Source organism: Sorex fumeus, unplaced genomic scaffold, assembly GCF_029834395.1.
Source record: "Sorex fumeus unplaced genomic scaffold, SorFum_2.1 ptg000034l, whole genome shotgun sequence".
NCBI classification, from domain to species: Eukaryota; Metazoa; Chordata; class Mammalia; order Eulipotyphla; family Soricidae; genus Sorex; species Sorex fumeus.
Genome location: NW_026606091.1, coordinates 2,407,502 through 2,551,680, shown reverse-complemented (window position 1 = coordinate 2,551,680; position 144,179 = coordinate 2,407,502). Strand labels below are relative to the sequence as shown.

General features: G+C 37.5%; 1 protein-coding gene and 1 pseudogene across 1 annotated transcript; one reads left to right on the top strand and one right to left on the bottom strand.

The window, feature by feature from the left end:
• Positions 1–9,604: 9,604 nt before the first annotated feature.
• TYRP1 (tyrosinase related protein 1) lies at positions 9,605–20,472 on the bottom strand. Its single transcript, XM_056117298.1, has 7 exons — positions 20,088–20,472; positions 18,445–18,767; positions 15,393–15,597; positions 14,188–14,355; positions 12,269–12,448; positions 10,552–10,698; positions 9,605–9,861 (listed from the first exon to the last, which is right to left on the bottom strand). The coding sequence occupies exons 1-7, from the start codon at positions 20,470–20,472 to the stop codon at positions 9,656–9,658; spliced, it is 1,614 nt and encodes a 537-aa protein (XP_055973273.1). The 3' UTR covers positions 9,605–9,655.
• Positions 20,473–42,950: 22,478 nt separating this feature from the next.
• Positions 42,951–107,373, top strand: LOC130026552 (casein kinase II subunit alpha-like; annotated as a pseudogene).
• The last annotated feature ends 36,806 nt before the right edge of the window (positions 107,374–144,179 follow it).

Genomic DNA, 144,179 nt, shown 5'->3' with positions numbered 1-144,179 from the left:
TTAGGGAGGTTAATTCCTCCCATTTTCTTTTTCCCAAGAATTTCTTTAGCTATTCGTGGGGGCTTATTATTCCATATAAATTTCAGGAGTGCTTGCTCCATTTCTTTGAAGAATGTCAATGTGTATCCTAATAGGAATTGCATTGAATTTGTACAGTGCTTTGGGAATTACTGCCATTTTGACAATGTTAATTCTCCTGATCCATGAACAGGGGATATTTTTTCATTTCCTCACATCCTCTTTTATTTCTTGAAGCAGCGTTTTGTAGTTTTCTTTGTACAGGACCTTTACTTCCTTAGTTAAGCTAATTCCTAGGTAGTTGATTTTCTGGGGTACAATTGTGAACGGGATTGTTTTATTCATGTAATTTTCTTCTCTATCACTATTTGCATATAGGAATTCCATGGACTTTTGGGTATTGATTTTATAGTCTGCAGCTTTACTATACAAGTCTATCGTTTCCAGTAGTTTCTTTTTAGAGGTTTTAGGGTTCTCTAAGTATAGTATTATATCATCTGCGAATAATGAGAGCTTGATTTCTTCCTTTCCTATTTGAATGTCCTTAATATCTTTTTCTTGCTCTATGAGCTTCTTGATAGAGGTTTTCAGATTCACTAAATATTGTATCATGTCATCTGTAAATAGTGCTATTTTGACTTCTTCCTTTCCTGTTTGGATGCCCTTAATGACTTGTTCTTGCTTAACTGCTATGGCAAATACTTCAGTACTATATTGAATAGAAGTGGTGAAAGTGGGCATCCTTGTCTTGTCCCTAAACTTAGAAGGAAGGCTTTTAGTTTTTCTCCTTTGAGGATAATGCTAGTCATAGGCTTGTGGCAGATGGCTCTGACTATATTGAGGAAAGTTCCTTCAATTACCATTTTACTGAGAGTCTTCATTATAAACACAAGCTGAATCTTGTCAAATGATTTCTCTGCAGCTTAACTAAGGAGGTAAAGGAACTGTAAAAAGAAAACTATAAAACACTACTTCAAGAAATAAAAGAGGTCATAAGGAAATGGAAACATATCCTCTGCTCATAAAACACTCCTAAAATTCATATGGAACAACAAGTCCCACAAATAGCTAAAGCAATTCTTGAGGAAAAAAATGATGGGCGTCATCACCTTCCCCAACTTCAAACTGTCTTACAAAGTGGTAGTAATTAAAACAGCAAGGTATTGTAACAAAAGCAGACCCACACACCAGTGGAACATCCTTACACACACCCTTAAATATATGATCATTTAATCTTTGATAAGGGAACAGGAAATATGAAGTGTTGAAAGGAAAGTCTCTTTAACAAATGGTGCTGGCATAACCGACAGCTACATGCAAAAAAATGGGCTCAGACCTCTACCTGACATCACACACAAAAGTCAGATCAAAGCGGATTAAAGACTTCAACATCAGACCAGAATCCATAAGGTACATTGAAGAAAAGTTCCGAAAAACCCTCTATGCATTGAAGCTAAAGGTATCTTCAAGGACGAAATGCCATTGACCAAGCAAGTGGAAACAGATAAACGAACGGAACTATCTTAAACTTAGAAACTTCTGCACCTCAAAAGAAAGATTGACCAGAATACGAAGACAATCTACAGAATGGGAAAGGATATTTGCCCAATCCCCATTTGATAAGGAATTAATATCAAGGATATACAAGGCACTGGTGGGACTCTAGAAAAAGAAAACATCCAATATCATCAGTAAATGGGGCAATGACATGAACAGAAACTTTCCGAAAGAAGAAAACCGAATGTCTAAAAGAGAAATGAAAATATGCTCTTCATCACTAATCATCAGGGAGATTCAGATTAAAAAAATCAATGAGATATCATTTCACACCACAGAGACTGGCACATATCCAAAAGAACAAAAGCAACTGGTATTAGCGGGGATGTGTGTACAAAGGTACTCTCCTTCACTGCTGGTGGAACGCCGACTGGTCTAGCCTTTTTGGAATACAATATGAATGTTTCTCAAAAAACTAGAAATTGAACTCCCATTTGAGCCAGTAATACCACTTCTGATTATATATCCTGGAGATGCAAAAAAGTACAGTAGAAATGATATCTGCACCTGTATGTTTATTGCAGGTCTATTTACAATAACCAGAATCTGGGAAAAAACAAACAAACGAGTGCTTGAGAATAGATGACTGGCTAAAGAAACTCTTGTACATCTATGCAATGGAATACTATGCAGCTGTTAGAAAAGATGAAACCATAAAATTTGCATATAAGTAGATGGTCATGGAGAGTATAAGGCTAAATAAATTGAGTCAGAAAGAAAGGGACAGACATAGAATAACTGCACTCATTTATGAAATTTAAAGTAATATAGTAAGAGACTAACGCATAAGGATAGTAGAGATAGAGACTAGGAGGATCTCTCCACAGCTTGGAAGCCAATCTCATGTCCTGGGGGAAAGGGCAGCTAAGAAGGAGAAGGGATCACTAGGTAAGCAATATTTGGAGGAATCACTTAGGATGTAGATTTGTGCTGAAAGTAGACTATGGACTATGATGGCCGCTTAGTATCTATATTGCAAACCATAACACCCAAAAAGAGGGAGAGAGAATAAGAAGGAATGTGTCTGATATAGAAGCAGGGGTGAAGGAATAGGTGGCCAGAGCACACTGGGATCATTGGTGTTGGAAAATGGGCACTGGTTGAGGGATGGGTACTCAAATATTGTTTGACAGAAACATAATCACAAAACTTTGTAAGTCTGTAATTGTATCTCACTGTGATTCAGCACAAAAAAAAATTAAAGAAAAGCTAGCATTAATTTATACACTGGGGGTTTGTTTTTCAGTATAATGCTAAATAAGCTATTTTTTTTCCTCTTGGAAAGGCTATGTTCTAAGTATTAGGTTTGTATTAGGTTTTGTCATTTAAAATTCAATGTTAATATATATTTATTTATCATTATTTTTCCTTTATGTTGTCTTGGGTTTCAAACACATGTTTCATGCATGCAAGGCATATGTTTCATAATAAGATATATTTCCAATCCTTGATTTTTCCTCAGAAGGAGGAAAAAGTCAAATTTTAGTAATGACATCTGGAACATAGGAATTAATGAGCTTTTTTTTCCAAAAAAAAGAAAGAATACATTTACTGAACAATAGAAGCTTTTCCATATATCACCTTTTTTTCCCCCATATTTATTTATTGGATCACTGTGGGAAAAGTTACAAAGCTTTCAGGTTTAAGTCTCAGTCATACAATGATCAAACACCTTTCCCATTCCCAGTTCTTATTTTTCACCACCAAGAACCCCAATATACCCCCCTCCCACCCTTCCCAATGCCTGTGAGGCAGATGATTTCTACTTAACTCTCTCTCTACTTTGATTACATTCATTACTTCAACAAAAGATGCACCATTATTATTTACAATTTCCCCCCAACAATCAGAATTGCTGAAAAGGCATTGATTTCTATAGCTGGTTATGAGAACCATAGGATGTCATGCAGCCACTTTGTGGCCGCGCAATTTTGGATTTCTGATATTTTACTAAGTAAGTCTGGAGGGATTTCTGCAAAGATCCAGAATTATTACGAGATTGGTATCTGTGCGTGTGGTGTTATGGCCGTGCCAGAGAGCCATTCGTGGGGGGCAACTAGTGACCTCAGTAGGGCATGAAGGATGAGTCGGTACCACCCCCTTCCCATGAGATGAAATTCCGAAGTTTTAACACTTAAATATGAAGGGATTTCTGCCAAAACTTGCTGGGTTCTGAGATTTGTTCCTGAGTCTCTGGGCTCATGGTTGTTAAGCAGCTTGATCAGAAGCCAGAGAGGCCGTTCGTGGGCGACAACTTGGGGTCCTATTGGGACAGGGAGGAAAGTGCCACCTCCAATCCCATCCTATGAGGCTCACGTGTCTCGTCACTGCAGGTCCAAACCTGACTGTCAAGTGGCCTCTGGAGGATGGCAGACACCGGGCCACCAGGGGGAACAGGTAAAGGCACAAAACCTATTCTCACCTGGGGTGACCCAGCACTGGTAACCTACCACAGGGACTGGACGCATTTCTGCCAAAAGCCGTTAGGTTTCGAGATTTGTTTCTGAGTCCCTGGGATCGTGGCTGTTAAGAAGTTTGATCAGGAACTAGAGAGGCCATGCCTCCAATTATATAGCTGAGCCCGAGGTGGTTTGTGGGTTTGTCTCCCATATTCCTAACTTTTGGCTGTTTACTTTCTTGGTAAATTTTGCCCCAAGTTTTTGAGGTCTGGCCAAAGGCACAGAGCAATTTTGGGGTTTCTGGAAGTCTGATGCACCATCAGGCTGCTGATGCACTCTCCTCACAGGTACAGATTGACCTGCTGGTGGCAACATACCCCCTCATATATCACCTTTTGGATAGTAAGTTTTATCAATTCCAATTGTTTCACTTTCATCCCCATTTTGAGATCACTTTCCTTTCATTTGCAATAGTTACTGCCTCACTCTTGAAACCATTGTTGTTTTTAATAATGCTTTATAAATAATTGATTACATGCCGTGCCAGACATTCTACTAGAAATGAGTAGAGAAGAAGATATGGAGATTTAGCTCTGTGTTTCCAAAAGTTTAGAAATGTATTAAGAAGATATGCAAATGTTATGCTTTTTTGGGGTAAGATCCATGAAGCTAGATTTTCACTTCTAACCTTAGTGATTCAAAATGATGAAAATAGAAGAACTATATAGAAAGAAAAGTTGTAATAAGGAATAAAAAATCACCTGGCATTGAAATATCACACTATTATTAATAAAATGAGTGATTTAAAAAATTCCTATTTTTTCTTCTCTTGTAGATCCAGCAGCAGGCTTTCAGATTTACAAGACGATGCTGTGATTTTACTTCCCTGGGTTTTACCTTATCTCTTTCAGGAGATAAACTGCCTCTAGTTCAAATGTTACAGTTTCATCATAAAATATACTAGCCATTCCACTATAAGGGATGAATAAGCACATGATTTATAGACAGGATACATTTATGACATAGTAAGAAAGAATCCTAGGAAGTTAGGAGCATGATGAAAGTCTTGGATGCTCTTCTAAGTAGAGGTTTTACATTTTTCTTGAATTTTCCTGCCCCTACTCCTGCGATAGGAAGGAGGGAGGTTAAATATGAGAAAAAAACTGCTAAAATGAATTTTGCTTCTTTTTCTTTTCTATATTTCATCTTTCTCATTATAATGTGTAAATAAGACTTTGTGAGTTCTCTCCTTCTCTTTTCATAGTTGCACTTGAAACACATCATTCTGATTTAAAAGGCTCTAACTATGTAAACTGGCCATAATTCCAGCATGTCTCTTGTACATGCTGACTGTGGTATAATCACATCGACTAATTTATTGAATAAAGTTATTCTGTAGGTTTTTATCTCTGTGTCTAGAACTCTGTCCTTTAATGTTTCATGAAATTTTGTAATCCTTTAAGTTCTATCTTTTAACTTTTTCAGCAAATATTCTTTAAACACATTATCTTCCCATTCATCAGATATCTTTTTTAGAGCCATACTTGTGCTTTCAGGGGATGTTTCCAGCTGTTTGTTCAGGAGTTGTGTGGGGTAACAGGCATTTATGGAGATTGAACCTAAGACTACCATATTAAAGCATATGCTTAGTCCTTTGAATTATCTTCCTTGACTCTATGAGATTTTTTTAGAAGGGTAGTACATTGTAATTTCTTTCATACTGTCAAAATTATAAAAATTGTTGATTGATTATTTTTTATTTATTGTAGCAATACTCCAAGTTTGCATTATCCCAAATTCACTCTCTCATGTACATAATCATTATGAATATATTTACTATAGTAACAAACCATCCAACCAACTAACAATAAGACCTTCTTTTTTCTATGTTGCCCTGTAATGTGATAAACTTCTAATAAAATATAAGCAGGATACTTGAAATGATATTATTTATAAATGGAAAAATAAACATGGTTAAGTTTAAAATATGAACAAGTAGCAGACATTTTTCAACTTTGAGTATAAATAAAATGAAGAGCAGGGATTGTGGATAGTACAGCAGGTAGTATACTTACCTTCTATTTGGCAGACCTGCTAGGAATGATTCCTGAGTGCAGCGCCTGGAGTACCACCTGAACAGCACCAGGTGTGGCCCAAAACATAAATAAATAAATAAATGGGGGGAAGACTTCACAATAAAAGTCATGGCTAAAACTTAGAAAGAGTCTGCATTCTTGAAAATATTGCCATGTGGCCTTGATTAGTGACTTTAGGTTATTTACCTTTCACGTTTTATATTGTGTGAGAAAACAATGTCTTAACACAGAGTGCACAGGTTTTGTCATGTTGCCCTATTGCATATCACATTTTATGAGGTTAACACATTATAAAACTTGTATGTTCTTAAATCTCAGAACCCAGCAGGTTTTGGCAGTAATCCTTCCAGATTTAATTGTTGAAATTTCGGAATTCCAAAATTGCGCGGCCACTACTGTGGCCGCCCAACATCATATGTTATTCTTAACCAGCAATAGAAAAAAAATTGTCTACTGTTGCCTTTTTGGCAGATCTGAGTGTTGGGGTAAAATCCCAAATAATAATGGTGGGTCTGTTCTCAAAATATTGAATGTAATCAAAGTAGAGAGAGAGTAATGTGGAAACCTTCTGCCCCACAGGTAGAGGGAGGGTGTGGGGTGGGGGACATACTGAGATTTTTGATGGTGGAAAATGGGCACTGGTAAAGGGATGGGTGTTTCATTGTATGACCAAGACTTAAACCCAAAAGCTTTGTAACTGCTCTCATGGTGATTCAATAAATAAAATTATAAAAAAGGTAAAAAAAAGACTTGTATGTTCTTATGGTTCTTGGGTAAGTTTTCCTCAGTCCAATCTAAGCATTATTAACATTTGTGCTGTTTGATTGTTTTACAGAACTTACTCCTGATTCTATACTCAGGGATCACTCCTGGCAGTACTTAGGTATCATAAATCAAGCTAGGGATCAGACCAGGATCGGCATTGTGCATGGCAAGTGCCTAAACTCCTGTACTATCTCGCCAGCCCTGTTCTTAATTTCTTAGTATATTCTTAATGTTGTTTTTCTATCCTATTATCTCTGCAATACTTGATCATATATTGACAGATTGTGTGATAAAATATGTCACTAGGAACTGGCAAAGGAGTGTCTACCTAACATTATCAAATATTTATGACTGACCTAAAAAAAAAGTCTGATAACTAAACCTTAGAACCATTATTTTAAGATTTAAAATCTCCACCCTCACACCCATATCCAAGTAACTTACTAACTGTACAATCTCTCTGGACCCAGTTTTTAAATTTCTTATTTTGAAGGCAAGTTAAGTCACTTTTTAACCCATTCCAGTTTGAGTATAGAGCTTGAGTATAGAGCTCAGTTTGTGGCACTGGCATGTTATAGGTGCTTATGCTACAGAAGAATGTGTTTCAAGTTGTTTGCATGTGAGTTAAATACATTTCAGTGAGTGCGTAATAACTTTATTTACTACTTTATTTACTACTGTTTTATAACAGAACTGAAAGAGTACAGTAAAAATCTCCAAGATTAAAAATAAAGATCTTTTGCAATGGATAGTACAGCATATTATAAGGAAACCAAGGTTATCTGATCACACAGACAAGACCTCACAGACCTATTCAATATATGGACAACCTCTAATGTAAGAAACTAGAGGAAACATTTAGAAAACAGTTGCTGTTATTTTAAACAATACATTGCGTAGATCTTTCCTTATAATAAAGATTTCTTCTAGTGAATGTTTGTTTTGTGACAAACTCTCTTCTCATTTAACTAACATTATCAAATATTTGAATCATTCAAAATAATTCTGAATCAACATTATTTGCAAATTTCACCATCACCATAATTTTTATTAAACAGTGTATCGAAGGGGTTGGAATGATAATACAGTAGGATGGGCACTTTCTATGCATGTGGCAAATCTGGATTTGCTCCCTGACATCCGAATAGACTCCTAAGCCCTACCAGGATTGATTCCTGACAGCAGAGCCAAGACTAAACCCTGATATTTGCTGGGTATGACCCCCAAGCTGAAAACAAATAGCTTATTGAAGACTCTTTCCTACTTATTAACTATTGAATGAATCCCAAATCTCTTGGGATTTCATAAAGAACACCATGATTTTATTTCCGGTTTATCTCTTGACTCCTCTTTAAAAAATCTATGAACACACTGGCCTACTTTACATTTTTGAATATTTCACATGCTTCCAAACTCCTGTGATTTTGCTCATGTTGACACTTCTGCATGGAATGTCCTCCATTCTCTACTGATATTAGTAGATTAATTTGCATGCTTTTAGGCCCAAGTAAAATGTGATTTTCTCAATTTTACATCTTTGATTTTCCCTCCTACTAATTCATACTTACAGTATCTTGAACTAGGTGCAAAAGGTAGTATGTCCTTAAAAACATTTACAAAATGAATAATTAGGATGCTTTAATTTTTGACTTCGTGAATCCTAATTAATCAGTTACACAAAATCACAAAAATCAAAAAGAAGAAATATATTGGATGCTAAAAGATAAAAGATAGAAAATAACAGTAAAATTCTTATAGAGTTGTATAAAAAGGTGACTACTGAAATGGTATTTTAGCATTTTATTTTTAAATACATGAACTCCTGATAAATAATAATAAAATGATGTTTGAACTAAACACAATGAATTAAATGCATATTTAACACTGATCTTCATTTTCCACAATTATACCTGTTTGTATGTGTATATAGACCTATGAGATATTAGAAGATGATAGTGAAGGTTAGATCACAAATGGGTACTTTTCAACGGGTTAGGAGGCAAGGAAGCATAATGATAAACATAAAAGAATATAAATGCTCTCTTAAATATAGCAGTTTTGTTTATGTTGTGGTCTTGAACTATAGACTAAACAAGATATGCCAATACTCAATGTAAAAGTTATCTTGAAAAAGTTCATGGGGATTTTATTTACAACTCTAATTAAAAAAATACAAAAAAACCTCCTTATATCTGCTACTGTCAGAGACTGAAATTATGTAAAAATGTATAATCATAGCAATTTACTCAGTCACAATTTTTCTTTATGCACAAACCCCCCAGAACTTTACTTACACTATTAACCACTGCACTCTTACATTGACAAAACTTTAAAATATGCAAAGTGCTAGGTGTGGCTCAAAACTCAAAAGAAAAAAATGCCAAAGATATTCACCTAAGTATTATGAAGTTGATGTAATCTAAAATAGAACAAAAGGGGTTGTAAAGAGTACAGTGGTTAGGATGCTTGCCTTGCTCACAGCTGACCTGGGTTCAATCACAAGTGCCCTATATAGTCACCTGAACACCATCAGGAGTGATTCCTGAGTGCAGACAGAGCGAGGAACAACCCCTAAATATTGCAGGTCTGGCCCAAAGACAAAACAATAAGATAATAAAACAGAAGTAAAAAATATGACCCATTGAAAAGACAGTGTATGACTCTTACAAACTTTAGAAGATAATGATTAGGTATTTTAATCTAATATATGTGTATATATGAAATAAAGTCGGTGAAATAACATGGAAATAATTCAATCTATTATTTTTCAAACACATGTTTTTGTGATACTAAAGCATAAGAGAATTAATTATCTTATTATCAGACCATAGATTGATTAGGATTCTGTATTTTGTCATATTCTTCCGAGTACTGTTGATACTGATCAGTGAGTAGTGGTTGATTTGCTTCATCCATGTTGTTTCTGGCACGAATCAGATATGAAGCACCCAAAAAGATGATGGCAACTAGCAATAAAGCAGCAACTACCGCTATGGTGATAATCTCGGAAATACTAAACTCCCGACCTATATGAAAAATAAAATAAAATAAAAAGTAAAAAGGTAAGGAAATAATTTTCAATGCACTGGTTGCGCTACACTTAGACACTTTAAAGTATTTTACAAAACTGCTTCATTTAATTTTTATTGATCAATTTTGTAATATAATACCTGTTACCTCAAATGCATCTTCTGGTTTCTTAAAATGGAATTTTATTGGGATAACATTATTTTCACTCTTAAAGGTGTGGAAGTAGTGGCTCTAAAAGTTTGACTCAGGGTATCTCATTTTACAGTTTTTTAAAGAATAAATAAGTGGAGATATTGTTACACATTACAAAGGAGGGGCATGTTACCTGGGTCCAATCTCAATATATCTATGTACTAGAAATGTGATTTCTTTGCAACCGATAGAAAACTATTTATTTGAAAAATGCAATTTATAATGCTTCAGAGCCTATGGATTAGGTGGAATAACATGCTATACAATCAGCTTGTCAATACCAGATCAAGTGGGCACTCACCAAATGTTAAATATATTATTTTTATTCCGAAATAAAAACTGAAATAAAGTTTTATAAGTACAAGAAAACAGTGTAGTTGCTTTTGATTCCTTACAAGATTACCTTGCAATCTTGTATCAATCTTGTAATCAAAGTAACAAGATTACTTTGGGAAATTTTCACAGTAGAAATACATTATTGATTTAATACTTACTTGGCCATTGAACTTCATAAGTATATCCTAGGTTGTCTGGAGCAGTAACAAACATTTCTGTGTTTGTAACTGGAGGCCAGAATGGCACCATATTGTATTGTCTGTTATGACCAATAGGGGCATTTTCCAGTGGAAATGTGGATATATCTAAAATATGCCAAACATATTTTGTTAATAGACATAATAAAGTTAACATTAATGCATAATTACCTTCTGATTGTGTCCAAAAAATTCAAGGATGACATAAAATATTCCTTACTATTTGAAAGTGGATAAAGATTTTTTTTTAAAAATTCACTACAGCAGAAAATTTAATTGTATCAAACAGTTCAAATGCTTTGATTACCTCACTACCATAAGGGTGAACATGAAAAGAAAGTATAAAAGTGGGCAAGTTTTAGTACTGAAATTTAGGCTTATGAAAAGGTGCTGAATATTACTAATCATTAGAAAATAAAGATGGAAACAACAATATCATTATCTCTCACCTGTTAGGAATGCTATTAACACAAAGATAGGAAATACATATTAGGGAAACTGTAAAGAAAATGGAATCATCGTGAACTGTTCTTAGGAACGGGGATAGCTACAAGGGAAAGCAGGATGGAGGATTAGAAATAAAACTGCATGATCCAGCATTCAGTAGTTCAAAGAGATATTTGTGCTTTTTATTATTGCATTGTTAACAGTAGAAAGATATGGGGTAAAGTGGGTTGTTTTTTTCTTAAAAAGTTTAAAATAGCATGTTATTTACGATATTTCTCTCATTTTCTTGTTACATGAGAAAAGAATGATCAGTAACGTAATGATCAGTCTTGGAAATTAAGGACTATGAGATTAGAAAAATTGGATAGATAAAATAATATGCAGATATTTATGAAGTAATATAGTTAATCACCAATATTATGTAATGTAGTAAAGTAAGGACACTAAAAATTTAAAAAACTGACATACAAAAATTTATGGTGTTGCTTTAATCAGTAAAAATGTGTGTGTGTTATGTGTGTGTGTGTGTGTGTGTGTGTGTGTGTGTGTGTGTGTGTGTTGGGCCACACCCAGTGGTGCATAGTATACTGTTGGTTCTGCAATCAGGGATCATTCTTGGATGGCATCGAGGACCAACTGTATGAGGTGTTGGGGATAGAACCCAGGTGGGCTGCATACAAAGCAAGAACAGTACTCTGTGATATTGCTCGACTACCTGACACTGGTTTTCTGAAAAGAAATGGTACCTTCTTCAAAGGGTCAAATTTAAAAAAGATGTTTCCAGTGGTTTGATATATCAAACAACTTTAACTTTTTCAGTTTAACAAATTTTCCATTTGTAAGAGGAATAAAATTATATAGAAAGGTGGATGATGAGTATCACTTTTTTGTCTTTGAAGGTATCAGAAATATTTATAACATTTTACCATTCCCTTTACAAATAAAGAAGAACATTATTTGGAAAATATGAACAAACATTTGGAAAAAGTGGTAATTATATTTTCTGAATAAAATTGAGAGGGATTGAATGCTACGAAAATATTACATATAATAACTCTCTTTAAGACTTCTTATCTGCCATCCAAAATAATTGGAATATTTTCCAATTAACGATACTGTTAATTGTTTCACCCATAGTTTTAAGTTTAATCTATATATATCAAGTACTAACTATGCTAATTTAGCAATTTCCTTTGCTGAATCTGCAAACAGAATAATGAAAGTATCTCACCAGCATTATATCTCCTTAGCCATTCATCAAAGACTGCATCAGTGAAAGTGTGTAGGAGGACAAAAATAGGATCATTTGGAGATAAATGAGTTTGTCCCCCTGTTCCATTGAGGAACAGATGAGCCAAATTGTGAAGGCTTCGGACAGCAGGGTCATACCTTCCTGTGGGATCACTGTAACCTAGATACAAAAATAAGAATAGGAATAGTAAAAATCATTGCAAATATCTTACTTTGTAAGTTAAGAGAAGTGACTATATTGGGAAACATTTATTATTTTCCTAAGATTGTCAGGCTAAATTTTACCTTTATATAATAGCATGGTTTCTCTATACCTATCCTATTGTAGGTGACATTTGTTAACTATACCCAGAGCTAGGCTTGTTTTAAACTAGTGCCATGACATTTTAAGTGTAGCCTCTAGGTTAAAAATAATGATTCTGCAAAAATACCAGTCAAAATATGTAGAGCAGTCTATTTTGACGTGACATATATTGATCTCCACAGAAATAAGGAGAATAAAATCTTTCATTTCTTCTAAAAACTGCTGACGTGTGATGGAACATCACTGTGATTGTCCAGAAACTTAAATTGCAGATGCTCCTTAATTCTCTACCTTATTCCTTTGAATGACTATCAGCATGTTTATTTTAGAAAAGTTTTTTTTGGAGGGAAGTTACAATTTCTCCTGCTTTCTTACCATCTCTGTGCTAGTTTTAAACACTGGAAAGACTGCTGTCAATGTACTTTTGATAATGATATCTACTCTACATAGATCGACATACTACATATTTTATTTCACATATAAATTATAGGAATGTTAATATTCATATATATGTATTTAGAGTTATATTTACAATACTATTTATTTTACGTGTATTATACTTCTAAATTGTGCTAAATTCTATATTGTAGAGTTCCCCTCATCATATATTACATATATTTTTCATTTATATTTCCATACTACAGGGAAAATGTTATAATATATTATAATGAAGATGTAGATACATCACAAATAAAAATGGAAGAATTATGACACGAGATGAAGGTTTAAGTGTATCTGGTTGGCTTAGGATGAGAGGTGGAGAAATGGAAAAGGTTGTATCATAATTATTCTTTAAAATATGATTGTACTTTATTTCATTTATTTGGGTGGGAATCGAACCATACTGTTTTGCTCAGGGGCTAATGCTAGCTTAGTGTTCAGAAGATTGCCTATGGCTCTGGGGATTAAACTAGTGTTAAGGAGGGTTGCAGATCTTAACTCCTCTACTGTCTCTCTGGTCCTCAAATAAGTTTTTACTTTAAATAATAATTTTGAATATGTTAATTTATTAATCATAATAACTTATACTTTTAGATACTATATTTTTAATGGAATAAAAATAAAATATGTTTTCTGAAAACATAAGGATTAGCCTCTAGGTTTTGATTCATTCTGTCAGAAAATTAATATACCTTCAAAAAATTAATCATTAGTAAGACTATATGCACATTCTAAAAAGAAAGCACTACTTATATGCTTATAATATGTTATAGTGTGGTCAAAATACAACTATTTGTACATCATCTATAAATCAGTAAATTTATATTCAGTCATCAAATATAACATAAAGAAAAAAGTCATATAATTTTCATTCAAAAGGGTAAAAATTAAAATATGCATTAAATATCTTAAATCATGGGGATAGAGAAATCCATTATTCACATTTAGGGGTGTGGGATAATGGATTTCTCTGATCTCATGATTTAGTTTTATGTGTTTTTTTTTGCAGAGTATTGTGATATCATAAGTAAGGAATATTGTTTACATAAATTTATAAGATCAGTATAATATTCAAAAATTTTCCATAGATCTGAATTTATTTTGATTTATCATGATGACTAGTTTGACTTAAACCACCAACATCCTTTACTTGCCTTCCACTGTGTTTCGAAAACTATTTGTAGAATTGGAATAAAAAGGAGGTGTGTCAAATAAACCAACTTCCAAGCACCGAGCTACATCCTGTGGTTCGGGAAGCCGTTGCACCATTGGCCTAGCCACATTTCCACCTGGATTTCTCCTAATTGGTCCACTCTCAGTACCTGATAAAAAGAGGGAATATCAAACATTTAAAGGCTGTTTGGGAATTTAGGGTTCTGTTTAATTTTTTCTCTCATAAATTTATAATTACAATACCATGGAGTTTCAGGAGTTTATCTTCACACTTCTACTGTGTATGTTTATCCCCATATCCACTTCTGAAGTTCCATCACCATCCCCCTACCAAAATGACCTCACTCCTATTGGCTAGGAAAATTTTATGGTAGCTTAATCCTCTGGTCTCCAAAGAGAAATATAAGCATTCTCTAGAAGACAGATTGGAGCAGCATTGTGAGGGTAGAGTTGTCATAAGATGACTCAAAGATATTTAAGTGACTAGAAAAATATTTTGCAAATTAAAAGAAATAGACATTAAAAATATTTCACTATTACAGATTTTGATAATTAAGTGAAATTTTTAGCAAAAAACTGTTCAACCATCATATGGAACCATAATCATAGAAAGTCTTAGAAAGATTTATGTATATATGAATATATGAGAATATGTATTATATGAATATATATATAAATATATGAGAATATGTATTTTGTTAAAGATGATTAAAACTATAAGGTTAGATGATTTCATGTAAGAAGAAACATAAGGGATATTCATAAGAGGATTAAAAGAAAGCATGTTAAAGCATATGGTACCATTTCTTAAATACAGTTTGTGTTAAATAAAATGTTTTCTTTTATGACTGCTGAGCAACGATGAGTGCACTGAGGATTAATTTATACAAATAGATATTTCTAATTTAAGAAACTGAGCAATGCACTGGCTAAATCACTCAAGAAAACAATGTTAATAGATGAACAGATAGATAGATAGATAGATAGATAGATAGATAGATTATCTATATATCTTCTGCTACTCCTGGAGCAAAATTTTACTGATTGCCTTGATATCCTAATTTCTCAATGAGTATCTTATATTGATTCTTTATAAAAAAGATTATAGACTGGAATTTTTGGCAAACTGTTTTCCTCTCTTTATTTATTAGACAATTCTGAATACTGCATGTCATTTGGAACTTACTGTTACAAAGGGTTCCCAGGGTGTCATAATCTTCTAAGGATTCACAGATCACTTGCCATTGAGAAAAAACTGAATTGGGGCTTATAAGAGTGGAATCAAAGTTGTTTCTTGATCCCATCAAGTCATCGGTGCAAATGTCACAGACGTTCTTCCCAGTTGCAAAATTCCAGTAAGGAAGGGAGAAAGAAGAGTCCTGCAACATTTCCTAGATCACAAACACTTTGTTAGCATTCTCTGCTTTTGCTTAAAAATAGTTTTATTTGGTTTATTCCCTGCGATCTGTTTTTATTGGTAATCTTTAGTCCTTCAGTTAGTTATCAAGGATATCTGAGAGGTCTAAGGGTGAAGCATCTTGTTTTTACAAGTTTTAATTTAGTAAAAGGAATCATTTAGGTTTCAGAAAGAAATCATTATATGAAAGAGTTTGCAGATGAATTGGGAAGCAACACTGGTATTCCTATTCTTTTTTAGACAAATAATTACCCCTTTACTTGTTAAAACAAAATTATCGATGATAACCTTTACCTCCTTTCATTTTCCCATCTCTCATACAACTGTTCTGGAGCTAGATCTGTTCTTGAACTATACTTTGTGGACTTGCTTTTATTTGTGTTTTTATATCTTAATTTAGTTTGAGTCACTTTAGTCATTTGGATTTTGATTTGACCCCAGCCTACAATGGCTTTTTCATATCTACCTCATTCGTGGGCACTAAAGGTGTTTTTAGTGCCTTTAGATTCTGAAGAAAAAAATAGATACTCTCTTCAGAATCTAAATTTTTAAAATTTTAAAATTTTGATTTAATTTAGTTTTTAGTTTTTATTCATGTCTAAATTCATTTATATTTTATATTTTTATTATCAGATAATGAAATTAATAAAATTTTATCTCATTCCTACTTTGGACAAACTTGCAGGCTATCGAATGTAGCCTGCCCACAGGGCAGAGTCTGGCAAACTCCCTGTGGCGTACCAAATATGCCAAACACCAGTAACAATGATGGGTCTTATTCTCCTAAAGAGCCTTGAATATAATCTCAGGGCTAGGATGAAAGAGATGTCACTGGGGCCTGCTCGAGGCAATCACTGAATAACAGGTTGATGAAAAAAAAATAAATAAAATTTTAGAAACAGAATAAATATAAATTTAGATTTTTATTCTGTATCTAAAATATTTTTGGTTTACTTAGGCACTAAAGTTGATTTTCTAAAGACTCCTTCAGACTCTAAAATTTTTGTTTTTTTTTTGTTTGTTTGTTTTATCTAGTTTTGTTTTGTTTTTGTTTTGGGGCCACACCCCAGTTTGCTCCAAGCAAGTTCCTGACTCTGTATTCTGAGATCCCACTTAGTAGGCCTAGAGGACCCTTATATAGTGCTAAGTATCTCACCCAGGTTGGGTGAACACAAGGCAAAAGTCTTATATGTCACATTATTTCTCTGGTTCAGAATCTAAAGTTTTAAGATTAGGGTTTCTGTTAAAATGCAGATAAGGAGGAAATGCTAAAAGGAAGCAGACATTCTTTTGAGATATACCTCTTTAGTCCAGGGACTGAATTTTGATTTAGAGCTGATTTCAACATTAAAAAAATACTGGACTCAAGATCATATGCTTATTTTATTGTGCTCTTTAAAGCATATATTATTGTACTTGTTATCTCTTGGTCCTTTGAGGAATTTTTTTAGTAGAGTATGATTTAAATGTAGTTATTGCCTTTGTTTCATTTCACCCTGAAAGCATTTCTACTTTTTTTCTTTAAACCTTTTCTAGGAAGAATTTCCTTGTCCTTGGGGGGCTTATAGAGGACCAAAAAGCTTTCCAAGGCATCCCCAGGTATTGCTCTCCAGGGACTTAGAGCCTCTGTGAGAAGCCTTTGTTCTGGTTTGCAAAAATTAGTGACAGGTTCCAAGAGATCATTAAGAGTCTGTTTGTGGTTCAGCAACTGACATTTGGGAACTGGAACATTCATGTGGCATTTCAGCTGTGTAAAACATCTTACTTGCAATTCGTTCGATCTCTTGTGCTGTGGGTTTTAAAAATGTAAGTTATAGATGCTGAAGTTTATACAGTCAGAACTGAATCTTTCAGATACATCCCCCCTGCCCTTTCATTTTGGTGTACCCATGGGAAAATGACTTTAAGACTTAAAGATCTGGAGTCTATTACAAACGACAGATTTATCTACTCTTAATCCACTAAATGTCTTACCTGTAATCAGAGCTATAAACCATGAAGTTCAGAGTATCAAATAAATTCATCTATCACTCACAAACTGCATATGAATGGATGATTTTTATATGAATATATTAAACTGCTGATCAATACATTAATCGAAACACCTTTTGTGACCTCAGATATTTTTAGATTTTTAACTAGTAGGTGAGGGAGGTAGGATTCACTGCTATTATTTCACTCAGTATGCAAATTAAAATTGTGGAGCTTTTGGTGAGATTTAATAATAAAACTTTCACTTTTTAAATTTTAATATTTTTCTCAAATAACAGTAGTTATCAAATTAAATAATAATAAGGTAACCTAGTTTACAGATATTTTAATATGTTTTGAGCATACTTGCTTAAATATAAGCAGGAAATATTTGGGTTGAGATTCATTTTATGCCCAAACAGTCACTACTTTCTAAATAAAAAGGATATCTAACTTATATGATATTATTTAAATATTTCTATAAATTATAAAGTAGGTATCCTGAAAAAAATAGAGGTCAATAATAATATAATATATGAGATTCTTTTGTGGTAATCTATTGGAAGTATTTCCCTGTCGAATTATATGGCTGTAGAATATGGGTAAGGCTCTAATTCACTCCAAAATTTATTTTATCTGGTATTCTCATCACTTATCTCAATTTTCTTTTCATGTCACAAAACATAAAAATTAAAAAAAAATTAGGATGGGGAGATATTTGATAATCAACGACAGGTTAATAACATAAAGCTTTGCCACAATGTTTGATCGCATTGTTGGTATACAGGATTTAAAAGTAACTTAAAAACCTGGCCCTTTGTTGCCTGACCTTGAGATTTGTAAGACTTACCTGCATATCTCTCTCCAACTGCAGCAGGTGGTATCGGTGCCAGGTGAGAAAAGCTGGTCCCTCATGAGAGAAATCCACACCACCAAAGCTTTCCTGGCCTGGCCCGAGAAAGGTCTTTTTGACTGAATAATAGTGAGTCCAAACAAAGTAGTTATAAATGGAAATATTCTCAAATTGTGGTGTGCTGCCATCTGGCCCCAGTATTTCTTCTGATCTCCTGGTGGCAATGACGAACTGAGGGTGAGTGGTGCGTTTCGCCATATCCAGGGCCTGGACAAAGCGGCTCTTTTCCTCTGTACTTAACTCCAGAAGATTCCTCCTGACTTTACAGGCACAAAATTTAAACATGTAAACATCTGCCTTAAGGGAATGGGTAGCATATGAGTTAATTAATTTGTAACACATCAGATTACTTTGGCCCAATCAACAATAATTTGTAGATATGTACAAACCATTTCATACTTATAAAAAGTACTGCTTACTAAAATTTCCTTCTCCAGGTTGGCTTTCTTTCTCTCTTTCCCTTTCTCATCACTTCAGTCTCAAATTCTCATTATGTTTCTATATTCTTTGTAGTGATTATGAGACTGATAAATTTATTTCTACTAACTATTGATATTTTTTTCTTGGCATTTTCTATCTTTACAATACCATGGATTTTGGAAAACTAAAACAAGGTATATGGTATATGGCATAGCATAATGGTAGAAGCCAGAGACAGTCTATGACTGTGAGCACTTTTCTCTAAGCCTTGCTTTTTGAATTCTGTATAGTACATGTGAAAATAACTACTGGTATATGGAGTGTAAAGATTAAGGGATACCTCCATGAGAAGAAGTTAGAATAGAGTCATACTGATAATAAATAAAAAGTGTTTTTGTTAAACTCTGGCCTCAATGTGTAGCACTTGCAAACTGTTGAATTCAGTTCTTTCATATTTATTGCTATTTAGGCTATAGGCTGGGCTGGAGCTATAGGGTAGGGCGTTTGCCTTGCACGCAGCCAACATGGTCAACCCTGGTTTGATTCCTCCGCCCCTCTTGGAGAGCCTGGCAAGTTACCAAGAGTACCTCACGCGCACAGCAAAGCCTGGCAAGCTACCGGTGACGTATTTGATATGCCAAACACAGTAACAAGTCTCACAATGTGACTGGGCCCGCTCGAGCAAATCGATGAACAACGAGAGGACAGTGACAGTGACAGGCTATAGGCCAGTCCCATGACCTTACTTAAAAACCACAGTGAGACATATTTTACTGTGGGTCAGCAAGAACAGCAGAAGAAGCTCATGTATTAAACTTAGATCCTAGAATGAATTTCAGGTTTTTAAAGTACCAGTTCTGTGGAGTGACCTCTTTGCATGTTGACTATGATAATGAATAGAACCACCTAGAAGAATTATGAAAACACTTTACACAATTACTAGCTATAGGGGTTCCTCATCAAATGCTTTAGAAAGGACATAGATTTTTTTTCAAATTCCAATTTAAGTCCTGTAAAAAAAAAAAAACACCTCTTCTCCAAAAATCTGTTTTCTGAAATGTGGAAAGACAGGATTCAACTATATGATTTCCAGATGTTCCTACAAGGCAAATCATTTGAGTCTCCCTTAGAGCCCAGCATGTATTTAGAGCTCCACTTACCTGTGAGGACCCTCTGATCACAGGCAGCTCCTCGCCATCCAGGACGGCAAGTCCCACAGTTGTATCCTGAGAAGTTGCCATTGCATTGGCATGTCCTGTTGAAAAACCGCATGGGCCAGCCCTCACGGTCATCTCTGCCGTCATGTGGGTACTGAGGACTATGGGGCCGGAAGTCTGCAATCACTGCCTGACATCTGCCCCTGCCTGATGAGGAGCCACAGGGGTCGGTCCCAGGTCCGGAAAAGGGGAACAAATCTGGACAACATACACCATTTCTTAAAGCCTGAACAGTGGCACAATCTCGCGGGAACTGAGAGAAAACCTGCTGGAAAAGAGGTAGCGACAAGCAGATGTATTCCAGAGAAAGGAGTACATGAGCTTTCATTTCTGCTGGAAGCAAGAGTGAAGAATAAAACTTAGGTTTAAACCTTCAGAGTGGACACGGAGGCACACAGATAAACATCAAGCTGTAAAGGAGAAAGGGAAATGGATTTATGCATTTTTATACTGTTAATAATGGAAATAAGCTTTCCCAACTCACCTTCAAAATCCTTTCATATCAATAAAATGACATTTCAAGCAAATTATAAATATAGTAATTTGCCTTTGAAAAATCTGACATATCTTCTGCCTACATAATTAAATTCCTGACTCTAGTCAGTTTTCTTCACTTTTAATTTCTATTTATAAAAAAATACGTATCCTAGTGTCATTTATCAAAAGCATTCATTAGCAGATCACCACTATTAATTACACTTAACTATGGAGCTGGAAGAAGGATTAGGAACAGATTTCCAGCAAGATTTTTGCTTTTAATTCATGACTTAAAGTCCCCATCTAAATGGAGTTTTGGCAGGAGTCCACCCACTCCCCATAGAGCTTCTCTCCAGTACCTTCAACTCCTGAGGTGATTCTCTGATGAAACTCTCTGAGAGTTGGGTGTTTTATATTTGCTTGTCCTCTGATGTCAGAGCTGTTAATTGCATGTGCATTTCTGTCCCATAGCTAATCCCAAATCTGCTCACCCAAACTGGGAGGGGCTGCTTATTATTTGCAGTCTTTATTAATCCTCTTTCACTTCAGTGAATTTTTCTGCCCTTTAAGTATTTGGTTAGCACATGATCTCTTCCCTACTGATATCCTCGTGATGCTCAAAGTTCTAAGAAAAGGTCAGCTTCACTAATTTGGAATACATATCAGAAAGATTAGGGAGGTTGTATTTTCATTGCCCAGACATAATTTCTTTTCTTTGACAATATATCTTTTGAGGCTGAAACAGAATTGAGTCTTCTTTGTGATCTAAGGCAAGGCTAGTGCTTGTTTCTGATGATCTAGTTTGCTTGTCTTCTCTGTTAAAAACAGTTACTGCCATTGAAATTTTGGGGCAGAATAATTAGAGTAGAAAAACATGTGATGCAATAGGATACAATTAGAATTAGTTAACATGATCTTGATTACGTGGTGGCTGCTGACTTTGACAATTAGATACTGCAACTAAGTTATCTTGGAGGTGGGGTCCACTTTCTGGGCAAAGCTTTACTGTGTCACTCTACTTTTAATTTTTACAAGATGACCACTAAAATGGGTACTAACTTACAATGTCTACAAGTAGTCTGAAAACCAGTGACTCTAATGATACATACCAGATACATATTTGAAGAGACATTGCCTCTCTGGTGGAGAAAAAGCACACATAGCAAATTATCTTTATTTATTTATTTTAAATTTTATTTAATTTTTATAATGGTCACAATAATTGATTACATTCACTATGATTGCTTTGAGGATGAATTCACCATCTTCAAACCTCTCAGCTGGTTGCCAGTAAAGTTCTTTCCTTCCTTCCTTCCTTCCTTCCTTCCTTCCTTCCTTCCTTCCTTCCTTCCTTCTTCTTCTTCTTCTTTTCTTTCTTTCTTTCTTTCTTTCTTTCTTTCTTTCTTTCTTTCTTTCTTTCTTTCTTTCTTTCTTTTTTCTTTCTCTATCCCTCTTTCTTTCTCTCCCTCTTTCTTCCTTTCTTCCTTTCTTTCTTTCTTTCTTTCTTTCTTTCTTTCTTTCTTTCTTTCTTCCTTCCTTCCTTCCTTCCTTCCTTTCTTTCTTTCCTTCCTTCTTTTCCTTCCTTCTTTGCTTCCTTCTTTGCTTCCTTCTTTCCTGCCTTCTTTCCTGCCTTCCTTCTTTCCCTCCCTCCCTCCCTCCCTCCCTCCCTCCCTCCCTCCCTCCCTCTTCTTCTTTCTCTCTCTCTTTCTCTCTCTTTCTTTCTTTCTTTCTTTCTTTCTTTCTTTCTTTCTTTCTTTCTTTCTTTCTCTCTCTCCCTCCCTTCTTTCTCTCTTTCTTTCTTTCTTTCTTTCTTTCTTTCTTTCTTTCTTTCTTTCCTTCTTTGCTTCCTTCATTCCTTCCTTCTTTCTTGCCTTCTTTCCTGCCTTCCTTCTTTCCCTCCCTCCCTCTCTCCCTCCCTCCCTCCCTCTCTCCCTCCTCTTCTTTCTTTCTTTCTTTCTTTCTTTCTTTCTTTCTTTCTTTCTTTCTTTCTTTCTTTCTTTCCTTCTTTCTTTCTTTCTTTCTTTCTCTCTCTCTCTCTCTTTCTTTCTTTCTTTCTCTCCCTCCCTTCTCTCCCTCTCTTCTTTCTCTCTCTCATCCTTCCTTCCTTCCTTCCTTCCTTCCTTCCTTCCTTCCTTCCTTCCTTTCTCTCCTTCCTTCCTTTCTTTCTTTCTTTCTTTCCTTCTTTTCCTTCCTTCTTTGCTTCCTTCTTTCCTTCCTTCTTTCTTGCCTTCTTTCCTGCCTTCCTTCTTTCCCTCCCTCCCTCTCTCCCTCCCTCCCTCCCTCCTCTTCTTTCTTTCTCTCCCTTCCTTCCTTCCTTCCTTCCTTCCTTCCTTCCTTCCTTCCTTCCTTCCTTCCTTCCTTCCTCTCTCTCTCTCTCTTTCTTTCTTTCTTTCTTTCTTTCTTTCTTTCTTTCTTTCTTTCTTTCTTTCTTTCTCTCCCTCCCTTCTCTCCCTCTCTTCTTTCTCTCTCTCATCCTTCCTTTCTTCCTTCCTTCCTTCCTTCCTTCCTTTCTTTCCCTCCCTTCCTTCCTTCCTTCCTTCCTTCCTTCCTTCCTTCCTTCCTTCCTTTCTTCCTTCCTTCCTTCCTTCCTTTTGCCTTTTGGGTCACGCCCAGTGATGCACAGGGGTTACTCCTGGATCTGCACTCAGGAATTACTCTTGGTAGTGCTCAGAGGAACCATACGGGATGCTGAGGAATGAACCTAGGTCAGCTGCATGCAATACTAACGCCCTACCTGCTGTACTGGGCTGGAGCGATGGCACAGTGGGTAGGGTGTTCACCTTGCACGCAGCCAACATGGCTAACCCAAGTTCGATTCCTCTGCCCCTCTTGGAGAGCCCGGCATGCTACCAAGAGTATCTCGCCCTCATGGCAAAGCCTGGCAGGCTACCGTGATGTATTCAATATGCCAAACACAGTAACAACAAATCTCATGATGGAGACGTTACTGGGCCCGCCCGAGCAAATCGATGAACAATGGGAGGACCATAACCATGACCTGCTGTACTATTGCTCCAGCCCCAGTAAAGTATTTTTGACCTGTCATCATGAATTTAGTTTGAATAGCCTTCAAATGACAGTGGAATAGAAACCTCATGATTACACTATCATCATTGCTACTATGTAAATTGGTCTTAGTTACCTTTTTTTTTTTAACCACCAAGTATCGGAGTTGTTGAATGTAGCTATGTTTTTGTTTAAACTAAAAGTATTCGTTATTGGCTTTTAAGTATATGAAGTTTCAACACCAATCCTTTAACCAATATCCATTTCACTCTACCAGTCCTCCTGCCCTATTTTACTCCCACCTACCACTTGGCCTCTAAGAGAGATGCTTTCCAGAAAGTCTGGACCAGTTTACATTCCCACTAATACTGAATAAGTCCCTTTCTCCTCACATCCACACCAGCACTGGATGTTTTTTTGATATATGCAAGTCTCTGTGGTATGAGATGATACCTCATTGTTGTTTTGATTTGCATCTCCCTGATGATTAGTGAAATAGAGAACGTTTTCATGTGCCTTTTGGTCATTTGTGTTTCTTCTTTGAGGAAGTTTTTGTTCATCTCTTTTCCCCATTTTTTAAATGGAGTTGGATTTTTTTCCTTGTAAATTTTAACTGAAGTCTTATATATCTTGGATAATAATCCTTGTCAGAGGACTAACAGGTATACAATTTATCTCTTTCTATAGGCTTCCTTTGCATCTTACTTATCACTTGCATTGAAGTATAGAAGCTTCTTTGTTTAATATGGTTCCATTTTGTTTATCTTTTCTTTCACTTGCTTGGTCAGTGGTGTTTCATTCTTGAATATGCCTTTAGCTTCAATGTCATGGAGATTTCTGCCTATGTTTTCTTCCACGTACCTTATGGATTCAGGTCTGATATAAAGGCTTTTTTATCTGTTTTGATTTGAATTTTTTTTTTTTTACTTTTTGGGTCACACCTGGCGATGCACAGGGGTTACTCCTGGCTCTCCATTCAGGAATTACTCCTGGTGGTGCTCAGGGAACCATAGAGGATGCTGGGAATCGGACCTGGTTTGGCCGCGTGCAAGGCAAACACCCCACCAGCTGTGCTATCGTTCCAGCCCTTGATTTGAATTTTGTACATAGCATTAGAGAGGTTTGCATATTTTGTTTTTTTTTTGTTCTTCATATAGCCAATTAATACTACTTGTTGAAAAGTCTTTCCTTGATCCACTTCATACATTCTGTTCCTTTATCAAAGATTAACTGATCATATACCTGGAGACCTATCTCAGAATATTCAATTTTATTTCATTGATCTACGGTCTGTATCATGCTGTTTTAATTACTGTCACTTTTTATCTTTATTGAACTTGTAGTCATGTCCTTTTCCTTATTTCTACAGGTATTTGACTTTTTCTCATCTTCTTTTGATCAGTCTAGTCAATGGTCAATCTTGTAAAAATGTTACATATGTAAAACATATTAATATTGTAATGATCTCAGCTCTTATTTCTCTATCCTATTTTCTTTGCTTTTATTTATATTTTGGGCCAAATCCAGCAGTTTTCTGGACTTACTCCTGTCTCTACACTAAGAGATCACTCCTGGTGATCTTAGGGAACCGTATGGAATGATAGGAATTGAATTTGTTACTGATCTACCTGGGTTCAATTCCTCCGCCCCTCTTGGAGAACCCATCAAGCTACTGAGAGTATCTCGCATAACTGCAAAACCCTGGCAAGCTACCCGTGACGTATTTGATATACCAAACACAGTAACAACAAGTCTCACAATGGAAATGTTACTGGGCTTGCTTGAGCAAATAGATGAACAACAGAGGGCAGTGATACAGTGCTACAGTGCTACTATCACAGGAAAAGCAAATATTTTATCCACCGTACTGTCTCTCTGGTCGCATGTTTTTTCTTTTAAATTCAGATTAATAGTTAGCATTTTTTTACTTTTTATTCTTTATTTTTCCCTATTCAAATACTTAAGGCTGTTATGATAATTTTATGTGGCAATGTTTATGTACGAACTTAACATTTAAGTTAGCTGAAGTAAATCACCCTTCATAACACAAGTGAGTCACATCCAGTCAGGTGTTGGCCTAAAGAAAACCTAAAGAACAGACTCTCATAGTACAAATTTTCTAATGTGCCATCTCTGACTTCATTTGCATTATTGATTTTACTGAATCTATAGCCTACTGCTTCGCAGTGCAGATTTTGTACTGATAAACCTTCATGAACTCAAGAGCCAATTTTTCATAACAAATATTTGTACATAGAAATACATAACTTACAGGACAAAGAGACAGTGTAGTGGGCAGGGTTCTTGTCTTGTATGCAGCCCACCTGGGTTCTATCCCTCACCACAAATCTATCCACCATATAGATCAGCACATATGAGTCTGCCAGGAGTAATCCTTAATATGTATAATTTACTTTATATGCTTGTAGATTCTCCTCTGGCAATTCTAGAATGTCCAGTTGAATTTTCTTTTTTGTTGTTGTTGCATTGTGATGTACTGTTTACTTCTTTTAAGACTATGATTAGTTTTGCATTTGATGTTTTCACTTCTCTTTCAGTTTTTCTGTTTATTACAAATCAACAGCAAATTGCTTTAATCAATGTTACAAAATATTTAAAAATATAGGTATATCATTTAGTGTTACTTGGAATCAAGTTATATCTGGTTTTAAAAAATATTGCAACGCCTTCTCCAGATGGAATCCCGGTGACCATGATCTTCTAAAAGCATGGGGCTGCCCCGGCTTCCAGGAAACCTCTGATTCTGGAAGTCACGCCCACAATCGCCCCCAGCACCATCTTATAGCACACAGCAGTGAAGAAAAAAACCGGTTGAAGGGCCCCACACCTCCCCGAGAATTCTCTGGGCCCCATCCAGAGCTGATATCACTGGGAGGTCCCAGATGGGGTAGGGGCTGTCTCCCCACCTTCTCCACATGGAATCCTGGTGACCATATGATTCTACAAGTATGGCTCTGGCATGCGGGTACCAGGACTATTTTCCAAACTGTGTGGCCACTTCTGTGGCCGCACGACATTTCCTGATATGCAAAGTGATTAACGGAAAGTAAATGATCTTTTACGAGAGCAGTGCAGTCTCTGCCCCCGCGCCTGGGTGTTCCTTCCCGGAGTCCCTTGGAGGGGAGCGGGTTGAGCTTTCCTCCCCGCCCCGACCAGGGCTACGGCAGCCGAAGACCTCCAGGACCAGCCACCACCATGCTGAGACCACTCTCCGCACCCATGAAGGTACTGGCAGAGGGACACAGCCACGCGGGTTCCGGGGCCGAGACCTCCAAGCCTACTCGAATTGGAGTCGAGCATCTTCCACCCAGATCCTCCAAATTCCAGTAGGCGGGGGTCACACCCACCAACTGGCCCCCTGGCGCCGTGTAATCCCATCAGCGGCCAAGACTCAGAGACTATAAAATCCAGATCCCGGACGAGAGCAGTGCAGTCTCTGCCCCTGCGCCTGGGTGTTCCTTCCCGGAGTCCCTTGGAGGGGAGCGGGTTGAGCTTTCCTCCCCGCCCCGACCAGGGCTACGGCAGCCGAAGACCTCCAGGACCAGCCACCACCATGCTGAGACCACTCTCCGCAGCATGGCCGCGCGACATCTTATTATCTCATTCCTACTTTGGACAAACTTGAAGGCTATCGAATGTAGCCTGCCCACAGGGCAGTCTGGCAAACTCCCCGTGGCCTACCAAATATGCCAAATACCAGTAACAATGATGGGTCTCATTCTCCTAAAGAGCCGTGAATATAATCTCAGGGCTAGGATGAAAGAGACGTTACTGGGGCCTGCTCGAGGCAATCGACGATTAACAGGATGATGAAATGAAATGAAATGAAAATGATCTAACATTTGTCCCTGGAAATCAGACTTGAGTGGTGGTGGGAAAATCTGAGCAAAAGGTAATGCCCAACTGAAATGCATCTGGACTGTGTATTTAACTATGGTGCTATGCCGCCCTGGGAGGGGAACGGTGTCTGTCCTGCTTTGTGGTGGCGACATGGTGGCCTGCATCTTTTAGAGCCTAATGAACAGCCAGGTAGGAGACTGCATTGACAAGGCATGTGGGGCTTCATGGGATGGGGGTGGAATCACCCCTGCTCCCCGCCATGACAGTGCTCCAGGTTGCCATCCTCAAACGCCTTCTCCAACTTCTGACCTACCAATCTCAGAACCCAGGGGCTTCTGGCAGTAATCCCTCAAGGTTTATTACTAAAATGTCAGAAATCCAAATTCGCGTGGCCACTATTGTGGCCACACAACATCATATGCCCTTCATAATCAGCAATAGAAAACAAATTTTCTAATGATGTCTTTGCGGGAGGTCTGAATGTTGGGGAAAATTCCAAATAACAGTGTTGGATCTTTTGTTGTAATATTGAATATGATCAACTTAAAGAGAGAGAAAGAGAGAGAGAGAGAGAGAGAGAGAGAGAGAGAGAGAGAGTAAAGTGGAAATCTGACACACAGGCAGGTGGAGGGTAAAAGGGGGGTATACTGGGGTTCTTGGTGGTGGAAAATGTGCACTGGTGAAGGGATGGGTGTTTGATCATTGTATGACCGACTGAGACTTGAACTGAAAGGCTTTATGACTGTTCTCATGGTGATTCAATAAAGAAAAATATTGTAAGATAATAAACAAAACAAACAAACACTATCCTCCCATTGTTCATTGATTTGCTCGAGTGGGCCCAGTAACGTCTCCATTTTTGAGACTGTTACTGCGTTTAGCATATTGAATACGTCACGGGTTGCTTGCCAGACTTTGCTGTGAGGGCGAGATACTCTCGGTAACTTGCTGGACTCTCTGAGAGGGGTGGAGGAATCGAATCTGACTCGGCCGGACTGGCTATATAAAGGAAATATATTCAAATTTCTAGTTTTAAATAAGTCCTGTGGATGTGACATATAGCATGGTGAGTGTAAGTAATAATAGAGTATCATATATTTGGAACTTGCTAAGAGAGAAGCTATTAAAAGTTCTTATCACAGGAAAAATATATTAAAATTTATAATGGATATAATGCCTATTCTCTTCGAGTCAGCATTCTAGGTCTCATTTTATTAGAATCATAAAATTGAAGTCTGGAATTTTATCATTATATTATAATTTGGCTATATTCCCAGGAGGTTATAGATTAGGAATATATTAGCAATATATTTAGCAAGTGGCTCTATGCCCATATAATGTAAGCATAAGTCAGCAAGTTCATACACATATGATCAATTTAAGTTCTTTTCCTCTTACTGCATAAGAATAATAAAATGATAAAAATTAAGGTTTCCTGCATTGTCCCCAAATAGAATATTCCTATTAGGTCCATTTGGTATATTTAGTAAGTTATTTTTTAGATTGGATACTCAAAAATTTTCCATTACATTAATAATGTTTTCAGATCTTAAAAATAGCCTACTAGATCATACCATATAAGTATTTTCTTTCTGATAGCAGAAAAAATCTTTATCACAAGTCACCAAGTATTAAAAATAGCATTTGGTAGATTAATAGCACTAAGTTTTAGAAAAATAATTGAGTTATAGTCGAACGTGAAAAGATAGATATTAGGTAAAGGAAGGAAAGAGGTTCTTGGAATAGTACTTGCTTGAGACTTCCAGAAAAACAGAGGATTAGACATGAATAGACATAAGTCCCTGCTAAAGTAAATAATACAGAAAATATATTGATTTACAGCCTTTTCTGTCTGAAAGATGCTGACACCTCTACACGAGGTGTGTGTGCATCACATCAAATAGAGAGTGGGTAATCCAGCAGTCCTTATAATTGAGTCTTAAAGCAGCAGGCTCAGTTAAGCACTCACTCCTTCATACTCCTGTGCAACCATCTGTATGCTAGATGTGGAATCAGTAAATTTTGCAACATATTAGTGACTCAGAAAAGGGTTGCAGGTTATTTTTTGTGTTGTTTTTTTTACCCCAGGGAAACAGGGCACAAATGATAATGACCCAGTGCTCAGAGATTACTCTCAGTTCTGTGCTCAGAGATAATTCCTGGTCATGCTGGGGGAGCAGAGGGGTGCTGGGAGTCAAACCAAGATTGGCCATTTGCAATTCAGAAACCCTACCTGTTCTAATACGACTCCAGCATGTAAAAGAGTAGTTTGAATTGAACTAACGCCCTCCAACACCTTACTAGCAACAATGGAATTAAATTTTCATCTAATCCACATTATTTCACCCTTTCCTCCCTGTCAGTCATAGGCATGAAAAAGAATATTAAAAAAATAATAATAAAAGAAGTTGAGCCAAAAAATTCCTATAAGCAATGGCTGTAAAAATAAGATTGCATCCTTAAAAAGCACCAACAATCAAAATGATCTCATAGACTTAATGAAAATAATGATGATTTTCAGAGGGGAAGAGAATGAAGTATGGGTATTATGAGTTAAGGATCTTTGTGGTGGCAGCCTGGCTCTGGAACTTTGGTTGCATCAGTAGTCATAAGAAACAGAGAGGTGTGATGCTTAATGCTGGAAACTCCACAGTCTTGTAAACCAAATGAAGACATTTATTCCGATGCCAATATTCTTACTAAATATCTAATATAAATTTGTGTAGTCCTATGAAGGGTTGGAGCGACAGCACCGTGGGTAGGGCGTTTGCCTTGCACGTGGCCCACTCGGCCAACTCGAGTTTAATTCCTCTGCCCTTCTCGGAGGACCCGGCAAGCAAGAGTATCTTGCCTGCACGGCAAAGCCTGGCAAGCTACTTGTGATGTAATCGATATGCCAAACACCGTAAAAACAAGTCTCATGATGGAGATGTTACTGGGCCCGCTCGAACAAATTGATGAACAATGGGAGGGCAGTACTGCAGTGTGCTACAGTCCTATGAAATAATGTTTTGAAGTATTTAAATAAAAAACAAAGCTGAAATGAGCACTCTACTAATTGTGAAAGCCTAGAAATAGAACACTAGTAGTAACTCACATAGATGGTATATTTTCTCTTAGCTATCACATGCATGATTACTAAGCTCATTGAGGTTTCTCAGGAGTTCAAGATGCCACTCTGTCTAACGCTCATTGATTTAAAGAAGGCCTTTGATTCTGTTGAGACGGAAGTGGTCATAGACGCCCTAGCCAATCAGGGCGTACAAACTCAATACATCAGGATGCTTCGTGAGCTCTATTAAGGATTCACTACCAGGATCTCACCATTCTACAAAGAAGTAATCATCCATGTCAAGAGAGGGGTTTGGCAGGGTGATACCATTTCACCAAAACTCTTCAGTGCCACCCTCGAGAACATTATGCGACAACTGGAATAGGAAGGAATGGGAGTGAAGATAGATGGTCGGCAACTACACCACCTCCGCTTTGCTGATGACATCGTCCTAATAACACCAGACATCAGCCAAGCGGCACAAATGCTGACCGACTTCGACCGTGAGTGTGGAAAGGTCGGACTACAGCTGAATCTTACGAAGACAATGTTTATGAGAAACAGTCTCGTTCCTGACGCTCCATTCGCTCTCAACGGAACCACCATCTCCGAATGCAACAGTTATATATACCTAGGTCAAGAAATCAACATGATGAATGACCTGGCACCTGAGTTACGCAGGAGGAAGAGAGCGGCTTGGAATGCCTTCAAGAACGTTGAAGAAATAACTAAGAGGACAATGAACCTCCAGCTACGAGCACATCTCTTCGATTCCACTGTTCTTCCTGCATTAAAATATGCCGCAGAGACCTGGGCTCTAGGCAAACAGGATGAGAACGCTATTTGGGTCTCTCAAAGAGGAATCGAAAGAGCTATGCTTGGAATATCACGATTCACTCAGATGAGAGATAGAATCCGGAGTTCTGATCTCCATCAACGCTCAAGAATCAGGGACGCTGTCTCATTTGCCAAGGCATCAAAAATCAGATGGGCTGGACATGTAATGAGATTTGGAGATGACCGCTGGACTAGAGCCATTACCAACTGGATTCCATGGGATGTCAAAAGATCACGTGGCCACCCACCTATGAGATGGTCAGACTTCTTCATCAAAACAATGAATTATTGGTTTTAGGCTCTGCATGTTCCTAGAACAAACAGATGTCATTGGGCTACGCTAGCACACAACAGGGATGAATGGAGACGTTACTGGCACCTGCTCGAGTAAATCGATGAATAAAGGGGGATCAAATGATCAAGTGATCACATGCATGATGTATTTCCTCTGAGCACTTTGCAATGGTAAAATGTGTTAGAACTTAGCTAGTTTATTTGCTAAGTGTTAGAAATTAATGCTCAACTACATGTACAGTACACATTTGCCCAAAACATAAATTATTTCTAAGATCAAAAACATTTCTTTGGTAAAAATGGAGTTAAAAATTAATTTACATTATGATGGTACAGTGGCTAATTCTGTAGCTTTGTCTGCATGTATCTGCCTATAGACTTAACCAAACAATTTTTACATTTAAAAAAATAAAAATACTCATTATTACCAAACAACCCTGGATATATGATACTATATTGATTTGCATAAATTATTTCTTCAGTATTAATCTTTATTAAACCAATTTTTTTTTAGTTTTGCTTTTGAGTTATACTCAGCTTTGCTCAGGGACTGCTCCTTGTTTTGTGCTCAAGGATCACTCTTGGGTATGCTTTGGGAATCATCATGTACTGTGCTAGCAATCAAATTAGATTGGTCATGTGCAATGGTTTGCAGGCCTTAGTCTCATTACTAACTCTGTGGTCCTAAATAAACAATTTTAAAGTCAACAGCATAAGCACAAGAAATAATACTTAATAAAAGATTAAATATTGGACTGTCCAAAAAACACACAGTGGAAGCATAATAAAACATCAAAACTACCATAAGTGCATTTGTGAAATATTCACTGTGGATGCAAAAAATTATATTCCAGGAAAATGGATCAATTAACAACACTTTTCCTTTCACAGCATTTCGTTGTTTTTTTTATGAAAGAAATTGTCAAAAATTTAAATGATATTTATATTAAATCGAGGCGAAGAAAAACTTCAGGGGCCTTTTTTTTAGAAAAGTTGTTAATGAATATTAATATCTTTAGTGATTATTTGTAGTAAATGATACTAAATATACTATTTGACAAATTAGATCTCATGCTACTAAATGATATGCTTTGTTTCACTAAGCTTAGATTAATAACTAGAATTCCAAAGTCATTAAAGGCAAGACAGATTTGTCTGTAATGTTAGTCATGTGTTTTTACCCCATGCAGAAGCTTAAGCTCAGTGAATAAAAAGGGAGAGAATGCTAGATTCTCTTCGCATGTGTCACTAAGCAGAAACAACACTCAATAGCTAAACATGCATTTTTACTTCAGGAAAGAATTATATGAAACTCAGGTATCAGAAAACATGGTCTCATAAAATGCACCATTAATTTCTTACTTGACTTTCCAGAACTCAGTTCTGCAATCCAAATTCTGGGCTAGGGCCAGTAACAATAATTTTATTTGTTAGATAAATTCTACCTAAATACATATTAAAACATTAAAAAATTCTTTTAGTGATGTTGGACAAACTTGCAGGCTATCGAATGTAGCCTGCCCACAGGGCAGAGTCTGGCAAACTCCCCGTGGCGTACCAAATATGCCAAATACCAGTAACAATGATGGGTCTCATTCGCCTAAAGAGCCGTGAATATAATCTCAGGGCTAGGATGAAAGAGACGTTACTGGGGCCTGCTCGAGGCAATCGACGATTAACAGGATGATGAAATGAAAATGAAAATGAAAAAATGTTGTATATGTAATTGTATATATTATATGTAATTACATATAATATATATAATTATATTAATTATATTAATACAATTACATTAATGTTATATAAGTTATATATAACATGTTTTATATTATTATATAATTATAGATATATTGATTGTGGTATATCAATATATTGTTTTGTTCTGGGGCCTACCTGGCAGTATTCAGGGGCTACTCTTGACTTTGAGCTCAGGGGTCCCTCCTGATAGCACTCAGCATACCACAGATGGTGCCAGGGCTTGAACTGGGATTGGCCACTTAATCCCTATTCTATCTTTCTGGCTAGATAACTAATATTCTTTCACAAATGTCTTTGTACAACGTCCCTACAGAGAGCTCAATAGTTGCATATGTGTGCTAGATATCAATGTTAAAATAGTCAAAGATTGTCATTGGTAGTAAAATTCAAGAGCTTTGTTCAATATTTAATACTGTAATTGAATATTTAAATATTTAAAATCAGTATCCGCTTCCAAGATTATATCTGTGAAATAATATTTGCATAAGATAGTTTTTTCTAATTTTATGTGTCTAAATATAACTGCATGGTCATCATCATTTTATTTAGCAAATGCAGATTACAAGAGGCTGGACCAAGGTTAGTGGTTAATTCTTTGAAATGACTCAATACAGCCAATTCAGCCATTACTCTAAATGCTTATAAAGTAATCAAATGCGCGCGCACACACACACACACACACACACACACACACACACACACACCCAGTACTATGAACAAGTTGACTTAATTTTTGCAATTTCAAACATATTTGATATAACACACAAAACACCAAATCTATATACTCTTTTATCAATAATGCTGTGTTTTGTGTTTTATATTCCATTATAGCACAGGTAGGGCTTTTGCCTTGCACGGAGTCAATCTGGCCAACCCAGGTTCGACTCCTCCGCCCCTCCTTGAGAGTCCAGCAAGCTACCAAGAGTATCTCACCTGCACAGCAAAGCCTGGCAAGCTACCCATGACGTATTTAATATGCCAAACACAGTAACAAGTGTCACAGTGGAGACGGTACTGGGCCCACTAGAGCAAATCAATGAACAACGGGAGGATAGTGACAGTGACAGTGATAATAATAAAATATAATTACAGTGACAGATTTTGCTAGCAAAATAATTAAGATTGCATAGCCTTCTATAGTGAAAAACTAGATACCAATGTACAAAAAACCATTTTTCTTTACCTGAAAAACCTAATGATTGAATATGATTTAATTCATTAATAATGTAATATTTATAGAAGTTGAATATATATGTATCATATGACATAATAGTTGCAGAATGTGTCAATATAAAAGAATACTGAATCACAAATCACAAATCATCCTGTTATTCGTCGATTGCCTCGAGCAGGCCCCAGTAACGTCTCTTTCATCCTAGCCCTGAGATTATATTCAAGGCTCTTTAGGAGAATGAGACCCATCATTGTTACTGGTATTTGGCATATTGGGTACGCCACGGGGAGTTTGCCAGACTCTGCCGTGTGGGCAGGCTACATTCGGTAACCTGCCAGTTTGTCCAAAGTAGGAATGAGATAATAGGATGTCATAATAAGATGTCGCACGGCCGCAAATGTGGCCGCGTGGTCCGGGGAGCTGGTTTTTATAGTCTCTGAGTCTTGGCTGTTGATGGGATTACACGGCGCCAGGGGGCCAGTTGGTGGGTGTGACCCCCGCCTACTAGAATTTGGAGGATCTGGATGGAAGATGCTCGGCCCAAATCCGAGTAGGCTTGGAGATCTCAGCCCCGGAACCCTCATGACTTTGTCCCTCTGCCAGTACCTTCATGTGTGCGGAGAGTGGTCTCAGCATGGTGGTGGCTGGTCCTGGAGGTCTTTGGCTGCCAGAGCCCTGGTCGGGAAGGGGAGGAAGGCTCAACCCGCTCCCCTCCAAGGGGTCCCGGCGAGCAAGGACAGTCAGGCGCGGGGGCAGGAGACTGCACTGTTCTCTTCTGGGAGCTGGTTTTTATAGTCTCTGAGTCTTGGCCATTGATGGGATTACACGGTGCCAGGGGGCCAGTTGGTGGGTGTGACCCCCGCCTACTGGAATTTGGAGGATCTGGGTGGAGGATGCTCAGCCACCACCATGCTGAGACCACTCTCCACACACATGAAATTACTGGCAGAGGGACAAAGTCACGCGGGTTCCGGGGCCGAGATCTCCAAGCCTACTCGGATTTGGGCCGAGTAGGTGCTCTTGAGCCACTGTGTGTAGCCTGGATTGAGATAGCTGTTGGCCAAGGGCAGATGGAGGAAGAAATGAGGGCCAGGCTGGTCGATATCAATTGTAGTTTATTCCAATCCTCTTCACTCCTGTCTCTCCTGTGCCCCCTTCTCTCCTGGGCCCCAATCTGGAACCTTTCTCCTTCTAGCTCTGATTCTGGATCTCTGGAGCCTGAACTCTCTCACTTCTGACTCTGCCCCCTCCAAGCTTACATTCTTAGCAATCAGTTGTTTGGTGACACAAAGGTGAGTTGAACATTAACAAATCAACAAAGAGAGGCAAGACCACTCCTCCAGATTAACTCAAGGATGAAATCTCATCTAAAGAGATTACTCCACATTACTAGGAGATAGCTCAAGGGTGGGATCCTAACAAGGGTGTGTTCTTTCCTCAGCTAGTAATCTACTTAAATAGTTGTAGTAAATCTACTTCTAATATTTCTAGCAATGTCATTCTGTATGAGCTCAGTAAGAGATATAAACTTACAGTTTGGTTCTTCCTGAGAACATCTCACTATACATTCCGTAGTCCTCTGGCCATTTTAGTCTTCCTAGTCCCAGCAGGGTCCTAATCTCATCATTACTTACTTTGGATAATGACAGCATTTGTTCATGATCATGCCCTCAACTTACAGTTGAGTATTGTGGTGCTTTGGCCTGGCCCATTTCTATGCCAGGGTAGCTCAAAGCTTCCCCTGGGTCCATTCAGTCCCTCTTTGGGATCCTGATTTTGGGGTACTATGAGCTAAGCAGATGCCCAGGGGTAAATATTATTTGGAGTCAATCAACTCCCAAGTTACAAAGCATAATATTTACTGTCTTCCTGTGTCCACACAGAAAGAACATTGCTTACAATATAAGTTCAGTGTCCTTAGAAGGATCTGATCTTACAAACTAACAGAATCTATTAGGGAGAAAAGGTGATTAACTGGGGAGGAGATCACAGAGAAGAGTTTACACATAAACAGAGAAATGGAAGTTACTCAGGAGCACTGGGATGGGTGTGACTGATAAACTAAGCCTCGGGTAATAATATTTACCTGAGGAAGGACAAGTGTTATCCAATACTTAGAGATATGAGAGTTCTACAACCAGTTGAAGATATTGTTTAAGGTAAGCTGGAGGTTGAGTAATGGTATTTCATTTTCTATTTTTTTAGCATGTTATCTTCTGCCAAAAGAAAGGTTGCCTGGTCCTTTCCCTATCTATATATACATCATATGTTTAAACTTTGCAATACATATGAACTATAGATAGAGACAAATTTCAGACACTTATTAATAAAATAATTGTAAATTTTCTCCTAAGACTTGCAACCATGAGTCCATCATCAGCATGTTCCATTATAGGGAGAAACTTGAATACATTATATTTTGTGAAACTTCTATCTAAACATAGGTCTTCAAAAATCATGATGCGTAATTGCATCAATATGGTGAAAGGGAAATTACAAAGAATTATAGCATAACATTCCTTATAGACCAGATGTAAACAAAGCTTTAATTATGTCTTTAAGAATCCCATGGGCTAGATTTAGTCATTTGGTCACACTCAACTAAAAAGGAAGTTGGAAAATGCAATCTAGCTATAAGCCAAGGATAAAGAGAAAAAAGATGTGATAATCAGTGAGTGTTTATATTGCCCAGACCAGCTATCTTGAAGACTTTCAAAAAACCATCATTAAATTATAATATAAAAATGGGGGTGGAATGATAATACAGCATGCAAAGTTCTTGCCTTGCACACAGGCTGCTGACCGGGGTTCAATCACTGTTATCTGTATAGTTTGCTTAGCCCTGTCAAGAGTGATGCCTGAGTTCAGAGTCAAGAATAAGGTCTGAGCACTTCTGATTGTGGGCCCCAAACAAAAAATAATAAATAAAATAAAATTATAATATATATTCGTTAATCTTTCAAACAGTTGTCATACTTTTGAGATGCAGTTCTTGTTTAGTAATTCTGTTGACCTACTCTTTTCCCTCTGACCCACGTCAATATAAAAGTTGTTATATCTACTCTTTAAGTGAATGAAAATACCTGATTTGGACAATTCTTTATATACCAGTCAGTGTTTCAACTATAGAAGTAGGAATTGGTCCTCTTCCTCAATGTTCTTATAGCCCTGAAATAAGTACTAAGGATTGCATTAGTGCACATGACTACAAGGACAATGGAAATTTGGTGAAACGATGATTATGGAAAGATGCATGATTTGGATTCTTTTCCAGACTAGATTATGAAAAAAGGTATTGAATTGATGCTTGAGGATTTTAATGTTGTTGTGGTGCTCAGTTGGTAGTCTGTGTTTATACTGTTTTTACTTAATATCATATGTTTGTAATGCCATGAAGGGGAAAGCAGCACACTGTAGTCTTAAGAATGAGGAACACAAACCCAGGGAGCAACAAATCTTGAATTCAGTTCTCATGCCAACTCATCAGGGAGTTAACTGTACTCACAGAAGTTCATAAAACTAACGTGATTAATTCAAGTTTATGTACCATTAAAGAAGCAAACTGATATTAGAAACGTCTTTTTAGTTCCATTTTTAGCAATTGATCATTTTAAAGTTGATTATGGCTGTGGTAGTAAAGAGTTGTAAATAAACTCTGCAGTGAAGGACAGACTAAGAAGATGGAGGGAGACATAGTGATTATAGCACTGCACTGCACTGTCCTCCTGTTGTTCGTCGAGTTGCTCAGGCGGGCACCAGTAACGTCTCCATTGTGAGACTTGTTACTGATTTTGGCATATTGAATATGCCTTGGGGAGCTTGCCAGGCTTTGCTGTGAGGATGGAATAAAAACATGAAATACTATAATAAATATAACATGTTAATTTTTGGTAACAGTAATAAAACTGATGAATGGCTAAGAAAGCAATTGATAGTCAATATGCGTCAGCTATTAAAATCTTACACTAATAATTATAGTTACAATCGCTTAATAGTAAACTCCTTATCTAACCCTTGCACAGTATTCTAAGAATTCTTGAATCTTCTCTTAGTCAGAAATCATTATACATCTTTTTCTATAACTTGAAATGAATTCTAGAGTAGAATACCTTTTGTGTAGAACTAGGTCAGTAAAAATAGAGCTCTATATCCTTTCAGAAGTGTTAAAAGATTTTTCTCTCGCAAGTGAGAAAGGTTTTAATAAACAAAATAAGAACCTGATGAGAAAGAAAATTAAGCTCAGCTACTAATCAGCATGAAAGATCAAACAAGGAGCAAATGAACATTTCTTTTGAATACGTGAGCAATAGAAATCCAGTTCTGAAATAATTTATGGTCTCTATTCATAGAATGAACATATTAAATATTCCCATCATTATCTTAATACCTGAATAACAAAATTCAGTTCTTTAGGATATGAGGCACTTTCATGATTATAGTTTATTATCTTTTTTACAATAAATCTTGCACACCAAATATGTTTACCTGGCTATGGATTAAAAAAATTAGCCCCAAATTGGCAAAACACACTAAATTTTCTTTTTCATTGGGAGTCATTTGTTGCTTAAAGCTATTTTCTTGAAATAGAATGAATTCACAGACACAACAAATGAACAAAAACAAAGAAAAGAAAAAAATTCAATAGGTTTTCCATGTCTCCCAATTCTTTCCCCCCTGTTGAAGATTAACCTCTAATCAATTAAAAAATAAAAACCGCTAATTAACTGACTGTGCATTGTGATTTTTCTCTAAGTTTTCTTAGGTTTCAAATTCTCTTATTTAAGAATGTTTATTCTTCATAAAATAATTCTACTTTCTCAATTTGTATCTTATTTTCTAAATTTTTATATGTTTAAAAATATAATTCAAACATTACAGCTGAAAAGTGAAACACATTTTAGGGTCTGTAAAGAAGCGGATTTTAGTTCAACAAGCTTATCCAAGAAGAAAATAGCCAAGAACCCCACAGGAGGCTCCCAAGCAAAGGTTTGAGAAGTTGCTGGTGAAATCTTAGAATTTTTCACATCAGGAAGATGGTTGGATTGCTCACCTGCAGTTTCTATGATCACATCTGTATTTTGATTAATATTGTAATATAGTGCTCACCCATTTTGTAAGGTTCACTCATGGTTGTTTTTTATACTTTTAGTTTTATGAAGACTATACTTTACATCCCTTTATAGTAAAGCATGTCTATGACTTTTGTCTGTAGACAATGTAAAAAAAAATACACCAATTCCAGGATAAAGCATTTAAGTTTAACTGTGCTTGACAGTGAGGAAGCAGGACCTATTCTGAAACTTCAGATATAGAATGACATTTTAGACTACTGAGACACATATTAAGAGATTGAGAGTTAGGAGAGTTACTTTGGACAAACTGGCAGGCTACCAAATGTAACCAGCAGAGTCTGGCAAACTCCCCGTGGCATACCCAATATGCCAAATACCAGTAACAATGATGGGTCTCATTCTCCTAACCCTGAAAGAGCCTTGAATATGGCACTTTTTAAAAAATCTTAGGGCTAGGATGAAGGAGACGTTACTGGGGCCTGCTTGAGGTAATCGACAAACAACAGGATGGTCGTGATCATGATCGTGAGAGTTAGGTATAATGAGTGGAGTATGTTTTATCTTCTCTTGACAAGTAATATGCCTTTGCTTTAAAAGCACGCTTTACTTTGTTTTCTATTCTCTCATGTTTAGAAACACAATCATTTTCTATTATCTTAAAATTCAGTCAAGTGAGATATATGGTCACTCTAAGTTTTTAGAAAGAAACATTCAGAAAAGTTAAAAAATATCAAAAGTATTTAATAGAAAAGTAGAGCTGCTATCACTTAGTATAAGTCAGCATGTGATCACATAAATATAAAGACCCATAGGGCTCCTGGTAGCCAATCCCTACATCATACAGGCCTTTCGCAAATTTAACTGTTTTTTTTTTGGATGCTCCATTGTGTCAGATTGTTTTTTTAAAAAATCTACAAACTTCTCCTTTGTGCCAGAACTAAAAGCTTAAACATAACTTTCCTTAAGGTGTCAACTCTCCTCTTTGGTTCACAAAGGTGGAAGAAGATTCAAATTAGTTTTAAACTCTCCAGACCAATCTACAATCTAGTTTTTAAAAGCTGGAAGAGACATCAGGGTAAAATCATGTTATTATTTCTTTGTTTCATAATCAAAACTGTCTGAAATGCAAAATGAAGGAAAGTCAGACAGTAATGCTAATGATTTGCCTGTGACTTGCCGTTGGATTTTTCATATGACTTTTAGGGTAGGACGATGCTCCAGGCAGAAATAGTTTTCATTCCTTTCTTCTCTTTTCATTGCAACTCATATAATTCTGGAACAAACTCAATATTTTGAGACTGAGATCCAGTCTGTAAGTTGTTAAACATCACAGAATATAACTAAATAAGTGAGTCTTTGTTGCAGCCTTCTGTTCTTTTCCATTTTTATTTCAGTTACAATTGAATAAATCCATCTACGGGTTTGGCATGGGGTACTCGCATGGTGCATGAAGAGAAATGAGATGCACACTAATTCTCACAGAGTTTTAATCATTAAAAGTGGCACATGATGTTAACTGATAAAGGAGGGAAAGGAGCATAGTAATGGAAATATAGAATAAAGAGTGATTAATTTTGGTTACACAGGTCATTATTTGATTCAACAAATAATTGAGAAACTATATGAGAACAAAGGGAACATAGAGATGTAAATGAAAAAAATAATTTTAATGATTTTTATATTGAGAAAGAGAAGAGGGAGGACACACAGAGAGAGACAGACAGTCAGAGAGACAGATAGGCAGACACAGAGACAGAGATAATACAAATTGAATCCCAAAATATGACAGATAAACAATAAATTATGTTGATTAGTAGAAAAGAAATAGACATAGGGATGGGAAAGTGGCTGAAAAGAAAGGGTTGGGAAATTAATTTTTGATGAGGAGATTATGGCTACATCCAGCAGTGCTCAGGGTTTACTTCTGGTTCTGTGCTCAGGGTGAATCCTGGAATTGCTTTAGGTGCCAGGATAGGTGCCAGGATAGTATTTGGGTTGGCTTCATAATGTCTCTTCAGCCTCATCACTTTTTAAAAAATGTTTGAGCTACATCTGGCAGCATTCAGGGCTCATTCTTGGTTCTATACCAAGGGACCACATCACTCCAGGCAAACTTTGGGGACCATATGATGTGCCAGGGATCTAATCCAAGTCAGATACATGCAATGCAAGCCCCTTACACACAGTAATGCCGCTCAAGCTTCAGCCCCTTGAAATTTAAATTATATTCTTGTATATTCTCTGTTACACTGTCAATTGATTTCTGTGTTCCAATTTCCACTAGAGAGAGAAGAAATGCTTGATTTTACTTGAGTAAACTCCATGGTACATATATGTTTACATACAGGGTTAATAGTCAATTTCTACACACCAGTATCTTTGTTTATAGTTGTTGCTTCTGTAGACAAATATTTTCCCAGTTGTCAGTCTCATTAAAGCTACTACCTCAGAATAATTTTTATGATACAGCAACTAAAGAATTAAGACACCACATAGGGGTGTGAACCACAGTGTGTAACATAGATTTTATGTATGAAGACCATGGCCAGGAAACATGTTATCTGGTAAGTATGAGTGTGAACAACATGATTGTGAGTGTGGAAAGTCTGAGTGTGTGTGTACTCCTTGGCAAGTGCTGCAATCATTACTTGAATGCCTCAACTAAAAAGTGCAATCTCAGGAGACACTCGCACTAGAACTGTAGTTAAAATGCAAACTTCAGTGATCTTTGCAGTCAAGTGTCAAACACTGAAACTGATGCCTTGACCCAGCAAGCTCCAAAACAGGAAAAAAAAAAAAGAAAAAGAACAAAATGTGAAAGCACCACAGCGAGGCATGTACGTATGCAATGCATTTCTTAAAATATCAACAAATGAAGGGAGGAGGCGTGGGGAGGTGATCATAAAAATTAGATAGAAGAAAACTCAGCACTACTAGTGATTTATCAGTGCCTTGCTTCCAGAATTTCATAAGACATTTAGAATAAGCTCATTATTTCAGGCAAAATTAGATTAAGAAGCATTATTTTAATCATTTTTATTTGTTATTATTTTGCTTGAATCATCTAGGTATTAGAATTTTTTGCCTGAGCAGTAAGAATTACCTGAAAAATACTTTGTTTTAGTGAGATCAAAAATCAACAATGCAAGAGATCAGTTTTGGAATTACCAGCTACAGAAGAAAAGCTATTGAATGATGTATTGACTAATGGAACCAGAGAAGGTGGGAGTAAATGGAGATATATGGCAGGGATTAGATTGCTCGTAATTGAAACCATGGAAGCACTTTCTGATGAGGATCAAGGTTGGTTGCATGGTACAGTAGAAGGTATTATCACATGAGGGGGTTCATCAAACTGGAGTAAGCATACTGAACGCCATGCATAGCAGGGAGTAGAGACCTACTGGACCTGGACAACGATAATGCTAGTAATGTATCGACTGTACCAATATACCAATATCTTCTCTAAACTTTCCAAGTATAATTTTAAAAAGTTCAGATACTAATATCCATAAATGGAATAGATCCCTAATGCTTTTAGAAATATATTACATCTCAAGGGGAAAAGTCTAACTTCCAAATAGAAAAGTATTTTACTATACTTGAGTTTATAATCTAAAATATTTAATAGGAATAGAAAACACTGGACTCTGGGGGCTAAACATATCTTATTTGTCTAGGATAGTACTAAGAAAAAAGTAAATGCATGCATGTATTTTGGGGCCAAACTTGTCCTTCCCATAATTCCTCTATCAACCAACTTTCTCACAATTTAGTGTCTGATATGAAATTCACTTTTTATCCACACTCTCCTGTGGACAAAGGTTTTATCTTAAGGACTGGAAGGAGTGATTAGTACAGAATATTTGCCTTAAGTGTTTGTCTTATATATGGCCAAAGCAGATGGCCAGGAATAGGCCCCGTGTACTGCTGAGGGTGACAGCCCCTACAGAGAATCTCAGATTTGATAGATATTATTGTATCTTTGAAATTAACCCTTAAGGATATTCTCTTGACTACTCTGTGCTTAGTCACTCTGACCAGGGCTTTTAACACTAGTTTCTATACTCAACATTTGAAACTCTAAGGCCTGAACACAATATTCTTTCAGTCATGTAAAGTTCTTTAATTTATTTCACATATTCCTTCTACTCCATGGTGTTTATGCATGCATTTAAAAATTCCCTCTTAATTCTTCATTTTCAGTTTTTTATTTGTTTAAAAATTATACTGAGATATTTACATTTAATTTTATTTTGTTTGTTTCAGGCATATATCTGAGCTCTCTTCTATTGAAAAAGGTATTCAATCAAAATAGATTGAGGGATGGCTGTGGGTGGGAGCAGATAGAAGGAAGCTTCCAGGCAGACCATTCCCCCCTCTTCCACCCACACCTAGCACTGTCTCCGTGGGGGGCGTGTTGTGGGGGACTGCAGAATCAGATAGGTTTTGGCACTTGGATAGATGGCAGAAGGCAGGCCGGGGTGCAAGATCAAGTGAGGCTCAAATATCTGCTCTGACAGTTACAAGTACAGGGCACAGGTGTCTCACCCAGGTGCCTAAGGCTGTGGCTGGAGACTAGGAAAGCTAGGATGACAGGGAACTGTTGGGATACAGTCAAGAGAGCCAACACCAAGGTTTCATATGAGAAAATATAGTACACCGGACTGGGCATCGTGAGACAGAATGAATGGTATTGTACCCGGGTAAAAGGATGAACCTGGACATTGGAAAGGAATCAAGAACCATCTGTTTGAACAGTACAAGAAATTTTAACTTCTGACAGAGCTGGAGTGATAGCACAGCAGGTAGGGCATTTGCCTTGCATGTGGTCAACCTGGGTTCAATTCCCAGCATCCTATATGGTCCCCTGAGAACCGAAAGGAGTAATTCCTGAGTGCATGAGCCAGGATTAACCTCTGTGCATCGCCAGGTGTGACCCCCCCCCAACAAAAAGAAAAGAAACTTTAATTTCTTAATCTTCTGAGTTTTGTATGTAAATCTTTCATACAATTCTCAAGAACACTCCAGTTCAAAAAAGTTTACTTTCATGTTAACAGAATCTCTGCCTTTCCAGCACCATCACAACACTGACTGAGAACTGGTTTAGTTTCCTTCGACTTGCTATTCCCTTCTTAGTTTCCTTAGACACCACCTATGAATGAGATCGTTTGAAATCTACCTGTCTCCTTCTGATGTAAATACCTAGGAATAGAACTGCCAGATGATCTAGTAGATCGTATTTACATATTTTGACGAATCTAAAAATCCTGTTTTCCATAGAGGCTAGACCAATTTACTATCAATTTTTATATTGTGTCTACTAATAGTGAATGAGGATTTCTTTTTTTTTTTTTTCAACCACAACCCTACCTGCACTTACTCGTTTCTGTCCTTTCTGATATAACACTTGTTCACTGGTATGTCATTTTGCTTTCCATTTTCCTGAAATATGTGATAATGAGCATTTTTATATGATTCTTGGTTATGTATGTCTTCTATTCTTCCCCTACTTTTTTGATGATATTTGTGTTTTCTGTTGTTGAATTATGTTGAGGCTTTCTCTCCTTGCTAGATATATAATGTGGGATTATTTTCTCTCACTCAGAAGATCTTGGCACAGCGATGTATTTTGAAAAGAATGCTGTTTACGGGCAGTAGCTGGCAGTGCTAAGGTTTACTCCTACAGGGTCCTTTGTTCAGGGATTCCTCTTGGTGGGGCTCAAGAGACTGTGTGTGGTACAGGGAATAAAAACAGGTTGTCTACATATAACACAAATGCCATAACTTACATAGAACTTTTGTAACCCGATAGCTTTTTGTTTTAATGATAGTCTCTTTTGCTAGGCATAAACTTTAAGTTTTGATGTAATCAAAATAAATTATTTATTTCTGCTTTTTTCCCATTATAATTGAGGCAGGTTATCAAACGAGTCACGGAAACCTCTCTGAGAAAGCACTGAGGTCTTTGTCTGTGCTTTCTTCTATAAATTTCACAGCTTTGAGTCTATGATTCAAGTCTTAATTAATGTAACTGTTATTATCCTATATGTATTCTGTATACCCAGTTAAGTTTCAACAGCATTTCTGGCTCTGTGCTCAGGGCTTGGGCCTTATACCTTACAATGTTCAGTGAACCATGCCATACTGGGGAAAGAATCACATGCAAGGTAAAAGCCTTAAACTCTGTTATCTTTCTGGCCTGTGTAATGCTAGTCAGATGGGCACTTTCAACCTCTGCCCAGTGAGGATCATTACAGAAAATGAAACACACATAAAGAGACAAACACACATGGATTGTACATGCTTTAGGGTCACCTGGGAAGCTTTTAGTGAGCAGAAAGGCTGACCTTTTATTCAGCATAATATTGCTCTCCTTTACCCACCATTTTCTTAACATGAATTATGAATGTTTTGGGAAATTTGTGTTTTGGGGACCCTTGTTGGATTAATGTAAGAGGCAAAAAGTTGGGTCATATGAAGCTCAGTTCTTGATTTTATTTCTATTTTTTTTATTAGTGAAACACCATGAGGTACAGTTGTAGATTTACAAATTTTTGTGCTTGGATCTCGGTCATACCACGATCAAATACCCATCCCTCCACCAGTGCCCATTTTCCACCACCAGGATAATATCCCTCCCCCTCCATCCCCCCAACCCCCCCTGCCACTGTGGCAGGGCATTCCCTTTTGTTCTCTCTCTCCTTTTGGGTGTTGTGATCAGCAAAAGAGGCATTGAGTGGCAAACATGTTCAGTCCAGTCTACTTTCAACCTGCATCTCCCCTCCTGGGAGGATCCTCCAAACAGCCTCCATTTGGTGTTCCTCTTTCTATCTGAATTGTCCTTTCCCCTAGAATACCCGGCTGGCCTCTAAGTTATGGAGTAATTCTCCTGGTGTTGATCTCAGCTATTCTTGGGTATTAATCTCATATTTTGTTATTTTATATCCCCCAGATGAATGCAATCTTTCTATGTCTATCCCTCTCTTTCTGACTCATTTCGCTTAGCATGATACTTTCCACATTGTACCACTTGTATGTAAAGTTCATGACTTCATCTTTTCTAAGAGCTACATAGTACTCCATTGTGTAGATGTACCAACGTTTCTTTAACCAGTCATCTGTTCTTGGGCACTCAGGTATCTTCCAGTTTCTGGCTACTGTAAAGAGTGCTGCAATGAACAAACAAGTGCAGATGTCACTTCGGCTACACATTTTTGCCTCTCTAGGATACATTCCCAGGAGTAGGATCGCTGGATCAAATGGGAGCTCAATTTCTAATTTTTTGAGGAATGTCCATACTGTTTTCCAAAAGGGCTGAACCATTCGGCATTCACACCAACAGTGAAGGAGTGTCCCTTTCTCGCCACATCCGCGCCAGCAACGGTTGCTTTTGTTCTTTTGAATGTGGGCCAGTCACTGAGGTGTGAGATGGTATCTCATTGTGGTTTTGATCTGCATCTCCATGATGATTAATGATGTAGAACATTTTCTCATGTGCTTTTTTGCCATTCGGATTTCTTCTTTGAGAAAGTTTCTGTTCATTTCATTGCCCCATTTTTTGATGGGGTTGGATGTTTTCTTCTTGTGGAGTTCAACCAGTATTTTGTATATCCTTGATATCAACCCCTTGTCAGATGTGTATTCGGCGAATATTCTTTCCCATTCTGTAGACTGTCTTTGTATTTTGGTCACTGTTTCTTTGGAGGTACAGAAGCTTCTTAGTTTAAGATAGTCCCATTTATCTATCTCTGTTTTCACTTGCTCAGCCAGTGGCGTGTCATCTTTGAAAATACCATTAGCCTCAATGTCATGGAGGGTTTTGCCAACTTTGTCTTCAATGTATCTTATGGTTTCTGGTCTGATGTTGAGGTCTTTAATCCATTTTGATCTTACCTTTGTACATGGTGTTAGGCAGAGTTCTGAGCCCATTTTTTTGCATGTAGCCGTCCAGTGATGCCAGCACAATTTGTTAAAGAGGCTTTCCTTACTTCACTTCACATTTCTTGCACCTTTATCAAAGATTAGATGATCATGTGATTGAGGGTAGATGTCAGTGTATTCAACTCTGTTCCATTGGTCTGCAGTTCTGCCTTTGTTCCAGTACCATGCTGTTTTGATTATTACCGCTTTGTAGTAAAGTTTGAAGTTAGGGAGGTTGATTCCTCCCATTTTCTTTTTCCCAAGAATTGCTTTAGCTACTTGTGGGGGCTTATTGTTCCATATAAATTTCAGGAGTGTTTGCTCCATTTCTTTGAAAAATGTCATGGGTATCCTTATAGGATATATTTATTTAATAATTTTATTTTATAACAATAATTTTATAATTATTATAATATAATTATAATAATAAAATAATAATTTTCAGGATACCTTAAATATCCTTAAATATCCAACCCACACGGCAGAGCCTGGCAAGCTATCCGTGATCTATGCCAAATAGACCAAATTGATATGCCAAATCCAGTAATAAATGGATCTCATTCCCCTAGCCCTGATTATGCAGAGTCGAGAAGGATATGGAAGGAGAACTGATAAAACACCAAGGCAGACATGGGCTGCCAAAACGCAGAAAAACAAAAATGATTGTCTGTACTTTTAATGCTCGTACGCTGGCATCTGCTGCATCCATTGAAGACCTTATGGTACAAGCACGAAAGATCAAGTACGACATCATTGGTCTGACCGAAACGAGAAGACATCAATCCCATCATGCTGTTTTTGACACTGGAGAAGAACTGTTCCTTGGAACATGTGATAAAAGAGGCGTCGGTGGTGTCGGTATCCTTGTCAACACAAACTTAGTCACAAGCATTGATTCATTTGAATGCCTAACAACCCGAATCGGACGATTACACTTGAATAAATGTGGCTCACTACCGGCAGTTTCTATCTTTGTTGTCTACGCACCAACATCCAGTTATGGTGTAAAAGAAACTGAGAAATTCTACATGGAGCTGGAGAAATTCTATAAAGAAGATCACACCTTCTACAAGATCATTGTCGGTGATTTTAATGCCAAGATAGGACCAAGAAGATCAGTCGATGAACTCCACATCGGAACCCATGGCCTGGAATGGAACGAACAAGGTGACAGACTGTCTGAGTTCATCATGTCAACCAAAACCTTCCATGGTAACTCACAATTCCAAAAGGCTGAATCTAAACGTTGGACATGGGAGTCTCCCGATGGACAGTTCCACAATGAAATAGACCACATCATATTCAATCGGCGGTTTTGCCTAACCGATGTTGCTGTTGTCCCAAAATTCCAAACGGGATCAGACCACCGTCTTCTTCGTGCAAAATTCTACCTCACAGAACGAGGAGAAAAGAATGCAAGGTTTAAGAAGAAGACTCCCAGAACAACCACCAACTGGGAACTCTTTGGCTCTGTTGCAGCAACATGGGAAGATGCCGTCATTGACAACATTGATGAGGAATACGATCGAATGATTCAGCACCTCCATGATTGTGCAAAGAATGCCAAGAGAGAGATAACCACAAAAAACCGTCTTTCTTCGAACACTCTTGAACTTATTCGCCAACGTGGCGTGGCACGTGCCTCAGGCAACCACAAGCAAACGTCCGAACTGGCAAAACAGTGCAGAAAAGCCATCAAGGATGACCTCAAAAACAGGAGAGCAGCAGTACTGGTAGATGCAGCAGAAGCTGGGAAAAACATTCGTAATGCCCGCCTGTCCTTCACCAACTACAAAACCAAGATGACTGCCCTCCGACATCATGATGGATCTATCACATCTTCCAGAAGGGCAATGGAGAAGATTATTCATGAATTCTACTCAGATCTCTTTAATAGCCACATCCACTTGCCCACATACCACATACCACATGATGGATATGTCGTTCCCAATGTTCTCCCTTCCGAAATCCAACATGCCATCTCGTCGGTAAAGAAACAAAAAGCACCTGGCCCAGACAAGATCAGACCTGAACACCTGAAGAACTTACCATCAGTACTCATCAATACATTAGCTCGACTCTTCACACGCTACCTGTCTGAATGCAAGGTTCCATCCCAATGGAAAACCAGCAAGACTGTACTACTATACAAGAAAGGAGACATCCACGACATTGGCAACTATCGCCCAATCTGCCTATTGTCTGTCATCTACAAACTATTCACTCGAATCATCCTGAATAGGATTAGCAGAACACTAGATGAAGGACAACCATGTGAACAAGCTGGATTCCGAAAAGGATTCAGTACCATCGACCATATCCACACAATAACCAAGCTCATTGAGGTATCTCGGGAGTTCAAGATGCCGCTCTGTCTAACGTTCATTGATTTAAAGAAGGCCTTTGATTCTGTTGAGACGGAAGCGGTCATGGAAGCCCTAGCCAATCAGGGCATACAAACTCAATACATCAGGATCCTTCGTGAGCTCTATTGCGGATTCACTACCAAGATCTCACCATTCTACAAAGAAGTAATCATCCATATCAAGAGAGGGGTTCGGCAGGGTGATACCATTTCACCAAAACTCTTCAGTGCCACCCTCGAGAACATCATGCGACGACTAGAATGGGAAAACATGGGAGTGAAGATAGATGGTCGGCAACTACACCACCTCCGCTTTGCTGATGACATCGTTCTAATAACACCAAACATCAGCCAAGCGGCACAAATGCTTGCGGACTTTGACCGTGAGTGTGGAAAGGTTGGACTACAGCTGAATCTTACAAAGACAATGTTTATGAGAAACAGCCTTGTTCCTGACGCTCCATTCGCTCTCAACGGAACCACCATCTCCGAATGCAACAGTTATATATACTTAGGTCGAGAAATCAACATGATGAATGACCTGGCACCTGAGTTACGCAGGAGGAAGAGAGCAGCTTGGAATGCCTTCAAGAGCATTGAAGAAATAACTAAAAGGACAAAGAACCTCCAACTACGAGCACATCTCTTTGATTCCACTATTCTTCCTGCATTAACATATGCCTCAGAGACCTGGACCCTACGAAAACAGGATGAGAACACTATTCGGGTCTCTCAAAGAGGAATTGAAAGAACTATGCTTGGAATATCACGATTCACTCAAATGAGAGATAGAATCCGGAGTTCTGATCTTCGTCAACGCTCAAGAATCAGAGACGCTGTCTCATTTGCCAAGACATCAAAAATCAGATGGGCTGGACATGTAATGAGGTTTACAGACAACCGCTGGACTAGAGCCATTACTGATTGGATTCCACGAGACATCAAAAGATCACGTGGACGCCCACCTATAAGATGGTCAGACTTCTTCGTCAAGACCCTAAATGATCGGTTTGAGGCTCTACATGTTCCTAAAATGAACAGATACCATTGGGCTACGCTAGCACGCAACCGGGATGAATGGAGACGTTACTGGCACCCGCTCGAATAAATCGATGAATAACGGGGATTAAGTGATTAAGTGATAAGTGATCCTTATAGGAATTGCATTGCATTTGTACAGTGCTTTTGGTAGTATTGCCATTTTGACAATGTTAAGTCTCCCGACCCATGAGCAGGGGATGTCTTTCCATTTCCTCATGTCCTCTTTTATTTCCTGAAGTAGCGTTTTGTAGTTTTCTTTGTACAGGTCCTTTACTTCCTTAGTTAAGCTGATTCCTAGGTACTTGATTTTCTGGGGCACAATTGTGAACGGGATTGATTTTTTCATATAGCTTTCCTCTCTCTCACTGTTTGCGTATAGGAAAGCCATGGATTTTTGGGTATTGATTTTATAGCCTGCAACTTTACTATACAAGTCTATTGTTTCTAGGAGTTTTTGGTGGAGGTTATTGGGTTCTCTAAGTATAGTATCATATCATCTGCGAATAATGAGAGCTTGATTTCTTCCTTTCCTACCTGAATGCCCTTAATATCTTTTTCTTGCCTAATTGCTATTGCAAGTACTTCCAGTACTATATTTAACAGCAGTGGAGAGAGAGGGCATCCTTGTCTCGTCCCTGATCTTAGAGGGAAGGCTCTCAATTTTTCCCCATTGAGGATGATGCTTGCTGTAGGCTTATGGTAGATGGCTTTAACTATGCTGAGGAAAGTCCCCTCTATACCCATTTTGGCTAGGGTTTTCATCATAAAGGGGTGCTGGATCTTGTCAAATGCTTTCTCTGCATCTATTGATATGATCATATGCTTTTTATCTTTTTTTTGTTGATATGATGGATTATGTTGATTGATTTCCGAATGTTAAACCATCCTTGCATCCCTGGGATGAATCCTACTTGGTCATGGTGTATGATCTTTTTGATGAGTAGTTGGATTCTATTTGCTAGTAGTTTGTTGAGGATCTTTGCATCTGTGTTCATCAGGGATATCGGCCTGTAGTTCTCTTTCTTTGTGTTATCTCTGTCTGCGATTTTATTTCTATTTTTGCCATGTCATATTGTGGTTCGATATTATTACTAGTTCTGTGCTCAGTAGTGATCCCTGGTGGGGCTCAAGGGATCATCTGAAGTGCTGGGAGCTAACTGTGTCAGCTCATTTAAGGCAAGCTAATACCTGCAAACCATGATACATACAAACTCTCAAGTCCTATTCCTAATTTTCCTAATTTTTGATGTCTCTGTGTTGTTTTCCATATGGGATAAAGCAGACTACAATCCAACCAACAGTGGATGAGAGTTCCATTTTCCCCACATCCATGCATTATTGGTTGTTCTTCCTTTTTTTTTTTTATTGGATATGCCAATCTCACTCCTGTGAAATAATGTCTTATTTGTGTTTTGATTTACATTTTCTTGATAAATGATGAAGAGCACTTTACTTCTTTTTGTATATACTGACCATCTGTATTTGATTTAAGGAAATATCATTCAACTCTTCTATTTTTTGGGGATGGAATTGTTTATTTTGTTGTTGTTAAATTTTGTGTGTTTTATTTTTTTATTTGTTTGAAGGAGCCTTTCAAGTGATGGTCATGAGTCTAGAGGCCATACTAGGTTCATGGCTTAATTTAAGGTTTTAGGATGCAGTTCTGCTTAGGTCTTGTGGTATTAGGGATCCCATAGACTACCCCAATGGAGCTGAGGTCCTCCATGATCACATCCAGCAGTGCTCAGGGACCTCAAGGACTGCAACAATGATTCTCAGGTTAGCATGAAGTTCCAGCAATTAAGCCTGGAATTTTGATAGTCACATAATTTCAATTTGTGAAAATTTTCAAAGTGTGTATCAATTAATGTTAAATGATGAGTCATTGTTAACCAGCAAAGTTCATATGCTTTAACATTAGATTGGGTTATAGTCAATAGTAATGGTAACTAAGTCTGGAATTGGTTCATGCTAAACAGCTACTGTACTGTGACCTTGAGTGCTTTAGATATTATGGACATTATTCCTCTGTCGGAGATGTGATAAGCAAAATCTCCTAGTCCATTGCATGTTGTGTACTTTTACTCTTTATTCTTATCTTCATTTATCTCACAATGCAGAAATTTTTTAATTTGAGGTAATCCCAAATTTTCAAAAATAATAGAAGGTAAAGGGGGATATGATCAGTTATAGATATATTGTTACTTATTGTAAAAATTGACCAATGAGGTATTAGAATTTTTCCATTAATAATAAAGTTCTGTGATGCAGACTTATATTTGGACTAATTATCTTTTATAATTTTCTTAAACCATTCTAGAGAGATACCTTTAAATACTAGTGTGTGTGTGTGTGTGTGTGTGTGTCTGTATGTGTGTGGTCAGTCATCATTCTTTGAACTTATAGTCAATCCAGACATAAATATTTATACATGTAGCTGTTAGAGAACTCACTTCTCTCAAAATCTCTTATCTTCATATCTTTTCTGGTGTTTGATTGTCTCTGTTATATATATCACTTGTTTAGTTTTGCCGATTTATATACACTGGTCATATCCTAAATAATTCTAACCAATTATTTACCTAACTTTTATGTCTAGTTCTGTTTCACTTGCTAATTAGACTCACATGCCAACTATTTCTTTGTTCAAATACTTGTAATTGAAAACAATTCAATTTCCATTGACTGTAACCCAATCTAATTTTATAGCATACAAACTTTTCTGGTTAACAATGAATCATCATTTAACATTAATTTGACTCATACTTTTAAAATTTTGAAAATTTTCATAAAGTGAAGTTATATGACTGTCAGAAGTATTTATTCATTTAACCTATATCCTTCTAGTAATTTTACAATAGAGTATAAATTAAAATAACTAATTGTAAAAATAAAATAGAATGAATAAACAATTGGTTTAAATTATTGTGCACATGAGAAATTTTATGGCCGTTGAGTTTGACTAAATTAATTGTATAGATTATGATTGCACTTTATTCTTTAAAAAATTTATTTTCTAGGATATAATACCTTCATTGATATTTCTTACTTACTTAGAAAATATAACCAGAGATGTTACGGAAGACTAGTAATTATTACAATAATGAGATTTGTTAAGCTTCTGATGGTAAATATGACAATGTTTATATACTTATTATTTTTCAAAAATTCCCCATAACTGTATGAGGTATGATTTATTACTATGCTTATATTCATATGTAGATATGTATATATACAGAACTTAAACAATTATGAATAAATATAAGTAAATAGAAAAGTGGATTCACCTTTAGGTTATTAATTTTATCTTCTATGGCAACTAAAAAATATTTAGTTTGTTATATAAGATAAGACCTTGGAAATAATTATATCAAACAGACCTCTTTAAAATTAAGAAACTGAAACTCAAATGACCCAAAATGAGTTCATTACTTTGGTCATCAAATTGTTGAAGTCAAATTGGAGAAAATCCAAAGTAAGAAAATGAAAGCACTTCTACTTTAAAAGCAGGGAGAAATGTCAAGTGACTATAAGCAAAAGGAAATAACTGAATAAATTTTATAAATGAAGCTCTCATGGAAGCCTTAATAACATGGCATTGTTTACTGAGCCAAATGACGTCAATCATGTACGCATGCAGATGTACAAGTAATTCATGATTTGTAAGATAAAGAATGTGATACTGTGTTTCTCTCACAAGTTTAAAAGTCACCAGTTTAAAATTTGAAAATGTTGTGTTCTCCTAGGTTCAACAGGACCATACTTCCTCTGTTCTAATTAAATTTGTCATGCCATAGTCAGACACTAAGTCAGTGTCTATACAAATGTGTAGTTATCTGAGATTTAAAGGTATTGAAAGAAAATGGATGCAAATAACTGGAAAAACAGATTATTAGTTTTAAAGACAATTGCTAACTACTTAAGCAATACCTAACAGTCACATTAGTTCATTAAATTTCCACTCCTTCTTAAGGTCTTATAATGGGAATGTTATACCTCTTGCTAATCCTCAATAACTATTATTATATCACATTATTTTTATTCTTTTTAATGGTTTTCTTTGCTTTGTACTCAAGATCAATGATGTAGTCTTCAGCTTCTGCCATTATGCTGCTGAGCTCCTACTTAATTAAAAAAAAATTCAGTTCTTGTATTTTTCAGCTCATTGATTTCTGTTTGGATTTATCTCATATTCCTTTGTCCTTGCTGATTATTTTCCATTGATTTCCTCATTTAAGTGAACTTAATGGGGGTCATTGATTTGAAATCTTTTTCAGGAAGCTTTCCTTCACTTATCAGGATAGCTTCACTTGGTGGTCTTAGCAGGATTTTGTTATCATAGGTACTGGTGGATTCCTCCATTTCTTCATTTTATTTGGTGCTGTGTAATAGCTGGTAACAAGGGTTTATGATTAAGCAGGTTTGAGTGGTTTTTGGTGAACCATCCCTAAAAATTCGACCCACTGCCTGTATTTCTGAGTTTGTAGGAAACTGAATAATCACTGAGTGTTTGTTTTCAGTCACAGTGCTTTCAGAAGCTATAATGCAAAGGCAGGATACACCTGGACAGAGACCCAGCGTTCATATTTGTTGGTGTGCAAAAGCAGCTGTGATGCTAAATCAAGTGGGCTTGGGCAGCAACTGTGCATTCAGATGCCCAGAGGCACGCATGTACTAAGTTTCAACATAACTGGTCATCACTGAGGGTAGAGCATCACAAATGACATTTTTAAACCAAGTGTTCAAGGTTACCGGTACCTGTCAGACCCCAGGATATTATGGTCACAGTCCTAGGTATGGTGGGGAACCCATGTGGGTGATGGAGTTAAGAGCAGACACAGCCACAGAACACAGCATCCAGGAGCAACACTATTAATTATAACCTCCTTACTACACACTGAGAGCACTGTGAGCATTACACACCCCTTTTACTAACAAGCTATTTTTTAGTAGAACTGAAAAGTGTTTTCTGGCCAGTGAGGGTGAATATTTTTAACAATATTATGTAAATTGGGAGAGGCTGGGTAAGTCTTTTGCTAGACTTAAGCAGCTGTAGCATATGTTTCTCAGCCCTCAGTTATCTCACCTATTAGTTTTGGGATAGGTGGAGTTCACCTTAGTGATTTTCGCTTAGGGTGTATCACCATGAAACCGAGATCCAATATGAGGTTCAGCAATATCATGACAGATTTCTAGGGCGGCACCTGCTGATAACTGACCCTTGTATGTGTCCTATTGTTTCATTTCTTCCCCATTGTGGTATTGATAATGTAGAATTCTAGGACTGGAGTGCTTGATGCTCTCCACTCTGCTTTGCCGGGCAAAATTTCATTTTAGAAATCTTAATTATTGGTTATTGCTCCCTGATGTTTTTCCATTTCTTGGCAAACGCATTCTTCTAGGTGCTGTAGGGGCTCTCCTTCTGTTCACTGCTGTAGAAGTTTTGTTCATTGGCATATTAGGTGTGTATGTGTATAGTTTAATCTAATTTTTGGTGTAGACTTGTCTGTAATTTTTTCTTGGTTTTTTGGGTCACATCCGGTGATGCTCAGGGGTTACTCATGGCTCTGCACTCAGGAATCACTCCTGGCGGTGCTGGGGGGACCATATGGGTTGCCAGGGATTGAACCTGGATCAGTTCATGTGCAAGGCAAACGCCCCACCTGCTCTGGCCCCTTGTCTGTAATCATAGAAAGATTCAAACGCAACTTAATCAACTTGTTCCACACAGTGGAGACATTTTAATATAGTGATCTGCTTATGGATGTTAGTTTCTTGAAATTATGTCATGTGTGAATAATAGCACTGTAGCACTGTCCTCCTGTTGTTCATAGATTTGCTCAAGTGGGCCTAGAAACGTCTCCATTGTGAGACTTGTTGTTACTGTGTTTGGCATATTGAATACGTCACGGGTTGCTTGATAGGCTCTGCCGTGTGGGCAGGATATTCTCGGTAGCTTGCCAGCTCTCCGAGAGGGGTGGAGGAATCAAACCGAGTCGGCCCTGTGTAAGGTAAACGCCGTACCCGCCATGCTATTGCTCCAGCCCTGTATGAATAATATGCCATCTTTCACTATAACAGACATTTTTGTTTCTCTCGGCACAGAATACTTGTTAGGACACCGAATATATTTCTTTAATGAGAGATTCGGATGATTTGATAAAGTTAACCTTTATGATTGTTAGAAAGTTTTAAGAAAAATGCATATAATACCAGTGACAATATTTTATGTCATCAACCTTTATTGATTTACAATTTCACAATTTTCTAATATCTTCTAACTTTTAACAAATTTCCCATTTTGTATGTAATATATGTTTAATTCCAGACAGTAATTTAAGAACAATAAAAATGACTAATATCAGGCAGTAGGAAAACATCAAACTATTTAGTTTTTTTACTGAAACTCTAGCTACCTTCGTTCCCAAGTATCTTAGCAAGAGCATATTAAAAAAATTGAAAAAAATCCAAAATAACCACTAAATAAATTAAATCAGGCTAAAATATAGTAATTATACAATTTATATAGAATATTATAAATAATTCTAATCAGTAATACATATTGTAATAGATTCAGCAAAATGAATAATTTTTTCTATTTGCAATTAAAAATAAGGACATGGAGATAGTATGGTATCTTCATGAGACGTGGAGAAAATCCTGGGCATTACACCCCCTCCTCTGGTTTAGTCCTGGAGGTCCCTGAGTACCACTGGGTTGGTACTTGTGTCCATAGCACCCCAACAACCAATAAAATAAAATAAAAAGATTAGAAAGCAATCCAAGAAGAAATAATGGTAAATGGTATGGTGTAGAGCACAAATACAGCTAAATGCATGAGGAAATATTGATACCTGAGGCAGGGTTCATAGTGGTTGCATCAGAACTGAAGCAAAGACAAGAGTAAATTGAAGTTGGCTTCCTCAACCATTAAATGTTATTTCAATCTGGATTATTACACTATTAAAAATAAATACTCATGGCTGGAGTGACAGTCCAGAAAGTAGGGTATTTTGCTTGCACAAAGCCAACCCAGGCTTCATCCTCAATATCCCATTTGGTCCCCGAGCACATATAGGAGTTATTTCTCAGTGCAGAGCCAGAAATAACACTTAGCATCACTGGATTTTAGATGTGGCCCCCAAACAAATAAAGAAAATACTCACTTTTGAAAATGACATATTAGAGTTCACAAATTCCCTTTAATATGTAGATATTTGCTTGTTAGTTGTGTAGGACATTTGCCTTGAACACAGCCAACCCGGGTTGGATTCCTTCATCCCTTTCAGAGAGCCCAGCAAGCTACCAAGAGTATTCCGCCCACACGGCAGAGCCTGGCAATGTCCCTGTGGCATATTTGATATGCCAAAAACAGTCACAACAAGTCTCACAATGGAGACGTTACTGGTGCCCGCTCAAGCAAATTGATGAACAACGAATGGACAGTGCTACAGTGCTACAGTTGTATTGCTAGTGTTGAATTTTAATCAGTATTTAGGAAATGCTGTATAAATTATCTGATGAGATGTTATGGATTATTTTCTTGCAATGTCCTCTTATATCCTTCAAGGTTCCATAGCTTTAGCACCAGTGAAAACAAACAGGGAATTAAAACTGCATACTTTATTTTTGAATGATAATTTATGTCATTATAGAAATCATCTTTGCTAATAGCATCATGTACTAAAATCAAGAATTGTCCATTTATTTTCATATAAATATTCTAGACAGTGTTAGTGATTTCCAAGTAAATTTACCAATGACGAAACTTTGAAATTTAGTAATGCAAAATGTGCCTTAAATGTCTGAAATATGTAAAATTACGTGAAGAAAATGTGAATAAACTCTTAATCTTTCACTGTCAGTGATATAGTTTATAGTAGAATTTTTTGCATCTGTTATTTTATAATGGGTCAAAGGTTGTTTAGGTCTCATATGCATTTTTCTGAAAGGACAGAATGAATTAAAAAAAATGTCACTGCATTAATGTGTACTTCTTGGCTTCTTTGGCCATGCCCACATATCACAATTACTGCCAAAGCAATGCCATTGTGTGGCCTGTGATTCTCTGCCCATGTGATTTAGACCAATTCGTTTCCATGTTTGCAAGGTAATTATGTCCCTCCAAATGTCAACTAAATGATTTTGACATTCAAGATTTCTAACAGATTTTGAACACCATGTTATCTTTGCTATTTGTAATTCATATTCATTCAAAACACAGCCCCAACCATATTATATAAACCCATCTGCTGAGGTTTTCTACTTCCCCTGTTTCTAAACCATGCCAGTTAAAAGAGTTGCATTATTTGGAAACTTTATTTAATATTTCTGCTGTATATTTTAAAAAATTACTATTGATGGTGTAATATGGTAAACAGCGCTAATGTTTATGCCTTTTGGTAGACAAGTTAGCAGTTCGCTACCACCTGCAAAGTGCCAAAGACCTTATGTCCTTTCTAGTTCTCTTCCTTCCCCATCCTCATACAGTCTCCCAGTAACTTTTACCACAGTTCTATGGTCAGAGTCCAAGAGCTGTTTTCACTGGATACTCAAATATCTGGAACTTGCCTGCCTCTAACTCATTTTACCGCCATGACATACTCTAGTTCAACCCAAGAAGTAGAAAAGGGCAAGACTTCATGTTCATCTTTTTATAGATGAATAGTATTCTACTTTATTACACACACACACACACACACACACATACACACACACACACCACACTTTGCCATTCTTTATCCATTCATTGGTCATTGTGTATTTGGGTTATTCATTGTAGTAAATAGTGTTGCAATGAACACATCATATACGCACATTTTTTGAAATAATATTTTTTGTTCTTATTTTGGTTGTTTTGTTTTTTCTTTTTGGCTCACACCAGCGATGCACAGGGATTACTCCTGGTTCATACACTCAGGAATTACTCCTGGCGGTGCTCAGGGACCATATGGGATGCTGGGAATCAAACCCTGGTCGACCATGTGCAAGGCAAACATTCTACCTGCTGTGCTATTGCTCCGGCCCCATAGTTTTTGTTCTTTAGGTGAATGTCAAGGCATTGAACCATTGGATCATTGGGAATTATACTTTAAATTTTTGTTTTGTTTTGGGGAGCCACACTCCATGGAGTTCAGGACTTACTGATAGCTGTGCTAAGTGATCACTCTCACTGGTGCTGGGTAACCATATGCATTGTTGGAGGTTGGAGGTTGAACCAAAATCAGCAAGGCAAGGGAAGCACCTTACCATCTCTTTTGCTGTATTTTAAATTTTTTTGTGATTTCTATGTTCTGTTTTCTATGGAGGCTGAACCAGAAAACAGATCCACACATTGTGAACTGAGGTTTGTAAAAATATTTTAAAGATTTTTTTTGGCCTCTATATAGATTTTACCACTGGCAGGATATTCTGAGCATTACAAGGGAAGAAACACCAATGTAGCAATATAAATTATTAAAAATAAAATTAGTATTTTCGTGGAAATATATATTAGTTTCCTTTTGGAATCAATAGTACTTTTATAAACAATGAATTCCCTTATGAATTTTCTGGATTTTATTCTTTGTTTACATGTAAACAAAATACACACTGGTAAATACAATTATTAGAAGTAAAAAGATAAAAATTGAGGTATTATCTCTATATCCTGACATAACTGAGTCTTTATATGTTATACCTACATAAATACATACACATGCATTCACATATACAGAACAACTTGCTTTAGTAAAGAGTGACGAGGCAGAGAAATCATATGATGATATTGACAAGTTGTGATCATCTTAGGAACTTTTTGCAAGATATAATTTATTTTCCTATCCTGCAGTGTTTAGGGCTCTGCCTTCAGAGATCAGTCCTGGCAGACTTAGGGGACCAAATGGAGTGTTAAGGATTGAACCTGGGTTGGCAGCATGAAAGACAAGCATTGTGCCCACAGTACTATCAATCTGGAAACTTCTAAAAATATGTTAATAGTATTAGTTTTATAATAGTAAACAATCAATCGGATCGGCAAACATTTTTATTTTCATTGTACAACCAAGACATGCATTATAACGCAATGTTACTTCAGTAACATCTCTCTCCTCCAAAGAACCAACAACATTGCATCATATTTTGAGGTAACTAAACCCTTTGGAATAGTTCCTTACATTGTAATGTAACTATATGCTTGTCCTTATCAACCATAAGAATTTATGCTTTATTACCTGGCCTCTCTAATCATTTCTGAGGAAAATGATTTCTCACCACAAAATGAATATATGCCTGATGCGACTCACTCAAGAAATATAGTGCTGCAGTTTGATCACAAATCAATGCTAGTAATTTTATCTGTCCCTGTGAATTACAGTTTAATGCTGATGTTAGAATCATGACAGTTACTTCTGATTGGGAAATGCAAGGGCCTCAAATTTAATCACTAAAAAAGAGTTTTGTTGAGGAAATATTGGTTTACAAGGTAAAAGTTTGCATGTTTTATGGGTGCAAAGTCTTAGCTACTTTTAATGCTAATTGCTGACCTTTAGATGAAAAAATTCCTTGTCCCAGACCCTTGTAATGAAGACTTTCCCATCAAAAAATATTATTAGAAAAAGACCATCATTCATTGACTTTCCTTTGAACAACAAATTTTCAAAGCATCATTTCAGTATACCCATGACACAAACTTTTGCATCAATAAAGTTCTATTAGGTTCTTATTTACTTGGGCAAATAAATTTCTATGACTATATTTTTTGAAGTAGCTCATTAAATTATAGAATAATGCCTTAATAGTACTCAGAACTCTATAAAGTTCCATATTTATGTGTACTCAACTGTTTTCTTCAGTGAAATAAAATTATTTAGAATTATTTACTTTTCATTTGTTTGTTTGCTTGTGGGTGACACTCAGCATAGCTCAGTGCTCTAGACTCAGGGACCACTCCCAGCAGTGCTCGTGGAGACATTTGGAAAGGCCTGGGATCGAGCTTGGTTCAGTGAACATGTGAGGCAAGTGCCTTACCTGATTTACTATGGCTCTGTCCACCACCCACACACCCCAAATATATTTTTCTTTTTTTCTTTTTTTTCTATAGTTTTGCTAAGGAAACTAGTTAGCTCTCTCTCCATATCCCCTTTTCTGCCATTTTCACTCCATCTATCTTCCATTTAACTTGACATAATCTTCTGTACTTTTCTGACATTTCCTGAGCAGTTTCATTATCTCATTTTACAGTTCACAGATAAATTCTTTGCCATACACATCCTCAATCTATTGTTCAACACCAATTTTCAAAGCTCTGTAAAAGTATATTTTTATGTCCTATATTTTCAATATGATCTAAATCTTCATTCATATTCCCATTTCCCCACTCTTTGAAAATATTCTTTGTCAACTTTAATTCTTTTTCTATTTAGAATGCAAATGTGCCTTTTCAAAACATGCTTTTCAGGATAACTTTTCAAATATTTGAGCTCTGTTGATGTCTTTGATTTTCCCCTGAAAACTTCTGTTTTCCTACCAGTATCAGTTATATTGAATTTTTATGCCAAGGGTTAAGGCAAAGCCCTAGATTTGACTGAACCTTGAGTTAAGATTGGAAAATAATTGAGCATTCTGGTGAAGTGCTTCTGGAGGTATAATCTCAGATTTATTGTTATCCATGTGTTTCCTCTTCAGAGATTTCGGCTCTCAGATCGACACATTTTCTGAGTTTAATGAGATTTGGGTGTGTATGTTGGCATGCAGGCAGTTTAAGAAGATATTGAGGGTCATCAGAAATATTGTACTGCTTGCTGATTTACTAACAGCATACTTCAGAATCTTCTATCAGCTAACATTGCATACAGGCATGGAAAAAGTGATGTTTTCAGTCTTTCTGTAGCCAAAGAAACAAGCATATTCCAAAAATACTTTCTCAAAAAGAAATTATCTGTCTTTCTTCTACTATATGTGGACATCTCTCTAGAATGGTACTCAAATCCACTTATTCTCCTTGAAATAAAGATTTTTCAATGTTTTCAACAGCTTTCCCAATTTATCAATTTTTGACACATTTCGAAAATATCATTGGAATGAGGATTAGGGAGGAAGCCTGCAGCTCTTATTTGTCTGCCATTTTATCCGTGGTAGCATTTATGTGTTTATATTTTTCTTTCCTGCTGAAGAGAACATGATAGCTTTAATCAGACATAGGGCAGCCATAAAGTACATGCAATTTCTTTAGCACTTGTCCCCGAGGGACAAAGAACAACTTCTAGTGAGAAAAAAAACAAAAAGCAATAGTTATCATCAAGCAAATACATAAGTAGGGTTGTGATTGTTTGGTGTGATTTTCAGATTCAAAGAAAGTTGGTGTATATAATTTTCCTTAAATAAAATATTGCGTATATTTTTAGATTCTCTTTACATGTTGTATATTTTTAAAATTTACTTTCTCAATTATTCTAATGACTCTGCATGCAGATAACTTAAGACCTATAATTTAGCTTCCGTTAACATTAAGTGGAGAAACCAGAAGTTGGAGAATTTTGCTTAGAGATTATTGCAATATAAAATTACTGAATTCTGAATTATAGTTACTTCTTTATTACATATTAATTTTACTTATTTAATTATCTAGTCATCTTGATAACTAACTAACTAATAAATAAATAAATAAACAAACAAACAAATAAATAAAGATGACTACCAGTTAGTCCAAAAATTAGGCCAGGGAAAATACAGTGAAGTAGTTGAAACCATCAACATAACAAATAATGAAAAATTTACTGTTAAAATTATCAAACCAGTGAAAAAGAAGAAAATCAAGCATGAAATAAAGATCTTGAAAAATTTGCAAGGTGGCCCTAACATCATTACATTGGCAGACATTGTAAAAGACCCTGTGTCACGATCCTCTGCCTTGGTTTTTGAAAATGTAAACAACACAGACTTCAAGCAATTGTACCAGACATTACCAGACTATGATATTTGGTTTTATGTATATGAGATTCTGAAAGCCTTGGATTACTCTCACAGCATGGGAGTTATGCACAGAAATTAGAAGCCCCATAATGTAATAATTGATCAGGAACACAAAAAGTTATGGCTAAAAGATTGGGGTTTGGTTGAATTTTACCATCCTGGCCAAGAATGCAGTATTCGGGTTGCTTCTCAATACTTCAAGGGTCATGAACTTCTTGTAGACTATCAGATGTATGATTATAGTTTGAATATGTGGAGCTTGGGTTGTATGCTGGCCAGTATGATGTTTTGGAAGGAGCCATTTTTCCATAGACATGATAATTATGATCAATTGGTGAGGATATCCAAAGTTCTGGAGAAAGAAGATTTTTATGACTATATTGACAAATAAAACATTGAATTAGATACACGTTTCAATGATATTTTGGGCAGGCACTCCCGTAAGCAATGGGAGTGCTTTGTCCACATTGAAAACCAGCATTTTGTCAGACCAGAGGTCTTGGATCTCCTGGATAAGCTGCTACCATATGACCATCAGTCATGGCTCACTGCAAGAGAGGCCATGGAGTACCCCTCTTTCTACCCTGGTGAAGGATCAGGCTCGAATGGGTTCATCTAGCATGGCTGGAGGCAGTACGCTAGCCAGAAGCACTAATATGATGTCAGTACTATAAAATAAAGCTCCTGAAAGAGAGAAAAGCAGTATTTCCCTCTCGGAGAGCCTAGCAAGCTACCAAGGGAATCTGGCCTATAGGACAGAGCCTGGCAAGCTACCTGTGATGTACTCAACATGCCAAAAACAGTAACAATGACAGTCCTCATTCCCCTGACCTTGAAAGAGCCCCCAATATGCCATCGGGCTATAGCAGCAGGTGACAGGGACGAATGAAGACGTTACTGGTGCCTGCTCGAGCAAATAAATTAATAACAGGATGGCAATGATACAGTGATACAGTGATAATTATCTAGCACTGTAGTAGTATAGCACTGTCCTCCCATTGTTCATCGATTAGCTCGAGCTGGAACCAGTAGCATCTCCATTGTGAGACTTGTCGTTACTGTTTTTGGCATATCGAATACACCACGGGTCGCTTTCCAGGCTCTGCCCTGTGGACAGGATACTCTCGTAGCTTGTTGGGCTTTCCAAGAGGGAAGGAGGAATCAAAATCAGGTCGGTCGCGTACAAGACAAACATCTCAGCATCCCATATGGTCCATGAGGCAGCCAGGAGTAATTCCTGCATGCAGAGTCAGGAGTTTCCCCTGTGCATCGCAGGGTATGGCCCAAAAAACAAAAATAAAAATAAAAATAAATAAAAAAAGAAAGAGAAGAATCACCTTCCAATGTATGGAACAAATTTTGTAAGATCTAGACCGGAATGCCTAGTGAAGGCCGTAGCCGATTTATATTTATGGATTAGAGTCATGGGGTTTAAAAATTACATAGAATAAAATTTAATGCCAGGTTCCTTGGAAATTTTTAGGAAAAATAATATGGGAGAGTAAAATTGCACCTCTAAAGGTCCAAATTTGGAGAGGTAAGTTAAAAACTTTAAATGATTTTTCAGAAATTATCTAGTCATTGTGAAATTTTAAATGTGTGCAATTTTCACTGATCAGTTATGTTTCTCCCTTTCTAAAGAAAGAAACTGAGGATCATTGAATGTGTTAGTATGTTATTTTATTCTTTAAAAAAAAAAGAGTTTCTCTGATTTTCAAGTCAAGCACCTGTATATTCTTTTCCTAACAGTAAAAATCTAATAACAATTATTATTTGTTTGGGAACCACAACTGGTGGTGCTCAGAACTTTCTGTAGTTTCTATTAGCACTGTTTAGCATTGTCTTCCCATTGTTCATTGATTTGCACAAGTGGGCATCAGTAACGTCTACATTGTGAGACTGGTTGTTACTGTATTTGCCATGTCAAATATGCCATGGGGAGCGTGCCAGGCTCTTTCATATGGGTGGGATACTCTCAGTAGCTTGCCGGGCTTCCTGAGAGGAACAAACAAATTGAACCCGGGTTGGCCACATGCAAGGCAAACGCCCTACCCGCTGTGCTATCACTTCAGGAAATGGGAATCAGAGTCAGCAAAGTACAAGACAAAAGCCTAAACTCCTATACTATCTCTATACCCATTATAATTCTGTCACTATAAAAATTTCCATACAGATGATTCACGGGAAATTATTTTTTAAAAATTCTTTTACTAGTGAAACACAATGAGGTACAGTTTTAGACTTACAAATTTTTTGCTTGGGTTTCAGTTATACAATGATAAAATACCCATCCCTCCACCAATACCCATTCTCCACCACCACTGATCCCAGTATCCCTCCCATCCCCCAGCCCCTCCATCCACACAGCCTCTGTGGCAGGGCATTCCCTTTTGTTCACTCTCTCCTTTTGGGTGCTATGGTTTGCAAAAGAGGCATTGAGTGGCAATCATGTTCGGTCTATAGTCTATAGTCTATAGTCTACTCTCAGCACGCATCTCCCATCCTGGGAGGATCCTCCCAACACCCTTTATTTGGTGCTTCCTTCTCTATCTGAGCTGTCTTTTTTTTCCTAGAATGTGTGGCTGGCCTCCAAGCCATGGAGTAAACCTCCTGGTACTTATCCCGGCTATTCTTGGTTGTTAGTCTCCTATTTTGTTACTTTATGTTCCTCAGATAAATGCAATCTTTCTATGTCTGTCTCTCTCTTTCTGACTCATTTCGCTTAGCATGATACTTTCCATGTAGTACCACTTGTATATAAATTTCATGACTTTATCTTTTCTAATAGCTACATAGTACTCCATTGTGTAGATGTATCAGAGTTTCTTTATGCAGTCATCTGTTGTTGGGCACTCAGGTTTTTTCCAGATTCTAGCTATTGTAAACAGTACTGCAATGAACACACAAGTGCAGATGTCACTTTGACTATACCTTTTTTGCCTCTCTGGGATACATTTCCAGGAATGGTATTGTTGGGTCCAATGGGAGCTCAATTTTAATTTTTTTGAGTATTGTCCATACTGTTTTCCAAAATGACTGAAGTATTTGGCATTCCCACCACCAATGAAGGAGGGACCCTTTCTCACCACATCTGCACCAACACCACTTGCTTTTGTTCTTTTGAATGTGGGCCAATCTCTGCAGTGTGAAATGATATCTCATTGTTGTTTTGATCTGCATCACCCTGATGATTAATGATGTAGAAGCATTTTCTCATGTGCCTTTTTGCCATTTGGATTTCTTCTTTGAGAAACTTTCTGTTCATTTCGTCTCCCCATTTTTTTGATGGGGTAGGATGTTTTCTTCTTTTGGAGTTCAACAAGTACTTTGTATATCCTTGATGTCAATCCCTTGTTGGATGTGTATTGGGCAAATATCCTTTCCCATTCTGTAGACTGTCATTGTACTTTGGTCACTGTTTCTTTGGAGGCGCAGAAGGTTCTTAGTTTAAGATAGTCCCATTTGTCATCTCTGTTTTCACTTGCTTGGCCAGTAGTGTGACATCTTTGAAGATACCATTAGCTTCAATGTCATGGAGGGTTTGGCCCACGTTGTCTTTAATGTACCTTATGGATTCTGGTCTGATGCTGAGGTCTCTAATCCATTTTGATCTTACTTTTGTACATGGTGTTAGGCAGAGATCTGAGCCCAGTTCCTTGCATGTAGCTGTCCAGTTTTGCAGCACAATTTGTTAAAGAGGTTTTGCTTGCTCCACTTCATATCTCTTTCTCTCTTACTAAAGATTAGATGAGCATATGCTTGAGGGGAGATGTCAGTATATTCAACCCTCTTCCATTGGTCTACAGCACTGCCTTTGTTCCACTACCATGCTGTTTTAATTATAACTGCTTTGTAGTACAGTTTGAAGTTAGGGAGTTTTATTCCTCCCATTTTCTTTTTCCCAAGAATTGCTTTAGCTATTCTTGGGGGATTATTGTTCCATATGAATTTCAATAGTGCTTGCTCCACTTCTTTGAAGAATGTCATGGGTATCATTATAGGGATCACATTGAATTTGTACAATGCTTTGGAAAGTATTGCCATTTTGACAATGTTAATTCTCCCGATCCAGGAGCAGGGGAAATCTTTCCATTTCCTCCTGTCCTCTTTTATTTCCTGAAGTAGTGTTTTGTAGTTTTCTTTGTACAGGTCCTTTAATTCCTTAGTTAAGCTAATTCCTAGTTGACTTTCTGGGGCACAATTGTGAATGGAATTTTTTTTCATGTCACTTTCTTCTCTATCACTATTTGCGTATGGGAAATCCATGGACTTTTGGGTATTGACTGTATAGCTTGCAACTTTACTATACGAGTCTATTTTTTCTAGGAGTTTCTTGGTAGAGGTTTTAGGGTTCTCAATTATAATATCATATCATCTGTGAACAGTGAGAGCTTGATTTTTCCCTTTCCTACCTGGGTGTCCTTAATATCTTCATTTGCCTAATCTCTATTGCAAGTATGTCCAATACCATATTGAACAGCACTGGAGAGAGTGGGCATCCTTGTCTCGTCCCTGATCTTAGGGGCAAGGCTCTCAGGCTTTCCCCATTGAGGATGATGTTTGCTGTAGGTTTGTGGTAGATGGCTTTGACTATATTGAGGAAAGACCCCTATATCCCCATTTTGGCAAGGGTTTTCATCATAAACGTGTGCTGGATCTTGTCAAATGCTTTCTCTGCATCTACTGATATGATTATATGGTTTTTATCTTTTCTTTTGTTGATATGATGGATTATGTTGATTGATTTTGGAATGTTATACCATCCTTGTATTCCCGGGATGAATCCCACTTGGTCATAGTGTATGATCTTTTTGATGAGTTGTTGAATTCTATTTCCTAGTATTTTGTTGAGAATCTTCACATCTGTGTTCATCAGGGATATAGGCCTGTAGTTTTCTTTTCTTGTGATGTCTTTGTTTCCTTTTGGTATTAGAGAGACATTGGTTTCATAGAAACTGTTTGGGAGAGTTTCTGTTTCTTCAATTTCCTGGAAAAGCTTGAGAAGAACTGGCAATACATCCTCTTTAAATGTTTGGAAAAATTCGCAAGTGAATCCATCTGGACTGGGGTTTTGTTTTTGGGAATACTTTTGATTACAGTTTTGAGTACAGTGCGTTATTCACTTCTATTCCTTGATGTTAATAGGTCTATTCAGGTACTCTGGATTTTCTTGATTCAGCCTTGGGAGATTATAGGAATCAAGGAATTTATCCATTTCTTCTAGGTTCTCTTGTTTCATGGCATACAGTCTTTCAAAGTAGTCTCTTATTATCTTCTGAATTTCTTTGGTTTCTGTTGTGATATCCCCCTTCTCATTTTCAATTCGGTTTATTAAGGTTCTCTCTCTCTCTTTATTTGTGAGTGTTGCTAGTGGTTTATCTATCTTATTTATTTTCTCAAAGAACCAGCTCTTGGTTTAATTGATCTTTCAGATTGGTTTTTTTTTTTTTGGTTTCCATGTCGTTGATTTCTGTTCTATGTTTTATGATCTCTTTACTTCTGCCTGATTTGGGCTCCTTCTGTTGATCCTTTTCTAAAATCTTGAGCTGTGAAGTCAAGTTGTTTATGTGCATCCTTTCTGCTGTCCTAGATATGCTTGCAGAGCTATATATTTTACCCTTAACATGGCTTTAGCTGCATCTCATAGGTTCTGGTAACTTTTCTCTTCATTCTCATTTGTTTCCAAGTGTCTTTTGATTTTGTCCTTGACTTCCTTCCTGACCCACTCGTTGTTCAACATTGAGCTGTTTAATTTCCAGGTGTTTGATTTGGCTCTCCGTGTCTGTGCGTGATTCACTTCTATTCTCAGTGCATCATGGTCTGAAAAGATTGTTGATACTATTCCTATCTTCCTGATTCTATTGAGGTATGTTTTGTGTCCTATGGTCTATTTTGGAAAATATTCCGTATGCACTGGAGAAGAATGCGTACTCTTTCTTTTTGGGGTGTAAAGCCCTCTATAGCTCTATAAGCCCTCTCTCTTCTATTTCTTCTTACAAAGGCAATGTTTCCTTGTGGAGTTTTGCTCTTGTTGATCTATCCAGAGGTGATAAGGAGATGTTGAAGTCTCTGGCTACTATTGTGTTGCTAGCAATGTCCTCCTTAAAATTCGTTAGCAGTTGTTTTGAATATATAGCTGTCCCCTTATTAGGTGCGTATACATTTAAGAGTGTGATTTCTTCCTGTTGTACGTATCCCCTTGATGAATAGAAAATAGACTTCGCTGTCCCTTCTAATCTTTTTCATCCTGAAATTGATGCTTGTTGGAGTACAAGGAGCTTAGGTTTATCAGGTTGCACCCATCACAGTGCTCCCAAGTCACTCCCATTCCTTTGTTTGTCTGTGACCACTTATTTGTGCTCTCTTCCCCAACCAATTTGCAAGGTCTCATCCTTCTTAGACACTGAAGCTGTACTGTAAGTTAATATTGACTTTCTCCTCACCTTATGTCTTTTGAATAGTTTACTGTAATACAATGGCCTATTTGTATAGATACAGGAAGACAATTAATTAATATTATGCTTAATAACTTAGGATTTAATTGGCCTTGAATATTTTTCACTCCTGGGCATCTGCCCTTTCAACTTAAGTCTCAGTTGCCCTCACTTCCTAGCACCCCAAAAGCAGGGTCCCGACGTGGAACTGGATGGAACCAGGGCAAGCCGGTAAGTTATGCGCTACCCTGGCATTGCGATGGGCCAGGTCAAGGTGCCACGATTCTTAACTATAGGTTAAGAGTTTGATCATCGGCAAATGCTGTCATGATCCAAAAGTAACGATGAGACTAGGACCCTGCTGCTAGGAATAGGAAAGATATTTGGCCTGAGCACTGCAGTCTGAGATCGAGATGGCCCTGGGAGAGCAATTCTATAAGCTCAAAGTTTTTCTTACTGTGTCCATACAAAATGATTTATATTATGTATGCTTATATGTTGGTCGGACAAGGAGAGGAGAAACACATCCAGGGACATCTGTTCTAGGGTGGGTTGATCTGTCCTAGAAGCAGTTTTCCTGTGTGTCCTGACTAGCTTGGATGAGACTGAACTTTTCTCCCCTTCAAACTGCTTTCAGTAAATGATTTCAGTATGTTGAGGCAGTTTCCCTTATCTCACAGGAACCTAGCTGGTCTTAGGTATGCAGATCCCAGGTGCTAAACCAGGCCTGATACTCGGGATGTAGATGCCTGGCTCCAGGCAGGCTGATCTTGGAGATGTAGATTCCAAACTCTAGCAGACTGGTCTTTGTTGTGCTAATCCAAGTGCTTGTAGCTTGTAAAAAGTGAGGCCAGGATTACTGGCCTGCAGATGTAAAGAAACAATGTGGATGTAAAGAAACAATGTATGGTTTGCCTCCTCAATGTTCTTTCTGTAACTCCTTTTGATGACATCACTATATTGAGCCCTTTAGAGGTACTATGATCTATATAAGTGAGATTTCAGGGCTCTGGGGGGAGGGGACACGTGCGTCAGAGAACCTGGGAAGATGGGGCTGAGGACAGAAGCTGAGAGAACAAAGGAGCACGCGCTTGAGAGATCCTGGGTCCTCTATGACATACATTTCTTCTATGTAATAAACTGCTACTAAGACCAACCAGCCTGGCCCTTGTTTCCTTCCTCCGCCTGACCATCGACCTCCCTGGAGCGGGGAAACGGCCTGAGACTACGGCACGCAGGCAGCGGGAGAGATAGGCCGCTGCCGCCCCCTTGCCCGCCCTTTTTTGTGTGTTTACACAGATGTTGTCGGATACTAGTATGGCCACACCAGCTTTTATGAGGGAACTATTTGCTTTGCAGGATTGTTTTCCATCCTTTAACTTTGAGTCTGTGTTTGCTCTGACTGAGGAGATGAGTTTCTTGTAGGCAGCAGAATGTTGGGTTCTGTCTCTGAATCCATCTTTCCACTCTGTGTCTCTTAATTGGTGAATTTAGACCGTTGATGTTGAGATTATTATTATGGGGTTTTGTGCCATCTCTCTGTAATAGTGTTTTGTACTTGTAGGGTTTGTCTTGTTTTATAGTAGCCCCTTAGTCCTTCTTTTAGGTTTGGTTTTGAGTCTGTGAAGTTCCTGAGCTGCTGTTTATCTAGAAAATATTGTATTGTTCATTTGAGTTTGAGTGAGAGTTTAGCCAGATAGAGTATTCTTGGTGAAGTGTTCATTTCAGTGAGTTTTTTTCCCCACTATATCCCACCATTGTCTTCGGGCTTGGAGGGTTCCTTCTGATAGGTCTGCTGTGAATCTAAGGGGTGCTCCTTTGTATGTGATTTCCTTCTTTGCCCTTGCTGCTTGCAGTATTGTGTCTCTATCGGCAGCATCGGCGGCATTGACCATTCTAGCTATGATATGTTTTGGAGTGTTTTTGTTAGGGTCTCTTTTAGCTGGCATCCCTGAATGTGAATGGCTGTATTGTCGAGTTCTGGGAACTTTGCAGCAATGATTTGTTTTTCATTGGGATTGTTTCCCTGAGCTTCTGGTACTACAATGCTTCTAATGTTGTTCCTCTTGGAATCATCTCCTAGGACTCTGATTTGCTCTTGAGCTATTTTGAGGTCTCTTGCCATTGTTTGTTGTTTCCTGTTGGCTTGGTGCAGCTAATCTTCTAGCTCACTGATTCTGTCTTCAGCCGTGGTCATTCTACTGTTGAGAGCACAGACTGAGTTTTTTTTATTTCATCCACGGAATCTTTAATTCGTGACATTTCTGTGTGTAGCTTTCCAATTTCTACTCTCATTTCTTCCTGTATTTTCTCAATTGTGTGATCCATTGTTTCTTTCATGTCCTCCTTCAATTTACTGGATATCTGTCTGTTTCATTGAGTTCATTGAACATCTTCATGACTTCATATCTGAATTCTTTCTCAGAGAGGTCCCTTAGGTGAGTAGCACTTACTGAGGCTTCTGGACTCTTTTCATTGTCCTCCCCAGGTGGTGTAGATTTACGTTGTTTCTGCATGTTGTTGTGTAGGTATGGGAACTGTGATGTTACACCAGATTTCTTGGTATGACTAAAGTACTGGCGGCCACATAACCATTGGCTCGCCTCAAATTAGGCCATGCCCACTTCTACCGAAGCCACACCCACTTCTGAAGAGGCCACGCCCTCACGGGAACCTGGTGTGTGGTGGCGACAAAGGCTAGGTTGGGAAGAAGACTGGTACAGAGTTGGGGATAAAGAGGAAGAGGCTCAGGTCTGCTTTCATCCCAGTGTCCTAGAGGACGCCTGGGGCTTTGCATGGTGAAAACCAAGTCCCGGGTTCGAATACTGGCGGGCAGACTGACCTGGGGAAGAGGTCCAGCACAGCATTGGGGATGTAGAGGAAGAGGCTCGGGTCTGCTTTTGTCCCAGGGTCTTAGAGGATGCCTGGGGCTTTGCACGGTGAAAGCCAAGTCTCGGGTTTAAATACTGGCAGGCAGACTGACCTGGGTGGGGAAGAAGTGGGAATGATCTTTTAAATATTAAAACAATTTGTTGCCATCTAAAGGTTTTCCCCTACGTTTTAATAGTACAATATATTTTGCTAAGTATTTTCTTTTGAAACCCAAATTTTGTTTTAATCATAAAATAATCACAAAATTTTGTAATTAAAATTTTGATCAAATTTGTCTAAAGATCAATGTGTTTTTTTTTTTTTTTTTTTTACTTTTTTTTTTTCCCCCTTTATTTTATTTTATTTTTTTTAAAGTTGTAGATTTACAATTTTTTGTGCTTTGGTTTCAATTATACAATGATCAGATACCCATCCCTCCACCAGTGCCCATTTTCCACCACCATGGATAATATCCCTCCCACCCCCATCCCCCCATCCCCCCGTCTCTGTGGCAGGGCAATCCCCTGTGTCCTCTCTCTCCTTTTGGGTGTTGTGGTCTGCAAAAGAGGCATTGAGTGGCAAACATGTTCAGTCCATAGTCTACTTTCGACATGCATCTCCCCTCCTGGGAGGATCCTCCAAACATCCTTTATTTGGTGCTCCCTTCTCTATCTGAATAGCCCTTTCCTCTAGGATACCCGGCTGGCCTCTAAGTTATGGAGTAATCCTCCTGGTGCTGATCTCAGCTATTCTTGGGTATTAATCTCATACTTTGTTACTTTATATCCCCCAGATGAATGCAATCTTTCTATGTCTATCCCTCTCTTTCTGACTCATTTCGCTTAGCATGATACTTTCCATATTGTACCACTTGTATGTAAATTTCATGACTTCATCTTTTCTAAGAGCTACATAGTACTCCATTGTGTAGATGTACCAAAGTTTCTTTAACCAGTCATCTGTTCTTGGGCATTCGGGTTTCTTCCAGTTTCTGGCTATTGTAAAGAGGGCTGCAATGAACAAACAAGTGCAGATGTCACTTCGACTATACATTTTTGCCTCTCTGGGATATATTCCCAGGAGTGGTATTGCTGGGTCAAACGGGAGCTCAATTTCTAATTTTTTGAGAATCGTCCATACTGTTTTCCAGAAGGGCTGAACCAGTGGACATTCCCACCAACAGTGAAGGAGTGTCCCTTTCTCGCCACATCCACGCCAGCATCGGTTGCTTTTGTTCTTTTGAATTTGGGCCAGTCTCTGAGGTGTGAGATGGTATCTCATTGTGGTTTTGATCTGCATCTCCCTGATGATTAATGATGTAGAGCATTTTCTCATGTGCTTTTTTGCCATTCGGATTTCTTCTTTGAGAAAGTTTCTGTTCATTTCATTGCCCCATTTTTGGATGGGGTTGGATGTTTTCTTCTTGTGGAGTTTAACCAGTATTTTGTATATCCTGGATATCAACCCCTTGTCAGATGTGTATTCGGTGAATATCCTTTCCCATTCTGTAGACTGTCTTTGTATTTTGGTCACTGTTTCTTTGGAGGTGCAGAAGCTTCTTAGTTTAAGATAGTCCCATTTATCTATCTCTGTTTTCACTTGCTCGGCCAGTGGCGTGGCATCTTTGAAGATACCATTAGCTTCAATGTCATGGAGGGTTTTGCCAACTTTATCTTCAATGTACCTTATGGTTTCTGGTCTGATGTTGAGGTCTTTAATCCATTTTGATCTTACTTTTGTACATGGTGTTAGGCAGAGTTCTGAGCCTATTTTTTTGCATGTAGCCGTCCAGTGATGCCAACACAATTTATTAAAGAGGCTTTCCTTACTCCACTTCACATTACTTGCACCTTTATCAAAGATTAGATGAGCATATGATTGAGGAGAGATGTCAGTGTATTCAACCCTGTTCCATTGGTCTGCAGTTCTGCCTTTGTTCCAGTACCATGCTGTTTTAATTATTACTGCTTTGTAGTACAGTTTGAAGTTCGGGAGGTTGATTCCTCCCATTTTCTTTTTCCCAAGAATTGCTTTAGCTATTCGTGGGGGCTTATTGTTCCATATAAATTTCAAGAGTGTTTGCTCCATTTCTTTGAAGAATGTCATGGGTATCCTTATAGGGATTGCATTGAATTTATACAATGCTTTCGGTAGTATTGCCATTTTGACAATGTTAAGTCTCCCGACCCATGAGCAGGGGATATCTTTCCATTTCCTCATGTCCTCTTTTATTTCCTGAAGTAGCGTTTTGTAGTTTTCTTTGTACAGGTCCTTTACTTCCTTAGTTAAGCTGATTCCTAGGTACTTGATTTTCTGGGGCACAATTGTGAACGGGATTGTTTTTTTCATGTTGCTTTCTTCTCTCTCACTGTTTGCGTATAGGAAAGCCATGGACTTTTGGGTATTGATTTTATAACCTGCAACTTTACTATACGAGTCTATTGTTTCTAGGAGTTTTTTGGTGGAAGTTATTGGGTTCTCTAAGTAGAGTATCATATCATCTGCGAATAGTGAGAGCTTGATTTCTTCCTTTCCTACCTGAATGCCCTTAATATCTTTTTCCTGCCTAATCGCTATTGCAAGTACTTCCAGTACTATATTGAACAGCAGTGGAGAGAGTGGGCATCCCTGTCTCGTCCCTGATCTTAGAGGGAAGGCTCTCAGTTTTTCCCCATTGAGGATGATGCTTGCTGTAGGCTTGTGGTAGATGGCTTTAATTATGTTGAGGAAATTCCCCTCTATACCCATTTTGGCTAGGGTTTTCATCATAAAGGGGTGCTGGATCTTATCAAATGCTTTCTCTGCATAAAGATCAATGTTTTGAAACTAAAGCTCAACATATCAAATGTATAAAAACATACTTTATTAATTTAAAGGTTAAAGGAAATAATAAACAAATGTTCTTTATTCCTTCTGGTATTTCACGCTACTTTATTAGTTTACAATTTAAGTTAATAAATTAAAAATAGCATGAATTCTAATTATTCTAAAATTGCTATTATAAATAATATAAAAAGTAGTCTATCATTTTCTTTTAAACAAATTAAAAATCCTTATTTTTTACATTATTACTTAACTAAGACCTCAGAATTATTTGGAGAAAAATAAAAACTGTCTTCTTGCCCAAATTTTTGATTTAGTTTTTAAATATCCATGAATTCTCATATTAAAAAAATAACTTTAAACTTTGAAAATATTGGGGTCTGGAGCAATAGTACAGTGGGGGGTCATTTGCCTTGCACGCGGTTGACCCAGGTTCAATTCCCCGCATCCATATGGTCCCCTGAGCACTGCCTAGAGTAATTCCTGAGTGCAAAGCAAGGAGGAACCCCTGTGCACTGCCGGGTGTGACCCAAAAAGAAAAAAAATCTTTGAAAATATTAGTGCATGTTTTTGTTTATGTAGAAATGGCAAGGTAATGATGCCTTAGAAAGGCATCATTTTTCATACATTACAACGTTATATAAGAAATAGTAAGAAAAAATACCATTAAAATTATACTTACTATTAATAATTATTTTTATAATTATAATAAACATTTTTACTCTTTTTAACGTTCTAATAACTTTACAATTAAAAATAGAGTACCATGCCTACGCTCCATTGATTTATTGCTTGTCTTAATTACTTTCTTATATCTTCTTTATACCTTTCTCCATCAAGATTTAAGCTCTAAGACTGCACCCAAGGGATCACTCTGCTTGCATTTAAGTTCAACCAGTGAAAAATGGTGTCAACATTTTTATTTACTCCCATCTATTTCTATATCCTTTTGCTTTCTTATTGAATCACAGTCAGATACAGTTACAAAATTGTTCATGATTGAACTTCAGTCATATAGTGTTCCAAACTTGTCCCCTGACCCATTTCTAATAGTCAAAATGTGTGAGGGATTTTTCATTATTCAACATCACACGATCTTGTTCATACATTATTCTTTCTGGAAGCTGGTAATTTCTTGTCCCTATTTCCCATTAATCCTATGGAAAATAAGCTCTTTGTATTTAGAAGAGAAATTTTCTGATTGCCCTTCACCTTTACACAGTACCATTGTGCCGATCACTTAATTGAGATTTTTAAAAAATATTTTTAGTATGTTAGTTTGGGGCTGATGACATAGTACAGCAGGTGAGATGCTTGCCTTCCACGTTTCTGACCCATTAATTCCACAGATAGTCCCATAGAGTCCCCTAAGCACCGTCAGGAATAATTCTGGAGCGCAGAGCCAGGAGCAACCCCTTAGTTTTGCCGGGTATGGCTCCAAATCAAAAACAGAATCAGGATATTAGTTTATTAACTTTAATTACAAAAAGACAAACATAGAGCCACAGAGATTGTACACCAATTGGGTACTTACCTTGCACACAGCCAACCCGTATCTGATCCAGGAACATCATAGATCATTTAGGGATCACCCTGAGCACCACCAGGAATCATTCCTGAGTGGGGAGCGAGGACTAATTCCTGAGGACTAGTTTTAGCCCATAAATGAACAAACAAAACCAAATGTATAGTCAAAACAATGAAACCCAGCAAATACAGTTCATTGATGCACTATTACTATTTTTACTAATTCCACATATCTTTCTAAAATATTTTCTCAATACCATAGATCACTGTCACTGTCCTCCCATTGTTCATTGATTTGCTGGAGTGGGCCCAGTAACAGCTCCATTGTGACAATTGTTACTGTGTTTGACATATTGAATATGTCATGGGTAACTTGCCAGGCTTTTGTTGTGCAGGCGAGATACTCTCGGTAGCTTGCTGGGCTCTCCGAGAGGGGTGGAGGAATCGAACTCGGGTCAGCCATGTTGGCCACTTGCAAGGCAAGCACCCTACCCGCTGTGCTATCGTTCCTGCCCAATAGCATAGATGTAAGAGGAAATTATCACTCCTTACACACTTGAAATTTGAGACAATGAGGCATTGGCAAATGCTCTGAGGCTACTTCTGATCTGGCTAACTATGTCTTAGCAATCATTCATCAAAAGATGTACACTTTGAAATGGAATAAACCATAATTTGGCTTTGTTTCTATAGGTAGTGTGTTTATGACTGTCCAGGCTGTCAATTATTCTAAATTTTGGGACGGCTTAAAACTAAATTGCCTGGACAATTGTTTCCGCCATTCAGTTATTTCCTGTGGAATTTGATGTTTAGCATACTGTGAAATAACTTTCAGGATGTTTGGGAAAATAGTCTCCCAGCAGCTTTCTTTATTTTTTTAAGCTGTCTGTTAAATTTTTATTTACACATGCATGAAGCAGATTGAATAAGCAGCAATTTCTTGTACTATCTTGATTCACATTTTGGGTGATAAAGGACAAGTCTACTGTGTACAAGAATCTCATTTACCCAAGATTTTAGATGATTCCCCCCCCCCGCCCCCAAGTGGAAATAAAATGTAGGGAATTCCATTTCCCCATATTTGAACTATGCAATTATTTTATAAAAGTCTATTATACATCTGTTCTGTAGATTATGATAAAAAATCTCTTGTCATTTTAGCAGCATTATTTGGTAATAAAAACAATTTTTGTAAAGCTTGGGCTTTAGCTTTTTGATATGACTTTCACATCATTTCACATCTTGATTTGAACTTGCTTTCATTTTTTTCTCAGAGACAGCAGGAAATCACATTAAATGCACAATAAATGTTTGTGTTGTGATAGGAAGTCATTGAAGAGTCTTTTAGAAGACACATCCAAATAAAGATAAGGTTTTAGGGAGCTGACAAGCATCAAATTATCAAACATGACTGTCAGCTGAATTATATATCTTTATCTTCTTGTTATTATATTGTTGAATTTGATTGTAACTCTGACTATTTTTCCTTCAGATGTGACCTTTTCACCATTTATGTTAGGAAAAAGTCATAAATCAAAATCACTAAACAGGACTAGGATTTCAGAACAGTTCATTGATATTTTAATTTTTATTTCATACATATAAAAGGATATTTCTATATCCTAAATTAGATAAAATTATTTTAATCGTTCTTTTTATCAGTCATTTGTAAAAGGATAATCTTTTTTAGACAAGGAAATCTAAATTAAGTGTGGAACCCCTCCTCTCTCCTACTTTACTCACCTTTAGTTCCCAGCAACATAGACAGATAAGACTGTCTAGCCATGGGAGAAGATGCCAGAGGCACAAGCTTGTTATTTAAATGCCAGGTGAACCTCTTTATAACAACTGTGCTTCAGGATACAAAGTTGTGCTCATCAGTTGCAGCTGAAACCTCTATATCCCGATTCCTCAATAGATCGCAATTTCATTCTGTCTCTTTAATTACACCTAGAAATTCTTTAAATTGTGCCTCTCTTTAGCAGTTGAGAAGAGTGTCTATAAGATTATGGTGGCCCAAATAGGAGGGAAAAGTGTACTTTACATGTCTAAATTAACAAGTTCAAAAAGGCTATGTGAAAAGAAACTTATGGTATGTGTATGAAAGACATTACAATATAATAATAATTTGGGTTCCTGATTATAAAGGAAATAGTGTTAGAGCCAACGATCTTCAATTTTTGTTTGTTTGGGGACCATACTCAGCATTATTTGGGAGGCATTCGTTTGGAGGACCATGCATTGCAGGTTCTGTGGATCAAACAAGGGTCTTCTGCATTGATAGAATGATTTAGTCCGTTGCTTTCAGCTATTTGTCCTCTCCTAAACTTTAAGATCTTTACTCATATTGCCAATGAGTATGGCAGATTAACAATTTCATTGTTGGTTGCATTTTCAAACTTTTGAAAATACAGGACATAAAGATGTATTGATTAATAAACTCACTTCTTCTCTCTCTCTTTTTTTTTGCTTTTTGGGTCACACCCAGCGATGCTCAGGGGTTCCTCCTGGCTCTGCCCTCAGGAATCACTCCTGGCGGTGCTCAGGGGACCATATGGGATGCTGGGAATTGAACCCAATTCGGCCACGTGCAAGGCAAACGCCCTACTTGCTGTGCTATTGCTCCAGCCTTACTTATTTTCTTTTTAAAAAATATCACTTATTTTAATTTTTCTTGGTTTATTTGGGTATTTTTTTTTTGCTTTTGGGTCACACTGGGAGTGCTCCAGTGCTACTCCTGGTTTGGTGCTTAAGTGTCACTCCTGGCAGAGTTTTGCTTCCATGTGGTTTTAGGGATTGTATTTGGTTGCCTGCATGGAAAACTTGTGCTCTAGTCTATTAAACGCTCTCTGGCCCTTAGAATCTTATTAAGAAATAAGATTCTACTAAGAAGTAGAGCAAAAGGTTGTATTGGAGTATTTAAAGAACAATTAAAGTTCAGCTTTGCTTATACTTTGTGAAATGAAGGAAATTCAGTATCACTCATATTTATTATTTAGACATATGCTGATTCTTTCCTTAGGCCAGTTTCTCTTTTAATTTGTTTGCATAAGTAATATCACTAGGCACAAAAAACAAAACTACTAGAAGTAGTTTGTTGGGATAGGTGATTTATATCAAGAAAAATGTCTGTTTATAAATCTTTTTCCATTTTTATTAGCCATTTGAAAAATTGTGAGTAAAAATTTATTTTAAGCATTAACAACTAATTATGACTCTTTTGAGTTTTAAAAATTTTTTCCAACATTCACAGTTACCTGCATCAAAACAAAACTCGGGTATTTAAATTCTCATGTCACAAATGGTTAAATACTTTAACTGAAAGTTTAGAATCAATTATTTGAACTATTGGAACATAATTATTATAAAAGTTAGCAAAGAAAATGAGTAAATATTATTTATTTCATATTTCAGCTGTTATGAATGTATTGTTTCTTTAGGGTTTTGTAGTTAATCATGTATTAACTGTTGCTAATTAATCATATATAAGTAGATTTACATGTATTAGTAGTGCTTGCTAAGAACCTTTTTCTATAAACTACCTGATTTTATATATCAGCAATATATATATATAAAATATATATATTTTATATATCAGCAATCCTAAATCAAAGAAATTTCTTATTTCATAACCATCAAATAAGTTACTAAAATTCAAAAAATCTATTAAAATATTTTTACTTATTTAAGGTAAAATAAGTATTGAATATGCCAAACACAGTAACAACAAGTCTCACAATGGAGACGTTACTGGGCTCACTCGAGCAAATCGATGAACAATGGGAGGACAGTGACAGTGACAGTATTTATGGAAACAAGTTAAGAAGTTTACCCTTTAAACTTCTGTGCACACTGGAAACAATCTAGGATTAAATAATAGGAGGAAAGAAGAGCAACTATATAAAATAATTCTTACTTTTACTATTGATCCCTACCTAATAAATGGTGCTTAAAAATAAAATCTTGATTCTGGATCACCTAGGTTTGTACCCAAAAAATATTCATAGACACTGCTATTTTGAGCAAAAATCAACAACAACTACTGAGTAGCACTGTACTCCCATTGTTCATTGATTTGCTCGAGCGGGCCCAGTAACATCTCCATTGGGAGACTTGTTGTTACTGTGTTTGGCATATCCAATACATCATGAGATACAGGAACAGAAAAAAATGAAATTCTTTTTGTTTGTTTATTTTGGTTATGGTTTTGTTTTGTGGTTAATGGGGGGGGGGTAGGGTGACTCGGCTTACTCCTAGATCTGCAGTTATGCTCCTGGTTGTTGGAGGACCATGTGGGATGCTAGGAATAGAACATGGCTAAGGGCTAAGCGTGTACAAGGCAGAGCTCTACCAGCTGTACTATCACTCCGGCCCCTAATCGGTTCTTTTCCAATGCCAAGAATTTTCTCTTAGATTTTACCAACTTGTTTCTGAACAAAAGGAGAAACAAATACAATTTTGTTTCCCTTGGAAACGAGGAGCTCTTCAATGTGGAGAAAGCTGAGTGAGACACCTTGCAAGTTGTTTGGAGACCACGAGATCCCGCATTTTCAGGCCTCATTAATCTTTGCTTATGTTCTGTAATTCCAGCCAACTTTGTAGGTTGGTTGAATTACTAAGCATAAAAGAAATGCACTATTTGTTTTTTGAAGTTATTTAATTCACTCTAAAAATCTAACCCAATTGCCTTCACCTCCAGAAAAGCACACTGTAAATGATAAAAAAAGGAAAAACTGTTATTTTATTCTTTTGGCTGTTATAAAAATGAAAATGACCTTCTCATAATTCAAAATAAAACAGGAAATTTATGGATCAGTGGGTTTACAGAGTTGACCCAATTACTCAGACTCTAGAATTTATTCTTGAATGATCCTAAGAATCAATTCCATAAAAGAAAAAAATCTATCATTATCATAATTGTCAATATAAAATAGAATTCACTATATCTTAGAAAATCATGAAGTGTAATACATATGGTTTTAACTGCTTTAATACTATGAATTTTCATTGTTTGAAAAATAGTAAGTATGGATGGAGTTTTATAGTATAGGTTAAAGTGTTTGCTTTTCTTGGAGCTGATCCCTGTTTGATCCCTGGCAACACATAGATACGAAGAGCTTTTTCAGGAATGATCCCTAAGTGCAGAGTCAGGAGTAAGCCCTGAGCATCACAGTGTGTGGCCTCAAACCAAACCAAATCAAAATTAAAATACTAAGTAGAGATAACAATGTTTTGAATATTTCCCAAATTTAAAAACTGCTTCTTCACTCATGACTGAAACCTCCAATCTCTAGGAGAGCAGGAAAGGGTCTGCTCCCTGCATCTCCCAATTTTACCAGTAGCTTGGCAGTCACACCCACAAATTGTCCCTGGTGCCATATAATCTTATAGATGGCCATGATCCAGAGACTCAGAAATAATGCTCCAGAAGGGAGAAACATAGGCCTCACCCATGAGTGAATATGCGATATAGTCGTCCTGTCCTGTCCTGTCCTCCCGTTGTTCGTGGGTTTGCTTGAGCGGGCCCAGTATCGTCTCCATTGTGAGATTAGATTGTGCTTGGCATATAGAATATGTCACGGGTAGCTTACCAGGCTTTGCTGTGCAGGCTTGATACTCTTGGTAGCTTGCTAGGCTCTCCGAGACGGGCGGAGAAATCGAACCCAGGTCAGCTGGATCCGTCGCATGCAAGCGAAACGCCCTACCCACTGTGCTTCCTGGAGCACGTCTATAATTCACGGCTGTGTGACCTCTCATACCCTACATCACTGATGTACCAAGAGTGGCAGACAGCATTTGATTGGGTTTAACAAACATGTTTGCAATTTCTTATTCAAGGGCTTAATGGCTCCAGGATGAAATAGAACAATCTTCACATACTTTCCTCTAGAAAACTTTATTGGACCATTTTTAGAAGATTATTCATAATAAGTAATACAAAATTAATTGTTTTATTTGGCTTTGGGGGGCACAGTTTGGGATTTGGGGTGGAGACATTTGAAATATGATGGCAGAAAGGTGTAATGGTGGTGTGATTGGTGTTTGAATATTAACTGTAATAAGTTGTTGTGAACAAACTTTATAAAAATAAAATAAAATTTAGAATACAAAAAACACTGCTTCTTCACAAGGAATCAATTTAACTAGATTTTAAATCAGAATACTTATATCATAAAAAACATTCATTTATTCTAATGATTGCAAATATACTGGAAAAACTATAACCACAAGCTTCATTCCACATCAACAGTCAGCTTTCTAATTCACATATAATGCCCTGGTTTCAAATAATAACGATTGTCTAACTTATCCTAGTTCTAGCACTTTAACCTATTTCCATAAATAGTGTTTTGCTATTTCACACACACAAAAATACTATGCTGACATTTTGCCTTTGTTGTGCTTAGCAGACCTCTCTTTGATATTGAAGAAAGGTTATTTTAATTATGCTTTAACAGCCGAATACAGAATTTAGAGAAATATCACTTCAGTTCCAGAAGGTGGCAGCTTCAGACCACTTTGGACTAACAAATCAGCTTTCCTTGAGAGGTTCTGATTACATGTTCCTCTTAAGACATTCATGCAAGGAACCATCGAAAGGATAGCTTTAAATGATTTATTTTCTAATACAATCTTGATGAAAAATGACCTTTCACAATAAAAGTAATAAGTTTGGTCCCATTTGGCTTAAATTGAAATACAAGGGACACTATTCAAAAAGCTACAGATTTTTGAAACTAGCAGATTTATGAAATCTGACTTTTATGAACAATAAAAAATACTGTCATTGTCCTCCTGTTGTTCATCGATTTGCTCAAGTGGGCCCAGTAACATTGTGAGATTGTTACTGTGCTTGGCATATCAAATTCGTCATGGGTAGCTTGCTATGCTTTGCCGAGTGGGTGAGATACTCTCGGTAGCTTGCTGGACTCTCCAAGAGAGGCAGAGCAATCAAACTTGGGTTGGCCACGTCGGCTGCATGCAAGGCAAACGCCCTACCTGCTGTGCTATCGCTCCAGCCCTGTAAAAATACATCTAAAAGTAAAAAAAAGAAATCATAGCCATGGCCTTGAAATCTATTAAGATCAACCAGCAGCTGGTTTAGAGCTTTGGCTTTACAATTGAACTTGGATCTCAGTACAATGAATTCAATTTAGGACAGTTTTGGAGGTCTGAATTAATGATGGTTTAGAACTCTTGAAAATTTTAATTATTTTTAGAGATTTTAGTAATAAATGAGAGGGGGAAAGGAGAAAGAGAGAGAAGAAAACTGGAAAGAGAGAAAGAAACAGAGATATTCGGAGAGAGTAAAAGACCAATGATGCAGAGAGGGAGATGAACTAAGGTAGAAGCTGTATTTTAGGAATGACTCTCAGTAAAATAACCTGAGAAAAATATTTTCAAAATAGCAATTATGGGTTAAGTAGATTTGTTATGTGCAAGTTGCATTGTTCTTGCTCTCCTTAGCTCTTACAATAATTTTTAAAATGAAGTTTTCAAATCTTAAGCAAATAATTGTAAATCAAATATTCTATTCTATTTGCATAATATTTTATGATCACACTGACAAATACTAACATCATCTTTATATTAATGTATCATTGCATTATCCTAAATTTATTTTTAAAAAATTGACTAGATACTTTTTGATTTGTTTTATTTTGGGGGCCACAACCACACACTCACCTATGCTTAGTGCTTACTCTTGGCTTTGTCCTCAGAAAACACTCCTGGCAAGTTCAGAAGAGTATATGTGGTGTTGGAGATTGAACTCAAGTTGGCCCTATGAGAGGCAAACACTCTATCCTCTGTACTGTCTCTCTTCAACCTTCTTCAACCTTTGTACAAAGGTGATCTAGCACTTGTTCTACACACGGGTCGGTGGACTGCTGGTTATAACCTAAGTGGTAGACCATTGTTTTAACCTGCAAACAAGCACCAGTGTGCAGACTCGTGTTGAAAAACATTGTATTGGGGGATCACAATCATCCTGTTGTTCCTCGATTGCCTCGAGCAGTCACCAGTAACGTCTCCTTCTTCCTAGCCCTGCAATTTTAAAAAGAGCCATTTCAATGCTCTTTCAGGGTTAGGAAAATAAGACCCATCATTGTTATTGGTATTTGGCATATTGAGTATGACACGGGAAGTTTGCCAGACTCTACCATGCAGGCAGGATACTTTTGGTAGCCTTGCCAGGCTCTCCAAAGGAAAAAGATGTCACGAGGCCTCGAATGTGGCTGCGTGATTCCAGGAGCTGGGTTTTGTAGTCTCTGCGTCTTGGCCGTTGATGGGACCAACGTGGTGCTGGTGGCAGCTGGTGGATGTGACGCCTATCTACTGGAAGATGGGGGTTTGGGTGGAGAAGGTCAAGTCCCAATCTGAGCAGGTTTGGAGATCTCAGCCCCGGGACCCACATGTCTGGGTTCCGCTGCCAGTTCTTTCATGCATGAGGCTTGTCTGGACGTGTGGAGAGTAGTCCCAGCATGGCCGTGGCTGGCTCTGGAGGTCCTCAGCTGCTGGGGCTCTGCTCAGGAGACTCTGCGTTGTTCTCTTCCAGGAGCTGGGTTTTATAATCTCTGCATCTTGGCCATTGATGTTTCCTGCCCCCGCACCTGGCTGTCCTCACCGGGGGCCCCTTGGAGGGGGGGCGGGTTGAGTTATCCTCCTCCCCCTCCTGAGCAGAGCCCCAGCACCTGAGGACCTCCGGAGCCAGCCACGGCCATGCTGGGACCACTCTCCACACGTCCGGACAAGCCTCATGCATGAAGGAACCAGCAGAGGAACCCAGGCATGCGGATCCCGGGGTTGAGATCTCCAAGCCTGCTCGAATTGGGACTGGGACTTCTCCACCCAGACCCCCATCTTCCAGTAGGTAGCATCGCACCCACTAGCTGCCACCAGTGCCAGGTTGGTTCCATCAACGGCCAAGACACAGAGTATTAGGGGAATTCTATCAATAATTAAGTAATAGATATTGAAAATATTAAATGTTTCCTTCATATGTCGTAGGATAACATTGGTTTGCCCTTCCTCTTTGGCCGCAGGGAGTTTGGATTTGTTGATTGCTCCCCCAACCTGTCAATTTCTGTTGCCTCCTGATCAGACTCTGTTGATATTGTTTTTTTTGTAAATATTGTTTTTCTCTTCTCCTTAATGTCCTTTGCATGGTTAGTTACTTCAGAGCAATTACGTTTTTTGTATGGACATAGGAAGACAGTTAAAAAGACATGTTTTTGTAACTTGAGAGTTAATTGACTCCAGATAATATTAGCTCCTAGACATACGTTCTCTCGATTTAAGCTCAGTTGCCCTTCCTAGATCCCCCAAAGCAGGGTCCCAATGAGGGACTGGATGGACCCAGGGCAAGCTGTGATCTACCCTGGTAATTAAATGGGCCAGACCAAGGTGCCATAATACTTAACTATAAGTCAAGAGCATGGTCATGGACAAATTAAGTCATGATCCAAAAAGTAATAACTAGATTCAGACTCTGCTAGGGTTTGGAATGGTTAATCAGTCTGAGTTTGTGGTGAGATATCCCCAGGAGAGTTGAGCTACAAACCTAAATGTGTCTGTTACTGTGTTCCTATAGAATAGCAAATATTAGGAAGTAGAATTAAGATGTTAATTAAGTTACTGGTCTAAGGAGAGGAGAAACACACCTTAAGTGCTGTTTTACCCTTGTGGGCTGCAGGTGGTCAGGAAAACTTTGATAAACATATTGATAGTGCCTCAGAAAGGGAAGGTATGGTTTGGGAGGCGTGGTTAGAGAAGAGGGGGTTGAAGTTCTGGCTGCGGAGAGTTGAGGGGGGTAGAGAGGCAGAGTGAGAGAGAGCTGTGGACAGAGTTGGCGAGCAAGAGTTGGAGAGAGCATTGTGGAGAGAGTTAGAGAGAAGGTTGGAGAGAGTTGGGAGAGAGTTGAAGAGAGTTGGTAGCAAACCAGGGAGAGAGTTGTGAGACTTTTGTAGAGAGTTTGGGAGAGATGCGAAATGGAATAAACAGCAACTGATCATCAACCAGCTTGGTCTTTGTTCCTCCTTTGTTCGGCCCATGGCAACAGCTGTCCTGGGTGGGGAAGCTGTTTGAGAGCACTGAATGAGGTTGGCGTGCGAGAGACACCCTGAGAGTCCTCGAACATCCGTTAATGTGTGAACAATCCTACCTCACCTGAGCTAAAAGGTGTTTGCCCATATGCATTTCAACATTCACGTCACAGGAGCATAAATATAATTTGATTTAATCTAATCCTTTTTGAAATTATATCATAATGGTTTACCATCTTAAATCATTAGCTGTGTGGTTTAGTAAAGTGCTAAGACTTTTGGGAAAGCAGTAATGGAAAATAAAAACAGCTATATAAATCAATGCAGAAACGTGTATTTTGTGATTTAGCAGAGAATTTCTATTGCCTTATGCTATCTTCAAATGCTTTGCTTATTTGGAATGTACGATAATGCATCTATGTGAAATATAGGAAAGGTATCGTAGAAATATATGAAATATATAAAATGTAGATATGTTTTCAATCATATCTGGATTAAAAATATCAAAAGTCAATAAATGACTGGGAAAGTAACTCAAGTGGTAGAGCACATGTTTATACTGAGTTTAACTTCTGGTATCCACAGTGGCAATAGGAGAGACTTTATTTTTCAATATTTGCATTCTTAAATATTAAAATAAAAACCAAAACACTTTTCTTGAATGTGTTTAAAGGTTAATAATAAATAATGATTAGAGATTTATTAATGTCTGAGACTAGAAAGCAATTTTTCCTGTTGGTGTCCACATAGAAAATAAAACATACTAACTGCCAGTGGAAGATGTTGGATCTGGATCCATCACCTGTTCATTGTATTATAACCATGCAGTAATGTCTTTACTTTGTTTTGCATTGTGATAATTTTATTCTTTAATGCACTTGTTAAGTTATAATCTAAATAATGTGACAGACTGCCATAGATTTTTATTTCTGAATTTTAGAAAATAATATTTGCCTTCTAGAGGGTATAGATTAATACTAGAATCTATTTTTTCACACTTTGTATTGCTAGAAACTTACACAGGAGAACAAAAATTAATCAATCCCCAATTCTGTGTACACAAATGTGAAACTCTGATTTACAAAGAGCATACTTGATTTTTTTTTCAAAAAATTCTACAAAAATATATTAAACTATCTCACGTATCAATTCAATATGATATAGTGTTAGAGGTATTCACAATTCAGTTTTTCCTCTCTTACTTTGACATTCATTTGACTTGGCTCTCTCTAGAGATTAAAATCATCCCCTATGTCTTCTGTAAAAAATAACAGTCTAACCTTTAACAGCTTTCCTGATGGTTTAGCAACTGATTTTAAATAACAATATAATTTACTTCTCTCTCTTTTTACTATTTATACAAGTGAATTTTATAAAACATGTTTAAATTCAGTTTTGCTTTGAATATAAGAGTATTGTAACAGTCTTATTTTAAAACTTGCTTCTTTTTAGTGCCCAGTGATACAAAGAGAAAGAAAATAATTGTAATTATATTATTGTTGTCTTACTGACTTGATTGGGAAAATGATGCTCAGAATGCTGGAAATAAGCCATAAGCATCTTTCTTATCTGAGACATATTACCCTATAGATCACAGTCACGGTCCTCCTATTGTTCATCGATTTGCTTTGAGCAGGCCCAGTAACGTCTCCATCATGAGACTTGTTGTTACTGTGTTTGGCATATCGAATATGTCACGGGTAGCTTGCCAGTCTTTGCCGTGTGGATTGGATACTCTTGGTAGCTTGCCAGGCTCTCTGAGAGGGGCGGAAGAATCAAACCCGGCTCTACTGGGCCAGCTGCGTGCAAGGCAAATGCCCAACCTCTGTGCTATCGCTCCAGCACACCCTATAGATAATAAATATATAGTAAGTTTATTCTGTCCTCTAAAATTAAAATGAAAATGACAAATCACTTCTTTTCCACACCTATATTTACATTTTAATCAGATTATATTAAAAAAAATCTGATGATTATATAACAGAGGGCAACATGTTTTTTAAGGCAGAAACCAGTTAAGAAGTTTCAAAATGTGTAAAAGAAGAATGAATTGTTCTCATTTACTTAGTTCTGAATGATATCTAGATATTTTAATCAGTTATTATTTTTTCCAATTATATTTATTTGTATATGTATTTTAGTTATAGATTAGTACCATGGTAACAAAGTGTCAACAATTTTAGTCATGATGTACAAAATTATTGCATCGTCACCAAATTTCTCATACAAAGACATTCTGCCTTTGTATTAAAATAAATATAATTCAGATTATTGTTTACAATGGTGTTGACAGTTATCAATTTGTTGTATAATGTTATCTTACCTTACCACCACCAAAGAGCCACAAACCGTCTACCAATGCCTTTTTGTTACTTCTAGTTCACCTCACCACTCTTCTCATTCACTCTCCTCAAGTGCTTCTAACCTGATATTTTAAATTCTGTGACACAGTGCCAATTACAATCAAATGATTTGCAATTGATATTGTCTATAAACTTGTGTTTTCACGCTACCAGATGAATTATATAATCTGACACTTGGTCCTCTGTTATATAATTAGTTATATAATCATCAGTGTTTATTTGTACAATATGATACTATAAAAACCAGCTCCCGGAAGAGAACAGTGCAATCTCCTGCCCCCGCGCCTGGCTGTCCTCACAGGGGCCCTTGGAGGGGAGCAGGTTGAGCTTTCCTTCCCGCCCCGACCAGGGCTCTGGCAGCCAAAGACCTCCAGGACCAGCCACCACCATGCTGAGACCACTCTCCACACACATGAAGGTACTGGCAGAGGGGCAAAGTCACGCGGGTTCCAGGGCCGAGATCTCCAAGCCTACTCGGATTTGGGCCGAGCATCCTCCACCCAGATCCTCCAAATTCCAGTAGGCGGGGGTCACACCCACCAACTGGCCCCCTGGCGCCGTGTAATCCCATCAGCGGCCAAGACTCAGAGACTATAAAAACCAGCTCCCGGACATCTTATTATGACATCTTATTATCTCATTCCTACTTTGGAAAAACTGGCAGGCTACTGAATGTAGCCTGCCCACACGGCAGAGTCTGGCAAACTCCCCATGGCGTACCCAGTATGCCAAATACCAGTAACAATGATGGGTCTCATTCTCCTAAAGAGCCTTGAATATAATCTCAGGGCTAGGATGAAGGAGACGTTACTGGGGCCTGCTCAAGGCAATCGACAAATAACAGGATGATTTGTGATTTTTTGTGATTTGTGATGATACTTGTTCCTCTTTATCTGGCTTATTTCACTTAATATGATACCCTCTAGTCCCATCCAAGTTGTATGACTTCATCCTTTCTTGTGGTTGCATAATATTCCATTGTTCATTTATGCCACGATTTCTTTATCCATTCATTTGCTCTTAAATATTTGGATTGTTTCCATATATTGCCTATTGTGCTAAGTGATATAACAAACGTATATATATATATATATATATATATATAGTATTTGGGGAGGTATATGCCATGAAATGAAAGAAGTCTGGTCTTTTTTGATATGTATATGTGTCTGTGTGTATATTTACATACAAACACACATATATATATACATTTATATATATATATGAGACCAGTTGTAGTTACTGGTTTCATATATTTAACGTTCATATATTTAACGTTCATATATTTAAAGAAGGCCTTTGATTCTGTTGAGACGGAAGCGGTCATTGAAGCCCTAGCCAATCAGGGCATTCAAGCCCAATACATCAGGATCCTCCATGAGCTGTATTGCGGATTCACTACCAGGATCTCACCATTCTACAAAGAAGTGATCGTTGATGTCAAGAGAGGGGTGCGGCAGGTTGATACCATTTCACTGAAACTCTTCAGTGCCACCCTCGAGAACATCATGCGACGACTGGAATGGGAAGGAATGGGAGTGAAGATAGATGGTCGGCAACTACACCACCTCCGCTTTGCTGGTGACATTGTTTTAATAACACCAAACATCAGCCAAGCGGCACAAATACTGGCCGACTTTGACCGTGAGTGTGGAAAGGTAGGACTACAGCTGAATCTTACGAAGACAATGTTTATGAGAAACAGCCTCGTTCCTGACGCCCCATTCGCTCTCAACGGAACGACCATTTCCGAATGCAACAGCTATGTGTACCTAGGTCGAGAGGTCAACATGACAAATGACCTGGCACCCGAGCTGCGCAGGAGGAAGAGAGAGGCTTGGAACGCCTTCAAGAACGTCGAAGAAATAGCTAAGAGAACGAAGAACCTCTGGCTCCGGGCACATCTCTTTGATTCCACTGTTCTTCCTGGGCCCTGGGCCCTACGCAAACAAGATGAGAACGCTATTCAGGTCTCCCAAAGAAAAATAGAAAAATAGAAAAATAGACCTGGGCCCTACGCAAGCAAGATGAGAATGCGATTCAGGTCTCCCAAAGAAAAATAGAAAGAGCTATGCTTGGAATATCACGTTTCACTCAAATGAGAGAAAGAATCAGGAGTTCTGACATCCGTGGACGATCAAGAATCAGGGACGCTGTCTCATTTGCCAAGGTGTCGAAAATCAGATGGGCTGGTCATGTAATGAGATTTAAAGACGACCGCTGGACTAGAGCTGTTACCGACTGGATTCCACGGGATGTCAAAAGACCGCATGGCTGCCCACCTACCAGATGGTCAGTCTTCTTTGTCAAGATCATGAACGATAGGTTTGAGGCCCTTCATGTTCCCGGAACGAACAGATGCCATTGGGCTACACTAGCACGCGGCAGGGACAAATGGAGACGTTACTGGCGCCCGCTCGAGCAAATCGACGACTAACGGGAAGTTAAGGATTACGTGATTAAGTGATATATATATATATATATATATATATATATATATATTTGCATCACTGTAACTGTCCTCCCATTGTTCATCGATTTGCTCAAGCAGGCCCAGTAACATCTCCATTGTAACAATTGTTACTGTTTTTGGCATATCTAGTATAAAACGGGTAGCTTGCCAGGATTTTCCGGGCAGGAGAGATACTCTCGGTAGCTTGCCGCGCTCTCCAGGAGGGGTGAAGGAATCGAACTCGGGTTGGCCATGTTGGCTGCTTGCAAGGCAAACGCCCTGCCCACTGTGCTATCGCTCTAGCCCATATATATGCATACACATATATATGTGTATATATATATATATATATATATATATATATGAGAGAAAGAATCCAAGTTCTGACCTCCGCCAACGATCAAGAATCAGGGAAGCTGTCTTGTTAGCCAAGGCATCGAAAATCAGATTGGCCGGACACCTAATGCAATTCAGAGACAACTGCTGGCCTAGAGCTGTTACTGACTGTATTCTACAGGATGTCAAAAGGACACGTGGCCTCCCACCTTCGAGATGGTCAGACTTCTTGTCCAAACCCCGAACAAACAGTTTGAGGCTCTTTGTGTTCCTGAAGAGAGCAGATGCCATTGGGCTACACTAGCACATGACAGGGATGAATGGAGATGTTACTGGCGCCCGCTCAAGCAAATTGAAGATCAGTGGGATGACAAGTGTTACAAGACAAGTGATTTTTCACAAGAAGCTGAACCATGCAACATTCTCACCAATCGTAAATGAGGATTCCTTTTTATCATACCGACAATACTGGTTGTTTCCAATCTGTTTTATATACGTTATTCTTACTGGTGTGAGATGATGTTTCTTTGGCACATTTATTTGCATTTTCCTGGTAATAAGTGATTGCCAACACTTTTTCTTATGCTTACTGATCATCCCTATAACCTATTGGTAGACGTGTCTATTCATCTTCTCCCCCCATCTGTTTTTTGGTGGGGTTGCTTAATTAATATCATGCCTGAGTTTTGTGAGTACTTTATGTATTTGAATATTAGCCCCTGCTGTGATGTATTTTGTGCACATATATTCTCTAGTTTGGTAAGTTGTCTTTTTATTTTGTCTTGAGTACCTTTTGCCATATAAAACTTCCTAATTTGATGTAGTCCAGTTGTTGTCAGTGTCACTATTTCATGGTGACTTGGGTTCCCTGGTGAGTTTGGAACCAATGACCACCCTCCCAGATGACAGATGAAAGAATAGGACCCACAGGCTTGTAACTAGTAGTTAGTAGTCAGTGGCCATTTATTCAAATATCTAAGCATTAATTATTGCGAAATCATGAAGGGTTGGGCAGTAGCAATCACACATAGGTGTGGTTGAACATTAACATAAACAATGAATAAATCTAAAGCCCTTCCTTTAAAGGACATTCTACTAGGAAGTCCACCAAAGGACAGAATATCATCTAGGGGCTCTAGCGCTCAAGATTTCTACAAGGATATATGTTCAAGGGCAGAATTCCATCTAAGGGCATATTTCTTTCTCCTTTCCTTTGCTGGTAATCCATTTGAATAAGGTAAAAAGGTAAAGGCCCTCCCGTTGATCGTCGATTTGCTCGAGCGGGCCCAGTAATGTCTCCATTGGAGACTTTGTTGTTACTGTGTCTGGCATATCGAATACTCTTAGTAGCTTGCCGGGCTCTCCGAGAAGGGCGGAGGAATCGAACTCGGGTCGGCCATGTTGGCCGCTTGTAAGGCGAACGCCCTACCCGCTGTGCTATCGCTCCAGCCCATCCATTTGAATAATCATATTAAATTTATTTCTTAGTAATATTTCTAGTCATTTTGTATTAACACTCTAAGAGATATAGGCTTTTATATATAGGAAAGAGAAAAGCAATGTATTCACAAAATCCAGAGTCATCAGAGGGTTTGACTTTATAAGTTACCATGTCTGATTTGGAGATATTTGTTACTAACAGGGGAAGGAAAACACAAAAGAGAGGATGAGGATACACACAGAGGATTGGGAGTGCCCAGATGGAATTGGATTTGCCTCAGGAGCACTGTGGTGAGTATAATTTAATTAACTTAAGCTCCCTACAGGAGGAGAAAGGACAACCCAACATCAAACCTAAAATTCTTGGAAATATAATTCAACGTAGTTCTGTTGTTTATTTTTGTTTTTTTGACAACAATATTTATTGTGCCTTTATAATACACTAGATTTTTATATCTTATGTGGTAAATAGGGCTGGCATGGTTTTGGATTCTAAGAGCTTATCAGCTTGTGATGAATATAGAGAAGCAAAAACAGTGCTTCATAAGAGCTAGGGGCAAAAGATGAGCTGGACACAATAGACAGGCATTACTCAAATGCATCTCTAGAAACAATTTGTGGGAACAATCCAGAGGATTCTTTATTCATTCAGTAACCTTTTATAAGGCATCGACTGTGTGCAAAGTGCTGTGACAAACACTGGAATGATACATAAGATATAATTTATACCAAATGATTATTATTAATCAGGTAGAAAATTAAAACACTTGTATAGTACTAGGAGGGAATAAGGAAGAGTATGCAGTGGACCTGGAGATAGGTTTAGTGCAGGGGGTAGTCAAGGAAGAATACCAAGGTGGTGATTTTGGGTAATGGCCTTTTATTAAGCAGTATGGAGATATGAGGAGAGATGCAAAGAAACAGTCATTATAAAGGCCCTGAGTTCAGAGCGAAGTGTCTTTGGCAATGTTCAAGTTAAAGCAGGAAGGGCAGTTTTAGAATGAGGAAGTGACAGTAAGTATTTATAGTTGAGAATTTTTCAGAGGACTTGGTATATAGAGTGCGGTAGGTTATAATAAATCCTGCTCATCCCTCCCACACCCACATAATATGAATACAACTGGAGGATTTTGAGCAAGCAAAAACCAAAATCTGATTTATATTTTAATGTGAACTCTGACTGTCATACTAAGAATAAGATTCAGTTTAGCAAGAGTAAAATTGCAGAGATTGCATAGGAGGTATTTCTGTTTTTATGCAGTGAAGGGGATTTAGATTAAAGTAGTTCTACCAGGTATTATATGAAATAACAGGTTTTAAAATTATTTCAAAGTAAGTGATGAAAAAAATTCTTAAGGACAGATAGCTTGTTTATACAAAATCGTATAAAGGATTAAGAACACAGGATTTTCAGGACAACATGGTAAGTCCTTTTACTAATTTTAAAGACAAACTAAGTGATAAGAAATGGAGCTGTGTAAGGGCTAGAGAGATGGGTACAGAGTATCCCCCATGGTCCTCCTAACCTGGCTAGAAGTAATTCCAGAGCGCAGAGCCATGAATAACCCCGGGAATTGCTGGTGTGAGCCCCAAAAGCAAACAAATAAAAAATAACTCAAATGAAAAATGGAGAAGGGTAAAGAAACAGTAAGAGATCAACTTTTAAAACAGCAGGGGCTATTTAGGGAAATGCTCTCTCTTAATGCTCTTGATTCAAGCTGTCTGGTAAGTATGACTGTAAAAAGAAATGGTACTTTTAATTTTTCTAAAGTCATTCAATCCTATAAAGTACTCCAATATCCAAATTCTTTCAATGCTTTTCTAATGTGTCTTTACCACCGATGTTGGCATAGTGAACACTAGCCTCTTTTCTATGGATTTTATGATAATTCCATATTTTTAAATGAAATAGTATCAGCACTGGTAGTATATTGGTATACAAAAATATGGAATATTGCTAGATTGTATTATAGAGATGACAGACTTTCATATTGCTATTCTGCCTTTCTAATTGTATTATATAATGTTTATATTAACACATATAGATATACTTATTTAAATAATTCATTCTTCTGCATCAGTATACCTCTGCCCCATGTCATTTCTTTCTAGACAATATTATTTGATTTTGTGTAGAAATAAAATAACTTGTGGTTCACAAAATGTATAATGTAATATTCTAGATATTATCTTTTGTTTCACTTCTTGCCAAACTTATCTAGATATACAATCTTCCAGCAAAACTTACAGATGAAAAATCTTATAAATTCATTTATAAAAATGTTATTAAGTATAGTCTTGAACCTTTTCCTATAATACATATTATACTTTTTATTGTTGTTTTTGGCAATTACTCTTTGGTGGTTCCTGCAGAGTAATTATCTATTAATAAATAAAGGTACTCTCAAAATTTGAATATCTTTATCTTAATTCACCATGAGAAAAATAATGATGAATAACATGTCCTTTCTAAAATGATAAAAACTTACATTTCAGGAGATATTCTGCATTCTAGAGCACAAACACACATATACACACACACACACCTATCATTGACTATTAAAACATATGAACATATAAGCTGTCTTCTGTAATTGAATATGATACATATTTTATTACCTGAGCTAAAACACTCTTCTAAACTTTTACATATCTTCTCCTTTCGTGGATGTTCAGCTTCGTATCTGTCTTTAAAACACCAGGTCATGATTTTTTTTAAATATATGCAAACCCTTTTAATTACAGCACTGTTTGCAAATAGCCTAGATCTAGAAACAACCCATATAACCATTTATAGCTAAATGATTAAGCTGGTTTTTATACATGACCATATGTATTATTTAACTATGATAAAATATGAAATCTTGATGTTTGCTACAATATAGATAGAACTAGAAGGCTCATGATGATGAAAATTAGCTGAGGTATGAAGATATATATGAGATATCACTCATATATGGTATGTAAAGAAAAAAAGCAGAGAAATAGTCAGTGATCAATGAAAACAAACCGTTGAAATTCATACAACAGAATTTAGGTTACCAAGAAGAAGTAAGGAGAGTGGGGTAAGAAGTCAGATAAGAACATGGACAGTTAAGAATGGTGGAGAAAGTACTGACACTATGGTAATGGGTGTGTTAAAGTAATATTGTACGCTGTGCACCTAAAGCATAAATACTATTGGAAATCATATTATTTCAACAAAAAATAAAATCAAAATAATGATTAGTGAATTAAAATAGTCAAAGTTGGAAATAAAATTCTACCATACATATTACCTAATGCATATATAAACTTTAAACCTAGAAAAATAGTTTAGCTACTAAATTGCAATTTTACACAAATATTGGTCTTATAGCATTTACTTTAAGTTATTTAAAAAAATCCCTTCTTTTATTTATTTATTTTTTTCACTTGGTTGTAGTTACCTTGGGAGCAAGAATTTTAATTTAACCCCCTATGCCCTCAGCATTTCAATGAATATGCCAGTGGTTATTTATTAAAGAGTGAGTAAATTCAATATTGGACTATACTACACAGGAGGAATTTAAGTAATTATATTTCCTTCATTTAAGGAAGTTAGAAATTTTTTTTACACAATTCAGTAGTCACACAGCCAGCTAAATGATTACTAAATTATTATATATCTAATATTTGAATTCTACCATATAAATAAGGCTTGAGTTGGTTCATTATATTAAATTAATATATTTTGCATGTTGAAAATAATAAAGCACATTGTAATTCTAAATGTGTGAGATTTTTGGCCATTGTCTATAGTTTTATTCTATTACAAAAACCTATGTTAGTGTCTGAATATAAACAATAGTCAAAGGCATGAATCAGATCAGAAAGAGTAAGTTTTCTAGAAAGAGATAGAAGATTACTAACTGGCTATTGGAAAGTAAAAAGCTAAGAAGATAGAATATGAAGTATAAGGTGGCTTGATGATGAGTGATGGGAGATCTAATGACTGATTTTTATTTTCATAGAGAATATAATGAAAGGGTGAATAAAAGGGCTATTTCCCAGATAGAAATTGAAGGAAAACTCAGAATTAAAACTTACCATAGGAAGTGGAATACTTGGAAATTGGAAAAAAGTTTGATGTAGTTTTTTGGTCAGAAACAGAATTATTTTGAAAAACAATGTTTTCTTAAGTTAGTCTGGTTTCTCAGTATGAAGGGCTTTCCATCTGAAGAAATTTGTACTTAATCACATACTATCGGCCATGTAGTTCTTTTATTGGGGGAGGGTTCTTCTTTATTTTTTATTTTCATAAAGTTGTTCACAATGAAGGATTACATTCAATATTTCTACACTAGTCTCACCATCATACCTTCCCACCACCATTATTTTGAACTTCCCATCACCACTCAAACCTGCTGAACAGGCAGATGCTAGATAATTTATGTGTAATGCCCACTATGAGTAACATAGGATGTTGTGTAGTTGCCCTTGCTGCTGAGCGTGCCAATAAATCTAAAAATTTAGATAATTAAGGTCTGGAGAAACCTCTGCAGCAAGCTGCTTAGTTCTGAGATTCTTTTGTGTCTCTCTTGATCATGGCCATTAATGAACTTAAATAGTAGCCAGTGGCAGGTCATGGGCATGATATACAGGTTCCCATGGAGGTCAGGAAATGGAAAGGAGCAGCCTTTCACCTATCGCATGAGGCCTGGACATTGCCATCACTGAACCCACATATCTGCACTTCTCATTGGGTTCTGGAACTTGGCAGCCACTGGGGCTTTTAAAGAGCAGGTGGAGGGACAGCACTTGGTCCTTTCTGAGGTACCCTGGTGAAGTCGGTCTGGCGCAAAGTCTGGAGGCATCTCTGCAGCAAGCTGCTCAGTTTCGATATTCTTTTGTGTGTTGGCCATGTAGTTCTTTTTATTTTATTTTATTTGCTTTTTGGTCCACACCCGGAGATACTGAGGGGTTACTCCTGACTCTGCACTCAGGAATTACACCTGGTGGTGCTTGGGGAACCATACGTGATGCTGGGAATCAAACCCAGGTCGACTACATGCAAGGCAAACTCTCTAACCGCTGTTCTATCGTTCCAGCCCTGGCCACGTGGTTCTGGATATTTTTAGCAAAATTAACATGATTATATTTGCAAAGAGTATACTGTGACAATATAAATAATTCTGTCAACAGCTTGGAGATATTTATTATTCTTTATTAACACAGAGAGGAATTTTTGATTTCCTTTAGTTGTTCATACTATCTTTGTGTAATGAGTTGATAAACATAATTTGCTAGTAATTTGTTAGAAAAAGGAAGCTCTGGATTTAGGGAAATAGATGGGATGCCAAATTAGAAATTATGCTTAACCCATGTGCAAGAACCTAAGTTAGTTCCCTCATGCTGTATGGACTTTATAGTACTATTGATTGGGGGTAGATTATATGTGTGTATATATATATACACATACACATATATACATACACAATAACATATAAATGGTACTTTATATACATACAGATATACTTATATGTGTGTATATACATATATGCATATATATGTATATGTGTGTATATATCTGTATTTATATATGTATATACACACACGTGTGTGTGTGTGTTTGTGTGTGTGTGTGTGTGTGTGTGTGGTCCAATAGAAAGGAAATTTATAAGAAAAAGAATGTTTCACTTCTAAAAATCAGTTAACTGGTGAACTTGTGCTGAATGATTGAGTCATAATTTAAACTCTATCTTTTGTGAAACATTCCTTGATTCTTCCATTTCTCTACCACATCCTGCTCCTCCATATTCTTTCCTCTCCAATATAATCACTATCACATTTATTATTCAGTGTTTATCTGTGACAAGCACATTGCTGAACATTTTACATTCATTGTTAAATTCAGACTTCTATGTGACATAATAAGGCAGGGACTGCTATTGTTCTTCATTAAAAATTAGAGGAAATTGGGGTAGAGATAGTGCCAGTAATTTTAAAAAAAAGCAGTAGCAGGATACATAGCTAGAAAAAGATAAAGCTGTGATTTCAAAGAGAAATGCCCCATAATCTAGAACTATGTTTCAGCTGTTATATTAGCTGATATACCTTTGGGCAATTTAATATTGTGTATATATGGTCTCTGTTTTTGTTACCTTGAACAGAGTGGAAATTCCTTTAATCCTTCCTCTTTTTGAGGGGTGGGGTCCTCTCAGTAGCACATAGAGGCAGGAGGGGTGGGTCTCAGCACTTCTTCTCTGCCACTCAAATCAACTGTTTAAGTGAAGGGTCTGAGAATGCAATAATACTTGGACCCAGCTGTGCCAGGTATATTTGGCCACCTGGCTAGTGCTGGGAACTTCCAGAGTCCCACCCACTGGTGCTCAAGGGCCATAAGAGATGTACCTGGTGATGCTTGGGCGAGTTCTGTGCGGTGCTAAAATCAATCTTCAGTTTAGCACATCCTAGGCATGAACCTTCATGCCAGATTGAATATTTTGGACTTTCTGATCCTTTCCCCCTGCATTTTGTATTTACTGGCAGTCAAAAATGTTTAAGCATGTAACTTAGTAGGAAATAGTTTGACTCTAGTTCAGATAGCACAGCGGGTAGGGCGTTCGCCTTACAAGCGGCCAACATGGCCGACCTGAGTTCGATTCCTCCGCCCCTCTCGGAGAGCCCGGCAAGCTACCGAGAGTATTCGATATGCCAGACACAGTAACAACAAAGTCTCCAATGGAGACGTTACTGGGCCCGCTCGAGCAAATCGACGATCAACGGGAGGGCCTTTACCTTTACCTTTTACCTTTACCTTTACCTAGTTCAGAAAAGTTTGTCAAGGATTGAGACAGGGGAAACTTTTGGTGAAGAGGATATTACAGAAATTACAGAAATTACTGTCATTGTCCTCCTCTTGTTCATCGATTTTCTTGAGTGGGCCCAGTAACGTCTCCATTGTGAGACTTTGTTGTTACTGTGTTTGGCATATTAAATACGTCACGGGTAGCTTGCCAGGCTTTGCCGTGCGGTTGAGTTACTCTCGATAGCTTGCCGGGCTCTCCAAGAGGGTTGGAGGAATCGAACTTGGGTCGGCCATGTTGGCTGCGTGCAAGGCAAACGCCCTACCCGCTGTGCGATTGCTCCAGCCCCTGTAATCTAATATTCTTTATCGTCTCCTTTGGTGCTTTTATTTTTCTATCATTGTTACCTTTATTTCATTTTGTTTGTTTGTTTGGGGGCCATATCACCTGTTCTCAGGGCTTATTTCTGATTCTGCACTCAGGGATCACTCCTGGGAGGCTTGGAAAACTGCATGTTCTCCAGTCGGACCCTGGTTGACCAGGTATAAGGCAAGCTCCCTACCTGCTGTGCTATATCTCCAGTCCCTATTATTGGTACCTTTAATTTGTTATTTTTCAAGACTCACAGATGGTGACCTTTTGTTTCTGTTTTTAAAACGTGGTTAGGTTGCAGAACACCACAAGTGAAACCAAATGTGGAAAGGAACATAAATATAAAACACAAAATTATAGTATTCTGGTCAAAGTGTAGGAACTTTTGAGCTTCACTGTATCTCTCTCTCACTATCTCAGTTAATGCCCTGAGAGTTTGAAAATGCATGCATTGTGATCTTCGCTATTTACAATTGCTGCACCTATTTTGAACATGCCTGAGGTGTCAACTAAGCAGGGCGAACTTTTTGCAATTTGCATTCCTTCTTCAAGTCTGTATTTTAAAATATGCTCTTTAAAATACAGTCACTCCTGACCTTGAAATATTTCAACTTCTTTCCCCTATCTCCATTTTGCTTATTTTCTAGTGAGTTAAAAATGATATCCTTCATATAGACATCATTTATCACAGCAGTTTCTCTAGATCATTATACTAATACATGTATTTGGAAAAGGTTTTCAGAAAGGTTGTATTGTTTATACATTCTCAATGTGTTTGTTTGTTTTGTTTGTATGTCGTGGCAGCTGTTTGTTTAACTATATTATTTTCCCAAAATTATTATAAGATGATTAATGAAAGTGCTACATTTCCTTTATATAGTTTCAAAATGCATATTTAATTAGCAGTTTTTAAATGAAATATTATTCTCATATTCTTTATAGTTTTATATTTTGTATTCTTTATTCTTATGTTATATTCTTTATGTCTTATATTCTTTAATCTTAGAATTATATAAAAAGCACTAACTTACGTATTTTGTTACATTTTTAATCTAGAAATTAAAAATCCTACTATAACAGGCTCTTCAATGTTATATTGCCCCCCAAAACCCATTCTTTAACAGTTCAACATAATTTCTTGTATTCTCAGGAACGTTAGACAGTGTGGCGAGTCATAATATCTAATGTGAAGTGTAAATGCTAGTTTCCACAAAGTTCATCTCTGTGTTTCATGACACAGAAGATACGTGTGTTTGGAAAATGAGGAAAATGAGAGAACTATTGCTTGACCAAACCACTGATTTTTCACAATTAAAATTTTTCCAGAAATTGTGTGTTCATGTACAAAGTACTTATATGAAGACTATATATATATATATGCCTACATATATATATTATAGATACTTTTGATAGATGAAAACCAATTATTTTCATTGACACGAAGACTTCCTGAGAATTATTGAACTTATAATTAAGTGTTATTATTTGGACTGAACTTGGTAAGAGAAAAACAAAATGCCTCCTTGTTTTCTCTTATTTTTCGATCACTAGTGCCAGTCATAAGGCTATTTTTCTACCTTAATTGATTGCATTTGTGGCACAGTCAAAGTTTGCTTGATTGTTTCTCTAAGGCTAGTTCCAGAGCTTCTAACCTAACTTAATTAAACTTTAATTTTATGCCCAGTTTACATTTCTTCCTCCTTCATTCCCTAGATAAGGTCAGGTGTGAGAGAGAAGGGGGGAGAGAGGTGGGTTTGATCTTTGTTATTGTTGCCTGTTCCTATGTTCTCCTTCATTGAGTGCTCCTATGTGTCTTCTAGCTTCTCAAAGGTTATATTGTGGGTTAAGGAAAAAAATGATCAAAGGGAGAGACATAAAGCTAATGTTATGACAATTATACAATTTCCTCTCTTCTTGGTAGGAAATAAAATGCTCATTTATGTGCCATTTATTATTTTCAGGTGCTCTATATTTTCCCTTCCCTACTACTCATTCTATTCTCTTATTAGTGTTGTAGTTTTGGGCTAATTTACTTTTATTTATCAACTTTTCCTTATTGAATGCACTAGTACTATTGGGTCGCATAATCTGCACGGTATTCATGCTTATTTAGATAGTTTTAATGCTGATAGAGCCTGGATAACTTGCTAAAAGGGAAAACTCATTATCTTTACCCCCTTGAACTTATACTCTCTCTCTCCACATTCTTCATTGTACTACTGCACTTGTATCAGCCTATCTCTTGCATTGAAATTCTTTAGGAGAAAGGTATATATCAAAATTGCTCTCAATGCTCCACAAGTTCCAGAGGACATATTTAAAGCTATTTCTAAAACATTTTCTACTGTGTTCCTCTGGCAAAGAACAGGCTGACAAATTTTTCTACTAATACCCTGCTGGGGCATAAATTCCAATCTGACTTCTTAAGCAGGTCGCGTTCTATCTTTGGCTTACTTGACTCCCCAAGAAAGAGGAAAAGCCAGGAAGTTAAAAATGTTATGAATCCATCAGAAAAAAATGGCTCAGTGATTCTCTTGCCTTGATTTGTATTGAATGAAGGAAGAAGTCAGATTGATGGAACAGATAGGCTTCTGATTTTAAGTCTTTCAAGTGTGTAATGCGTTTCTTTGGAAGTTCAAGGCATTCAGCTCAAGTGCTTTTAGGTAGATGACTTAAGTGTATTTCAACATAAAGGGGTAAATTTTGTTTCATATGTCATTGTATAAGTTAATTATTTCCTTCATTTTGTTGCATTCCTTTGACATAAGAATAGTTCCAATGCAGTCATAGTAGAAGTTACAGTTAAATAAACCTATTTTTAAATAAATTAGTATATTCTAGTAAAAATATAAACAGAAGATAATTTGCTACAAAATTTACGCAATTACTTTTGTAAAAAAACTAAACCATTGTTTAAGTAAGTAGGCTACATTATCCTTTTCCTATCCATAATAATTAGTGTTCCTTGTATGCATCTGTCCTTGGGATTATTAAGCTCTCCATACTGATATTTCAACAACTCAATGCACCATTTTTTCCTCCTTTGTTTGACTGGGGATTTAACTATGTTTTTTCATATGCTCATTACTATGACTATGTGCAATGTACAAAAGAAAATCTTTGGTGAAATAAGATATATGGACTTTACAGAGCCAAAAGCAAACTAACCATAACCTATAATTCATTCATGTGAGCAGAATCAGAATATGATTCATTCATAACTCTAATTATTATTCATATAATTCATTAATCAGGATTATGCAAGACATTTATTTGGGTGTTAAAGAAATCAAATTTCAGAATAAAAAGCATAGTTAATTATAAAAATTGTATATTTTAATTATAAAGCTATTAATATAAAATTAAATGATTGACAATTTCTATAGAAGTATTATAGTTTGTAGCACTGTCCTGTAGCACTATCCTCCCATTGTTATTCGATTTGCTCGAGCAGGCCCCAGTAACATCTCCATTGTGAGACTTATTAACTGTTTTTGGCTTATCGAATACATCACAGGTAGCTTGCCAGTCTCTGCCATGTGGGAGGGATACTCTCAGTAGTTTGCTGGACTGTCCGAGAGGGTGGAGGAACTGAACCCAGATCAGCTGCGTGCAAGGCAAACACCCTACCCGCTGTGCTATTGCTCCAGCTCATTATAGTATTTAATATATAATATAGTATATAGATTGGGTGGTATATATGTATATATGAGATAGATGTATATACATATGTATATATGCACATATGAGATATAGTATAATATGTAGACTGCGTGGTATATGTGTATATATATATATATACATGTATATGTGAGATATGCCATTACTATTCAAATGACATCTGTTGAAGATTTATGCATCCCAGGTTTCAAATATTTATTTGTAAGATAATCTTCATTGATTTTTAAAAAAGTATATATCCTCATTAGGATATGTAAAATTCCAGTTCAAATATATGTATTATGAATTATTAGTGCTAGATCTACTGAGATTATTAGGATTATTTCAGAGACAATTTTAAAATAGTTATAAGAAATATAATATTAACAATGAAAAATCTATTTCTGAAGATTTATGATGAACTTTCTTTTGGTAATTCACATTTTTCTTTTTTCTATACCATCATAGTATGTAAAAATATCGTGATTGTTATCATCACATAAGCAATATGATTTGATTACATGAATTATTAAAAACTGGATTGGTCTTATTTCAGCAGTTTAAGGCAATTCTCACTAAGTGAACTGGATTTTCTTAATCATTTTTAAAAATTTTGGTTTTGGGGGGACTGACAGTTGTTCTGTCGCCCCTGTCTTAATCCTTTGGAAGAAATAGATTTTTTGTACTCTTTTGTAATATAACATAATACTATATACTTGACTGTTCTATAATTTATAGACTAATGCTCTTCCAGAGCAAAATATAATAGAAAGTCATGTCCCAAGACCACCAATAACTGATATTAAAGGGTTGAGGGATATCGAGCTTAACTTTTCCATAAAAAAATGATGAAAAGTAGTTCCAGGCAGTTAATTTGCAGACACAAGATAATGACTAAATGTTATAAATGAATTTTATCACAGTTGCCTTGCTCATGCTAAATGGGCTAAACCTTCTCATACCATAGTAATTTCTAATTGTAGAAGTACATTATAAGTAATTTTAGAGACAGCATATGGCATGCAGTTATTATCTAAGATGAACAGTCACTGAAATCACTAGAACAAAGACAAAATTTCTCCCTTTCTGATGAAAGGTTTCCCATAGAGTGCTCAAAGGGCAGTGGGGAAGAGGCATTCTCCCAGTCACTGTCAATTTAGCTAGTGGATTAGTTCTAGGACTATAGGATGTGGCACAGCTTGGGCTCACCTGGTTTTGAGGAATACCAGGGCCAACCCTCAGAAAAGCTTTTGGAGTCATACCAGAGATACGTAGGAGCCTCCAGGGCTATATGCTTCTGGGAATTAAACCAGGATTAAGAGCCTATGTGCCCTGGCCAAATGTACATAAATGTCTCTATTTTAGTTGGAATGTCAAAGTTCCACTGACATTTTAAAAACCAGCGTTATTTAAGATGGCTGCTAAAAATGAATGTGAGATAATTCTAAGATCGTTGGTATTATACCATTAGTCCTTTGAATAGGATCAACATCATTTTCTCTAAGTTTTAAGTTACTATTATGTTTTAACACAAATTAGAGTATTGTATAAGTTAGAAGAAAGACCTCAAAATGCATGAGGGAAAGATGCTAAGATGAATCTTTGAAAATAAATCTATGTTATTTAGTGGTCACTGAAAAGTCTGCACCTAAGGGACAAATATCACATCCTGAGGGGAAGAGTTACTCTTAATCTCTAAAGACTACTGTAGGACAAGAAGCAATGACCCAGCCAGGGGAAAGAAATTTAGTAGATAAAATATATCTGCTAAAAAAGTGGGTATAACATACAATTTACCATAGTAATGAATGAACTCAGTGTTCTCCTAGGTTTTCTGATTTTACTTCCCAAGAAAATATTATTCAACTAAAACATGATTCTGTTTATATGATTTTCAGATTTTATTAGAGAAACTGGATTTATAAAGAGACATATTAAAGAATTTATTATAAGGATTTTACTTGACACAATTATGTGATCTTGTTAAGCAGCATTGGGAAAGCTGTTCTCTTTGCATGTGCAAAAGGAGGAAGAGGACAAAAATACAAAGACAAAATGGAATCTATGAGCAGAAAACCATGAGAACTGAATGCGACCCATTTTATTTTCTCACCACCTCCATATCTCCAGTTTCAATGATCAGAGGTATCTGCATAAAATGCCTGTGCCTTCTAATGGTCCAATTTTTGGAATGCCAGAAGGAGGATCCAGAAGGCGTTCAGACTCTGGTCCTGGATGCAGCCCATGCCAAGAATGTGAGCCAGCAGATAAGCCACAAGGTATTTGAATGTTTCGTGCTGTGCTCCAGACTTCAGAGCATGAAAAGCTAGATGCTGCTGCTCCAATCCATTTTCCAAGTTTTGCAAAAAATGTCTCTGTGCCCACAATCATCTGGAAGTATGCAATGGATGAAATTCTGGGAAGCAAAGTTTTATTTTAGTTTAAATGATACATTTTCACTGTAGTGTAATTTCAGTCTAGTCCCAGTGAATCTTGAATGAGATACAACAAAGATCTTCTATAGTAGAATTAAAACATAAGGTGAAACATAATTATCCAAAAGCTTTTAAAAACAGATATCCAGGCATTACCTCCAGAATTTCCAATGCAGCGACTATATTAAGTAAGCTGACCTTGAGAACTAAAGATAACAATATATGTATGTTACAAAAATTATATATAAATATATTTGAATATGAAATATATTTATCTCCTGATTTCTGGAAACCTTAAACTCTAGCTGTGTATGCATTTACATATACATACATATGTATACAGATCCAGACATACATGTACTTACCTATATGCATACACACATGCACGTGGATATATAAGTAGAGAGAGATTTATTTTAGTAAACTGTTCATTTTCTAAATAAATCACAGGACTGATAAGTATGAAGTCTTTAGGGAAGACCCAAAACCAGAAGATCCAAGAAGGAATTTCACAGATTTGAATGCAATGTAGCATTCTGTCCTCTCTTTGTTCATCGATTTGCTGGAGAGGGCCCAGTAACGTCTCTGTTATGAGAATAATTGTTACTGTTTTTGGCATATCAAATACATCACGAGTAGCTTGCCAGGCTTTGCTGTGCAGGCGAAATACTCTCGGTAGTTTGCCGGGCTCTCCAAGGGCGGAGGAATTGAACCCAGCTCAGCTGGGCCGGCTGTGTGCAAGGCAAACACCCTACCTCTCTGCTATCGCTCTAGCCCTTTTTATTTAATGTCAATAATAACTAAAAAATAAATTTACAGTGTCAAAGTGGATAGTACAGAGATTGATACAAGTGTCTTGAATGTAGGTGCTTCTGATTTGATCCCAGGCAATGTATGATCCTCAGACTATTGCCTGAAGTGACTTTTAAACAAAGAGTTGAGAGGATCTTCCCAGTACAACAGATCTGGCCCCCAAACAAAAAATATATTCACAGCAACATCTGGACTGGTACTTGACCAAGCATCTGGGTACTCATATGACTAATCCAAGGTGACATATAAAACTATCAGAGTAGAGACCAAAGAGATCAGACAGTGGGTAAGGTATTTGCTTTGCACACAGCCAACCAAATTTGTTTTCCAGAACTGCATATGGTTCAGCAAGCATATCAGAGTGTGACCCTAGTGTGCAGAGAAAAAAGCAAGCCCCAAGTGCTGTATCTGTCAAATAAGAACTATCAGAAGTAGTTCTAATACGTACCTATTTTTTTCTAACAAGTTCTCTTCTCAAAGCATGCAATAAAAGTCCTTTCATTGGCATCAAGGGAATACAGATAGAAAGGAAGAGGTCAAGCTATCACTGTTTGCAGACGATATGATACTATACTTAGAAAACCCTAAAGATTCTACAGAAAAGCTCCTAGAAACAATAGGTCGGTTTAGTAAACTGGCAGGCTACAAAATCAACAAACAAAAGTCCATGGTTTTCTTATTATATACAAATAACGAAAGAGAAGAAAGAGACATTAAAAAACAACCATGTTCACAATAGTACCTCAGAAAATCAAGTACCTTGGAATCAGCTTACCCAAAGAGGTGAAGGATCTGTACAAAGAAAATTACAAAGCACTACTTCAAGAGGTAAAAAACGGACACTAGGAAATGGAGACACATCTCCTGCTCATGGATAGGGAGGATTAACATTATCAAAATGGCAATACAGCCCAAAGGACTATACAAATTCAATGCAGTACCTATCAGGGCACCCATGACATTTTTCAAATAAATGGACAGAACACTCCTGAAATTCATATGTAACAATACCCCCTCCCCCACGAATAGCTAAATCAATGCTTGGGAAAAAGAAGATGGGTGGTATCACCCTCCCCAAGTTCAAATTGTACTACAAAGCAGTAATTAAGACAGCATGGTACTGGGCTAGAAACAGACTTGCAGACCAATGGAAAAGAGTTGAATATTCTGTCACAGACCCCCAAATATATGACCACTTAATCTTTGACAAAGGAGCAAGAAATGTGAAGTGGAACAAGGAAAACCTCTTCAACAAGTGGTGCTGAGAAAACTGGATTGCTACCTGCAAAAAAATGATCTCTGACCTCTGTCTAATGCCAGGCACAAAAGTCAGATCAAAGTGGATTAAAGACCTCGATATCAGACATGAATCCATAAGAAACATAGAGGAAAGTGTAGCCCGAACTCTCCCCAATATTGAAGCTAAATGAATCTTTAAGGATGAAACAGCAATGACCATACAAGTGGAAGCAAACATAAACAAATGGGAGTACATCAAACTAAGAAGCTTCTGTCTTTAAAAAAATCAAAATACAGTAAGAGCCCACAGAATGGGAAAGAACATTTACCCAGTACCCATCTGATAAGGGATTAATATCCAGTGTATACAAGACACTAGTAGAATTGTACAAGGAAAAAATTCAAACCCAATCAAAAAAGGAGGAGAAGAAATGAACAGAAGTTTCCTCAAAAAAGAAATACAAATGGCCAAAAAACACATGAAAAATTTCTCCATATCATTAGCCATCAGGGAAATGCAAATCAAAACAACAGTGAGATATCATCTCACACCACAGAGACTGGCACACATTCAAAAGAACAAAAGCAACCAGTGCTGGCGTGGATGTGTGGGAAAAGGGGCACTCTTTCAATGTTGGTGGGAATGTCCACTAGTCCAGCCTTTCTGGAAAACAATATGGACAGTCCTTCCAAAACTAGAAATTGAGCTTCCATATGACCATGTAATACCACTTCTTGGAATATATCCCAAGGATGCAAAAAAGCACAGTACAAATGACATCTGTTCTTATATGTTCATTGCAGCACTGTTCACAATAGCCAAGATCTGAAAACAAACCAAGTGCCCTAAAACAGATGACTGGTTAAAGAAACTTTGGTACATCTACACAATGGAATACTATGTAGCTGTCAGGAGAGATGAATTCATAAACTTTGCTTATAAATGGATAGACATGGAGAGTATCATGCTAAGTAAAATGAGTCAGAAAGAGAGAGACAGACATACAAGGACTTCACTCATTTGTGGAGTATAAAACAACATAACATGATGCTGACACCCAAGGATAGTAGATACACGGGACAGATAGATTGCTCCATAGTTGAAAGCCTGCCTCATGAGCAAAGGGGGAAAAGCAGAGAAATAGAGAAGGGACCACTAAGAAAATGATGGCCGGAGGAATCAGTCGGGATGGGAGATGTGTGCAGAAAGTGGATAAAGGAACAAACATGATGACCTCTCGGTGTCTGTATTGCAAACCATAATGCCCAAAAGTAGAGAGAGATTACGGGAAATAATGTTTTCCGTGGAAGCAGGGGGAGGGTGGAAAAGGGGGAGTATACTGGGGATATTGGTGGTGGGGAATGTGCACTGGTGGAGGGATGGGTGTTTTATTATTGTGTGATTGTAACCCAAACACAAAAACGTGTAACTATTTCATGGTGATTCAATAAAATAAAAATAAATAGATAAATATCTAAAAAAATCTTTCATTTAACTTGATTAGGTCAAGTTAAATTTTGGGTGAAACCCTACTTGATTGGTAACAGGTTTCAGGAAAATGTCATGCAGTGATTGACTTAAAACAATGAAGGTTGTATGAAAGTTGAATGAAGATAATGAATATCCTTGCTGGAAAACTGAATTATTTGATACAAAATATTATTGTGCTAGTTGCGCAATATTAGTATGCAGGGTAGAAGAATATCACATAAATTAAAATATTATGTCTATCTCACTAGGTCACATATTCCTTAGGTCTGGGTTTTTGAAATATCAAAATATTATGGGACTAGCAACATAGTATTTGTATTCTTTCTTAAAAAATTTTAATTAGTGAAGCACTATGAGATACAGTTGTGGAAATTACAAGTTTTTGTGCTTGGATTTCAGTTATACAATGATTGAGTACCCAACCCTCCACCAGTGCCCATTCTCCATTTCCAATAATCCCAGTATCTCTCCACCGCCAACTCCCCCCCATCCCATCCCGACTGTGTGGCAGGGCATTCCCTTTTGTTCTCTGTCTCCTATTGGTTGCTGAGGTTTTCAAAAGAGGCATTGAGTGTCAATCATGTTAGGTCTATAGTCTACTTTCAGCATGCATCTTGCATCCTGGGAGGATCTTCACAACACCCTTTACTTAGTGTTCCCTTCTCTATCTGAGTTGTGATTTCCCCTAGCATGTGCGGCTGACCTTCAAGCCATGGAATGAAACTCCTGGTACTTATCTATAGTATTCTTGGATGTTAGTCTCCTATTTTGTTACTTTATATTCCCGAGATGAATTCAACCTCTATGTCTGTTCCTCTCTTTCTGACTCATTTCACTTAGCATGATACTTTTCATATAATACCACTTGTATGTAAATGTCATGACTTCATCTTTTCTAACAGCTGCATAGTACTCCATTGTATAGATGTATCAAAGTTTTTTTAACCAGTCATCTGTTCTCAGGTACTTGGGTTTATTCCAGGTTTTGGCTATTGTGATCAGTGCAACAATGAACATAGAAGTGTAGATGTCATTTTGACTATACTTTTTTGCCTCTCCAGGATATATTCCCAGAAGTGGATTGAATGGGAGCTCAATTTCTAGTTTTTTGAGAATCGTCATACTGTTTTCCAAAAGGGTTGAACCAGTCGACATTCCTACCAGCAGTGAAGGAGAGTCCCTTTCTCGCCACATCCACGCCACACCAGTTGCCTTTGTTCTTTTGGATGTGGGCCAGTCTCTGTGGTGTAAGATGATATCTCATTGTTGTTTTGATCTGCATCTCCCTGATAATTAGTGAGATAGAGCATTTTCTCATGTGACTTTTAGCCATTTGAATTTATTCTTTGAGAAAGTTTCTGTTCATTTCATCACCCCATTTTTGATGGGGTTGAATGTTTTCTTCTTGTGGAGTACAACCAAAGCTTTGTATATTCTTGATATCAACCCCTTATTGGATGGGTATAGGGTGAATATCCTTTCCCATTCTGTAGGTTGTCTTTGTATTCTGGTCACTGTATCTTTTGAAGTGCATAAGCTTCTTAATTTAAGTTAGTTCCATTTGTTTATCTCTGTTTTCACTTGGATGGTCAGTGGAGTGTCGTCTTTGAAGATACTGTTAGCCTCAATATTGTGGAGGGTTTTGCCGACCTTGTCTTCAATGTACCTTATGGATTTTGGCCTGATGTTGAGATCTTTAATCCATTTTGATCTGACTTTTGTGCATGGTGTTAGGTCAAGGTCTAAGCCCTTATTTTTTTTGCATGTGGCTGTGCATTATGCCAGCACCATTTGTGGAAGAGGCTTTCTTTGTTCCACTTCACATTTCTTGCTCCCTTATCAAAGATTAGATGTTCATACATTTGGGGTTGTGTGTACGGATATTCCACCCTGTTTTATTAGTTTGCTGCCCTATTTGTTCCAATACCATGCTGTTTTAACTATTCCTGCTTGGTAGTAGAGTTTAAGGTTAGGGAGGGTAATACTTCCCCACGTCTTTTCCCCAAGAATTGCTTTAGCTATTCGTGGGCATTTGTTGTTCCATATAAATTTCAGGTGTGCTTGATCTAATTCTTTGAAGAATTTCATGATTACTCTTATAGGGATTGCATTGAATCTGTATAATGCTTTGGGAAGTTTTGCCATTTTGACAATGTTAATTCTTCCTATCCATGAGCAGGGAATATGTTTCCATTTCCTCATATCCTCTTATTTCATGGAGTAGCATTTTGTAGTTTTCATTGTAGAGATCCCTTACCTCTTTAGTTAGGCTGATTTTGAGGTATTTGATTTTCTGGGGCACGATTGTGAATGGGATTGTTTTTTTTTTTCTTTCACTTTCTTCTGTCTCATTATTTGTGTATAGAAAGGCCATGGATTTTGGGCATGAATTTTATAGCCTGCAACTTTACTGTAAAAGTTTATTGTTTCTAGGAATTTCTTGGTAGAGGATTTAGGGTTCTCGAGATATAGTATCATAACATCTGCAAATCGTGAGAGCTTGATTTCTTCCTTTCCTATCTGGATGCATTTAATGTCTTTTTCTTGCATAATCACTATTGAAAGTACTTCCAGTACTATGTTAAACAGAAGTGGTGATAGTGGCATCTTTGTCTTTTTCCAAATCTTAGAGGTAAGGCCCTTAGTTTTTCCCCATTAAGTATAATGCTCACCATGGGTTTGTCGTAGATCGCTTTGCCTATCTTGAGGAAAGTTCCTTCAAAACCCATTTTGGTGAGCGTTTTCATCATAAACAGGTGCTGAATCTTGTCAAAAGCTTTCTCTGAGTCTACTGACATTATCAATTGGTTTTTATCTTTACTTTTGTTGACATGATGAATTATGTTGATTTATTTCTGAATGTTAAACCATCCTTGCATCCCCGCATTGTGTCCCACTTGGTCGTGGTGTATGATCTTTTTGATGAGTTTTTGGATTCTATTTGCTAATGTTTTGTTGAGGATCTTCGCATCCGTGTTCATCAGGGATATTGGCCTATAGTTTTCTTTGTTGGTGTTGTCTTTGTTTGCTTTTGATACGTGCCTCATAGAAGTTCTTTGGGAAAGTTTCTATTTTTTCAATTTACTGGAAAAGCTTGAGGAGAACTGGCAAACGGTCTTCTTTAAATGTTTGGAAGAATTCTGTAGTGAATCCATCTGGGCTTGAGATTTTGTTTTTGGGAAGATTTTTTGATTACTGTTTCAATTTCCTATGAATGTTCTATTCCTATGAATGGTCTATCCCAAGTCTTCTTGGTTCAATATTGGGAGATTATAAGAATCCAGGAATTTATCCATTCTCTTGTTTCGTGGCATATAGACTCTCAAAGTAGTCTCTGATGATCTTTTGAATTGCATTGGTTTCTGTTGTGATGTCCCCTTTTTCATTTCTGATTCAGTTTATTAGGGTTCTCTCTCTTCTTTCTTTGTGAGTCTTGCTAGTGGATTATCAATCTTGTTTATTTTCTCGAAGAACTAGCTCTTGGTTTCATTGACCTTTCAGATTGTTTTTTGGGTTTCCATGTTGTTAATTTCTGCTCTAAGCTTTATTATTTCTATCCTTTTCCCAAAATTTGGGTTCTTTTGTTTGTCTTCTTCTAAGAGCTTGAGTTGGTGGTTAAGTTATCTATGTAGGCCCTTTCTTCTTTCCTTAGGAATGCTTGCAACACTATAAATTTTCTTCTTAGCACAGCTTTATCTGTGTCCCATAGGATCTTGTAGCTCATGTCTTCATTCTGATTTGTTTCCAGGTATCTTTTGATTCTGTCTTTGACTTCCTTCCTGACCCACTCATTGTTCAACATTGAGTTGTTTAATTTCCAGGTGTTTGATTTGTTTCTCGATGTCTTTGTGTGATTTGCTTCTATCTTGAGCACATCATGGTCTGAAAAGATTGTTGATACTACTTCTATCTTCCTGATACTATTGAGGTATGTTTTGTGGCCTAGAATGTGGTCTATTTTGGAAAATGTTCCATATGCACTGGAGAAGAATGTATGTTCTTTCTTTTTAGTGTGTAAATACCTGTATAGGTCTATTAGCCCTGTCTTTTCTATTTCTTCCTGCAAAGCCAATGTTTCCTTGCTGAATTTTGTTCATGTTGATCTATCCAGAAGTGATAAGGTGGTGTTGAAGTCTCCAACTACTATTGTGTTGTTAGTAATGTCCTCCTTAAAGTCTGTTAGCAGTTGTTTTAAGTATTTAGCTGGTCCCTCATTAGGTGCGTATACATTTAAGAGTATGATTTCTTCCTGTTGTACGTAAATCTTGATAATTAGAAAATGGTTTTCGCTGTCCCTTCTGATATTTTTCAACCTGAAATTTTTGTTGTTGTTGGATATTAGTATGAGGGAGCTGTTTTCTTGCAGGATTGTTTTCCATCCTTTAACTTTGAGACTGTGTTTGTGCTGATTTTTCAGATGATTTTCTTGTAGATGTCAGAATGTTGGTTTCGGTTTCTGGATCCATTTTGCCACTCTGTTTCTCTTGATTGGTGTATTTAGACCATTGACATTGAGAGAGATTGCCATCTTTCTGTAGGGCTTGGTTGTGTTTATAAGTGCTTTCTTTGTCTTACAGGAGCTCCTTTAATCCTTCTTTTAAATTTAGTTTTGAGTCTATGAAGTTCCTGCGCTGTTGTTTATCTACAAAATGGTGTACCATTCCATCGAGTTTGAGTGAGAGTGTAGCCGGATAAAGTATTCTTGGTGAGGCATTCATTTCATTGACTTCTTTCACTATATCCTACCATTGTCTCCGGGCTTGGAGGGTTTCCTCTGATAGGTCTGCTGTAAATCTAAGGGGTACTTCTTTGTATGTGATTTTCTTCTTTGACCTTGCTGCTTGCAGTATTGCGTCTCGACAGCATTCATCATTCTGAGTATGATATGCCTTGGAGTGTTTTTATTAAGGTCTCTTTTAGCTGGTACCCTTCTGGCTCCTTGGATATAGATGTCTGCATTCTTTAACTCTGGGAATTTTTCAGCAATGATTTCTTTCACTGTGGCTTTTTCATTGAGGTTGCCTCCCTGTCCTTCTGGTACTCGATGATTCTAATGTTGTTCCTCTTGGCATCATCCCCTAGGTCTCTGATTCTCCTTAGAGCTATTTTTAGGTCTTTTCCCATTGTTTGTTGTTCCCTATTCGATTTCTGTTGCTCATCTTCAAGCTCACTGATCCTGTCATCAGCTGTATTCATTCTACTGCTGAGGGAAGCCACTAAGTTTTTAATTTTGTCTACCGAATCCTTTATTTGTGACACTGCTTTTTGTAGCTTTTTTATTTTTCTCTCATTTCTACCTGTATTTTCTTGACTATCCATTCTACTGTTTCTTTCATTTTTTACCCTTTAATTTTCTGTATGTCTCCTCCATAGATTCTTTGAGTAGTTCCTTGAACATCCTCCGCATTTCATCTCAGAATTCTTTATCAGAGAGAGCATATTTGTGGATAACCCTGGTTGAGGATTGGGACTCTTTTCTTCATCTTCTCCTTTTAGTGGAGATTTGCGCTGTTTATTTATGTTGTTTTGGTTGTCTAAAGGTAAAACCTTGAAATTCACTTAGCACTGTTCCCTTTTATCGTGGGAAAAGATTCTGGATAAGGTTCTTCGATAGTGGTCACCTTTCTCCCTTTCTAGAATCTGACCTTCATCCCGAGCATTATTCATTATTATTCTTTGGCTTATGACGGGCATCTAGTGAAGTGTTGGAGGAGGTGACCTTTAATATTGGGCTTGTACAACTTCTCACATACTGGTCTTTTATTAGAATTGGAATAGGCCAGTGGATTATCATTGTATTGTAGTTGAGGTGGCCAAGATTTTTTCCACGAATAGGTGATAAAGGCTGGGATGTGAGTGGAGAGTGCTGAGAGTGGGAAATATAACTGCGGCCATGTGATTAGCTGCCCGCCTAGGAAAAGGCCACGTTGGAGAAGGCCTGCCCACTTTCGGGGAGGCCATGCCCCCTATGTGGAGGCCATGCCACCAGTCTGTCCTAGGGAAGCACTGACCTAGGATCCTAAAGAGGAGGGCGGGGCCCTGAAGAGGTGGGTGGGAGGTCTAGTTGCAGGTGTTCCCCCCAAATCTTCTCTGGATGCCCAGTGGTGTGGGTCTGGTGCTGTGGGAAAAGGGGCCAGCACATGGACCGCGGGAAAGGGATGCCCTTCAATTGTTGTATTCTTAAGCAGTATTTTTCCTACTTATGCCATATCTAAAGCTACAGGGCAACTCTTGTTTGGTTATTGAGTTTCAGAATGTGGGGATATAATAAGTATAAACATTTTCTTCATAAGTAAAATTATAAAGGAAATTTGAGAAGCTGATATGCTTAAGAAAGCTTGCTGCATTGTTAGGGCCATAATTGCTCTTGTATATAGACTACTCGGCGATGAAGGAAGAAGATTCTTTGAGAAACAATAATTGAGTTTCATGCTTCTTCCTACAGTGTTCCTCAGAGAAGAGAGTTAAGGGGCTCAAGGACTAGGAAGAAGTTGAATACCCCTGCACTTCCACTGAATCCTGATCTGACACAGAAGAAATCAGTAAACAGGAGTTGGTACACGTTTGAGGTCTGTTTCATTTTCTTCATGGTGAAACTGAAGGACCAACCCTCCCTCCCAGAATGGTACAGAATATGCCTGTATTGTTGAAGAGGAACACTAGTTCCTCAACTTCACAAAAACAATGTGTTCTGTGATGTATGCAAAATGTTTCAGTATAAAAGAGCTCTTTGTTCAGTGTGATATAATCTGCCTGCTCTAGGCGATCTTCTTTCTGATCCTGGGAAGTTCCAAAGGAGAGTTTATCAGTTTTCATATGTGCCAGTCACATTATCTTAATAGACCAGTGTAAATAACTTGCCTGGTTTTGAGAATGACATTTTTGTAATCCACTTATTTGGAAACAAGTTCTTTCATCAATATTCTATGATAATTTCTTTCTGTGCCAGGAGATTATCTCCTTCTATCATCATAGGCCATTTGATAAGCACTTGTCATTGCAAGTGGGCATCACTTTCTACTAAGTAACCGCGGTGACACTTAAGGAATGAGGGATGAGTTCTTTTCTTTACAAGGTGTTAAAAAAAAGGGTTGAAAAGCCCCCTTTGTAGCAGCTTGCATTAACAGGAGCTATCATTTATTGGATGACTTAAATGTCAGACACTATGCTTAATACCTCACTTTTCACTTAATTTCATTTCTTTGTTATAACTGCACAAGATGAGAAGTGCTAAGGGTAATATTTTTAGAAATATATTTAGAAGTTCAAAAATAGTCACTTAATTACCTTACAATTGATTTGCCCTTCTTTATATCACCTGCATATTATTAAAAAATCAGAAAAGTTCAAGTGGAAATTGAATTGATTCTCATTTGGGAAAATTTATCTCAACATAACACCATAATTTAAATATATTCTTGGGTCTAGAGAGATAGTATAGAGGGTAAAGGATTTGCCTTGATGTAGCCGACCTGGGTTGATACCCGGCACCACATATGGTCCACTGAAGCATGCCAGGAGTGAACACAGAGTCAGGAGTAAGTTCTGAACACTTCTGAGTGGGCCCCAAAAAGAAAACAAATGATCAAAAAAAAAAAAAAAAAAAAAAAAAAAAAAAAGAAAACAAATGATCAAAACCCAGCTACCATAAGCACCTGTATATTTCTCCAGCACAACTGTAAACTACATGGATACTTTAATATAATATACTACCAAAGTGTTCTGGCAAGCTGAACATGTACTGTCATATTGGGTTTTCTTTGGTATGGCTGTCCCATTTGGGTGCATGTGTGCAGGATTTCTGTGAAATGATTTCATTCTGAGTTCTGATAGCATATTAGTTCCATGATTCTTTTCCATGATCTCACCTCAACCTATTTAGCTTTTGCCTTGCTTTAAAAGTTCAGTTCACACAACACTATCAGAATCACGGTCATGGTCACTGTCCTCCCGTTGTTCATCGATTTGCTCGAGCGGGCCCAGTAACGTCTCCATTATGAGACTTGTTGTTACTGTGTTTGGCATATCGAATACGTCATGGGTAGCTTTCCTGGCTCTGCCATGCGGGCGAGATACTCTCGGTAGCTTGCCGGGCTCTCCGAGAGGGGTGGAGGAATCGAACTCGGGTTGGCCATGTTGGCTGCGTGCAAGGCAAATGTCCTACCCGCTGTGCTATCACTCCAGTCCAATATCAGAATACTTATATTTATTTCTTCTTTTTTTGGTCAATATTTTCCTGTCTTTTGATGAAATTTTACCCAAGTCAGTATTGGACTCAATTTGCCTCCCATTGATTAGTTTGTTTCTATATTACAGGATGTCATGGTTAGAGCTCCATTACCGTAGCTCCCCTCATATCCGTGATTCTTTATAAGTGACTTTTTTCTACTTCTTCCAACAAGAGAAATTAATTTATGAATTATAATATAACTTCTAAAATTATATAGACAAAAAGCTACAGAGCTTAAGCAATGTACTGAGCAGTGAAGCTATTTAATACTGGATTTGTGCTTAAATAAGAAAGACTAAAAGGAAGGTGGACACAGGATTCATTAAAAAATTAATTTTAGGATACCAAAATGTTTAAATGGTTTCTTTTGGTTTATAGCTTTTTAATCTACTTATAGTGAGTCAGTTGATAAAATGATTAATTTTAAAGCCCAAGAATGTTGATTAAATCATTAATCACCATGTAACAAATTAGCTTATTCCTTAAAAATTTTAAAAAAAGTGTGTGTTAGTTTGTGTTGTCTATTTTCCAACCGATTGCTGCCTCTGCATGAAAAAAACAACACCTTAGGTGTGAAATATTAGCACAAAATATCACAGTAACTTGGTAAAATGTTATTTTTTACCCAAACACTTGTACCCAAAGTGTTTCAGCCAACAGTTCTACTGTTTTAAAAGATCTCATTTTCCTCAGTAGTTAATGTTCATTGTAATTTACTTTTATTCTTTTAAAAAAGGTTATTTCTATGGGTTAACATAAACATGGGCATTTTTACTAATGCATAGAACTGTCAAACAGAAGAAGCAAATCATTGGAATAGAAATGCTTTGTGTCTTAGAAGCTTTGTGCAGATTTGTTCTTTGAAATGACAGCTTAGATGTTTGCATGATATTAAAAAAGTATATATAGACATATATATGTCTGTATATATATAAAAAAATAGAAAGTACTACAAAACGGAAGTAGACACTTTCATTAAATTAAAATTTTTGTAAACACTATTATGTATCTAAAATAAAACGTAATTTGATATTTTTAATTTTCTGATAATGTACACATTAATTTTATTAGAAAGACATATTTTAGTTTAAAAATCAAGATAAAAATAGAGGTTCTTCCTTATACTAAGTGTAATTATGTGTTATTTGAGAAAAATGTTTTATAAGATTCTTCCAGAAGAGTAAAATACTGTACTGAACGAGAGATGCAGACAGCACAGCCTGAAAATTTGTTTTATTTCAATAAAAAAATCATAAAAGAATCCATTGACTTTAACTAAAAAGGGATTTATAGTATTTTCTTTATAACAAACTCGATACAGTGAACTTACCAAATACTTTGTTTGAGGGAACTTCCTGTCTTTTTCAAGCATTAAAATGTAAATACCCCAAGAGTGATAAATGTGATTGCTCTTATTTTATAGACTTGGAACAGATTGAAAGAAACATCTTCACATTTTTATGAACAAAGTCTACTTTGCAAATCTACTGCCTAGGGTTCTGCTAATTTTCCAAAATGGCACCTTACCATGACTTTGTAAAATTTCTGTGCATATTAATGAAGTGAGTTATAATGTTCACAGGGAGACTGTAGTGTGATGTAGAATTATGAAGGTGACATGTTGGCAGGTTGCAGAATTAGCTATTGAACTGACCCTTAGGATATAGAAAATCGTTCAAACTATTGTTTAAAAATTTGTGTCAAAGGAGCTTTATTTTTGTGTGCAATTTTTAGTTAACGAATTCTGTGTACTTTTGGTATCTTCAGGCAGAAGGGATGCTTGGTTATTTAGCTGTATTGAGTGCATGGGTAGAACTAAAAAGGACAGCCTCAGGGAGGTGTTTCTGCATCAGGCTAGAGAGATCTTACAAGGGTTTGTTTACGTACTAACCTTGCATGTGTCCAATTCCAGTATTATCAATGGCACTTCATGGTCTCTCAAGCATCTCCAGGAACATTTTCTGAGTAGAGAAACAGTAGAAGAGATGTGGCCCCCAAATACCATCTCCTAATCAATTAAGAGAATAAATCTAGTAGAAACATTGCAAAGGGACTGCAGTAATTAGAAACGTCTTTGCAAACTGCCTAAAACTGTAGAAATCTGAGAACTTAATAATCCAACGTTTTTGAATTTGTAATAGAAGTATTCCATAAAATGTTGAATGTAAGCTATTTTAAAAATAATATTATTTTAAAACCACTGGGTGGGACAAAAACAACCTTCCAAAAACAGTTTTAGTATAGTTAAAAAAAAAAAGAAAAAAGAAAAAAACAATCAAAATAACTTTAGGCTAAAAGGATACTCTATCAAATGGGGCAAAAATATTTGCATATGATACATCAGAACACTTGGTAAATATCCAAAATTTATAAAGCACTCATAAACTTAAAAACTTAGTACAAAGAAACTAATAACACATCACGATGGGGAGAGGAGATAGACAACATATAAACATAAAAAAGCATAAAAATATTGATTGACACTAAATACATATCAAAATGATAATTATTCCATGCAGAGTGGGAATTGTATTATATAAATAGTATTATGTAAATAATATTAATGTATCTTTTTTACATAAAAGACTGAAAAGAGTCAGTGTTGGTGGGGATGTGATTAAAAGGGAACCCTCATTCATTATTGGTTGGAACGTTGTCTGATTCAGGTTCTATGCTAAACTGTATGGAGATACTAAAAAAACAAGTATAGAGCTCCATATGACCCAACAATTTTACTACTTGGCTATACTCCCTCTACACAAAAACATCAATTTGAAAAACTAAAGCAAACCTCTGTTTACTGCAGCACAAAGTACAATAGATAGGACGTAGATAAACCCCAAAACTTCAATGGCAGATGAATGCATCAATGGAGTCATAGTACATTTTCATAGTGGAAAACTGTGCATTCATAAGAAAAGATAAAATCATGCAACTTGTTGCATATTGAATGGTACAGGAGGCTCTCAGGTACAGGAGGCAAAGAAGTCAGAGAAGAAAGAAAAATGATGGGCAATCTCATTCATTTGTGATATCACTTGATCACTTGATCCCCCGTTATTCATCGACTTACTCGAGCGGGTGCCAGTAACGTCTCCATTCTTTCCTGTTGTGTGCTAGCGTAGCCCAATGGCATTTGTTCGTTCTAGGAACATGCAGAGCCTCAAACCGATCATTCAGGGTCTTGACGATGAGCTCTCGTTCCATTTAAATGAAGAGAACTCCCAGAACGACCACCAACTGGGAACTCTTTGGCCCTATTGTGGCAACATGGGAAGATGCCCTCATTGACAACTTTGATGAGGAATACAATTGAATGATTCAGCACTTCCATGATTGTGCAAGGAACGCCAAGAGAGATAACCACAAAAAACTGCCTTTCTTCGAACACTCTTGAAGTTATTCGCTTGGCACATGCCTCAGGCAACCGCAAGCGAACGTACGAGCTGGCAAAGCTGGCAAGTTTCCGGGAGCTTGGTCCCACACACCTGGGATCCTCTGCCAGTTCTTTTATGCATGAGGCTCATCCAAGTGTGTGGAGAGTGGTCCCAGCATGACCTTGGCTGGGGCCCGGAGGTCTTCAGCTGTTGGGCCCTGGTGAGGACAGTCAGGCACAGGGTAGGAGACTCTGCCTTGTTCTCTCCCGGGAGCTTGGTGTGATAATCTCTGGATCCTGGCCGTTTTGGGGATGCAAAGTTTATGAAGAAAACTTCCATTTAAATATTTGTGATAATCGTAGGAAAAAAAGACAAAAAATTGGAAAATATAAAATGATGATAAACACTTGGTATTAGATTATAGCACTAAAATGCTAGTTAAGGGGTCAGTGAGTGGTTGAGAAAGATGAGTTAGATGGGATGTGATATAGAGAAATTCAAGGGTCTTGAGATCTTTGGACACGGAGGTGTCACCTTGTGTTAACATTTATTGCAAACATGTTACTCAAACTATACCAATTAAATAGTTTGCCAAAAGGTAGGTGGGTGGTATGTGGGATAGGACCTTCAGACAATGGTGTAGGGATGCTGATATTGGTGGTGGGTGTGAGTTGAAATATTGCATACCTGGACCTGCTGTATTAACTAGAATGTCTAAATAAATTTAGAGGGAAAAATTATATAGAATTATTTTATCATAAATTTGGAATCACACTGGGTGTATGAATTCAAATAGTATAGTTCTCTAGAGAATATAAAAAAAAAGACAAACCTGATTATTCAGTTTGATATTTGCATATTTACTTACAAGTTAAAATCTATTTGAAACCTCAAAGTCAATACTGATTGTATTTTCATGAGTTATTCATGAGCATGCTTAGAGCAGTGAAAACTTTTGTTCATCAACATGCACCTTTCTAGCTAAAGTTGAAAGATGACACCCTACCTTTTTATTTAATTTATATTGTAAACGAATGATCTCCCCCCCCCCCCCCCATCATTTAGTGTTAGGTGCTTTGCAAACTTATCTTTTTCTAGGCTGCACTATTTTTCTCTTAATTTGTATTTTTTTAAAATTTTTTTTGCAGGGGTTTGTTTTGGCTTTTTGGGTCACACTCAGCGATGCTCAGGGGTTGCCCTTGGCTTTGCACTAAAGAATTACTTCTGCCGGTATTGGGGGGAGCACTATATGGGGTGCCGAGGATGAAACCTGGGTTGGCGACAAGCAAGGCAAATGCCTACCCGCTGTGCTCTTATTCCAGATTCCTTTTTCTCTTAATTTTTCACTTATTCCGTTATAAATTGTTTACGATATTATGGGAGTTAAGGGAGTCAGCTTCACACATTTTCATGCATATAGTTCTCAACACTCTTACCACAAAATTCCCAGTGCTGTTCCAGAACCAGAAAAACCCTCTACTCATTTTTTCCATTCAGTTCCCTTTCCTTTTGGTAACTGCTATTGGTTTCATTGAGGGTGCGAGTCAATGTTGCATTCATCAGTTTAACTTAGTATAGTGCAGATCCGTTCAGTTTTTCTTAGCAGATGTAAGTTTATTCTTTATTCAATCATTTGGTAATGGACATTTAAAATTATTTTAGTTATTGTGAATAATGCTGATATGAACATAGGGTGCAAATAGCATATCAAATTAGCTTTTATAATACCCTTTGGATAACTTCCTGAGGTGGTATTGAATCACATTTTCATTTTTAATTTTTAAGGAATTTCTCTACTTTTTTCTACAGATGTTCATAGTTTTTTTCTTCCCCCCACAAATTGTTGCTAATCATTTAGGCTATTTTCACTGTTACAAGGTCATTGTGGGTCCAATCTGCATTTCCTTAAAATTAAATGATTTTGAGCACTTTTTCATCTGTTTGTGAACCAACTGTTGTCTCTATAGGAATACTGTCTTTCACATCTTTGACCCATTATTTTTTATTAAGCTACTTGTATTTTTAACAATAGTAAGTTTATATCTTTTAGATATTAGTCTCTTGTTAGATGTATGATGTACACATGTCTTTTCCCAATTTGTAGGTTGCATTTTTTGTAGTAATTTCTTCTTCTGTGAAAGGTTTTTTTTTAGTTGATAGAGTCCTGTGTGTTTATTTGTGCTGTTGTTTTCCTTGTCAGTAGAACTAAACTTTCAAATATATCTCCTTGAATATATTGCACAAATTCTTCTATGTGTTTTATGGTTTCAATCTAATCTTTAACATCACTTACTTAATCACTTAACTTCCCGTTAGTCGTCGATTTGCTCGAGCGGGCGCCAGTAACGTCTCCATTTGTCCCTGTCGCGTGCTAGTGTAGCCCAATGGCATCTCTTCGCTCCGGGAACATGGAGGGCCTCAAACCGATCGTTCATGATCTTGACAAAGAAGTCTGACCATCTGGTAGGTGGGCGGCCACGCGGTCTCTTGACATCCCGTGGAATCCAATCAGTAACAGCTCTAGTCCAACGGTCATCTTTAAATCTCATTACGTGACCAGCCCATCTGATTTTCGACACCTTGGCAAATGAGACAGCGTCCCTGATCCTTGATCGTCGACGGATGTCAGAACTCCGGATTCGTTCTCTCATTTGAGTGAAACGTGATATTCCAAGCATAGCTCTTTCTATTCTTCTTTGGGAGACCTGAATGGCGTTCTCATCTTGTTTGCGTAGGGCCCAGGTCTCTGAGGCATATGTTAATGCAGGAAGAACAGTGGAATCAAAGAGATGTGCCCGGAGCCGGAGGTTCTTCGTCCTCTTAGCTATTTCTTCGACGTTCTTGAAGGCGTTCCAAGCCGCTCTCTTCCTCCTGCGCAGCTCGGGTGCCAGGTCATTTGTCATGTTGACCTCTCGACCTAGGTACACATAGCTGTTGCATTCGGAGATGGTCGTTCCATTGAGAGCGAATGGGGCGTCAGGAACAAGGCTGTTTCTCATAAACATTGTCTTCGTAAGATTCAGCTGTAGTCCTACCTTTCCACACTCACGGTTAAAGTCGGCCAGCATTTGTGCCGCTTGGCTGATGTTTGGTGTTATTAAAACAATGTCATCAGCAAAGCGGAGGTGGTGTAGTTGCCGACCATCTATCTTCACTCCCATTCCTTCCCATTCCAGTCGTCGCATGATGTTCTCGAGGGTGGCACTGAAGAGTTTTGGTGAAATGGTATCACCCTGCCGCACCCCTCTCTTGACATCAACGATCACTTCTTTGTAGAATGGTGAGATCCTGGTAGTGAATCCGCAATACAGCTCACGGAGGATCCTGATGTATTGGGCTTGAATGCCCTGATTGGCTAGGGCTTCAATGACCGCTTCCGTCTCAACAGAATCAAAGGCCTTCTTTAAATCAATGAACGTTAAGCAGAGCGGCATCTTGAACTCCCGAGAAACCTCAATGAGTTTGGTTATCGTGTGGATATGGTCGATGGTGCTGAATCCTTTGCGGAACCCTGCTTGCTCACATGGTTGTCCTTCATCTAGTGTTCTGCCAATCCTATTCAGGATGACTCGAGTGAACAACTTGTAGATGACAGACAATAGGCAGATCGGGCGATAGTTGCCAATGTCATGGATGTCTCCCTTCTTGAACAGTAGTACGGTCCTGCTGGTTTTCCATTGAGATGGAACCTTGCATTCAGACAGGTAGCGAGTGAAGAGCCGAGCCAGTGTATTGATGAGTACTGACATACTGACATCTTTAACATATTTTGAGTAAAATTTTATTTATGATATTAAAAGTTCCTGTAGATTTTTCAGGTGTTTGTTTTGTATTTGGTGTTCTAATTTTCCCAGCACCTTCTCTCTCATTTTTAAAAATTTTTATTAGTGATCCTAGCTGCGCGTGCCCAGAGAGGAACCCAGGCCCTTGGGGGCGGGCTGTACCTGTTGGCAAAACCCTCCATGACATTGAAGCTAATGGTATCTTCAAAGATGCCACGCCACTGGCCGAGCAAGTGAAAACAGAGATAGATAAATGGGACTATCTTAAACTAAGAAGCTTCTGCACCTCCAAAGAAACAGTGACCAAAATACAAAGACAGTCTACAGAATGGGAAAGGATATTCACCGAATACACATCTGACAAGGGGTTGATATCCAGGATATACAAAATACTGGTTAAACTCCACAAGAAGAAAACATCCAACCCCATCCAAAAATGGGGCAATGAAATGAACAGAAACTTTCTCAAAGAAGAAATCCGAATGGCAAAAAAGCACATGAGAAAATGCTCTACATCATTAATCATCAGGGAGATGCAGATCAAAACCACAATGAGATACCATCTCACACCTCAGAGACTGGCCCACATCAAAAAGAACAAAAGCAACCGATGCTGGCGTGGATGTGGCGAGAAAGGGACACTCCTTCACTGTTGGTGGGAATGTCCACTGGTTCAGCCCTTCTGGAAAACAGTATGGACGATTCTCAAAAAATTAGAAATTGAGCTCCCATTTGACCCAGCAATACCACTCCTGGGAATATATCCCAGAGAGGCAAAAATGTATAGTCGAAGTGACATCTGCACTTGTTTGTTCATTGCAGCCCTCTTTACAATAGCCAGAAACTGGAAGAAACCTGAATGCCCAAGAACAGATGACTGGTTAAAGAAACTTTGGTACATCTACACAATGGAGTACTATGTAGCTCTTAGAAAAGATGAAGTCATGAAATTTACATACAAGTGGTACAATATGGAAAGTATCATGCTAAGCGAAATGAGTCAGAAAGAGAGGGATAGACATAGAAAGATTGCATTCATCTGGGGGATATAAAGTAACAAAGTATGAGATTAATACCCAAGAATAGCTGAGATCAGCACCAGGAGGATTACTCCATAACTTAGAGGCCAGCCGGGTATCCTAGAGGAAATGGCTATTCAGATAGAGAAGGGAGCACCAAATAAAGGATGTTTGGAGGATCCTCCCAGGAGGGGAGATGCATGTCGAAAGTAGACTATGGACTGAACATGTTTGCCACTCAATGCCTCTTTTGCAGACCACAACACCCAAAAGGAGAGAGAGAACACAGGGGATTGCCCTGCCACAGAGACGGGGGGATGGGGGGATGGGGGTGGGAGGGATATTATCCATGGTGGTGGAAAATGGGCACTGGTGGAGGGATGGGTATCTGATCATTGTATAATTGAAACCAAAGCACAAAAATTGTAAATATACAACTTTAAAAAAAATAAAATAAAATAAAGGGGGGGAAAAAAAAATTTTATTAGTGAAACACCATGAGGTACAAATTTTTATGCTTGGGTTTCAGTTATACAATGATCGAGTACCCATCCCTCCACCAATGTCCATTCTCCACCACCATTGATCCAAGTATCCCTCCCACCCCCTCCCCCCATTCCACCCTGCCTCTGTGGCAGGGCATTCCCTTTTGTTCTCTCTCTCCTTTTGGGTGCTGTGGTTTGCAAAAGAGGCATTGAGTGGCAATCATGTTCGGTCTATAGTCTACTTTCAGCATGCATCTCCCATCCTGGGAGGATTCTCCCAACACCCTTTATTTGGTGCTCCCTTTTCTATCTGAGCTGCCTTATCCCCTAGCATGTGCGACTGGCTTCCAAGCCTTGAAGTAAACCTCCTGATCCCAGTACCATCTCTTGATTAGACTTTCCATTTGTAGGATTTTGACTCTTTTTGTCTTAGATTAGCTGTACACATCCTTGTGGGTTTATTTTCTAGGCTCTCTACTAGATTCCGTTAACTTGTGTGCCTACTTTAGTTCAAATTCTATTCTACTTTTATTAATATTTATTTATAATATATTGTGAGTTAGAACAGTGATGTTGATGATGCTACCATTTTTCTTTTTCAATAACTTCCATTTCTCGAGCGGGCCCAGTAACGTCTCCATTGGAGACTTTGTTGTTACTGTGTTTGGCATATCGAATACTCTCAGTAGCTTGCCGGGCTCTCCGAGAGGGGCGGAGGAATCGAACTCGGGTCGGCCATGTGAACTATTAGTATTTTAATAGGAACTGTGTTGAATATGTATATTTAAATCAAGTGGCCATTTTAATAATACTTATTTTAAAGTCCATGAACTCGGGTTGGCCATGTTGGCTGTGTGCAAGGCAAACGCCCTACTGCTGTGCTATCGCTCCAGCCCTTGCACGCAGCCAACATGGCCGATCCGAGTTCGATTCCTCCACCCCTCTCAGAGAGCCCGGCAAGCCACCGAGAGTATCTCGCCTGCACGGCAGAGCCTGGCAAGCTCCCCGTGATGTATTCGATACGCCAAACACAGTAACAACAAATCTCATGATGGAGATGTTACTGGGCCCGCTCGAGCAAATCAATGAACAAGGGGAGGGCCTTTACCTTTACCTTTACCTAAAGTCCATGAACATGAACGTGTTTTTAATTTTTTGATGTATTTTTATATTAGTAATGTCTAGCAGTTTCTAGTGTATAAAAAATTTTGACTTATTTGTTTTAAGTTAACTATCAGATAAATCCTCGTTTTTATTGATGCACTTGTATATGAAACTAAATTCTAATTTCTCTTTCTTTTATTGTTCTTCAGACATGCAACAGGTTCTTGGGCTAAAGTATAAAAGAGCAAGTAAGGCACTGCACACTGAAGACCTGGGTTCTATTATTAGCATCCTGCATTTCTGGGTGTGGCCCTCAAAATAATACATAGTAAAATAAATTCAGCTGGTTTAGAGTAACTATTTTTCATACTTATTTTTCATGAGGGCGTGGTTGTGGAACTTAGAATTTTCTGTATATATTATCTTGTCATCTTCACTAGCAGTTGTCTTAATTCTATTTCCAGCTTGAATTCCTTCTATATCCTTTCCTTGTCTAATTTCTCGGTATAGAACTTCTAAAACGATGACCCTTAAATGTAGTCCTGAAGTACTGTTTTGTGTTGCTAAGGATAAAATGACTGTCATGTGCCTTATTTAGGAGATAAGATGTTAGATCATATTTGTTTAGGGAGAGTTGTATTGCTGTTGATTATAATTATGATGTTACTGAAACAATGATGCATTGAAAATAAGGAGTCTTTGAACAGAAACATGCACAAGTTCTTATGAAAAATATTATTACCAGAGGTTCTCAAGATTAACCTTGCATTTCCCCCAGCAATAATGGTTTGCATTTGTCAATTCAGTGTTTGTGGAAATTTTAACATGTAAGTATTGTGGATAATGGCATTTGGCTATATATTACAGTTGGGATTCACACTAAATGGATTAGGGAACCAAACCATTTGTTGTGGTGACCCCTTGTTAGCTCTGCTACTGTTTTGTCTATCCTGTTAGTTTTTACAAAAAGCCAGCTTTTGCTTTTGTTTATCTTCCTGGATTTGTTGTTGTTGTTGTTAATTTTGTTTTGTTAATTTCTCCTTTATGCTTTATTATTTTCCTTTTTTCCCCGCTTGCTTTCCTTTCTTTTGTTTGTCTTTAGTTGCTTGAGCTGTACAGTTAGGTTATTTTTAAGGACGTTTTCTTGCCTCATAATGAATGTTTGCATTACAATGAATTTTTCTTTTAATGCCACTTTTGCTGTGTCCCATATACTTTGGTAACTCTTTATTCTAATTAGCTTCCAGCAATCTTTTGACTTCCTCTTAGACCCACTGGTTCTTCAGTAATGATTTTTTTTTAATTCAAAGTGTATGAGCTAGGGGCAGGAGAGATAGTAGAATGGGTAGGGTATCTGATCCCTGGCAACACATATGGTCCTCTGAGTATCTTTAATCATTAGTATATGACCATTTCTGCCCCTTAAAACCTTTGATCTTAGCTTGAAGTCAATGTTATCAAAAATAAGAATAGCCATCTTGACCTTTTTAAATGGAATTATTTGCCTTAAATATTGCTTGTCAGTCTTTGATTTTTAACTTGAGTTTGCCTTAACTGTTCAAGTGTGTCAAAGGCAGCAGGAAATTACATTCATTTTTTTAAATCTATTTCACCATTCTAAAAAATTATATAGATAGTTAAAACTGATTGAGGCTTCTGAACTATTATCTTCACTCGTGAAGAGTGATTGGGGCCTACATTGCTACCTCGTTGCTTTTTTGATACTGGGGGTGTATCATCCTAATTCACCACTGGTCCTCCCTTAGGTCCTGCGAGGGAGCTCTCCTGTATAAAGACTCAATAATAAATAAATAAATAAATAAATAAATAAGCAGTGTTTTTTTTTTTCCATATGGGATGCTGGGAATCGAACCCGGGTTGGCCGCGTGCAAGGCAAACGCCCTGCCTGCTGTGCTCTCTCTCCAACCCCTTAATTTCAATTTTTTTCCCTTTATTTTATTTTATTTTTTTTAAAGTTGTAGATTTACAATTTTTTGTGCTTTGGTTTCAATTATACAATGATCAGATACCCATCCCTCCACCAGTGCCCATTTTCCACCACCATGGATAATATCCCTCCCACCCCCATCCCCCCATCCCCCCTGTCTCTGTGGCAGGGCAATCCCCTGTGTTCTCTCTCTCCTTTTGGGTGTTGTGGTCTGCAAAAGAGGCATTGAGTGGCAAACATGTTCAGTCCATAGTCTACTTTCGACATGCATCTCCCCTCCTGGGAGGATCCTCCAAACATCCTTTATTTGGTGCTCCCTTCTCTATCTGAATAGCCCTTTCCTCTAGGATACCCGGCTGGCCTCTAAGTTATGGAGTAATCCTCCTGGTGCTGATCTCAGCTATTCTTGGGTATTAATCTCATACTTTGTTACTTTATATCCCCCAGATGAATGCAATCTTTCTATGTCTATCCCTCTCTTTCTGACTCATTTCGCTTAGCATGATACTTTCCATATTGTACCACTTGTATGTAAATTTCATGACTTCATCTTTTCTAAGAGCTACATAGTACTCCATTGTGTAGATGTACCAAAGTTTCTTTAACCAGTCATCTGTTCTTGGGCATTCAGGTTTCTTCCAGTTTCTGGCTATTGTAAAGAGGGCTGCAATGAACAAACAAGTGCAGATGTCACTTCGACTATACATTTTTGCCTCTCTGGGATATATTCCCAGGAGTGGTATTGCTGGGTCAAATGGGAGCTCAATTTCTAATTTTTTGAGAATCGTCCATACTGTTTTCCAGAAGGGCTGAACCAGTGGACATTCCCACCAACAGTGAAGGAGTGTCCCTTTCTCACCACATCCACGCCAGCATCGGTTGCTTTTGTTCTTTTGAATGTGGGCCAGTCTCTGAGGTGTGAGATGGTATCTCATTGTGGTTTTGATCTGCATCTCCCTGATGATTAATGATGTAGAGCATTTTCTCATGTGCTTTTTTGCCATTCGGATTTCTTCTTTGAGAAAGTTTCTGTTCATTTCATTGCCCCATTTTTGGATGGGGTTGGATGTTTTCTTCTTGTGGAGTTTAACCAGTATTTTGTATATCCTGGATATCAACCCCTTGTCAGATGTGTATTCGGTGAATATCCTTTCCCATTCTGTAGACTGTCTTTGTATTTTGGTCACTGTTTCTTTGGAGGTGCAGAAGCTTCTTAGTTTAAGATAGTCCCATTTATCTATCTCTGTTTTCACTTGCTCGGCCAGTGGCGTGGCATCTTTAATAAGCAGTGTTTTTAAATAGACATTGTACTATCTTTTCTCTTTAATGATAGCTTCAATTCTGTATTTTGTTTATACTTTGTATTTTAAAATAATAGTATTATCTCTGTTTTATTTGTTTCCTTCTGCGGGGAGATATTTTGAAAATTGTTATCTTTAATATTTTGCTCTTATAAACAACTTAAATGTAATAACAGACAAAAATTTAAATAAAAATTTAAAGTGTGAACTGAATACAGCTATGCAAAATAAAGAATTGCATCTTTTTCATTTTGCCTTCATACTTTCCTGATAGCACAGCAGTAGGGCGTTTGCCTTACAAGCGGCCAACATGGCCGACCCGAGTTCAATTCCTCTGCCCCTCTTGGAGAGCCCGGCAAGCTACCGAGAGTATTCGATATGCCAGACACAGTAACAACAAAGTCTCCAATGGAGACGTTACTGGGCCCGCTCGAGCAAATCGACGATCAACGGGAGGGCCTTTACCTTTACCTTTACCTTTACTTTCCTAATTCTGTTTTATAGTAACTGAACTTTATTTCTAAAATTAGATTTATATTTAATTCTCGTATCTGAATTTTCTGTCAGTTGAATCTTTATATTTCTCCCTGAAAAAGTATTTAAACACATCTTTATCCTTATTCCAATTCTAATTCTGACTAGTGGGCTTGCATTCAAACGTCAAGGATGAATAAAAAAGTAATTGAGGAAGATAGAGAACTCTAAAATCAGAATATTTAGTTCTGTGACTGCATGAAATGTTGAACTTTAGACAACATTCCTATTCACATCTTAATTTGGCACAGTAGTTATACATGCCTACCTTTAGGAAATGGCTTCTCTAATGTGTACATCTAACTGCTGATCTGCTGTTCTTTTCATTTTTTTTTCTTTTCAAATAGTTTCCTTGTAAAACTTTTTTCTTCTAGTTTCTTTTTTCCCACTTGCAATACATAAACCCTAGTTTGATATGAGATTCTTATTTGTCTCTTTGTACTTCCTTTATCTTTAGTACCTCTAAATTTACTGTTACTTGTGGATTTTACATGAAGTCAGCTTCTTTATTTATTATAGTTAGGGCATTTCCCCCTTATTCCTTGAGATACTGAATATTTCATCTCTTATAGTCTTTTGTCTATTCATTAGGGATTATGAGGAATGTGATATATTTCCCACAATGCCCTTTTATATCAGCATGAATTCACTATTTTATTTATTAAGCGCATACCACTTGCCAGGTATTGTGCCAAATATTGCCTATTTTTTAAGTAGGATTTTAGTAATATAAAATTTGGTTTATTGTTTTTTAAGACAATAAAATGCATCACAAAGTGTATACTAACATAACCCTTGTGAAGACATTCATGTACAAATGGCATACCAATAAACTAGGGCAGCCAAGATTATTTTTTGCCTCTACTGGATATGAAAGAGACAGCAATGTCAATTTCTGGCAAGGACAGTATTTGAAAACTGGCATCTGAGAAGATCGAGTGAAAAGTTTAAGTGAATTTGCTTTTAGTCAACTAAGGCTAAAAAAATTTATAGGCCTTTCATAAATTCGAATTTTCTTGTCCATAAAATGAAACTTGGAATGGATGGATACTAAGCTGCTTATGTTAAAGAAGAAGGCAATTCACACTGTATGTTTGAAAAATCAATGTTCTAATTTTAGTTTTTGATTTGTAGGTCTAAACTTTTAAATGTATCTATTGATCAGTAAAATAAAGCTGAAATTTAGGATACTTTTAAGGTCAGTGATGATGCCTTTTCACAGGTCCTCAGGGTGCTGCTTAAGTTAATTGAGGATGGGTTGTTAAACATTATCTCAACTTTTTGTACCAGTAATGAATTAGAAGTCATTGTCTAAGCAGGGATGACTCGGACTAACATGAATCAAAGCAGAAAATTTAGTTCTCCCACCAAAAACTGTTCAGGATTTCCACTAAGCCAAAGCTCTGATTGCTGTCCTCGAAAGCAAATGGGTGAAAGTCACAAAACAAACAAAACCCAGAACAGCTAAGCTCAAATTGTTGCTCAAAGTCTAGCAATATACCTTTCATTATTGATACAGTCACACTATTAACCTTGATATTTAACTCCCTGATTTGTAAGGCTACTTTGACATTAAGTGATGTGTCTCTCATCTTTGGCTGCCATTGCCACCATCTGCACTTTTACTGCACCAAGGACAAAGACAATTAAAAGGTACAGGATGTGGGAGCTATCGTAAGAATCTGACTATTTATAATTCCCATCTGGAGTTGCGATTAATGAAGTAGATACTTTAGTTTTTGTTTCTGTTTTTGAGACAGTAGATGAATTGGTTTGAAAAGGTGTGTCAGTTGCCTTTGCTATTATCCCAGCAGCAAAACAGGAATTTAATTTAATTTTGGAAGAGGTGATCGATGAGTTCTACCATCTACAAGGATTTTTGTTTTCAATCTTAGAGAAAAGTCAAAAATCACAGCAACAGGAAGACTTTTCCAATGCTCCTTAAGTTTTTTTTTTTTTAAGTAACTGCTACTGTCACTACTAGAGACACAAAAATCTCTTGAAACTGCTGTCAATATACTAGAGAGTTACTGGAAACAGGTGATTTCAAGTTTAATGGGGCATTGGCTATAATGGAGCTTTGACTGTCTGCTAGGCACTAGACTAATATCTTTATAGAGACATCTCATTTAATCCTCATGGCAGTCTGAGGAGGTAATGCTGTCATTAATTTAATTTCTTTGGTTCAGGAAACTGAGTCTTATAGAGGTTCCGGTACTTGTTTAAGATTGTGGTGTTAAGCAATCAGAATTTGATAGTAGATAGTTTGACTCTGGAAATAGCATTCTCTATTGCAATATCCATGCAGATTTTTTGTTTCTCTTATGCAAGTCCTTTTGAAATTCGTTGAACCCCACATTTCTTACACAATTATTAAAACACAATTTATATTAAAATAAAATTAAATTTAATAATTAAGCAATGTCAACAACATGAATAATAATACTTTGACGTTATGAGCAACTTTAAAGCCTGTTTTAAAACTGTTGCTGCTTTTACCTTGGTTACAAATCTTTAGTTTTCTCTTATCAACAAGCACCAAATGATAAAATTAAAAGTCCTTCCTTGAAACTTGTCCTCAGATCTCCCAGCTTTCTCCGTTTCAACTTGAAATTGCTTATCTCTAACGGATGGCTATCTTCCCTCTGACTCAACCATAGTCGGTTTATTCACCCTGTTTGCCCTCTACCTTGCCAATGAGAAGGATGCTGCAATTTTCTTAAGCACTAAGAGATCTGTTGCGAACAAATATATTTTCCAACTTCCTTAGGGGAGAAAAAGAGAGAAATGATTTTCAAGGACACCTTTTGTTTAGAGTATTTTAATACTGATATTGTTTCTCCCACTTAACTGAATAACAAAAATGAAAGCAAACCCCCTCCTCATTTCTTTTTTATTTATCTCCACAATGTCACTAGGTCTTTGAAAAATAGAAAAGGAAGCAGTAAAAATAAAGAGAGCTTCCAGCCCTCACTAGCAGCCTATGGCTGAGATTTAAAACTATAAATGGCCTCAGAATTTAAAACTATTGTTTATTAAGGGATTTATACTTTCATTTGTTTTATTTTGGGATCACAGTCAACGATGCTCAGGGATAACTACTGGAGTTGCTTGGGGGATCATATGAATACTTTTTGAGTGCCCCTTCTCTTAAGAAAAGTGAATCCATGGTATTAAATTATTTTATGTGTCAGTTATAATGTTGTGGCCTTATATCATATCGTGCACAACTTTTTGGCAGAGTTGGATCATGGCGCCATGGGCCTTAATCTTCCTAGTTTTTGAGAAACCATTTTTTAAAATTTTTTATTAGTGAGACACCATGAGGTACAGTTGTAGACATACAAATTTTGTGCTTGGGTTTCAATTATACAATGAGAAACCATTTTAACAACATGAAAGCAGAAGCTGTGGAGTTAGTGCAGAGGACTGAACCACTTTTCCCATGCAGAATCTGACTCTGATCCTCAGCATCACATGAGTCCTCCTGTAAATCATGAGTACTGCTGAAGAGTCCTCACCCCCTCAAAGAAATACAAAATGACATGAAGTAAATATTCAGCATGAGAAAAGAAATCACAGTATATTGTAAATTGAAAAGAAGCATTCACAAATCTAACCAATAATAAAAATTCCTTAAATATCCTTTAAAAAATGGTGGGGTTAGAGCGATAGCACAGAGGGCAGGGCATTTGCCTTGCATGCAGCCGACCCAGGTTCAATTCCCAGAATCCCATAGGGTTCACTAAGCACCACCAGGAGTAATTCCTGAGTGAAGAGCCAGGGGTAATCCCTGTGCATGGCCCGGTGTGAATCAAAGAGCAAGAAAAGAAAAAAAAATCCTTTAAAAAGTGACATACCAAGGGACGGGAGCAATAGTACAGTGGGTAACACATTTAACTTATACACAGCTGACCCAGGTTTGATCCCAGAAATATCCCCAGAGACCTCCAAGGAGGTATTCCTGAGCAAAGAACAAGGAATAAGCACTTAACACATGTGGGTGTGGCCACCAAATCAAGCCAAAATTAAATTTAAAAGTTTAAATGTTAATAAAATTGCATAATAATATTTTTCATTTTGGTGGAGACTGGTATCCTTTACATATGAAATGATGGTGCATTATTTTTTATCTATAGAAAGGTGGGGATGTGCCTAACAAAAACTTACATGCTTGTAATATATTTATATACTTATACTTATATACTTGAAATCAGTACACTGAAAGTGTTTGCAGGAATGGAGTTTCTACGCTATTGACACCAAGCAGTCAAGATACTAACAGTAAAAAGACACTGATAACATACTTGTTGATTACGGGAATAATTAAACTGTGAATAAGATTGATTCAAAATGTGATTTAGTTCAGTTGGGAAATAGATGTAGTTAAGAAGTGTTCTATACACCTCACTTTTGTCTAAGGAATATGAAATGTAATGGAATTCCCTTAAGGCTCAGCCCATTCATTCCTTCATGAATCGCTGTTTCATATTTAAGCCAGACCCTGAACTGGATGTGCTTTGGGATTCTATAATTTTGTTTTATTTACAAAAGGTAAGTAATTAATACAAATTTCTTTTTTTTTTAACAAGGTGTCACTGTCACTAGAAAATTCTTCAGGAAAGCTCCAATTTCATGTACCTGCTCCAGTCTACCCACCCAAATAATCTTCCTTGGCATCAACTCAATGGTCTTTTCAAATTGCCATTTGCATATGCTTTCTATGAACCCTTATAGAACCCATCCCAGCAATGTATAAAATGAAGAAAAATAAAACAAAAACACCTTCTGAAAGATAAAGGTTTTTTTTTCCTTTTAAATAAAATGAGCTGGGAAGAGGCAGAGAACTTTTATGATTCAGTAATGGCCAAGATATGATACTCACTAGCTCACAAATCAAAGAGCCGCAAGCTGCAAAAGCTTCAATTTCGAAAAGAACAGCTCAGGGCCAGGCAAAATGTCATCCTTTTTATAGGTTCAACGAAATTCCTGTTTTTTATCTTGCAACACAGGCATTAGATCAGCTCTTCAAGTCCCTGGGATGTCTGGAATACTGACTTGTGTGCACTTTCTAAAACACAGGGTCAAGTGCGAATAAATGCTACGGAAAAAAGAGGAACTAGCAGTAGAAATCCAAAATGCCTGAGTAAAATCTTGACTGAAGCAATGTCACGTAGAGTTCTTTGGTGTCACATAAATGCTCCCTAGGGCTAATCAACATGTGTACTCACGCTAATGAGAGTGACTAGCAAAAAAGACAGTGGGGATTGCAGGCGACATCATATTACAGTCTGTTCTTGGTCACATTTAAAATTTGGTTCTGAAGAATAAAACCAAAGGTTTATTCGTGAGGACAAAATATTATAAAGGAAGATCAGACTTTGAACTTAACATAAATTTCATGTCTACGTAAGTTATTTATTTTCCACAAGACAATTAAGAAAACTTATATCCCTAGAAACAGCCCCTAGACAGCCGGTTTTCAACCCCTGATCCGCGTGGGACGGGCACAGAGGCCCAGCTCTGGGCAACAAAGCTGAACGGCTCCAATTCCAACAGGTACAGCCCGCCCCCAAGGGCCTGGGTTCCTCTCTGGGCACGCGCAGCTAGAAACAGCCCCTAGACAGCCGGTTTTCAACCCCTGATCCGCGTGGGATGGGCACAGAGGCCCAGCTCTGGGCAAGAAAGCTGAACGGCTCCAATTCCAAACAGGAGACATTCCCAACTCCTCGCCCAGTGCCAGGGACTTTTTCCGGAGCTGCGGCCGCTAACGCGGCCGCGAAATATTTTCCCACTACATATGCCATTGGAACCATAAGCTAACTTCTTAAATGGAAACTTCTCTATTTTAGCTCAGCCACTAGAAACACAGTTTCCATTAACTCATAAGCCTATCTTAACTCATACTGCATATCAAGCAGAATAGTACACTGAACGTGAAGGACTAAACCACACCTCTCACAATGGTAAAGCAACGCAAAAGCCCACCAAACTTTCATATTCAAGAGTCTAGCCCAGATGACACCAACAGTACTGTAGTGTTAGACAACCTCTCTGACAAGGAATTCAGAAGGGAGCTACTTAGGATGCTTAGGGAATTAAAAGAAACAATGGAAACCAATGCCAATAGAAGACAAGAGGATCTGAAGGCAGAAATGAGGAAAATGCAATCAGAAATGTCAGACCTGAAAAATCTCGTAGGCGAATTGAAAAGCTCAGTGGAAGGCCTCAGCAGCAGAGTAAGAGCGGCTGAGAACAGAATCAGTGAGCTCGAAGATGAAGTTCAGAGACTCTCCAGAAAAGAGCAGAAAATGGAAAAGAGACTCACAATTCAGGAACAGATGGCAAGAGAAGATCGTGATGAAGCCAAGAGGGCTAACATAAGAATTATTGGAGTCCCAGAGGGACAGGAAGAAAACCTCGATGAAGAAGAAACTGTCAAAGACATCATTGCTACAACATTTCCAGAGCTGAAGAAAACTTGTGACCACATTCAGGAGGCCCGAAGGGTACCAGCTAGAAGAAATCCGAATAAAAATACCCCAAGACACATTCTGATCAAAATGACCAAAACCTTAGACAGAGACAAAATTCTGAAAGCAGCAAGATCGAAGAAAGAAATCTCTTACAAAGGAGCATCCTTAAAATTCACAGCTGATTTTTCTGATGAAACCCTCATGGCCCGAAAACAGTGGTGGGACATAGTAAAACAACTCAATGAAATAAATGCCTCCCCCAAAATACTTTTCCCAGCAAGACTCTCATTCATAATAGAAGGAACAACACACAGTTTCACAGACAAACAACAGCTCAGGAACTTCATAGACTCAAAACCATGGTTACAAGAACAACTAAATGGGCTACTTTAAGGCAAGAAAGGCCCCTCAAATACACCAAACTTTAACAGAACAATGGGACAAAATCCCATAACAATAATCTCTCTCAATGTCAATGGGCTAAACGCACCAATTAAAAGACATAGAGTGGCAGGATGGATTAGAAAATTGAACCCAACATTCTGCTGCCTGCAAGAAACGCATCTGAATAGTCAAAGCAAACACAGACTCAGAGTCAAAGGCTGAAAAACAATCCTACAGGCAAACAGCTCCCATAAAAAAGCTGGGGTAGCCATCCTTATATCAGACCACATCGATTTCAGAGTGAGGAAGGTCATAAGAGACAGTGAAGGCCATTTCTTATTGATCAGAGGATCTGTACAACAGGAAGAACTTACAATAATAAATGTATATGCACCTAATGAGAGACCAGCAAAGTACTTAAAACAACTACTCATAGATTTGGAAAAAGACATCAGTAGCAACACAATACTAGTGGGAGACTTCAACACTGCTTTGTCACCTCTTGATAGATCAACCAGACTCAAGCTTAGCAAGGACATACTTCATTTGAGGGAAACAATGGAAGAAAGGGACTTAGTAGATATATACAGGACACTTCATCCACAAAAAGCTGAATACACATTCTTCTCAAGCGTCCATGGAACATTCTCCAAGATAGACCACATGCTGAGCCACAAAACATGCCTCCATAAAATTAAGAAGGTAGAGATTGTATCAACAATCTTCTCAGACCATAATGCGCTGAAATTAGAAGTAAATCACACACAAAAACAGAAAACTAAATCAAACACCTGGAAATTAAACAGTGCACTATTGAACAACGAGTGGATTAGACAGGAAATCAAAGAGGAAATCAAAAGATTCCTAGAAACGAATGAAAATGAGAACACGAGTTACCAAAACTTATGGGACACAGCAAAGGCTGTGTTAAGAGGAAAGTTTATAGCTCTACAAGCATTCCTCAGGAAGGAGGAGCGAGCACACATAAGTAACCTAACCTCACAGCTTAAGAGCTTGGAGAAGGACCAAAAAAAGGAGCACAACCCGAACAGGAGAAAGGAAATAATAAAACTCAGAGCAGAGATTAACGAGATGGAAACCCAGAAAACAATTCGAAAGATCAATGAAACCAAGAGCTGGTTCTTCGAGAAAATTAACAAGATCGATAAGCCTCTAGCAAAACTCACAAAGAAAGGGAGAGAGAAAACCCTAATAAACCGAATCAGAAATGAAAAGGGGGTCATTACAACAGAAACCACAGAAATTCAGAGGATCCTCAGGGAGTACTTTGAGAAGCTTTATGCCACGGAACATCAAAACCTCGAGGAAATGGATAAATTCCTAGACTCCTACAGACTCCCAAGGCTGAACCAAGAAGACCTGGAATACCTGAACAGACCTATCACCATCAAGGAAATTGAAATGGTAATAAAAAGTCTCCCCAAGCACAAAAGTCCTGGCCCGGATGGATTCACTAGTGAATTCTTCCAAATCTTTAAAGAGGACTTACTCCCAATGCTCTTTAAGCTTTTCCACGAAATTGAAATATCAAAAACACTTCCAAACAGTTTCTACGAAGCAAATATCACACTGATACCAAAAGCAGACAGAGATACCACTAAGAAAGAGAATTACAGGCCGATATCCCTGATGAACACAGATGCAAAGATCCTCAACAAACTACTAGCAAATAGAATCCAACTACTCATTAAAAAGATCATACACCATGACCAAGTAGGATTCATCCCAGGGATGCAAGGATGGTTTAACATAAGGAAATCAATCTACATAATCCACCATATCAACAAAAGAAAAGATAAAAAGCATATGATCATATCAATAGATGCAGAGAAAGCATTTGATAAGATCCAGCACCCCTTTATGATGAAAACCCTAGCCAAAATGGGTATAGAGGGGACCTTCCTCAACATAATTAAAGCCATCTACCACAAGCCTACAGCAAGCATCATCCTCAATGGGGAAAAACTGAGAGCCTTCCCTCTAAGATCAGGGACGAGACAGGGATGCCCACTCTCTCCACTGCTGTTCAATATAGTACTGGAAGTACTTGCAATAGCGATTAGGCAGGAAAAAGATATTAAGGGCATTCAGGTAGGAAAGGAAGAAATCAAGCTCTCACTATTCGCAGATGATATGATACTCTACTTAGAGAACCCAATAACTTCCACCAAAAAACTCCTAGAAACAATAGACTCGTATAGTAAAGTTGCAGGCTATAAAATCAATACCCAAAAGTCCATGGCTTTCCTATACTCAAACAGTGAGAGAGAAGAAAGCAACATGAAAAAAACAATCCCATTCACAATTGTGCCCCAGAAAATCAAGTACCTAGGAATCAGCTTAACTAAGGAAGTAAAGGACCTGTACAAAGAAAACTACAAAATGCTACTTCAGGAAATAAAAGAGGACATGAGGAAATGGAAAGATATCCCCTGCTCATGGGTCGGGAGACTTAACATTGTCAAAATGGCAATACTACCGAAAGCATTGTATAAATTCAATGCAATCCCTATAAGGATACCCATGACATTCTTCAAAGAAATGGAGCAAACACTCTTGAAATTTATATGGAACAATAAGCCTCCACGAATAGCTAAAGCAATTCTTGGGAAAAAGAAAATGGGAGGAATCAACCTCCCGAACTTCAAACTGTACTACAAAGTAGTAATAATTAAAACAGCATGGTACTGGAACAAAGGCAGAACTGCAGACCAATGGAACAGGGTTGAATACACTGACATCTCTCCTCAATCATATGCTCATCTAATCTTTGATAAAGGTGCAAGTAATGTGAAGTGGAGTAAGGAAAGCCTCTTTAATAAATTGTGTTGGCATCACTGGACGGCTACATGCAAAAATATAGGCTCAGAACTCTGCCTAACACCATGTACAAAAGTAAGATCAAAATGGATTAAAGACCTCAACATCAGACCAGAAACCATAAGGTACATTGAAGATAAAGTTGGCAAAACCCTCCATGACATTGAAGCTAATGGTATCTTCAAAGATGCCACGCCACTGGCCGAGCAAGTGAAAACAGATATAGATAAATGGGACTATCTTAAACTAAGAAGCTTCTGCACCTCCAAAGAAACAGTGACCAAAATACAAAGACAGTCTACAGAATGGGAAAGGATATTCACCGAATACACATCTGACAAGGGGTTGATATCCAGGATATACAAAATACTGGTTAAACTCCACAAGAAGAAAACATCCAACCCCATCCAAAAATGGGGCAATGAAATGAACAGAAACTTTCTCAAAGAAGAAATCCGAATGGCAAAAAAGCACATGAGAAAATGCTCTACATCATTAATCATCAGGGAGATGCAGATCAAAACCACAATGAGATACCATCTCACACCTCAGAGACTGGCCCACATTCAAAAGAACAAAAGCAACCAATGCTGGAGTGGATGTGGCGAGAAAGGGACACTCCTTCACTGTTGGTGGGAATGTCCACTGGTTCAGCCCTTCTGGAAAACAGTATGGACGATTCTCAAAAAATTAGAAATTGAGCTCCCATTTGACCCAGCAATACCACTCCTGGGAATATATCCCAGAGAGGCAAAAAGGTATAGTCGAAGTGACATCTGCACTTGTTTGTTCATTGCAGCACTTTTTACAATAGCCAGAAACTGGAAGAAACCTGAATGCCCAAGAACAGATGACTGGTTAAAGAAACTTTGGTACATCTACACAATGGAGTACTATGTAGCTGTTAGAAAAGATGAAGTCATGAAATTTACATACAAGTGGTACAATATGGAAAGTATCATGCTAAGCGAAATGAGTCAGAAAGAGAGGGATAGACATAGAAAGATTGCATTCATCTGGGGGATATAAAGTAACAAAGTATGAGATTAATACCCAAGAATAGCTGAGATCAGCACCAGGAGGATTACTCCATAACTTAGAGGCCAGCCGGGTATCCTAGAGGAAAGGGCTGTTCAGATAGAGAAGGGAGCACCAAATAAAGGATGTTTGGAGGATCCTCCCAGGAGGGGAGATGCATGTGGAAAGTAGACTATGGACTGAACATGTTTGCCACTCAATGCCTCTTTTGCAGACCACAACACCCAAAAGGAGAGAGAGAACACAGGGGATTGCCCTGCCACAGAGACAGGGGGGATGGGGGGATGGGGGTGGGAGGGATATTATCCATGGTGGCGGAAAATGGGCACTGGTGGAGGGATGGGTATCTGATCATTGTATAATTGAAACCAAAGCACAAAAAATTGTAAATCTACAACTTTAAAATAAATAAAATAAAATAAAGGGGAAAAAAAAAGAAAACTTATATCCTTTAAGAATACATTTAAATACTTTACCTTTATTTTTAAATGATTTTTAATGTTATGGTATTCTCTGCATATATTAACTTTCCTATTATAAAGCTCAATTTTATGTTGATAAGTAGACGATGATTGTGTAGAATCTGGTAGCATTTAAAAAAATGAATAATATAAATAAAATAAACAAATGAACTTTAG

Bases quoted from the DNA above. Each gene is read 5' to 3' on its own strand.
- TYRP1 (XM_056117298.1), bottom strand. From the start codon at position 20,472: ATGAAAGCTCATGTACTCCTTTCTCTGGAATACATCTGCTTGTCGCTA. The intron at 15,598-18,444 runs GTAAGTCTTACA...TTTGTGATCTAG, and splicing joins AGTTGGAGAGAGATATGCAG to GAAATGTTGCAGGACTCTTC. The intron at 10,699-12,268 runs GTGAGATACTTT...GGCATATTTTAG, and splicing joins GCTAAGGAGATATAATGCTG to ATATATCCACATTTCCACTG.